At 39.1% G+C, this 142,522-nt stretch overlaps 1 protein-coding gene and 1 non-coding gene across 3 annotated transcripts; one reads left to right on the forward strand and one right to left on the reverse strand.

The window, feature by feature from the left end:
- Nucleotides 1–222: 222 nt before the first annotated feature.
- On the reverse strand, nt 223–295 carry TRNAK-CUU (transfer RNA lysine (anticodon CUU)). Its single transcript has one exon. It is a non-coding gene; the product is annotated as a tRNA-Lys (tRNA).
- Nucleotides 296–12,073: 11,778 nt separating this feature from the next.
- Nucleotides 12,074–63,496, forward strand: Tsp97E (Tetraspanin 97E). 2 transcript variants are annotated; one of them, XR_012409176.1, is made up of 5 exons: nt 12,074–12,584; nt 27,610–27,777; nt 41,172–41,528; nt 41,695–43,166; nt 54,535–63,496. XR_012409176.1 is itself a non-coding variant. In XM_073961884.1 (4 exons), exons 1-4 carry the CDS (start codon nt 12,525–12,527, stop codon nt 54,628–54,630), a joined length of 681 nt encoding a protein of 226 aa, XP_073817985.1. In that variant the 5' UTR covers nt 12,074–12,524; the 3' UTR covers nt 54,631–63,496. The 2 variants fall into 2 exon arrangements, 1 of the variants encoding a protein (XP_073817985.1); XM_073961884.1 differs by lacking the exon at nt 41,695–43,166.
- Nucleotides 63,497–142,522: the final 79,026 nt, after the last annotated feature.

The raw sequence follows: 142,522 nt of genomic DNA on the forward strand, positions 1-142,522 counted from the left end.
AAAACCTACATACATAAGTAATAGGCATATTTGAAGCTCCAATACTACTAATAAATACTTGAGAAAAATCTGTTGATCACTCAATATATAAAGCTAATAGAAAATCATTAAACGCCATGTATTCCTTGATTTTTGGAAGAAAATATTTTTTAAACTTCTCTACTTTCCTTACATTCTAACAATAATTAAGTTTTTCAAAAAAAAAAAAAAAAGGATTAAGTGCGCCCAACGTGGGGCTCGAACCCACGACCCTGAGATTAAGAGTCTCATGCTCTACCGACTGAGCTAGCCGGGCTGTTAACCCCCCTGCCCTCATTTTTGTTCATTGACTGTGTGTGTACGAATGTATGTTTGTATTTGAAGAGCTGACAGACATGGCCACGAGGATCGTTCATATAAAAATGTTTGGGTATAAAATTATACTAGAAATATAGCTGTCAACCATGTTATATCACCCGCCATGAGGTCAGAGTGGAACAACAGAAAACCCCACACATCTGACCGTCAAGTCCATATGAACACATTTTTAGTCTTCTCTGCAGCTGAATGCAGTAGATTTTACAATTTAATCAGTGGACATTTTTTGTCTGCGTTGTTAGTATAGATGGCCTGTCAGAAAGTGTGACGTACATATGTATATGACTTATTTTTCCAACGTAGACTAACACATGACCACTAATTTGATGGTTTTAAACGAATTTATTGACACTTTTTCAATTTTCTAAAGAGGCAAAATACTTAATTGACTCACTGTACCTCGAAAACGTATCCAAAATCAATAGGTTTTTGAAAAAATTATAGAAGATTAGTTGCTCTCAGATGAAGCAACGATATTTAATAAATATACCTATTCAAAAAGGTACCACAGAAGGTATCAGATGATGAAGACATGGGCGACAAGCACACGGAATTTGATAAACTAAAAGATTCAACATCACCGATAGACAAAATGAAAAATCTTGAAAAAAAAACAACTAAAAAAGTATCAGTCGGCTTTACCGACAGAGATATACCCTCAGCCTATGCGAATTTAAACTTTCATCTACGGACAGATCGAATGTATTTAGAGTTCTTTCAGAATTTCGCGACCCTTTTTGGACATTTGAGATTGCCGACAAAAATGTGAATTAGGATTAAAGTTCAAAAGTGTTGCGGAGGAGGTACTTAAAGGAATGGACCGATTTGGTCCATTATAGAAGTCGATCTTATTTTGGGTCATATCTTTTCCATAGATATCGCGCCCACTAGTCAGTTCAGAGGGTCATCGTATAACTTTAGGACCAGTATGCCATGGACTTGTCCACGGAAAACATAATGTCGCTTTAAACAGGACCACAACGAACAGCATTGGTATACATTTCCAAAGGATCTTCGAACAGACCCTAAACTGCACTTAGATACAAATGTTGAACTTATGTTGGGGAGGTTCCCTAAGGAGAGGACCGACATGGGCCGTTGTAGAAGTTTAACTAAATTTGGACAAACTATTAGGAGATCCAAAGTTTGGACCAAATTGGTTGCCCTGTTCTATCTCTTGACCATACCATTTAGTGACATTTTATAAGTATTGGGGGGGGAGTACCGAAAGTTGTGGACCGGTTTTGCCTATCTTCGAACTGAAACTAAGTTTGCACAAAATATGACGAAGGCCAAATTTTATACCAAATCGGTTGATCAGTTCGAGAGTTATCGCCATCTCCAGCCACTACATATGGTGCCATAGGGTTTTTTTCACACCTTTCGGGCTGCTTTCTCAAAAAGTATGGACTTGCCCCTGAAAAAACTTTTACAGTCGTAATTGAGGCAGCGAATGCAGGTTGCTTCAATAAAAATCAAAGTGTCTTAAAGTTGTAACAACAAAAATCAAAAAGCAGATCCTAAACTGAACTTTTCCGAATTTTTGCATGGTAGGTACCTGAAGGGGTAGACCGAATGAGTCCATATTGGAACCTCATCTAAATCACGATGTGCAACGTATGGACAAAATCGGTTACTTATTTCAAGAGTTATTTTCCAAACATTTTAAAACGTTTGTTGGGGAGCTACCGAAATTAGTGGACCGATATAATCCATAACATGAACTAAGTTTGGCCAAAATATTACGAAGGTCAAATTTTGGACCGAATCGGTTCATCCGTTCGAGAGTTATTGTACGCACCAGCCGGGCAGACATACAGACGGACGAACATTTTTAAATCGACTCCAAATTGTCTGAAACGGATTTCGCCCAAACATTCTTGGGGTCTAAAACCATTATTTCGATGAGGCACATTTTGCCCGTATGGAAGTGTATATACACATCATATCATAACAGATAAGGAAGTTGGGCTGAAGCTCAACAATATAAGGAAAATTGAGGACATTTTGTAGAATGATACTGCGTTACGTTTCTGCTAATTAAATCCTCACAGGAAGCTCAAAGAGATCAATGGCTCAGAAAATTTATAGTTTATCTTTTTCGTATGTACAAGCAAGCACCTTCCAACGAAGCCACTCCGTAAAAGAACGACTTTACTCTCTCTATGTCGAGTAATTCGCTTAATGCCTTTACGGAAACTGATACACTATTTATATAGGGAATCAAACCAACTTGAGACATACTCGTTTCAATTTTTTCAAAGTTTATGATGATTACTACTGACGTTCTCGATGTATACAACCTAAATAATTGTCATACCATCTATGATTGCAAAACTCGAAGAGATCCACAGTAGTGGATGACATGAAATTGAGTATTATCATCAATGGAAAAGAAAGTAAGAAAATTACGAAGGAAGGTACAAAGAGAGTCTTTAATGCACTATACTCCTGTAAGAATTCTATAGGCAAAATTTGGGCCTCATATTACCTGTCCAGTGTGTTAAATCAGTTCTTATCACTTGATCAATAAAAATACAATAAATTTCACTGTTAGTGTGTTAGTTGACTGGATGTCTGTTAATGGTTTGTGTGTTAATGCCAATAAAACAAAGGCAATGCATTTTGGCAATATCCCCGAAGGTTCAATTACTATTTCCATCCATAATAATGTTATAGATGTTGTTAATAAGTTAAATTGTCTGGGTGTTGTTGTTGACAAAAATCTTACTTTTGAGGCGCATGTTAATACGGTTGTGTCCAAGGTTTACTTTGCACTTAGAAAGTTATACACGTTGGATATCGTGTTGCCTCGAGTTGTAAAAGTTCGCGTTGTTCATGCGTTGATAATGCCTATGTTTTTGTATGGTATTGAAGTTTTTAGTGGTACGTGTGGTAATGTCCTGCGTAAATTGCGTTTATTGTTTAATAGAGTGGTACGGTACATTTATTCCATAAATTGGCGTCAGCATATTTCAAGCTATGTCGAGAGCTTTCTCGGTTGTAGTTTTAGTAATTTTGTTATCATTAGGTGTCTTTTATATTTGTATAAGATAGTTAAGTTGAAGACACCAGTGTGCATTTTCGAACTGTTTTCCTTCGGTAGGTCGGAGAGGAATTTGCAAATTATTTTGCCAAGAATCACGCCAGTGCTAGAGAAGTCATTTTTTATCAGAGTTTCGCGTGCATTTAATAATCTGCCACCTCCACTTAAGTGTCTTGGGGGATCACTTATTTCTTTTAAATCTAAATTGTACACTTATTCCCAATCTCATGATATCTGAATGTAATATGTCTTGTTTTAATTTATTAATGGCCAGATTCTGTTTTTGGAGTTGTCGCTGAAACTTGTTTATATTTTCTTCTCATTTAAATATAAAATAAGATATTAAATTTAATATATGATATGCTTTTATATTTGTTTGGAGTAGTATATGCTTAAACCCCGTTTAATTAGAAATTGTTATTAAATATGTTTATATCTTTATTTAGTTTTAAGGATTAAGTTCAGAGTTAGGTGTAGTTTAGGATAACTTTGCTTTTGTAACATAGATGGCCTTATAGGCTTGGTTACCCATTCGAAATAAATAAAATAAAAAAAAAAAAAAAAAATAACTCCTCAGGCTGTTATATGTTTAATACAGATGTTCAGGCATCTTGTGGTGCTTTGAAGCTCATGGAACTGTAGGGGATAGGTAGTCACGTTGATGTAGCCAACATAGGCTGTTATCATTATTTCAGGAAGCAATGACAGTGAGCCGTGCAAACCATCTTCAGCGATGGATCTAAGATGGAAGTGAGAATGGGAGGTGGTGTGTCCTGTGAGAAACTGAATACTAAGCGTTCACATAAACTGAATGAAAGGTCAAATTAATGTAGTATGGAATCTTTGGACATGCAGGCTGCCGAGTTCAATGCAAAAGTTCACAAATTGCAGATTTGCTTAAAAATAAGGGGTATGTCCATAAGTATTGTTGTGGATGAACTAGCAGGTCTGGAATCCCAATTTTTTCGACCTAATGGTGGAAGTGTCACCGTTTTGACAAACAAAAATCTTGGCAGACCAAAATATAAACTCAGATACCACTAGTGATTCTGTATTGGTGTAAGTCATGACAATAAATGAATCACTATTTGTTGTATTTCAGGAAAAAATATTCTTATAAAAATTTCAATGACGGCGAATATTTTCGCTGTGTGAACCGAGAGCTCTAGGAACAAAGCCAGTTTATTAGGGCTCCCTCGCTGATCTCTTTTACATGTCTACTGTCGATATTCCTTTGGGCCCTGATTATAACGATACATATATATTTGTTGTTGCACAAAAACAGTTCCGTAAGCACCCTTTTTATATAATTGTTTTGGAACCATTGTAAAACTATTGATTTCCAACAATGGCTACGCAATAAAATTTCCCTTATGAAGGATAAGTGTTTGTTGATGGCTGCTTTTCGTCCGGGAATTTAAGACAATCGCCGGCTTAAGTTGAGTTTAAGCATTAAGCTCGGATCGGGAACAAATTTTTTCAACAAGTAGCTTTTGTCACCCTGAAGCCTATACTTCCGAGATATGGGCCTCTAAAGTTCTGAAAGTTCTCTTGTTTAAAGGCCGGATTCGTAGAGAAAAATTTATAATTAAAAAAAATTTTTCCCGTTTCCGCGATTTGCACCTGTCCATAGGAGAAAGTCTTAAATCCCCTGCCGAAGGCCGGCTACTTAGAGAAAAATAGTAATTTAATAGAAAATGTTGATCCCGCTCCCGAGATTTGCACCTGTTCATATGAGAATATCTTGCATCCCCGGCCGAAGGCCGGCTATTTAGAAAAAACTTACTTTCTTAAAGAAAAATGTACTATTATACCATAAGCTTTACAATGCACTATAGGTAATTTGCCCAGTTTTTGAGGCAAAAAGTCGATTTTGAAACTTTTAATAATAATAATTTTTTAGCTGGCATTAAAAAAAGAACATGTCAAAATTTATTAATATGAATGATATTTTTCAAAATTGCGTCATTATCGCGGTTTAAATTGCAGTGAAAGTGAGAATTTCGAAGAAGAACTAAAAACATATGTTTTGTAAGGCATATTTCAATGTATTTAAAACCGCGGAAAAATAAACCAAATATAAATATATGTAAAATGGAACAAATTGGCAATTGTGAGAGGAATTTATTTAATATACAATATAGCTTAAACATTTTGGGTAGCGACCAAAAAACACAAAAAGTCAGAAATAAATATTTTATTTTTCTTAAACTCACTTCATATAGACTTATACTAAATTGGCCGTGTTTGGCCGTGATTTTGCCACCTAGAATACATTACTGAAAGTCTTCTGCATTGGTATTACTAGGTTTCAAAACCCGATTTTGCCCGTTTTTTTAAATTTATGAGATTTTATTAGGTTACTTCTCAATAAAAAGTCTTAAAATTGTGGAAGTTTGGTTGGAGGAAATAAAAAATAAATGTAAAAACTATTGTTGTTTACAATTTTATTGCAAGTAAAATAAGTAATGTCGACGAATTGTTCGGTATATCCGTGGTTTTCTATAAACGGTGCGGCAGTAGTAAGCTTTATTTTATCTCTCTTTTTCGTATTTATCATTGATACGGTTTAAAAGAGTACTAAACTCGTCTTTATTAACGTATATTTATAAAAAAATATATAAAACTGTAATAACAGTTCGTTGGAAAATCTACTCGCGGGGACAAAATTTTTGTTACTTACTACCGTGATCGTTTTCAACAGTTTGTTGTGTATAAGAAAACTAATGAAAACGGCATTGGAAAAAATAGCTTTGTTCGTTATATACGTAGTTGCATATAACCGTTGTTCCTTATATCCGAACTTATCTGTAAAAATGTTTGTTTTATCTCACTTTTACACATAAATAATTTAAAAAGTTAAAAAACCTTTAATTCCGCAGTTATTAATTTTTGCCTCAAAAACAGGGCAAATTACCTATAGTGCAATGGTACCCATATTATCATTATCCGTTCAAAAATAGCGATGTTCAGAGGACCATATCTCGGGAAGTATGGACTTCCGCAATAAGTGTTATACACTCCACGTCAGTAGAATAGAACACCTACATTTTTGTTAATGTTAGCTTATTTATCCCAAAACGAATGAATCTGCGTTTTTAATCTTGTGGGGATTTAAAGTCTTTGATGTTACGTATCAAACACAGAACAAATTATGTTTCTAGCTCTTCGCGAAATGATTTTCTGATCAATTTTCCGATAGTACTATGAAAAATAGGCATTTATTTTTGGTCATCAGGATAGAACAGTCACTATATTTTCGCAAATTTTTGAGATATTAACGCCGAATTTTCTTTCAATCGATAAAGCAAGGTTTTCTAATCATTTTTACCAAAGAAACCCTTTAAATTATTCCGCGGACACCGAAATAACAGCGTTAAAGGGTTTAAATTGACAGATATTTGAAACATCTCGGAATATCAATAGGAGTCGCGCAGTTTTGTCATATTTCTTCACAATAAGATAGAATATGACACTGACAACCTCGACGGATACAATCGAGTGCTTCGGATGCTGATAACATAGAACATTTTCAAAATAATTATGAAAAACGTCAAAATTTCTTATAAAAAATATGATGTTTTGTTCAATAAAATGGCTTTTCCGCGAACAAGTCTGCAGTTTAAAGGTTTGGAAATATGCTCCAGATTTGGAGGAAGATAATCTGATACGAAAACAACCGTTATTTTAATGCACTGAGGGAAATTTTAGTACTTTGTAAAACAACATGCGAAACCTAAAACCTTAATTTTCATGACTGTGTTTTCCCGCGAAAACGGGGCTTTTACATTTGCGAGATCAGTTAAAAAAACTACTAATTCGTAAAATCCGGCATAGAGAGCATAACCTGGTCCATTTATATTGGAGCATAACACTGTTGAGAACAGTCGCGGAGACCCAAAAAAGAACACATATAAAACTCGAAGTCCAAAGGGTGTGTTCAATTTGAAAAATGTGCTAAAATTTCCCTCAGTGCATTAAAATAACGGTTGTTTTCGTATCAGATTATCTTCCTCCAAATCTGGAGCATATTTCCAAACCTTTAAACGGCGGACTTGTTCGCGGAAAAATCATTTTATTTAACAAAACATCAAGGGTTTTATAAAAAATTTCGACGTTTTTCATAATTATTTTGAAAATGTTCCATCTTATCAGCATCCGAAGCACTCGATTGTATCCGTCGAGGTTGTCTGTGTCATATTCTATCTTATTGTGAAGAAATATGACATAACTGCGCGACTCCTATTGATATTCCGAGATGTTTCAAATATCTGTCAATTTAAACCCTTTAACGCTGTTATTTCGGTGTCCGCGGAATAATTTATTGGTTTTCTTTGGTAAAAATTATTAAAAAGCCTTGCTTTATCGACTGAAAGAAAATTCGGCGTTAATATCTCAAAAATTCGCGAAAATAAAGTGACTGTTCTATCCTGATGACCAAAAATAAATGAATATTTTACATAGTACGATCGGAAAATTGGTCAGAAAATCATTTCGCGAAGAGCTAGAAACATAATTTTTTCTGTGTTTGATACGTAAGATCATAGACTTTAAATCCCCACAAGATTAAAAACGCAGATTCATTCGTTTTGGGATAAGTAAGCTAACATTAACAAAAATGTAGGTGTTCTATTCTACTGACGTGGAGTGTATATACTTGTGATCAGGGTTACGAGATCTAACTCTGGAAAAAAATTGGACCCGATCCCAGCTTAATGCTTAAACTCAACTTGCTCCATAATGAGATCAAATCAAGGGTACTTAGGGAATTTTGAAGGCCCGTGTCTACGACAGTATGGACTTTAGCAAATAAAAAAATATATATCGCAATCAGAGCAATCAACAGTAGAGCTGGCAAAAAATCGATGGCACTATCGATAATATCGATTATTTTTTAAAAATTAAATATCGATAGATAGTTTTACCTATCGATATTATCGGAACAAAAACCCGACCTAAAATTCATTGAAATAAATAGAAATTTCGCTGTTTTTCGGTTTTGTGTGTGTGAAAAAGTAAGTACGTAGTCACACGTACGCATTTTTCGGAAAAGTAAAATGTATTTTTTAATATTTTTTAAAATAAAAGCAATTGTTTATTCTCCTTTACATTTCTGTTAACTATTTGTGCAAAATGTCAAGAAAAGCATTGACATTTCCGTCATTTTCATCACCAAATTAATGGATTTGACAACTTAACGATAATATCGATAGCAATCGATATTTTAAAATATTATATCGAAAAGGCACTAGATGCGCCACAAATAGCCTCTCTAGTGCAAATGTCAACCTCGGGCTTCACGCGCCGGTTCCTGTTTTCACCGATGAGGAAATGACGTCCGAATAAAAGGCGGGATAACCTTTCAACACCAGTCATCTAACAGGAAATGGTCAAATACCAAAAGCGGAGTAAGGAGGCAATTTTGGAGGCTACCTTCTCAAGAAACACCGATACTTTTAAGGTAGCAGCCCTACCACCAGACTAGGCACCATTTGGCCAATCCCCTATTGACGCTAAAACACAAACGATTACAAACCCGAAGAAAAGAAACGCAAATAAAACCGATTTTTTGATGACGAACCCTGGATGCCCACGGATAAGATTCGCAACATGGAACGTAAACTCCCTATTCCAAACAGGAAAACTTGCACAATTAACGGCAGAATGTAATAGGCTAAATATCCCCATAGTCGAAATTAGCGAAATGCGTTGGAATGGAAGCGGTGACTTCACAAGTTCACAAGGAGACCGGCTCCTATACTCCGGTCGCATACACACGGCATTGGCGTTTTCGTCAGCAGGAAATTGATTGACTCCGTAATATCTTGGTCAGCATCTCAGAGCGGATATTTACTATTCAGTTGAATAGCAGCATCGGAAAAAATTACCATAGTCCAATTTTATGCCCCGACGGAAGTCTCAGATCTACAAACGAAAGAAAATTTATATGAACTTTACGACACGTCGACAAAAAAGACATACTTATATTGATGGGCGATTTAAATACACGCATTGGCAATAATAATGTCGGATTCACGAACATAATGGGAAGGCACAGCCCCGGCGAAAAAATGCTAATGGAGAATTGTTTCTGGAAATATGTGCGATAGCCGTGTCATTCTTTCCGCATAAAACTTGTCACAAAATAACATGGCGCTCACGAAATACACTCATCCCAGTAGAGAGTCAGATAGATCATTTCTGCATTGGCAAAAAGAATTTTAAAATCCTGCAAGACGTGAGAGTGATACGTAGTGCAGACATCGCCTCTGATCACTTTCTTCTGATAGCTGAACTTGAAATCATGCTCCGAAGACATACTCGCCAATCCACAGCCAGAGAACCGAAACGCCGCCCTTTTAACACCCACAAAATGCAATCTGAAGAAACAAAACGTAATTTTCTGTCCAATTTTTCAAATAAATACCGGCAGATGCCTTCAACACAATTGCCGAATCTCAATATAGAAGCTGAATAAACGAAAATTAAAACCGCATTGTCTGAGACTGCTGTCGAAACAGTGAACTTTCAAATGCAGACCTTCTTCAACTGGCTCAACAAGAAGATATAAACACACAAATAAAACGACGTAAATACAACTGGATTGGCCACACACTCCGCAAGCCTTTTGACGATGTATGCCACGAAACGATGAGCTGGAATCCTCAGGGTAATCGCAGCAGAGGACGGCCAAAAACCATCTGGCGAGGAACCATTCTTAATGAAGCTGGAAAATCTTTTAATGCGTTTAGATATATTGCTTCGGATAGAGTAAGATGGAGATTCTATGCAAATAGTTTATGTTCCTGATGGAATACGCTACTAATAAAAGATATCGAAAATATCTAATGTTGGGAATATCGATGGTTTGCCAGCTCTAATAAACAGTAGACATGTCAATGATATCCGCGTGGGACCCTTTAACTGGACTTAAGAAGAACTATATAAACTATACGCCGACAATGACGTGGAATAAAGGATACTTTGAATAAGAACCCACTATCGTTTCAGCCAACATACTGCTAATTGTTAAAGTGACACTGAAGACCGAGTCGTTTGTAAGCTTCTTGTGTTTTCATATAGTCCCGGTCCACACTAGCGTGAATTTCCTTAAAAAAAGATCATGAAATTAGCAATTTTATGATTTTACTCTACTATGGAAATCGATCTAGAGACGCATAATTTCATTCAATTTTTTCAATGAAATCACTCTAGTGTGGATCCGGACATACCAGCAGAAATGTTAGTTACCACAACCATAACTTTGGCCCTAAATTAGATTATATAATAATAATAATAATAATGTAGTCGAATAAAGTAATGAACACACCTAGTTTAAGTAAAACACATATCGATAGTAGTTATTGGGTTGAATACAACCATGTATTTAAGTAATCGATAATTGTACAGTAGATAATAAGGGTTGATAAGAATAAATAATCGCGTCATGCAGATATTCATTGTGTGATCGGCAAACTGAACGGACGTGTTTCAACAATAATAATAATTTTAAAACTGTATTCAATAATAAACTTACCTTCATGTTAGATTAGATTGAGAACATGTGGCGGACTCAGTCAGTTCATATGATAAGATTCATTTTTAGGCTGTTGCATGGGGTCCCAAAAATATTTGAATTTAACTGAATTATTCACTTTAAGCCGCATCTTCTCCCCAAGAAATAATTCCAACTTTACCTTTAGTACGGTAATCATTTTGCATCGTTCTTGACATCGGCAAGGGAAATGATGGATTGCCAGGTAACATCATTTGTCAGACCAGGTGACACGATGGTTATGTCAGGCGAACTGTGACACTCTCCTCTAATTCTGGTAGGGGCGTCCTCATTGACCGTGCAAAATGTAGAGCTATCAATCTGCTCAGCCAGCGCTGTACCTCTCTGGTCGTTTCCGAGGGCCGAATGCCACATCTCATGATGCGCATTAAAATCCCCCAGGACCAGACGATTATGACCTTGCAAGAGCGGGCTAATGTCAGGCCTATAATCAGGGATACAGCTATTTCTTGGCGGGATGTATACATTCAGCAACTCTATCTCGGCAGCTCCACACCTGACTGCTACCCCCATACATTCCATGTATGGGTCATTAGAGACAGGCTCAAGCGAGATAGGTCTGTATTGGACAGACTGGTGCAATAGGAAAGCCAATCCCCCACCTCCACTTCTGGTGCGATCTTTCCTCAGAACATTACCTTTAGTACGGTAGTCATTTTGTCTGGCATCGGTAAGTCTTGAGAGACTGGGGCGTTGCATATAGTAGATCTATTGTGTATAGTCAACATTATATTCGAATAAGGATCCGTTCTCAAAATAAATGCACACCCTTACGTCAAGGATCTTCATTATAAAAAGCTTGTATATCATACTATTATAAGACTTTTCACTTTTATTTGATAAAAATACATACCGCAATTACCTAAAACCAATCTCCAGCTATTTGTCAATAAATTTGTGCATTAATTTTAATATTTTTCCCACTTCTGTTGATGATTTGCAAAAAGTTATTTCTGTAACGGACTGTGTTATTTGACAATCATATGTTTTTATTTCAATGTTGGCACCACTGTTTGGAGAGTATGGTTATGAAGAAGAAATGTAGAGAAAAAGACAATCACCTGTTTTTATTTAGAAAGAGGATGAGGAGGAACATTGACTTAACGAATGATGTGGAAAGAGGAATGTGACCAACAACAAGCTCATTTCTCCAATAAGTTTAGCAGTAATAAAAGAAGAACACACGAATAAGAACGGTTTTTACGGTTGCTGTTGGATACGTTAAATTCGGCGACGGAGAAGAGCAAAACAAGCTTAATTTTATTATCATAAAAGTTTTGTTTATAAAAATAATAATAGTACTGGAAACGAACCAGCAGAGAAAACGAAAGTGATTTGGCTGATATTGCTTAATATAATAACAAAAAGAAATATTAACAATAATAACAAAGAAAGCTCAAAATAATCAGTGGCGAAACAAAGCAGATAATATAGACAACTAGGATAGATAATAAATAAAACAAAATAGTCAGTGAGGAAACAAAGTAGATAATTATATATAATAAATAAAACAAATCAAAGAGTAGTGAAAAACAAAACGCAAAAATGTGCGGTGGATTTACGTGTTCAAAGAATGCATTAATTGCCTTAAATATTTTATATGTGGTAAGTGGTACAAACGTCAAATTATTTATTTATGGACAACGTAATTAGCCCTTCATATAAAGAAGGGCACAAGACAACAAAGAAGCCGTAAACAAAACGCAAATTAACACAACTCATTACCAAGAAATCAACAAATTTTGAAAAACAGAAGACAAAACTGTTATACATAATAAATTAAAAATCTTTTGCTGACAGTAGCTTTCCAAGTTTATCTATTGTGTTGCGAACTTCCTTCCATATTAGCTTAAAAGGTCTTTTCCCCATAATTTTCTTTCATACTCCTTGAAAAGAAAGGAAGTCGAAAAGGGGGGAGGGGGTGGGTGAGAAGACATACAGTCAACCAAAAAAGTCTACATACACCCTATAAATCTCGGGTTTTATGGGTAAGGGATCATTTTTATGAAAATCCAAGTACATAGTTTTATCTCATATCCCTAATAAACAATATTACATACAACAAAAATATATTCCATAATACGAATAACGGTAAATTCTATAAAAACAAAAAAATAAATAGGGAAAAAGTGTACATACACCCAATGAAATACATATTAAGATTACCGTAAAATTTATGGAATAAGCAATACAAATTTTACATTTTATTGTTTTATCGAATGTCTCGGGTTGTCTATGATATATTTTAGACAAAATAGGAACATATTTGTGGATTAATTGCCGTTATTTAATGCCAGACTTTGCGTATAGCTCGTTAAGGCGGACCCTTGCAGATTTCTTTGAGTTTTTCAGACTGGTAGTTTATGAAACCCTAGGAAATACAGTGGGACTAATTATTTTGAGACCCTAAAGCGCTTTGAAGTTGTTCTTATGGATAATATATGCTCCTGAGCTTCGATAAATATGTGAATTCCTGAGTTTTTTTAAAATTTTAAAGATTTCACAACATTCCAAGGAGCAAATTACATGCAGAAGCCTTCGAATTACCTTGTAATAAGGTCTGGTACAATCCTCGAGCATGCCTTGAATCAGCAATGTAAAAGTATCCGACATTTGTTGCGCTTCAAGTGACCCTAACTGTCATAATACGAGGGCATACTAGTTAACAGTGTAAATTTCATACAAATTGCATGCATTCTTTGGTGGTGCTTTTATTTTGATGCTTTGGAAACTTTAGGAGCGGGTTTGAAGAATAATGTTGTACATTTCTGATTGAGTTAAGGTCCAAAAATGTATTACAAAGTAATTCCAAGGTTCTTGCTTGTAATTTGACCCTTGGAATGCTGTGAAAACTATAAAATTTATAAAAAAAACTCAGGGATTCGCATATTTAGCGAAGCTCAGGAGCATAAATTATCCAAAAGAACAACTTCAAAGTGCTCTAGGATCTCAAAATAATTAGTCCCACTGTATTTCCTGGGGTTTCATAAACTATCAGACTGAAAAACTCAAAGAAATCTGCAAGGGTCCGCCATAACGAGCTATACGCGAAGTCTAACCTTAAATAACGTCAATTAAAGCACAAATATGTTCCTATTTTGTCAAAAATATATCATAGACAACCAGAGACATTCGATAAAGCAATAAAATGTAAAATTTGTGTTGCTTATTCCATAAATTTTACGGTAATCTCATGGTAGAACAAGAAAAGGTAGCAGCAATACCCAGCTGACTGAACTGGGTTGTAGTGTTAGTGTCAAATTCCATTCGACATTTTATGTATTTATTTCTATGTTCGATGTATATTAGGGATATATATTTTTGAAGAACAAATTTATTCATCAGAAAAAAAACTATTTCCCATAAAGACGGCTTCATATCATTGACATGTAACCTCCTCCAGGTCCGAACGACATGCCGCACACTAAAACATCGCTTATAGAGGCGGTACAATATTTGTTAATATGTGTGGTATTTTGTTAAACTTGAAAAGAATAAAGCCCTAATAAACATGTGCTTTTTTGTTTTCAAAAGCAAATGATTGAAACATCTTCTCTTTTTTCTATGAATTACCAGCGACCCGAAACATTTTTGCAAGTATTCTACTTTCTGCGAGAAATTATGCATTTAGTGGTATGATATGGAAACATTCAAATTGAAAATCTAACGAGTTTTCATTCATGTTTTCCAAAATATTCAATCAAATGTGAAAAAATATTAGTTTTTTAAATTCCAATAATTTATAGACATTTCCTTGTTTTGTTTACATTTACATTGACACTAAGGTTTACAAACAAAAACAAATTCCTTTGTGGTTGTTGTTCGAGTTGTATTTGTTGTAGTATTAACTTTACCTTGTATTTGTTCTACCATGCGGTAATCTTAATATTTCATTGGGTGTATGTTCACTTTTTCTCTATTATTTTTTTAATGTTTATAGAATTTACCGTTATTTGTATTATGGAATATATTTTTGTTGTATGTAATATTGTTCATTAGGGATATGAAATAGATTTATGTACTTGGATTTTCATAAAAATGTTTCCTTACCCTTAAAACTCGAGATTTATAGGGTGTATGTAGACTTTTTTGGTTGACTGTAGAACTCATATTTCATCATATTTCATATTGTGCTGATTTAAAAGCCATTTCTTTTCTTATTTGATTTTTCCACGACGTTATACATACATTAGGAATGGCTGAATGACGACTGTCTGCCTTAAGCAGTCGTATCATCCATCCTTTTACGTCCTTTTTGCTTATGTGTTCCCATATTCATGCTCTAATTTTCCTGCTAAACAAAGAAAAAAGGGTCTCTGTGGGGTTTCTTTTAAACTTTTTTACACTTTGTTGTGTCTTGCCATTCATCCATGTTTTTTCTCGAAGAAATCCTTAAAATATCGATTGCGTTTTAGTTGCTTTATTTGTTTTACATTCTCATCAGTGGTGTTGCCGTCACTAACACATCATCCCCCCTTACTTTGGGTTCCTCTTCCAAGAGTTTTAAATGTATTATTTTTTCCAATCACTTGCCTTGTCTGCTTTACTTTGTAATCAGCCAACAGACACACAGTCCGTTTCTATATCAGACAACATGTGCGTTGTTTGCATTGTTGTTGGATTACATTGCCTCACATCTGGCTTGTGTCGGGGCTGGTATTTTTGTTTTGTTTCCTGTTACGAGGGTAGTTTTCCCATGGGACACCCCACAGCTTGGCGAAAAAAGGATTAAAAAGGGGTTTCTTAAGAAATGTTTGAACTTCTGATATATTTCTCTCTTGATTAACCCTTCGTTGGACACCAATATTGTTTGTCATATTCGTAACACATGAGTCTGGCCAGACCCATACAATTATTTATATTGTTTTAGTAAACTTAATTAACATTTTCATACTAAAAGTTGAAGAATATGTTTAAAGGACCCTAATCTTTAATCAATAATCCTTATTTGTCAAAAAACATGCCGAAAAACTATAAAATTTAATGATATTATCAAGTTAGTAAAATAGGACATATCCCTACGAAGTAAAAAAATCGTAGTTTTCTTGTCTCAATGCTCGAAAATCCTATTTATATTTCATTTTGAAGCACTATATTTTAGTTTTGGCCTATTATTCGGAATGAAGAGTGTCTATTTTATAACTTTACAGCTTATTGCAGTGAAATAACGATGATATCAAGAGGTAAATAGAGGCATATATCCTACGGATTCTCTTATAATTTATGTGGAGAATCCTATATTTGGACCAATCCACCCTACAAAAAGAGCAGAAAAGCTAAGTAATGGGTTTTATTAGTCCAGTTATGTGTATAATTGTCTAGAATACAAGTGTAACCCTATTTGCAAGGGATTTTTTTAGGTTGTGGTACATTCACTGATTTCAAACCCATATCCTGCCGTTGGGACCTTTTTATGTGCAATTTTGAAGACATGGTAGGGTGAAATGTGACAAGTTTCATAAAAGGACATTCATTTTGTCAAGTAATATAGGAAAAATCAAATTTTAAGAAAAATTTCGTAAAATGTTCAATAAAAAATGGGTTGGGTCTGACCAGACTCATGTGTTACGAATGTGATATGTATGTCAAAAAATCCTTGTAGCTCCTTTTCTGGTGATCCTTTTGACTTCACGTTTCCTTCATTTGAAAGGTAAGAAAATTTCATGAAGCTACCTGGAATCTCAGGTTCATAGCTTTATCGTAACCCAGTTTAAAATGGAAAATAAAATGAAAAAGGCCTGGCCAGACTCAGGTGTCCAACGGAGGGTTAAATTACATATAATTGTCTTCTCTCCACGTCCCTCCAATTTGTTCGTTTCATTTTGATACTTAGTCATCTCTGTTATTGTTTCAATGGTTGGTTGGTTACTCACTCTCGGCGGGCTTAATGATTATTGTTTACTTAAACTTGTCATCAGCAAATTGATGTTTGACCTTAAATGGTGGGATTTATTGTACGTTGACTGACTACCAATCAATGCCTCAAGAAATCCAAGCCTAAAGAGGTAAATGATCGCAAAAAAGTGATAATGTGAGTCTCTTTTGTTAAACTTCCACTTATCGTTTTTCGTTTATTTTTATAGGAATTTATAGATTATATAAATTAATGCTACCCAACCGGTAGTAGTGTTGAATCAATTAACCCATTGCTAGCTAATAGAGAAAATATGCATTCAAAGAATTCAATGGACGAGTGAGCAGTTCGTGCATGAAATTTCAATGAGGCAATAATGGATATTTGTAACATTCTTTAATTTCGTGTCAAGAACACAAATTCTTTGGTGCCCGATTTACATTAAGAAGTTTGTATGTGTTGTTCATTTGTTAGTTTCTTTTATTGGATTGGTATTGGATATTATTGGAGACTGCATGAAATATGTGGATCGCCGTCAAATCTGCATTACATTTAAACATGACTAATGGACTACATTCTACATAGCAACAAGTAGTGAAATCTTCGGCTTAAGGTGAAAGTCTTAAATCTCCAATTTAAAAGAGAGTTTTGGTCGTGTAGCCCAATAATAACTTAATAAATTATTATTAGAACATCTAATTACCATTATTAATTATTGGGGGCATTGGAAAGAACTCTTCGTGAGCTTTAAAACGAGTCCCATATTGCATAGGTTTTAAAAATAATGGTGATAAAAGTAAAAAGTCAAGACCCATATCTCGGGAAGTACGGACTTCCCCACGGAAAGCTATATATCGTTGTGTTCAGTGTGCCAAGGGCTATCTTGGAGTCGATTCTGTCTGTCTGGAGCGCACGATAACTCTCGAACGTATTATTTTATTCTAACCTAGATCATGTTCGGTACCCCCGCAAAGGTACCTCGCTCATAAAAGTTAAAAGTTCAGTAGTGCGATTCTGTAACTCCTTAACGACAGAATTAACGACGAATGTCGGCAGTTAACGATAATTTTCGGTAAGTGCTATTCTGTATACAAATTTTAACAATTTCTGTCGGTAAATTTTGTCGTTAATTACCGAAAATTATTGTTAAGTTAACAACCAAAAAAAAGTTGTTGTTAAGTCTTAACGACAGTACATTATTGCAATATTTTGTTGATTTATTTTAAAAACGGCGTTTTTATATGAGCATATGTTATGTTAATGAGAAGTGTACACAAGGTAAATTCTGCCTTATTGGGAAAAATGTTCTTAAAGCGTTTACATAAGGGTTAACTATGTATGATAACATGGGTCAGCTTCGCCACTGTTGTGCTTTCGCTAGCGCCGATTTTATTGAAACTGCATAAAGATCATCAAAGTTCTCTTTGATCTTCGATTAACTCATAAATTTCCTTTAGACCACCTTCATGTAGCATCAATTAAATCGGCGCTGCCGAAAGCTCAACAGTGGCGAAGCTGCCCCATGCTATCCTACATATGAAGACTACGCTAACCTTTGTTTTACTTACTAAAGAGGAAAAACGTTAGCTAATGCTTCAAAAGAACTCAAGTGTGGTACTGCTATTTAAGACCTATACCAATGTCCTTAACACTATCTTTCTAAGAGGCTTTCGTTGGCTTTAATTCAGCATTGAGGGAAACACGTGAATAGCATTACTATAACCTACTTTGTTCTGTGATAATCTTATAGATTTTAACTCAGCATCACTAACAATCAGAATGCTAAAAATGGCGTATAAGCTTGGATTTTCGAACTTTTCATACTCTCCGCTATGAGAAATTTCATTTAATGTGGGCGTGAATTGAATATGTGAATATATAAACTCAAATGACGGTAACGTGGATCCACGATCACTGAAGGGGCTTAAGTCATGTCAAATATCAAAGCTGAATTTCCATACAGAGCGCCACAACCCAAAATATGATCCCAACTTTTAATTAAAAAAATACAACTGCGTTTTTAAAAAAGATTAATGATGGTTTTATCACTTTTATTACTTTTAAATCACACACACAATAAAAACATCTTAAGAAATCCTTCTTTACTGGCATCCGTATTCATCCAGAAGACACACATTTGAGCCAAATTCCTTCAAAAATCCGAATTGTTTCCTTCTTAAACGCTTTATGTTTTGTACTCGCGACGAAATAATGTTTTCAGCTTCAAAATATATTTTAATAAATATTAAAATATAATATTTGACATTTCCTTCCTATCGATTTTCGTCGGTATGAGTTAACGATTTCTACAATCGTTAACATAAAGTTACAGAATAGCACATTCGTTAACTCAACCGAATATTTTCGTTAACTACCGATGTCGGTTCGTTATTAAAAAAAAGTTACAGAATCGCACTACTGGAAAAATGGGATGCATTACCGACTATTGCGATATCTCCGTTGTTTGGGAAACTACGCCAACCTACTTTACATCAATGTAATGTTGATCTTTTGTGTTTTCCCCATTCTGACCCATGAATATTATTTCGTGATGATCCGATCTAAATTGTGATCTGTAGCATGATTATAAAAAAATGAGATGTCTTAACGACTATTACAATATCTCTGTTGTTTGGCCAACAACACCAACCTACTTTACATCGATGTAAAAGGGATATTTTCTACTTTCATTTGCTTTTGGTATACCCCTTATAGAAGCGGAGATAATCGCTTTGGAATAAAACTTCGACTTTTTCTCCAAATAAGTTTTTTTGTCCATTCCCATCACTAAAGATTATCCGGCTATCACCAAAATCAATGGACTTCTTCCTTCTTCCCATCTGGGATCCACATCAGCTCCCAAATATCGTAACGATCCGATGAAAATTACTTTGCTTTTGGAATCCCAAAAATGAAGACCTGGGTTGGATTAGCTACTTTTCGATATTTCCACTATTTGTCCACCTACGACAACTTTGCATTGTTGTAAAGGTGAAGTTTTTCACTTTCATTATCAGGCTCTGCGGTGATATTCGCATTAAAATAAAACCTTGTATTATTCTCCGCATAAGTTTTTTTGCCCATTTCTATCCCTGAATATGATCCCACTACCACCAAAATCAATAGGCTTCTTTCCCTCCAGGATCTCATCAACCCTTAAAATCTCGTGACGATCCGATCGATTTAAACCTTGCGACCTGTAGCGCGATTAAAAGGTTTAAATGGACAGACGGACACACACATGGCCAGATCGAATCAGCTCGTCGAGACATTCTTTGTGGTATATATAAATATTATGGTTATGGCTTTTTTAGAACCACGTATCCCTGTATGATATTTTGATGAGTTTTTACCTAAGATTACATAACTCTCGAACGGATGAACCGATTTGGTCCAAAATTTGGTCTTCGTAATATTTTGTCCAAACTTAGTTCAAGTTCAAAGATGGATTATATCGGTCCACTCCTTCCGGTACCTCCCCCACAAAAGTTCGAAAATGTTCGGAAAATTTGTGCGAACGATAACTCTTGAAGGAAGTAACCGATTTGGTCCATACTTTGCACATTATGAAATTTCTACCAGACTTAGATGAGGTTCCAATATGGACTCAATCGGTAAACTCCTTCGAGTACCTCCCACACAAAATTTCGGAAAAGTTCAGTTTAGGACCTGCTCACGAATCGCCTTGGTTTTTGTTGTAACATCTTGTATTCACTGTCTCCTATACGAAGGTACAAGTTGCTCAGGGGCAAGTCCATACTTCCTGAAAAAATAGCCTGAAAGTTGAAAAACAAACCCTATGACACCATGTTTATGGGTGGAAACGCAAGATAATTCTCGAACGGAAATTCCGATTCCGGCCAAAATTTGGCTTTCGTAATATTGTTTCCAAACTTAGTTTAAGTTCATAGATAAGCCATATCGGTCCACTCCTTCAGGTACCTACCCCACAAAAGTTCAAAAATATTCGGAAAAATTGTGCGCACGATAACTCTTGATGGGAATGACCGATTTGGTCCATACTTTACACATTCTCATAAATCTACCAGATATAGATAAGGTTCGAATATGGACTATATTTGTCCACTCCATCCCGTACCTCCCACACAAAATTTAGGATATGTTCACTTTAAGACCTGCTATTGATTTTTGTTGAAGCAACTTACATTCGCTGCCTCAATTACGATGGCAAAAGTTGTTTCAGGGGCAAGTCCATACTTCTTGAGAAAACAGCCCGAATGGTGTAAAAACCCGCTATGGCACCCCCATGGTCTATGACGGTTTATTCCTTTAAGTACCTTTTCCGCAAAATGTTTGAACTTTAATCCTTATCAACATTTTTGTCGGTTCATACGACCAAAATTTTGAAACCCCCTAAATACATAAGTTTTTTGTGAAAAAAGTGTTCAGTTTGCACAGGCTGAGGGTATATCTCTGTCAGCAAAGCCGACTGATACTTTTTTACTTGTTTTATTTCACAACTGATGTCGTTTGTTGTGTTTACGGCGGTACCAAGGTATACGAAGTCTTTTACTACGTCAAAATTATAGGAACAGTTGGTCCGATCTCAATGGACGTATTACGCGTCGACACCATCAAATTGGTCTTTTCGCCGTTCACCGTAAGACCCACTTTAGCAGATTCTCCTTCGACCTTCATAAAGGTATCAGCTACTTCCTTTGCTGGTCGTCCTATGATGTCTATGTCATCAACATAAGCAAGTAACATGTGACTACTGGTGTAAATTGTGCCATTTCTTTTGACATTTGCATCTCGTATCACCTTTTCCAGCAAAATGTTGAATAGGTCACACGAAAGGCTGTTTCCTTGTCTGAAACCTCTTTTGGTACTGAACTGTTCGGAGAGGTTCTTTCCAATTTTAACCGATGACCTTAAAGTCATCTTACAAAGCCGGATGAGCTTTGCGGGGATACCAAATTCAGACATTGCATGGAATACCTATGATCGGAGGGGACTGTCGAAAGCTGCTTTATAATCGACGAAAAGGTGATATGTGTCGATCTGCATCTCTTGGATTTGCCGCAGGGTAAATATCTGGTCAATGGTGGACTTGCCAGGTCTAAAGCCACATTGGTATAGTCCAATTATTTCGTTGACCATTGGCTTTAGTCGTTCGCACAATATCCCTGACACTATCTTATAGACAATAGGGAGAAGACTTATGCCCCTATAGTTGGAGCATACGGTCTTATCTCCTTTCTTGTGGACGGGACACGGGATGCTCAGATTCCAATCGTCGGTACGCGTTCTTCCTGCCAGATGGTGCTAACCAGCTGATGCATACACCTTATCAGCGCGTCGCCTTCGGTTTTAAACAGCTCGGCTGGTAAGCCATCGGCTCCCGCTGCTTTATTGTTCTTCAGCCGGTTGATTGCTGTTTTTACCTCATCTTGGCCGGGTGGTATACATTCTATACCATCTTCTGGAATTGAATCTGTGGTATCATCGTCTTCGCTACTATTGGATACCAGCAGATTGGAAAAATGTTCCTTCCATATCCTGAGCGCGATATCTGCATCTGTTACCATATTACCTTTCTGGTCTCTACAGGAGGATGTGCCTTTACCAAAGCCAAATGTTTGTTGTTTCACTCTTTGGTAGAATTTTCGGATTTCATTCTGGCTCCTGTACATCTCGATTTTTCGTACTCCCGCTTTTCCATTTCTCTCTTTTTCTTGCGGAAAAGACGTTTCTCTTCTCTCCTTTTCTCCCGATATCTCTTTCGTGCGCTACGCGTTGCTACTGATTGCAAGGAAGTAGCTCTGTATGCCGCATTATTCTCTTCGGTAGCAGCACGACACTCCTGGTCATACCATGTATTCCTTTGTGGAGGTCTCTGGAATCCAAGTATGGATTTTGCGGCTGTTCGCATGGAGTGGGCAATTTTTTGTCATTGTGTTGTTATGTTATCGGGACAAGGAGTGTTGTCATTAAGCAATTGGGCTAGTTGAGTGGAATATACTGTGGCTATCTGTTGTGTTTGCAGCCTATCGATGTCCAACTTCCGCGTTTTGTCTGTTTGTGCTTTATTTGCAACGTTTAGACGGGTACCTACCTTTGCTGCAACAAGGTAGTGGTCCGAATCAATCAATGTTTGCGCCTCGAAACGATCGTACATCCAACACGCTCGATGAATGTCTTCCATCTATCAACATGATCAATTTGATTACTTGTTCTTTGATCTGGAGACAGCCAGGTGCCCTTATGAATATCGAGATGATTAAATCTGGTACTGCTAACTACCATGTTTTTTGCAGCTGCAAAGTCTATCAGCCTCATACCATTGTCAGATGTTTCACTGTGGAGACTGAATTTCCCGACTGTTGGGCCAAAGATAAATTGGGCCTTTCCAATTTTGGCATTAAAATCGCCTAGAATGATTTTAATGTCATGGGCAGGGCAACGGTCATATGTTTCTTCTAAGCGCTCGTAAAATATATCTTTGGTCTGCTCGTCCTTTTCTTCAAAAGCTGATGTTGAAGAATTTAGCTTTTATTCGAATTGCAGCAAGTCTTTCATTCACTGGAGTGAAGCTGGATACCAGATGTTTTAGCCTCCGACTAACTCCGAATCCGCAAACAAACGCATACTTTACGTCATGGCAGCTATAATACAGTGCGTCATCTTTAGGTGTTGTTGTGACGCCTTTCCCAATCCATCGTATTTCCTGTATGACAGTAATATCGTCCTTGTACTTTTCAAGTACGTCTGCCAATGCGAAGACTGCACCTTCTCTATAAAGAGTGCGAACATTCCAGGTGCAGATTCGCAGATCATGGTCCTTAAAACGTTTGCGGGCTTCGTCAACTTTAGAGGGGTTTGTTTTTCTTTTCTTTCGTTTTTTTATAGTTGGCTGTTTTTTCTAGGGGAGGGTTACTAACCCGTCAACCAAACCCAAGTTGTTAACGTTCTAATGGGTGAACGCGCGGCACATGTTAGCTCACTACCTTTAACGGGTGTTAAAGGCAGTTCCCCAGGTGACACCACGGGGATGTCAGAGTCCACTTGAGATGAAAGAGGGACCAAGATAAATCCTGGGCTTTGCCATGTTAAAACCGGTCAGGACCGTTCCTTGGTATCTTCCATCCCCTACGTCACCCTAAGCTGATATTTAAATGGAAACAAGGTACAGGGACACACGACATAACCAAAATGGCATAAAAGGTTGTTTCTCACTAATTTTATCATCGTATTATCACATATATGTACATATATCATTTTAAATTATATATAACTTTATTTCATATATCATAAAAATTAAAAGTGGTTTGTGCGGGACCTTTTTCAATATTTAAATGGAATAAAAGTTATTTTAGTCATTAATAGGCAAAATGACATTCATCACGGTGTACCTTAACCAAATTTAAATGGAAGGTGCTTACACCTGGGAAGTTTTTCCAGATTCTGAAACTACAGTGCTCATAGATGAGAAATATCAAGAAACAAAAAAAAATCGCCGGAGGGATTTTCAAATAAATCGCGATTTAAGTTCACATTTTTAGGGGTTCTTTAGGTTTTCACGATTCTGCTTGGAAACCGCGAGTCGTATGTAAATGAGCCTAAAGAAAATGTTGTAGCTGTGAAAATTCTCCACAAGATTGACCTTTCCTATATTTTCGTAGTTTTTACCGTTTTTGAGATATAAAAGTTCAAATTGAGACAATGCACTGACTGTATCGCCCCTTTATAAAACAATATCATGAAGGGTGCGCCTTAACTAACTTTTAATGAAAAACGCTTACACAGGGGACGTTTTTGTGAATTCTGAAACAGTAATGCTCATAGATGAGAAAAATCCCAAAACTAGAAAAAATTGCTATGGGGATTTTTAAATAAATCGCGGTCAAAATTCACATTTTAGGTGTTTTTTATGTTTTCACGATTTTGCTTAGAAACCGCAGATCCTATTGGAATGGGACTAACATAAATGTTGTAGCTGTGAAAAAAAAGAGGGTATTTACACTTTGATACGACGAAAAATGTGCTTAATCGAAATAATGGTTTTAGACGCCAAGTATGTTTGTACGATATCCGTTTCAGACAATTTTGAGTAGATCTAGCAATGTCCGTCCGTCTGTCTGGCAGGCTGGTGCGCACGATAACTCTCGAACGGATCAAACGATTCGGTTCAAATTTTGAGTCTCGAAATATTTTGTCCAGATTCGATTTAAGTTCGAAGATGGGCCATATAGGTCCACTCCTTCGGGTACCTCCCCCACAAATGTTCAAAAATTATCGCAAAACTTGTGCGCACGATAACTCTTGTAGGGAATAACCGATTTGGGTCCATACTTTGCACATCATGTAATTTCTACCAAACTTAGATGAGGTTCCAATATGGACTCAATCGGTCCACTCCTTCGGGTACCTCCCACACAAAATTTCGGAAAAGTTTAGTTTAGGACCTGCTCTCGAATCGCCTTGGTTTTTGTTGTAACATATTGTATTCATTGTCCCCTATACGAAGGTACAAGTTTCCTCAGGGGCAAGTCCATACTTCCTGAGAAATAGCCCCAAAGTTGCCAAAATAACCTATTACACCGTGTGAGGTGGTTGGAGCGCAAGATAACTCTCGAACGAATCTGCCGATTCGGTCCAAAATTTAGTCTTAGTAATATTTTGTCCAAACATAGCTTAAGTTCGAAGATAAGCCATATCGGTCCACACCATCAGGTTCCTCCCCAAAAAAAGTTCAAAAATGTCCTAAAAAATTTTTCGTATGGTAACTCTTGAAGGGAGCGACCGAATTGGTACATACTTTATATATATAATATATCTACCAGATATAGATCAGGTTTAAATATGGACTATATTTGTCGACTCCATCCGGTTCCTCCCACACAAAATTTCCGATAAGTTCACTTTAAGACCTACAATCGAATCACTTTAATTTTTTTGAAGCAACTTGCATTCGCTGCCTCAAATACGATGGTAACATTTTTTTCAGGGGCAAGTCCATACTTCTTGATCAAACAGCCCGAAGGGTGTAAAAACCCCCTATGGCACCATATGTAGTGGCTGGAGATCCACTTCCATAATGGTCAATGTCGATCCATTCCTTTAAGTAAACTTTTGATCTTTAATCCTAATCAACATTTTTGTCGGTTCATACATCCAACATTTTCAAAACCACCTAAATACATACGTTTTTTTTGGAAAAAAAAATGTTTCAATATACACAGGCTGAGGGTATATCTTTGTCAGCAATGCTGACTGATACTTTTTTACTTGTTTTTTTTTTTAGGCTGTACCATTTTTGAGATATATATGTTTATGTTGGGAAATTGCAGCCATAACATTGTTTTATAAGGAGACTTGTCCCAATTTGAATTGTCCCAATTTGAACTTCTATATCTCAAAAACGGAAATATAAGAAAGGTCAATCTTGTGGAGAATTTTCACAGCTACAACATTTTCTTCAGGCTCATTTACATACGACTCGCGGTTCCCAAGCAAAATCGTGAAAACCTAAAGAACCCCTAAAAATGTGAACTTAAATCGCGATTTACTTGAAAATCCCTCCGGCGATGTTTTTGTTTCTTGATATTTCTCATCTATGAGCATTGTGGTTTCAAAATCTGCAAAAACTTCCCAGGTGTAAGCACCTTCCATTTAAAATTAGTTAAGGCGCACCGTGTCATTCGTTTTGAGAAAACAATTTTTTCCATTTCATAGCATTGTTTCAAAAAAATCAAATTTGTTTGTGCGGTACCATTAATAGGCAAAAATTCATTCATTCTCTCTACAAGAAACCACTTTTGAGAGAAAAACGTCAAAAAGTCATAACCCTAATAAATATAGGTCTACGACCATTATTTTGATGCGTTACAAACTTTTTGGCCAAAACCAACTTATAATACCCTCCCCACAAAGTGGTGTAGGGTATAAATATAATTTTATTCTCCATACTTCTCTCCAAAATGGCTCGACTGTCCCAAAAAAGCCCGCCTTAGTGGCGTTTTGTAATGTAAAAATAATTATGTTTTTGGATTTAGCTGTCCAAGTCAAGTGATTCTTCTTACTTGTTTTTCTTTTCAATCAAACAAAAAATCTAAAATAACATATATTCAGACGATTTTTTTAAATCGTCTTAGAGGAAGTGAATCTTCTGGAAGTAAATCTTCTATATAAACATACATTATATACTGGACTAAACAAATTATTAAGCTAAAAGAAAATATAATTCTACAATATTTATGGAGGAAGTAAAATGTTACCTTCACCATTCTAATAAAATTCGAGGGAAAACATCTGTTACCCAGAATTCTGCAATGAAATTCCATAAAAATGTAAAATAAGCTATTTTGTTACCGACAGTAATTTATTGCCGGAAATATGTCTATGGAGATGACGGTTGGCCCGCTATTTTCACACACAAATTTATTGGTCAAAATTGTTCCAAAATCTCCCATGGTGAGAACACAATTTGTTTTTCGTTTATTTATGAGTTTTTAGGCAATTCATGGTGTGTTGCAGATTTGTAAGCAATTCGTGCAATCAATGAAGGAATTAATAAGCAAAAAGAAATACACCTGAGTCTAGAAACACACTACAAACCCCTCACCTCCGACATCTTCGCGCAAACAAACAAAGAAACATGATGTGCATGCAACACATCTTAGATAAACTTTTATTTGGTATTTGTATTTTGCTCTCTCTTGTGTAAAGTTTTTCCATGCTTATTTTCTTTCACCGAATATTGATTATTAAGGTTTTCATTCTTTTCTTCTTTTTTGTCTTCTCCTCTCATTTTAGATGGTGGGCTTCCTACTGATTGGTGTCGGTGTCTATGCTCGTGCTGCTTCAATTGTTACAAATCTTCCCATTGTTGGTGGCATACTGGCATGTGGCATTATCTTAATACTCATATCAATATTGGGTCTAGCTGGTGCTGTTAAACATCATCAAGTTATGCTCTTCTTTGTATCCTTTTCAAAAAAACAACAACGACAATGAAACAATGTTCATAAACAAAAGCAATATAATCAACAAGACAATGGATAAATGCACTTATGTGTGTATGTGGGTTTAACATGTGCTGCTGTATCTACCGTTAAGTTTAATAATAACGGCAGGATGATAATATGGCTTTTACATTGCCAAGGACTATCACCAAAGCCAATTGTGTGGTAATATAAGAGATGCAGCAAGGAAATATGATTAATTATCTAGGCTTAATCATCACACTTAGGAAAGATGCATATCAATCTTGCAGAAATTGAGCTTTAAGTTTATATCGAGTTCGGTATATGCAGCTCACTGTTTGCTCTATAAGAGTGAGGATATATAAGGGTCATATATGTATACTAGCAAATGCCCGCTACTTCGTATGCGGAAAGGGAATTAAATATAAATGAACAATATTTAATTTGGAAGGACAGAATGTCCATCTTATATATCGACTTTAGGTATTTTAAAAATATAATAAACCTATATTGTCCATTTCTTTTTTTTTTTTTTTTTTTTTAAATTTGGACCTTGAATTCTTAGATACTCGTACCTAATAAAGGTAGTTTTTTTAACATTTTAAATTAGGCCTGTTTCTTCCCCACTGAGAACAAAAATTGTCGCAAAGGCCCACGTTTTCGAGTTCCCTTACAAAACCTTTTTGCTAAAAAGATACTTCACATTTGACTACTTGATTTCAGTACATTATTTAGAAACCGCATAAACTGAATGAATACATATACCATATATATACTTTTCTAACTACAGACTTTATCTCAAATTTTAGAGTGATCTCATTCCAAATTTCGGTTCACCCAAACACAAATTAGTACTTTTCGACCTTTGATCCATCTTTGTTACTCTTCATCAGTGACCCTCATTTCAAATTTCAGGATTCCAGCTCTATCCGTTACCCAAATACAAATTGTACTAAATTAAGTACCATTTAGTATTTTTCGACCTTTAGTCCATCTTTGTTATACTCCGTCAGTGGCCCTCATTCCAAATTTCAGTATTCCAGCTCTGTCCGTTCACCCAAATCCAAATTGTACTAAATTTAGTACCATTTAGTACTTTTCAACCTTTGGTCCATCTTTGTTACTCTGCGTCAGTGACCCTTATTCCAAATTTCAGGATTCCAGCTCTATCCGTTTACCCAAATCCAAATTGTACTAAATGTAGTACCATTTAGTACTTTTCGACCTTTTGTTCATCTTTGTTACTCTTCACCAGTGACCCTCATTCAGAATTTCAGGATTCCAGTTCTATCCGTTTACCCAAATCCAAATTGTACTAAATTTAGTACCATTTAGTACTTTTCGACCTTTGGTCCATCTTTGTTACTCTGCGTCAGTGACCCTTATTCCAAATTTCAGGATCTTTGTCACTCCTCATCAGTGTCCCTTTTTCGAGTTCCAGCTCTATCCATTCGCCCAAATCCACATTTTACTAAATTTAGTATCATTTAGTACACATTAGTACGAGTTCCCAAGGCTCCATATCTCAATCCTACATTTCAACAGTGATCTGAATTTCAAGTTTCAGGATTTCACTTCTATCTTGATTCCAAATTTTGGGGATCCCACTCTATCCGTTCTCCCAAATCCAAATTGTACCAAATTTAGTAGTTTTCGTACTCATAAGTACGAATTTCCAAAACTACCTCCATGCATATATTCTATACTCCAACAGCAATCTTAATTCCAAATTTCAGGTCTCTTTCACCTAAATACAAATTGTACCAAATTTAGTACCATTTAGTACTTTTCGTACGCAGAAATAAGAAATTATAAAACCATTTCCTTATAGCGACACCACTTCCCAACCTTGATTTCCATACCAAATTCCATGATTCTAGCTATATTCGTTCAAAATATACAATTGGTACTAAATTTTGTAAATTTATTACTTTTCGTACACTTATAGTTCGAATTTCCAAAAACCCTTTCGTACATCTTTGTAACTCTCCATCAGTGACCATCATTCCAAATTTCACCTCACTACTCTTTTATATATATGTATATAGATAGATTATTAAACATCTTATGATTAGGCGCATGAAAGGTCACGTTTGTTTTTGTTATTGTTGTAACTAAAATTTGTTATGTAAAATTTCAGCTAATTGGTTCTGGCCTCTCTGTGTCCAAACTCAAAAAAATTGAAAACTGGATATGCTCCGTCCTTACAGAAACTGATTACGATGAATGTGACCATTTAAAGAAATGCAGGCTGTGGGGTCGTCCTAGCCCATGTGCAAGGCATGTTTTGGGTATCGTGCTGTCTATTCCGGCTATATAGGAATTAAGGCGGCTACATTGACCTTAGCTTAACTAGGCCTAAACCAGTAGTGTTTGGTGTCCATGTACGGCGTTCACACTATATCGTTGTTGTTGTAGCAACGCAAATATGTCCACTTATATATTTTATCCATTTATCTGGTTTTGGTTTATCTGTATCCAGATTAAAAAATTCTGCAACCTGGACTGGCTGCGTTCATAAAGTATCAGGAGACAGGTGAGTGTGGTTAGGTGGGCAGCTAAACAAATGCTGTGTGTCCTGCGGTCCTAACCCACATGTGTTGAATGCATGACGTTATTTTTATTATTCGGCATTCACACTGAACTTTTGTACCGCATGCTCAACTGCATCAGTATGAATGTTATTCAAGCCAGCCTGCTAGGCTTGTTGATGTACAGGTTTTCGCTTATACCTTTGTACCTCTCTCTCTCCAGATTATGAAGATCTCTCCCAAGCAGGCACTGCACCGGTAAAACCTTCGTCTCCTCCTAAATATGGTTGCAATACTCAGATCGGCAATCTGGCAGGCTTGAATATTCTTCCACAACGTAGCGCTAACATTTGCATACCAAACTGGCGTAACATAACTTACCAATGACCGGCCTCTTGCTTCGTAAAAGGTCAACAAAGTTTATATGTCAGTAACCCAAGTGCTTGAGAACCATGCGATTTGAGAACCATGTTCATACTTCTGATCCTGTCGCAAATGTATGTGGCTTCCGCGGGCGACTGAAACAAGCTGTCGAACTTTACATCCAATATGTTAGGGTAAATAGTGGTCCCAATCAGGAAACCATCGACCAATATGTTCAGGGGCAGCCGTCCAGGTGGTGAACAGTGTGGTAGTGGATTTAGTGGCGGATATTTTCATATTCCTCAGATTGAAGAACTGTATTAATGTTCTCGATGATAGGACCCTACACCAAGGTCGTACAATCATCCGCATCTATGCCGTCTGGAGCGTGTGGAATTTCAGGTTAAACAGTTCCTTCAGCCGTTCAGGCGGTGAACAATTTGGTAGTGGATTTAGTGGCGTACCCCGAGTGCTTGCGAACCATGCGACTTGAAAATCATGTTCATACTTCTGTACCTGTAGGATACATAGTGGTCACAATCAGGACACCATCGAGGTGGTGAACAGTGTGGTAGTGGATTTAGTGGCGGATATTTTCATATTCCATACACCAAGGTCGTACAATCATCCGCATCTATGCCGTCTGGAGCGTGTGGAATTTCTGGTTAAACAGTTCCGGAGATATCACGCCGCCCTGGGGAACTTCCTGTTTCACTCTACGGGTCTTAGACTTCTTATTTCTGAATTCCACGTTATTATCCAACGTTTCAAACACAGTTGGGTGGATGTCTTCTTAGTCTCATCGAACAGCTTGGCATGGTTGACGGTATCGGAAGTCTTCAATAGGTCAAGAGCCATTATGATTGTTCGGTTGCACGGCCTGTTCTGGTTCGGCCCTCGGCTGATATGTATGGATATACCGCGTAATGTTGGTGTGGTACCTTTTATTTTCCGAAATCCATGCTGATGTTGGTCAACTGTTCAAGCGCTACTCATCATAGGGAGCAGTAGAGCCTCTAGAATATTAGTTACTGGTGGTTCTCCTCTGCTGTTATCCTTGGCCTCAGTAGCGGAACCACCATTGCCAACTTTCCAGGCATCTAGTCCGAATGAGTGTCTAACGACCAATTGAGGACACTTGTCACCTATACGGCGTAGTACGCCCCTCTTCGCCTTATGGCTCTTTCATTTACCTCCCCAAGATCTGAGGAACTAGGCAACTCTTTGAAGCAATTGTGAGTAAATTCCCTAAATCCTTGCTCCTTGCTTATAAAGTCGTGTGTCCATTGACGTAGATGATGATAGTGCCAAGGGACGTCGTTTATCAGACCAACTGTCACAATGGTGATGTCTTGTGATCTCTTCTCCTCGTAGATGCGTACATGTTCACTTTCCAAGATGGGAATTTATCAATTTTCTTAGTACTCCCCCGTTATTTAAATTGGAGATTTTACCAGACGGTTAGAACTATTGTTAGGCCCTTGCTACCACTATAAATTCCATGTATGGGTCAATCGACCCAAGGCCAGGTGAGATAGGTCTGTACTGGATAGACTAGGAAGACAAGTTCCAATCCTCCAATTGCAGTAATAGTACCCTTTAGGGGAGCTGGGAAAGCAGGCACCACAAAACACGTTTCGATTTTTTAGAAATGTTGGTGTCGATTTAGTCGTGTCCCTCCATCCCTTCGGTTGGCTGGTGCGCATGATAACTCTCGAAGGGATAGATAGATAGATGTGAGTTGAGGATGCCAGCAGAAGTGACCCTTGAGACCTTAGTCCTCCCCAGTATCAGAAATAGCTATCAAGTTGCCGATCATCAGCATGGATTCTGTAAGCAGAACATATATTTGTCAAGGACTCAACTAGAGACCGCCGTGTGAGAGAACAGTGATGGTGGCGCTTGACTTATCAAAAGCTTTTGGTACAGTCAGGCGCTGTTTGAGGATATTGAGCAGACAACCCTCCGGCAAAGCTTGAAACGTTGGATAGTCAACTATTTGTGTAGACGCCAGTCGTACGTGGGATTAAGAAACAAGAAGTCTAAACCCCGTAGAGTGAAACAGGGTGTTCCCCAAGGTGGGGTAATATCTCCGGTATGCGGATGACTTCACGATCCTGGCGTCAGGTACCTTTCCTCATGACATCTGTGAGAGACTGAACTCCTATTTTACCGATCTTACCACCTTTTTCCATTCGAGGAATATGCAGATTTCCGCCACAAAATCTACAGCCACACTGTTGACCAAATGAACAGCGCAATTTGGAAGAGAGTTGAATGTCGTGGTCGACGGTAGCAGAATTCCGACCACGTTCAAGACGTGGGCGTACGCCACTGCTATCTGCGACAAACTGTAAAGTAGGAACAAGGTCCTCAAGTCCCTAGCCGGCAGCACTTGGGGTGCAGATAAAGAAACCTTGCTGACCACATATAACGCCATAGGTCGGTCTGTAGTAAGCTATGCAGTATGTGATACGAATTGGAAAAAGATTCAAACCTGTCAGAATGCGGCCATGAAAACAGCAACGGGTGCCTCCTCAAGTCTTCAGTGGACCATCCACATGAGGAGACAACGATTCTTCCGGTACCGCAACACAATGAGATGCGTTCGTTGCAGTACTTACTCGGGTGTTATCGTGAGAGTCATCCCAATCACCCTCTGCTAGGTAGGCTCGACATATTCAGGCCCATCTGGAAGGATATCCACGCTCTAGAGGGAGAGGTCCAACGATACAGGAGAGAACCCCTAGGTCAACAGGCATGTCAAGCAGGATTAAGTAGCATTCACACGGACTCAGTTGCTAAGGCCATAAGCAACTATAGTGTGAATAAAGTCCTCGGAGTATATCCCATATCTAACGCAGTTGAGGAGTGTCAGCTGCCATGACAAACCAGAGTAGTTTTGCCTCAACTACGCTCGGGATATTGCAGACGCCTAAATTCTTATTGGGCGGAAATCGAACGCGCCGTGCAAGACATCTGCCGAGTATACGGCATAGGTCCGCACGACACAAATCATATTTTCAAATGTCCCGCAAAATCTACTCATCTGACTCCAGTGGATCTGTGACTACAGATAGACCCAGATCAGATTGACCAGAAGAACGAACATACAAACATAATAATCAACAGTGATACAACAACAACAAAAACAACGTTCTACCGATAGCCAGACCTTTTGAACTTTAAACATTTCGTTCGTAATTTTGCGTTTTAATTTTACCGATTTTTGTCTGTAACTCAAAACATGAGTTGGAGAATCGCACTACAGGTTCGAATATGGACTATATCGCTCCGCTCCTTCGGGTACCTTTCTACCACACAAAATTTCTGAAAGGTGCAGTTTAAGGCCTGCTCTCGAATCGGGGCAAGTTCATTCCCCCCTGAGAAAATTATCTGAAAGCTGTAAAAACCCCCTATTACACCATGAGTAGTGGGTGGAGAGCATGATACCTCTCGAACGGACTCGATCTACTCCTTTAGGTACCTCCCACACATTTGTAGCATAGACGGCAACATTCAATCAACCTCCAGCCTGTGAATGGTGGGGTTATGAAAACTTATTTGCGGTTATTCTGAACAAAAATTCCACGTGAATTTTATCTTAAGATGAAATGGCGGAAAAACAAAAACTCACAGGGAATTTTCGTTCAGAATAACCCCCATTATTTTTAATGAAATTACACTAACCTTACGCTTTTCATTACAGTTAAGGCTCATAAAGATTCTTCTCTCCTCACATGTGTACTTTAAATGACCTACATTCACATGTGGTTAAGAAATATTTCATCATCATAATCATCAAAAAGTTCTGACACTTGACTGTTTCTCTTAAAATCCACCAAGCCCAGAACAAATTGTTTTTACCCCAACTGTAAATTATTTTCTACATATTCCACAACGAACTTGTTTCATCCATACAAGTACCCAATCTAGTACAAGTACCACCTAATGTAACAAAATCTTATGGCTCGGTGCTTTTATAAACTATTAACCATTCCAAAGAAACTTTTTTCGCATTCACATACATTGGAGAGAAAAAGCATGGTAAAGTGGAAATGGTGGAAGCTAGTTAGTTCGCTGCTAGTTCTTTTTGTACATTTGTGTGCCCCCCTCTCCTTTGAAGACGACAAAACGGCATTTGTAAGGAAATTCTAGTTTTAACTATTAAATATTCCGGATTAATGAGGCGGCAAAGCAAAAAAATATTCTACAATTTTAGAATTCATTTGGAGAGGAGTAGAGTGAAATTATAAAAGGACAATGAACATTTAAAAAGGCTTTGTCCTTGGTTTCAAAGGATTTTTTAAGGAATCACATTTCTAAAGCTTTTTTGTCCGCAGGCATTCATTTTAATGGTGAAAACGTTTCTCTTTAAGACTTTCGAATTTCCATGAAACGGAAGCCTTTAAAAACACCCACTCAGCAAAAAACAATATTTTCTACCGGATTACTTTTAATTATCTGCTACACAGCCATTGATTTAAAAAGTAACATCGTTTGGGGAATTAAGTTCAGCTGCCGATAATTATTATGTCAACACAATTATCTAGGCGATGTTACCAGTCAACCAACCAAGCAGCCGACAGCAACAGCGGCGCGGCATAGTAGCACATATTGTCAATTGTGTGATGGGTTTTTTGTTCACATAAAAATTATGGAACATTCTCAAACCCCAGCGGCGATATTCACCTCCTACTCTTCCACACCATGCCGAATTCAAAATAGAATATTACTTGGATTTATAAGAATATGTACATATGTTCGTGTATGTATGTATAAGAGTGTATCAAATAAAACCGTGTGCCAAGTGTATTCATCATATAGGAGAATAACAACAGCTGCTGGCACTGTTGATGCTGCTACACTAGGACGCGTAATCAAGTGTAGTACAGAAGGTTATCACAACTACTTTATGACCCCCTTCTGCGACACGTCTGTGTCTCTGTCTGCTTTTCTGGTACTGTTGATGAGTATTTTTTTTTTTTTTTTGGATTCTACTGGAACATAATGAAAACAACCACGCCGACGACAACATCATAATCAGCATCAACTACTTACCACGACAAAAAGTAACACACTACCCGCTACTCTACTGTCCTCGGCGACCTCATAAAATTTCCAACTATTAAAGGAGACAAAAAGTCATGAGCCATTGAAAAAGATGAAGAAGAACAAGATGTGAAAACATAATAACAAAAAATTAAAATGCAAAAAGTTCCGAGAATACTCACGCACGCACCCACACATGAATATAAATTTCCATTGATAATTGACAATAACAAGAAAAAGTAATGATTGTGGGGGAAGATGGAGGATGAGAATAGTAGGGCGGTGGGTGGGTTTTTTATTGGAATTACTTTGTGCCAATGCAGACCTACATATTTGTTTGGAACGGTACTCTAGGGATCCCATACATTGAATGTGTTAGAGTTATAAGTCATGTGGGGAATTGGCTAGTTCTTAATGGTGTAGTAGGTGGTTTTATTTTCAGTGATTATCTCTAATAAATACTCAACTTCAGAGCAGCTTAGATCTTGATTCAAACTTGGTGTGACTGGACCCATTGGAAACCATTTCCACAAAGCTCGATCTTGTATACAAATCGATCCAAAATGGAAGAGGGTTTAATTGAAGTGGTTCTGAGAATGTTGTTTTTTCAGCAGCCGGGCGGTCTCATCTTTCGGGCACCTCATCCACAAAAGCTCAATATTTGCTGCTAATAACGATAACTCCCTTAGGGAGAACCCGAGTTGGTCCAACATTGCAAATTGTACAATTTCTTTCAGACATGGATTACGTTCGAATATGGGCTATAACGGTCCACATCTTCGGGTACCTGTCAGACAAAATTTCAAAATTTTTAGTGCAGTTTAGGAACACTCCTCTGATAGTCATGAAATCATGATCATCATGTGCTTGCGACCCGTCGTAAAGACGTTACAATTTTTTCAGGGGCAAGTCCATACTTCCTGAGATAATGTGCCAAAAGTTCACCAACTCAAATTACGGGTGAACGTCCTAGGCAATGACCAGAGAGATACAGCACTGGCCGCTCCTACGAGAATAAGAGGAGATTGACACATTACCATTGTGACACCTCAATTCCACGGCGGGGGTTCTTCGATACGTGATGAACCTGGAACCACAAACACTGATGAGTAACGTCATGCAAACTAACGTATTACGTATACGCATTTTCTTCATACAAACGACCGGTATCCATTGAACTAGACTAGGTCGTTCAATGTAGTTCAATTCACACAACTCTACTGCTTTCTGCGTGAACACAGCTCCAGTGAGTCGCCGTCAGATCACGCGACTCTCCCGCAGTTCCCTCAACTGGTATCTGAAGTGAGAACAAATTTCCCAGCAGAGGCGACTCGATTAACTAATGAGCGTGATGAGCTTCGTCGTACCACCCCGGAGTCAGGGAGCTGACACTGGAAGTTAAAAAGTTGGTCGGTGAATATAAGAGGAACAGGTGGTAAAATCATCTGAAGATTTCCAACATTCGATCTTCTCAAACCCTGAAAAGAAGGAGGATTAGGACCTCAGTCACGTTTGGCGACGTTACGCTAATTGAGCCAGAGAGATGCGGTGGGCACCCCAGGAGTGACTAGATTTGTTCCTGCTATATCATCCAAAGGAATGGGCGCTGATGGAATCTCCATGGTAATGCCGAAACAACTGGATGTGCCGAGAGTTGAGTATCTTACGAAAGTTCTCAACCTGTCGCTAGCCACCCATAGCCCGAGGTCTGGAACATAGACAGGGTGGTCCCGCTATTGATGCCAGCAAAGATGAAACATACTGACCGATTTCGCTTTTGTCGCCAGTTGCAAACACCCTAGGGGCTTTAATCCTCCCCAGCATTAGAAATATCTATCCAGTTGCCGATCATCATGCACTCCATCTTCTCACATATTATTCGAGGACTAAGCCAGAACAAGCCCTGAGATAGGACAGTGATGGTGGCGCTCGACCTATCAAAAGCCTTTGATACTGCCAAGCACTCCACGCTGTGTGAGGACTTCGAACAGACTACCCTTTGGCAGAATTTGAAATGTTGGTTAATTAATTACATGTGTGAACTCCAGCCGAACTTGGAATTCAGAAACAAGAAGTAAAAGCCTCGTAGAGCGAAACAGGGAGTTCGCCAGTGTGGGTGATACCTCAGGAACTGTTTTACCTCTACCTTTCCTGTATTCCATCCTCTATATTATTTTTTGTTCTTTTAACCAAAAGGGTGCTCACACGGCTATAATACGATAGAAACTATGACATATGAGCAAAATATAATTTTTTATCGTATGCGTACGACGATGAGAAGTGGAACTCCTATTTAGTTGTTGTTGTTGTAACAGTGTTTATTATTATGTTTGTATGTTCGTTCTTCTGTTCAATCTGGCTCTGGGTCTATCTCCAGTTTCAGGAAAGTGGCTGCTTCGATGGGATGTAACCACAGATTTTTGCGATGCAGTTGAAAAGATGTTTTGTATCGTGCGGGCCCATGCCGATTTTGGGCAGATGTCTTGCACGGCGCGGTCGCTTTCCGCCCAATAATTAGGCGACTGCAATATCCTGAGCGTAGTTGAGCCAAAACTACTCTGGTGTGTCGTGGCAGCTTACGCTCCTCAGCTGCGATAGATTGGGGATGTACTCCGAGAACTTTATTCACACTATATTTGCTTATGGCCTTAGCAACAGCATCCGCGTGAATACTATTTAAACCCGCTTGATATGCCTGTTGATCTAGGGGTTCTTTCCTATATTGTTGGACCTCTCTCTTTGTAGAGCATGAATATCCTTCCTGATATACCTGAATGTGTCGGGCCTAGCCAGCAGATGGTTATTGGGATGGCTCCCACGGTAACACCCAAGCAAGTACTGCAACGAAAGTATCTCATTGTGTTGCTTTATTGGAAGAATCTTTGCCTTCTCATTTAGATGGTCCACTGAAGACTTGAGGAGGCACCCTGTTGCTGTTCTCAGGGCGGCATTCTGACAGGTTTGAATTTTTTCTAATTCGTATCACATAATCCCGGGGACCAAACTCGAGCCGCATAGCTTACCACAGTCCGACCTATGGCGTTATATGTGATCTACAAGGTTTCTTTGTCTGCAGCACAAGTGCTGCGGGCTAGGGATTTGAGGACCTTGTTCCTTTTGTTTGTCGCAGATAGCTTTGGCGTGCGCGCACGATTTGAAAGTAGTGTCGAATGAGACCCCTAAAATTTTGGGGCAGTTTGTTGTCGGAATTCTGCTACCATCGACCACGACATTCAATTCTCTTCCAAACTGCGCTGTCCAGAGGTGAACAGAGTGGCTGTATATTTTGTGGCGGAAATCTGCATATTCATCGCATGGAAAAAGGTGGTAAGATCGGTAGAATAGGAGTTCAGAATCTCACAGATGTCATGAAGAAAGGTACCTGACGCCAGGATCGTGAAGTCATCCGCGTACGTTACGATCTGGATACCGTCTGGGGGGCGGAATACAGGAGAGGTAGATGTTAAACAGTTCTCCGGAACTGTTCATCACCACCTTGGGGAACATCCTGTTTCACTCTACGGAGTTTGGACTTCTTGTTCCTTAATCCCACGTACGACTGGCGTCTACACATATAGTTGACTATCCAACGTTTCAAGCTTGGCTGGAGGGTTGTCTGCTTAATATCCTCAAACAGCGTGGAGTGCCTGACCGTATCAAATCGATAAACAGTAGGTCCCATATCATTGAGCTAATATGAATCGGGGTGCAACCGTGGTACAATGGTATGTGCACCCGCCTTGCACGCTGTGGGTCGTGGGTAAGCTTCTCCGGTCAGGTAACATCAAAATTTTCAACGGTGGCAAAATACCCCTCAGTAATGTTGGTGACATTTCCTGAGTATTTTAGCCATGTAAAACTTCGCTACAAGTGGTGTCTCAAGACACGCCGTTCGGACTCGGCGAATAACAGTAGGTCCCATATCATTGAGCTAATATGAGTCGGGGTGCACTCATTGATATGAGAGAAGTCTCCCTTGTCCCGTCTGAGATGGTTGTGGTGCAATTATTATGAATTGCTAGTGCCATCATTTTCGGAGATATTGTCTGTGGGAAAGTAAATAACGAGTACGAGTTGCAAGTTGATGATCGACCTGTTATCATCGAAAAAGTTTTACAACCTATCGTGGAAACTGCAGCAATTTTGGGCTTCCTTCGGCTGAATCTTTGGAAGCGTTAAGGCCTGCGTACATAAGCTACCTTGCCTGATTGCCTTGCTTTCCTGCTTCATTTCTGACATAATAAAAATAAAAGAATAAAGAAGGCCGAGCAAATTTCGAACTGGGTTGCCCTTTTCTTTTTTATTCTTTTATCAGAAGCAACCAAGGTAAGCAGGCAAGGCAGCTTATGTACTCACCCCTTTATACCCAAAATGTTCCATGGGTTTTAACGAAAACATAATAGGAAATTTTTCGCAGCATTTTTATGCAAAAAACCGAATGAAGTGTCAGTGATTGGAAAAATTTTATTGGAATTAATATTGACCACAATAGACAATGCGGCAACAAATATAAATGCAAAAGTAGCACTAAAGGGGTGAGTACATAAACTGCCTTGCCTGCTTACCTTGCTTGTTTCTGATAAAAGAATAAAAAAGAAAAGGGCAACCCAGTTCGAAATTTGCTCGGCCTTCTTTATTCTTTTATTTTTATTATGTCAGAAATGAAGCAGGAAAGCAAGGCAATCAGGCAAGGCAGCTTATGTACGCAGGCCTTTACAGTACGGCTGACTTCCGTATTGCCAGTTGCTTTGTATTCGTGCATGAAACTAGGGGTTCTTAAATCGTAATTGCAGTAGTGGGGAAATCGATTAAGAACCCCTAGTTTCATGCACGGATACAAAGCAACTGACAATACGGAAGTCGGCCTATATCAACGGTTATTGTCTACTGTAATTGTGTGTGAAGAAGATTTCGAGGTTACAGAATGCCATGGTCATTCGATATAATACAAACATATTTCCCAGAACTTAGTAAAAGCATTGGCTAATTCGAATATTGGCTATCGCAATATATTAGCCGATTAAGAGAAGAATAATTAACATGTATATACAATAGGAGATTATACGGAAGGTCTTCATCCATGAATTCGTTAAAGGTCTTCTATGTAGTATAGACCTCAGGAGAAATCTTGTATCTATAGAAAGAATACTTCATAGAAGTTAATTCACCTACTTAAATAGATGTAGTGTATATGGCACCACATTGCTTCATTATTGTCCATTGTCTTGTTTTTTTATACATTCCTTTCGCCGCCATGAATTCTGAATAGTAAAAGCTATAAAAGCTTTAAATAAATTATGCATGCAAAAAGAAAATGAAAAGAAAATAATATTTTGTTTATCTAACACATATTGAACAAAAGAAAAAAAAATGTTATTGAAATTTGTTATGCAAATTTGGTTTTCCTTAATTCATTTACTTACCTCACTTTGTACCCCGTGTACAGTATATGATCATTTTGTTCTTGCTCTTCCTTATACAATTTTCCATTGCCAGCTCTTGTTTGGCTGTCAATTCAGAGCAGCAACAAGAATTTGCCGAAGAAGGATGGAATCGGGTACCAGCATCAATGCACAAACAAGTGCAAGATACATTCCTGTGCTGTGGTTTTAATTCGACCAACACAACTGGTAACACTGCTGCTGCTGCAGAGGAGTCTTGTGAGGCGGTGAACAAACAGTGTTGTGTCGGTGCATACGATATCAATTGCCAGTGTCCACCATGTCTGCCCAAGCTGGAAGATAAAATCAATTATGCCTTTAAATTGTGCGGTGGTTTGGGTATATTCTTTAGTTTTACAGAGGTAAGTTGGAAAGTGAAAGAGGGATGATTTAAATCAATTAACATGGAAAATATTCTATTTAAATTCGAATTAAACTTGTAATTGATATTAATTAACTAATCTTATTTCCGTCATTTCTCTTCCCCATTTCTGCCTAAACTAACAATGAACGAATGCATGGCCTCAGTTTATTGGTGTTTGGTTAACCGTTCGTTATCGCAATCAAAAAGATCCTCGTGGTTTGCCCAGTGCATTTCTTTAAATACACCAGCTAAGGGCAAACATAATTCAATAATGAGCAAATGATTTATACGAATTATTTATTTACACATACCATAATAATGTATTTCCAATTTCATTTCCCTCACACCCGCCCCCAATCCAAAATGACCCAAATATTTGATGCTAGTCATTAAAACGAAAAAAAACGAAGTGGTGTTAACATGAATTACGAAAAAATACACTCACCCTCAACAATATTATAGATATTTTACAATAATAATATAATAACAACATTTATATGTAATTCATTTAATAATTATGAAATTAAACAGGAATTTTTTGTAATACCCCGCATACACACAGCCATCCATCCACATATACAAAAGAAAATATTAACCTTGGAATACCACTCTTTCAATAATACATTTGCATATGCATTATAAACTACATCCATACAAACGTACTAAAAACCACTACAATTTATTTTTATTCTTCATCTCAATGATTATATACATACAGTATGCAAAGTTCATATTCGTACACCCCTAAAAACTGTATAAAATCCTTGTTAATTACATATTTAATATGCAAATGTGAAAAAATTGATGGGAATTACTATAAAGAGGAAAGATTTAAAAATATCAAAACTAATTTTAATTTATTCTGTCATAATCCTTAAATACCACAAATATGAATACGAACTTTGCCACCCACATAGTCGCCATCTATACCTAAATGACGGAATAAATTAAAAATTCGTTTTGATATTTTTAAATCTTTCCACTTCATCAATTGTTCCATATTTGCATAAAAAATGTTGAATAAATAACGATTTTATTCAGTTTTGAGGCGTGTACGAATATGAACTTTGCATACTGTACATAACACACACTTAAACAATTATGAATTAATCATTTAACATAATTACCATGCTATTACTTATATACATACCTACATCATATATAAAGCATTATATACATAAATATATTATATACAACTATATATTGAAATAAGTACATACATACATCGTATATATATTTAGAGACTTTTAGTTATGTAAGTTAGTCACCAACAATAACAACAAAGAAAAAACTACTTATAGCTCCTCAGTAAGCTACTATTACAAACAGGAAGAATCAATCAATCAATTGTCATCACTTTACAGCCTTCGTTGTTCGAACCAAAAAAAGACACACAACTAAATCCCCCATTCTTTCCAAAAAATCTCTTTCCATTTTTTTGTTCTTTCCTTTTACATATCCACAAAAGGGTTTCATTAACAAGTTTTAACTTTTACCATCACAATTGATTTAAAATAAACATTAACCGTTCCAAATCTATAAATCAAATCGACCTTTACCTTTATTTTATGGACTACTAATAGAAATACATGTATAATACGCAAATTCGCATAACTGGAGAGTCATAAAACATTGGGTGAGATAAATTAACACATATTAATTATCCACATTTTAGTTAAATGCTTTTTAATTTTTTCCGTTCCTTGGTTTTTTATTTTATTTTTATATTTGTTGTTCTTCTATAAAACACCTTAGTCTCTACAATAGAAAATATTTGAAGCAATGAGTTTGTGTGATTCACACAAGATTGCTTATGTCCTAAACCTAGTTTTTCCGTAGTTATTAACACCATTGGTCGTCTGCAATAATAACACTGGTCAAGAAAATGAAAATTATGTTAAATTACAAAATAAAAGTAAAAATGAAGAAACGATTTTCTGTGTTTCTAACTTAAATTGGTGAATTATTTGCAAATCCTGAATCACGTTTTTAAGATATAGCTTAGGACCCTACTTAACTATTTTTAACCAGATTTTCCATATCCTTGTATAATAAAAATATTGTTGGGGTGTTTTTTTTTTTAACATGCGTTTGTTAAGATGTCATGTGTTCGATCTATACTGTTGTTGTTGACCAATCTCTCTGGGTCTATCTCCAGTTCTAGGAATGTGGCTGCTTCGATGGGATGTAGCCACAGATCTACTGGAGTTAGTTGAGTAGGTTTGGCAGGGCAGTTGAATAGATGCATAACGGACAGAAGTTTTGTACAGTGTCATCGATCCTTGCCCTATAGGAATTCAGACGGTTGCACCATCCCGAGCGTAGTTAAGCTGAAACTACTCTGCGAAAGATGGGACATGTTCTCCTAGCATCGCATTCACACTATAGTTGTTTATGATATCTGCGACTGCATCTGTGTGAATGCTATTTAAACCTGCTTGAAAGGCTTGTTGATCTAGAGGTTCTCTCTTGTAACGTTGGACCTCTCTTTCTAGATCATGAAGACCCCTCATGACATGCAACAAAAGCATGCCATTGTGTTTCTGTACCGGAAGAATCTTTGTCTCCTCATGTAGATAGTCCACTGAAGACATGATGAGGCGCCCTGTTGCACTTATATTCGTGCAATATGTGTTATATGTGATTAATAGACAGCGGAATCCTACGCAATAAGTCCACGTCTTCATACAGCCCAATAGAACGGTACCTCCCGATTTTCGCAATTTCAATGTTGTAGCCTAAATATCCCACCGAAATGACTGATATTTGGTATTTACTCACCCTTGGGGGTTATAAAACTTTCCACCTGAAATTTGTTGGTATAGGTTCACGTCTTCATATAGCCCCCATAGAAAGGTACCTCCGGATTTCTGGTATTTTTAAGGTTGTGGCCTCAATATCCCTCCGAAATGGCTGAAATTTTGGGGGATAAAACTTTCCACCTGAAACTTCTCGATATGGGTCCACGTCTCCATATATCTCTATTTTATTGACTTGTCTGAAACGAATTTTAAACAGAAAAATTGTACATACAAACATTTTTGTACCTATTATTGAAACATTTGATGCATAAAAAATATGCAAAAATTTATGCCTTTTGCATAATTTTGCATATGTCATATGATTCGATTGCAATTTAATCAGAAGCCAAAAATATGCCCAGTCCCAATATTTGATATGAATCGGACCAAAAATAGGGGTTGCATAAAATTCCGCTGTCTAGTGACTAGGTAGACGAATGTTTGAAAAGGGAGGCATAACCAAAACTGCATAAGTATTTTGACAAGTATAATTATGTTACTTTTGGTACTTAAATGTACCTTTTGGTACCATAATTAATTGTTTTAGCTAAATTATTAACATTTAAATAAAAATGAACTTGAAAGTCATAGGTTTTAAATTAATAATTTCGGTGATAAATTTTGCTAATGATTAGATAAATAAAATAAATATAAATATCAAAATACTGAAAACGCTGTAAATATGTACGATCTAGGCAGAAAGTATGAAATTACAGAAGTTGCTCTACGGTAAATAGAGCAGAACCCCTAGACATTATAATAATTGTTCCACAAACATCCCAGATGGAACAAGGGAGACTTCCCTCTTATCAATGAGTGCACCCCGATTCACCTTAGCTCAATTATGTGGGACCTACTGTTTATCGCCGAGTCCGAACGGCGTGTCTTAAGACACCACTTGTAGAGAAGTTTTACATGACTGAAATACTCAGGAAATGTCGTCAACATTACTGAGTGGTATTTTGCCACCGTTGAACATTTTTGATGTTACCTGGCCGGGGAATCGATCCCATTGCACCACGGTGGCACCCAACCCTTAGACATTGGAAAAAATTAATTTGAAGTCATATTTTGCATTTCCACTCGGTTGATAAGGCATAGCTAGATTTTCAATAACAATTATCTACACCCCCACAATCATTGTGGCAGAGCATATTGTGGACTGATAAAAATATATTAGAACATAATTCATTTTTTTTAAATACACTTTTCGGTAAGCTTGAGTCAAAAATCGCCAAAAAGTTGGGCATATTTGTGAAATAAATGTCCTTCTAATGCTATTTCCATGCCCGAATGCTTTCAGGCATCGGAATAGTCTGATCCTTACTTACTTAGTTGGCACCAAGGCTTCGGAGTCGAGCCATTTTTGGGCAGACTCCGACTCCAATCCAATTTTTTTCTCGACTCCGACTCCAACTCCGGAGTCGACTCCGAAAATAGATAAAATAAAATTCACACATTACAGTCATTTCAGTTTGAACTTTCAAGATTCATTACGAGTACATTGGGAGGATACCAAAACATAGTTGTTCGTTTTTTTTTTCGTTGACAATACAGAATACAAAGTAACAAGCACTTCAGTATACTTCAAACTTCAGAACATGTAGCAAACGCCTTCAAAGCAACTGCAATCGGACGGTATCGTTACAAGGCTTCTCTACCTAAACACCAACATACGAGTATATTTACAATTTTCCGAATTTGATTTATGTACCCAATGAGACTCGAAATATCAAATTACCATAATTACTGTCCGGTAACTCTCTTTGTAATTTTTTGAGTTATGGAAAATTAACGATATTTTAACACCGCATCGTGATAGAAGACCAAACTAGCCTATTTCCCCTTAACATACACTTTCGTGGTTAAGGTTACTTGAAGGTCACACTTTTAGGGTTTTTTTATGTTTACGCGATTTTGCTTGAAAACGGTGAGTCCTATCGAAATAGGGCTAAAGAAAATATTGTTTCTGCAAAAATTCACTAGAGGATTGACCTTTACAACTTCGAAGGTTTTACCATTTTTCAGATATAGAAGTTTAGGTCACATTTTTAGGTTTTTATTATTAGGTTTTCACCATTTTGCTTGGGAACGGCAAGTCTTATCGAAATGGGAAAATCATATAACTGTGGAAATTCTCTACAATACTGACTCTTGCAATAATTTCCTAGGTTCTACCATTTTTATATATAAGTTTAAGTTGGTAAAATGTAGTCATGACATAGTTTTATAAATAGGCGATACAGTCAGTGCAGAGAAAATTTTCACTGCTACAACATTTTCTTTACATCATTTCCATAGGACTTGCGGTTTTCAAGCAAAATCGTGAAAATTTAAAAACCCCTATAAGTGTGAAGTTTGGCCGCGATTTATTTAAAAAGCCCTCCGCCTATTGCAGTTTCAGAATCCGCGAAATCTTCTCAGGTGTAAGCTCCTTCCATTTAAATTTGGTTAAGGGTCACCGTGGTAAGTCTTTATTATGATTTCCCTTAAAGTACTACAAGGTCTTTCATAGAAATCCAACAGGTTCTTTTACAGCAGACATAAATGACTTCTAATAAAAAACAAGAGAAGACCAGTGAGTCTTCCTTAAAATGACCTGTAAATCTTCTAAAAGATCTTACCCAAGTATATTTGGAGCATGCAAACATTATTCCAATCAATTGACCCAAAAATGCTTCCGATATGCATTTTGTAGTCAAAATGGAGATTAAGAGTTTTTCTAATCTATGATCATTTAAATAAATTAAATTGATTTGACAACTTTTGATAAATGTAGAACAGATTATTGCCCGGAGTCGGAGTCGAGCTTTTTTTCACGACTCCGGCTCCGACTCCAGCAACTCCGACTCCGAAGCCCTGGTTGGCACATTACAGAACATTTGTTCCATAGACCGAACTAATAAAAGATCTCCATTCCTCTCTGTTTTTCGCTTGACTTTATGGAATACCGCGCCTTTCCATTTCTTCATCCACTTGTTTGCTCCATCGAAGCTTAGGCCTGCCGATTCTGCGTGCACCGCCATGGGGCATGTATTCATACGCCTTTTTAGCGGGTTCATCATCGCTCATTCTCATGATATGGCCTAGCCAACGCAATCGTTGCATCTCGATACGTTTAACTATATTCATGTCTTTGTGTAGCTTATATAGCTCGTGGTTCATACGACGTCGATATTCACCGTCAACGCAAATCGGCCCGTAGATCTTTCGAAGAATTTTCCTCTCAAACACACCAAGCACTGCCTTATCTGCTTGCGCAAGTACCCATGCTTCGGAGCCATACATTAGCACGGGTAGTATCAGCGTTTTGTATAGTGTTATTTTTGTTTGACGAGATGTGGCTTTGTTTTTAAATTGCTCACTTAGACCATATTAGCATCTGTTGGCCAATACAATTCTTCTTATTTCACAACTGATGATGTTTGTTGTGTTTATGGCAGTGCCGAGGTAGACGAAGTCTTTAACTACCTCAAAATTGTAGGTACTAACTTCTACAGCTGGTCCGAGCTCTATGGACGCTTTGCGCGTCGACACCATCAATTAGGTCTTTTCGCCGTTTACCGCCAGACCCACTTTCGCAGATTCTGCTTCGACCTTCCTAAAGGTATTAGTTACTTCCTTTACTGATCGTCCCATGATGTCTATGTCATCAGCATAGGCAAGTAACATGTGGCTATTGGTGTAAATTGTGCCATTTCTTTTGACATTTGCATCTCGTATTACCTTTTCCAGCAAAATGTTGAATAGGTCACACGAAAGGCTGTCTCCTTGTCTGAAACCTCTTTTGGTACAAAATTCTTCGGAGAGGTTCTTTCCAATTTTAACTGAGGACCTAGTATCAGTTAAAGTCATCTTACAAAGCCGGATGAGCTTTGCGGGGATACCAAATTCAGACATTGCGTGGAATACCTTTGATCGGAGGGGACTGTCGAATGCTGCTTTATAATCGACAAAAAGGTGAAATATGTCGATCTGCATCTCTTGGGTCTTCTCTAGGATTTGCCGCAGGGTAAATATCAGGTCAATGGTGGACTTGCCAGGTCTAAAGCCACATTGGTATGGTCCAATTATTTCGTTGACCATTGGCTTTAGTCGTTCGCACAATATCCCTGACACTATCTTATAGGCAATAGGGAGAAGACTTATGTCCCTATAGTTTGAGCATACAGTCTTATCTCCTTAGGATGCTCAGGTTCCAATCGTCGGGTACGCGTTCTTCCTGCCAGATGGTGCTAACTAGCTGATGCATACACCTTATCAGCGCGTCGCCTCCGGTTTTAAACAGCTCGGCTGGTAAGCCATCGGCTCCTGCTGCTTTATTATTCTTCAGCCGGTTGATTGCTGTTTTTACCTTCTCTTGGCCGGGCGGTATACATTCTATACCATCTCCTGGGATTGGATCTGTGGTATCATCGTCTTCGCTACTATTGGATACCAGCAGATTGGAGAAATGTTCCTTCCATATCCTGAGCACGCTATCTGTATCTGTTACCAGATTACCTTGCTGGTCTCTACAGGAGGATGTGCCTGTACCAAAGCCATCTGTTTGATGTTTCACTCTTTGGTAGAATTTTCGGACTTCATTCTGGCTCCTGTACATCTCGATTTTTTCACACTCCCGCTTTTCCATTTCTCTTTTTTTCTTGCGGAAAAGACGTTTCTCTTCTCTCCTTTTCTCCCGATATCTCTCTCGTGCGCTACGCGTTGCTACTGATTGTAAAGTAGCCCTATATGCCGCATTTTTCTCTTCGGTAGCAGCACGACACTCCTGGTCATACCATGAATTCCTTTGTGGAGGTCTCTGGAATCCAAGTATGGATTTTGCGGCTGTTTGCATGGAGTGGGCAATATGTTGCCATTGTGTTGTTATGTTATCGGGACAAGGAGTGCTCGCGTTAAGCAATTGGGCTAGTTGAGTAGAATATGCTGTGGCTATCTGTTGTGTTTGCAGCCTATCGATGTCCAACTTCCGCGTTTAGTCTGTTCGTGCTTTATTTGCAACGTTTAGACGGGTACGTACCTTTGCTGCAACAAGGTAGTGGTCCGAATCAATGTTTGCGCCTCGGAACGATCGTACATCCAACACGCTGGATGAATGTCTTCCATCTATTACATGATCAATTTGATTACTTGTTCTTTGATCTGGAGACAGCCAGGTGCCCTTATGAATATCGAGGTGATTAAATCTGGTACTGCTAACTACCATGTGTTTTGCAGCTGCAAAGTCTATCAGCCTCATACCATTGTCAGATGTTTCACTGTGGAGGCTGAATTTCCCGACTGTTGGGCCAAAGATATGCTCCTTTCCAATTTTGGCATTAAAATCGCCTAGAATGATTTTAATGTCATGGGCAGGGCAACGGTCATATGTTTCTTCTAAGCGCTCGTAAAATATATCTTTGGTCTGTTCGTCCTTTTCTTCAGTGGGAGCATGAGCACAAATAAAGCTGATGTTGAAGAATTTAGCTTTTATTCGAATTGCAGCAAGTCTTTCATTCACTGGGGTGAAGCTGGATACCAGATGTTTTAGTCTCCGACTAACTACGAATCCGCAACCAAACTCATGCTTTACGTCATGGCAGCTATAATACAGTGCGTCACCTTTAGGTGTTGTTGTGACGCCTTTACCAATCCATCGTATTTCCTGTATGGCAGTAATATCGGCCTTGTACTTTTCAAGTACGTCCGCCAATGCGAAGACTGCACCTTCTCTATAAAGAGTGCGAACATTCCAGGTGCAGATTCGCAGATCATGGTCCTTAAAACGTTTGCGGGGTTCGTCAACTTTAGAGGGGTTTGTTTTTCTCCATTTTCTTTGTTTTTTTCATAGTAGGATGTTTTTTCTAGGGGAGGGTTACTAACCCGACGCCCAAACCCAAGTTTTTAACGTTCTTATGGGTGAACGCGCGGCACATGTTAGCTTACTACCTTTAACGAGTGTTGAAGGCAGTTCCCCAGGTGACACCACGGGGAGGTCAGTGTCCACTTGAGATGAAAGAGGGACCAAGATAAATCCTGGGCTTTGCCATGTTAAAGCCGGTCAAGACCGTTGCTTGGTATCATTCATCCCCCACGTTACCCACCATTTAAAATACTGCGATATTTATTTTTTATCGTTAATGTTGAATATGTTGGCACTTTGAACGATCTTTCATAACAACATGGTAGTAAACTGGTAAGTGTTGGTGTTAAGTGTTAAAGCTAAATTTTGTGGAGCACGTTTGGAGCGTATTTCAGATTCAAACTTAAAGTTATTTTCTTGAGATATCAAATTTGTAAGAAAAAAATGTTCTTACCCTCATAAAGTCGAAATCCGCAAAATATTCCGAGAGAGGGTGTTGAGAGGCGAAGGGTTACCATATACCTCACCTCTCTCTCCATCAAACTGACAATTGCCGCAAGTAAACTCGCCTAATGTAAATTGAGACTAAAATGTTTTGTTTTCTTTGGAGAATATCATGTAAATGTTTATTAAGAAATAACTTACAAAGCTAGGATATTGAAATTCCGGGAAGTGTTGCGCTATATAAAGGATGTTAACATATATTTTTGTGAAAAAAATTGCAAAGGATTTTTTGGTATTTATTTTTTCAAGGACAATTTTGATGTCCTTGTTATCCTTGAATGCAACAAATGAAAATTATTTAATATGACACCAACAACAAACTTTTGTCTTTTGAAATTTGAATATCGTTTAAAAAATCAACTTGATTAGAATACGAAAAATCATAAGTGCCATTTTACTCCATTTTTCCTACAGTCGCAGACGTATATAGTCCGGTTCATGTGTAATTTTGGCTGTCGGACGGTGCTATATGAAATTTTGCCTGTTTGGGCGAAGATAATTTTAATGTTAATTATACCCTCAGCATTTATGCTAACGAGGGTATATACACTTTCATACGGGCAAAATGTGCCTCATCGAAATAATGATTTTAGACCCCAAGTATGTGTGGACGAAATGTGTTTCAGACAATTTGGAGTCGATTGAGCAATGTCCGCCCGTCTGTCTGTCTGGCTGGAGCGCACGATAACTCTCGAACGGATGAACCGATTCGGTTCAAATTTTGGCTTTCATAATATTTTGCCCAAACTTAGTTTAAGTTCGAAGATGGGCTACATCGGTCCACTCCTTCCGGAACCTCCCACACAAAAGTTCGAAAATGTTCGGAAAATTTGTGCGCACGATAGCTCTTGAAGGGAGTAACTGATTTGGTCCATACTTTGCACATCCTAATATATCTTCCTGATATAGATCAGGTTCAAATATGGACTATATTTGTCTACTCCATCCGGTACCTCCCACACAAAATTTAGGATAAGTTCACTTTAAGACCTGATATCGAATCACTTTTATTTTTGTTGAAGCAACTTGCATTCGCCGCCTCAATTACGATGGTAAAAGTTTTTTTCAGGGGCAAGTCCATACTTCTTGAGAAAACAGCCCGAAGGGTGTAAAAACCCATAGGTACCATATGTAGTGGCTGGAGATCCACTTCCATAATGATCAATGTCGATCCATTCCTTTTAGTATCTCCTCCGCAAAACTTTTGATCTTTAATCCTAATCAACATTTTTGTCGGTTCAAACGCTTAAAATTCTTAAAACCCCCTAAATACATACATTTTTTGGGGAAAAAAATTGTTTCAATATACACAGGCTGAAGGTATATCACTGTCGGCAAAGCCGACTGATACTTTTTTAATTGTTTTTACTAATTTTTCTTGTTGGAGTTGAGCTGGATGATCGAAAATTTTCATTGGATTATCGAAGATTTTTTGCAATGAAAAATATTCGATCATCCATCTCAACTCAAACGAGAAAAATTAATAAAAAAAATACCATTAAATGATTTTCGCCCTAACTGATGAAGTGTCATGACGTGTTGGCTTTCAAAGTCAAACACATAACCTCCAATGGCTGTGCTAAAAAGCGTTTGTATTGGAAGCTATGCAGATTGAGAAATCAAAAGTTCAATGACAGAGAAGGCACACTCTCACAGCCGACATGTCTGATTAGGTTAAGGAACAGCGGCTGTCATAATAGACAGCCGCTCCACTCAGAGACCTTATGGTGCATTGTGTTCATCCTGGTAGTGTGCTGAAAGAGAGAGACCAAATTTACGGAAAAGATAGTCATAGTGGACAGACACAGTATGTATAAAGCTTAGATAATTTGATTATAATTATTAGGGTATGTAGGTTTAGGTAGTGTGGGTATTTGGTGGATTGATTTTAGGGCCTCCAAAGCATTCATATTTTCTAGAACCGCCGAAGACTTGATGGAGTGGGACCTGAGTGATTTAAGGGCCGCTTGACTATCGACGTAAATAGTCACCGGTGCAACTATGACCCCTCTCATATTCCTTATCAGTTCTGCGTCTTTGCAGGCCGCAAAGACTTTGGCTTGGAAGACACTACAAATTTCGTTCAGCTTGAAGGAGCGTCGTAAGTTGAGTGAATTGCTGTAGACACCTGCTCCCGTGCCTGATTCCATCTTAGAGCAACGAATTGGGCATACAATGGTCGCAAAAATCCAGTGGATGACCTTTGGTATCAGTCCCCAACTCTTGTCAATGGAGTTCTTGCTGGAGTAAAGAGTTATTTTACCTCTCTATTGTCACGTTCCTCGACATTCCTTTTCCGTGTTAATCGATGGTCCAGGATGGTGCCTGTAGGGTAAATGGTCTGACTTTTTTCTTGTTTGTGAACAAAACCAACTCAGCCTTCTCAATAATTTGACTACAGTTCCTTTCATAAGTTCTGACAAAGTTTGTGGAAACATGATGAGGACATCGTCAGCTTAAACGATTGTTTTAATTCGTAGTTTATCAAATTCCTTAAGCATTTCGTTTACCACTAGGTGCCACAGTAGCTGCGATAAGACACCACCTTGAGGTGTACCCCTTGTGACATATTACCGAATGGAACTCCCACCGATGCTTGAGTTGATTATTCGGTTGCTGAGCATTCGATCAATCCAATTGATGAGTGTGCAGAAAATACCTAAGTTTATGAGAGAGTTATGGATGGATTCAAGTCTGACGTTATTAAAGGCACCTTCTATGTCGAGAAATGCTGCCTCCATATTCCTCTCGATGAAAATTACGACTTTCTTCAGTGCTGTTTCCACCGATTTACCATTAATATAGGCATCTTGGGCAGAGCTTACGTCAGCGTTCGCAAGCCTGGCCCTTATACCAAGGTCCAGCAGACTTTCTAGGGATTTTAATAGAAACGAAGAGTCCTTTGGAAGTGTGTGACTTGACTTTCCCGCTTTAGGGATGTAAATCACAGTGACTTCTCTTCATAGAACCGGAATATATGATAAACACAAACAAGCCCTAAAAATATGATTCCAGATGTGGAATCAGTGGCATTATGCAGCATTGCTGGTATGATACAGTCTGTGATTTAAAGGGCTTGAGATGTTTATTGATGAGCTGCTAACTAACAGCGAAACCAGTCACATAATTTGCCTTCTATGAATTTATGAGATGTCATAAGGTGTGCCATCCTTGCAGATCAGATCCAGGCAAGCTGTAATTCGGAGATGCAAGTCACTTAAACGTGATTTGCAGGCCACCTCCTTCACATCCAGTGAAGTTGAGAGAATTATCTTCAAGTCTAAACCATACAAAGCCCTTTTTTTAAGATGGTATTTTAAAGAAGTTGTAGCAAAGTTTTCAGAATTCCTATTTCTTCCAACAGTGAAACAGCATTTCCACCATGCTTCACATCAACATGGTTTCCGGGAAGCTCACGACACACATAAAGTCCGTACGCAAATATATTCTAAATTATCAGACCAGATAGGCTATGAAAAAATCTTAAACCCCATAATCTTTCCAAACAAATGCTTCAGCGAACAACAACAATTTATGGAAAAGATGTGAAAGTTATTTGTTTAATTTTAAAATTTTAATTTTTTCTTATCTGTAATTAACAAAGCTTTTACATATATTTAGTTTTTTTTTGTTTCCCATGCTCTCTGGGATGTTTGTGGCACAATTATATAGTTTTTTGTATATATGTTGTTTTTATTTTTTGTTAACGTTAAAAAAAACATTTACATTATTTAATTTATTTTTAATTAATTTTTATTTTTTACGTATAATTCGATTTACATTTTTGTTATTTAAAAATAAAATATTTGTATTGTAATATTTATTAATTGTTGAACCTTTATTATCTTTTCCAGGTACTTGCTGTATTCTTAGCCCGTCGTTATCGCAATCAAAGTGATCCTGATTATTTGCCAGCACGTGCAGTCTTTCCCCATAACTATATTTATTAATAAATATTAACAAAAAAAAAAAAAAAAAACGCCTAGCTAAACATCTTTAACTAGTGGAATCTCCTATTTTCGAACAAATTATGTTAAGATATCCAAATTTTTCATTCTTAAATAGAAAATAAAATTAAACAAATGCAAGAAAATTAGGCAACTATTATTATTACAACAATCATGTTAAACGTCTTAGATTCTTTTATTGTATATGATTTTATAATTATTTTTTTATATATGTATTTATTTTAAGCATATCATATTTTATTAGTCAAAATGGGACGAAGGCTGATTTTGTTCTTTTTCGTTGTTTTTTACATTGATTTTATTTGCATTAAGAACAACAATCGTGTACACATTTTATTTAAATATTATTTAAACATTTCAATGAAGTCATAGTCATATACAGTCGGTGTACAATTTTGTTTTGTAGACCCAAGAATGCAACCAAATATTTTATTTTGAGATTATTTTAATGTAGTGCTATTTTTAAATGTAAAACAAGAAGAACCTGAACAAACTTAGAAAGAAATTTCAGTCATTATTAATAATTTCTTTAGTTTTGTAATTATCAAGATTGATTGCAAATTGTATAAAACAAAATATATAAACATTGTAAAAAGAAATGTAAATGTATTATTTGGTGTTGATGTATTAGAAAGTGCGGACTTTTTACTGCAAATCAATTTAAATTCAATTAAATGTTAACTCTGTTCAAATAATGTCATTATAACACTTATTAAGGCTTGTTCTTAAATGCCGATTTTTTATCCTATACCACAATGAAACACATAAAACTATTCTGTTTAAGAATTCACTAAAGCCTTTCTTCCCCAAGAGGAATTTTCCGTGCCCCAGACTTTCACAATCCGAATAAAAGCAAAGTTTTTTAACATCAGTCTCACCTGCGCCCATGCCCCGACCGGAGAGAAAGATGAACAGACCAAGGATATATTCTACTAGCGCCTAGAGAGAGCATATGACCGCTGCCCTGGCCATGACATTAAGATTGTTCTAGGAGATTTTAATGCTAAAATTGGGAGAGAAAATATCTTTGGTCCCACGATCGGAAAGTTCAGCCTTCATGAGAAAACATCCGACAACGGAATGAGGCTGATCGATTTTGCAGCGGCAAAAACATGGTAGTGAGTAGGGATACGTAAAATCGATTTCGGTTAATCGATTATTCGATTATTAGCCGCAAAATTTCTTAAAGTCGTAGTCGGCTATTGACTGTGCGAAAACCGGATAATCGATTATTCTTAATCGACTTTCGAAAGACGGTGTCAACTATTATTCGTAGTCGAACATTAGTCATAATCTATTATTATTCGTAGTCGACTATTAATCGTGGACGACTATTAGTCGTAGTTGACTATTGGATGTGCTAAAACCGCGTAATGGACGGTACTTGTTTATACATACATATGTATAGATGGGAAAACAAGAAACCAGATTGATCATGTTGTGATAGACGGAAGACACTCGTCCAGTGTTTTAGATGTCCGATCGATTCGAGGAGCGAACATCGATTCGGACCATTTCCTTGTAGCAGCAAAGGTACGCACTGGCCTTAATGTTGCGGCAAAAGTGCGATCTAACACAGGACGGAAGCTGGATGTCGAGAAGCTGCAAACACAACAGATATCACAAGCCTATTCCGCTGAACTGACTCACATGCTGGAAGACGGAACTGCTTGTCCCGATAATGTGGAAGCGCGGTGGCAAAGAATAGCCCATTCACTTCAAACTGCCGCAAAATCAGAGCTTGGGTACCAAAAACCACCACCTAAAAATCTATGGTACGATCAGGAGTGCCGTAAGGCTACTGAAGGAAAGAACGCGGCATACAGAGCAACCCTGCATTCAGTAGCAACACGAAGCACGAAAGAAAAATATCGGGAGAAGAGGAGAAGCGTATTTTCAGAAGAAAAAAGAAAGAGCAAGAAAAACGTGAGCGTGAGAAACTCGAGATGTTCAGAAGTCAGAATGAAGTCCGAAAATTTTACCAGAGTGTAAAACAACACACTGAAGGGTATGGTGCAGGCACATTTTCCTGCAAAGATCATGAAGGGAATCTGGTAACTGATACAGATAGCGTACTGAGGATCTGGAAGGAGCATTTCATGAAGCTCTTAGCATCGAATATGGGCGGCGATGAAGATACACCAGAACCAATCGCAAACGACGACGTTGAATGTCTTCCACCTAGCCAAAGCGAGGTCATGACATCAATTAATCGGCTGAAAAACAATAAAGCAGCAGGAGCTGATGGGAGCTGAACTGTTCAAGACAGGTGGCGAAATGATAAGGAGTATGCATCAGTTAATTACCGAAATTTGGCAGGAAGAGAGCATACCCAACGATTTGAACCTCAGCCTCCTATGTCCCGTACACAAGAAAGGAGACAAGACGGTGTGTACAAACTACAGAGGCATAAGTCTGCTCCCAATCGCATACAAAGTGCTGTCGAGTGTGCTGTGTGAACGTTTAAAACCCATGGTCAATAACATAATCGGGTCATACCAATGCGGCTTTAGACCTGGTAAATCGACAATTGACCAAATCTTCACACTGCACCAAATACTGGAGAAGACCCACGAAAGACAGATCGACACATACCACATGTTCGTCGACTATAAAGCCGCCTTCGACAGCCCAATTAGATCAAAGGTGTTTCAAGCCATGTCTGAGTTTGGTATCCCTGCAAAACTTATACGATTATGCAGGATGACATTAGCTAATACAAGATCAGCTGTTATAGTAGGAAAGAACCTCTCGGAACCCTTTTGAAACGAAACGAGGTTTTAGGCAAGGTGACAGCCTATCGTGTGACCTATATAACATTCTATTGGAAAAGGTCATACGAGAATCGAATGTATATACCGATAGAGATAAAAATAGCACTATATACAATAAGGATATAATGTTACTGGCCTACGCAGACGATATTGATATAATAGGTCGACCAACTCGATTCGTAACAGCCACCTTTGCGAATATTGAAAAAGAGTCTGCTAAAGTGGGTCTGGCAGTCAACGGCGATAAGACAAAGTTTATGGTATCAACACGCAAGACGTCCAGTAGACTCGGACCAACTGTTGATGTTCAGAACTACAATTTTGAGGTAGTAAATGACTTTATTTACATCGGCACAGCCATAAATAAAACGAACAACATCAGTTTTAAAATCAAAAGAAGAATAATATTGGCCAACAAATGCTACTTTGGTCTAAGTAAACAGTTTAAAAGTAAAACCACCTCTCGTCAAACAAAACTTACACTCTACCAGACACTGATACTACCCGTACTTATGTATGGATCTGAAGCATGGGTACTTGCGAAAGCAGATGAGGCAGAACTTGGTGTGTTTGAGAGAAAAAAAGGTTTATGGACCAATATGCGTTGACGGTGAATACCGACGTCGTATGAACCACGAGCTATTTAACGAGCAGTTTAATGATGTGATCCAAAGTTTGCAGGTGTTACATACTCTAAACTACCCGTTATGGAACCCTTACAGGGTTAAGAGTGATGGGTCCTAGTTCTTTGGAGACATGAAACTGTTAACACAATCGCCCAGTTTCCAATGTGTCGAACATAGTGTGAACCAAATGTTACGAACACCTCTGAGGGTTAGACAGAACGGTGTCCGTGGTTTTCGATGAAGTTAGACGAGGAGATCTTTTGTTTTTAGATGTTTCATAGGGGACCTAAGCTTTACTTATCCCTTAAAGGGTTAAAACGATGGACACAATGGTTTCGAACACCTCAAAGGACTACACACGACCAGTCTGGTTTTTCCGAAAAGTTGAACAAGGTGTAAACCAAAGGCTACGAACACTTCAAACAGTTAGAAAGAAAGGGCGTATGATTTTCGAAGAAGTTAAAAGAAAAGGTCAAAATAATACAAATGACTCATAGGATTGAGCCCGAGGATCCAAGAGTTACGGATTCCTCACGGGGTTAAATATGACGAACATGACGGAGCATTAAGAGTGACGGACCCATGTGTCTGGACTCTTCAAAGAGCTACACACTATGGGGCTGGGTTTTTCGAAGTGTTGAACGAGGTTAGGCAGAATGTGCCTAAGGTTTCCGATGAAGTTAATTGATGAGATCCAAACACGAAGCACCCACGGTTTCCGAAGTTTTAAGCAAGAAGTGACCCAAGGGTTACAACACAAGCCATTAAAGAAGGCTGAAGTAACCCTTTACCCAAAGATGAATACTCAGAAAGATACCCCCGACGTGCCTAAGGATTGCCGAAAATTAAACAGGGGTTGTTGTTGTTGTAACAGTGTTTTTGTTATGTTTATTTGTTCGTTCCTCTGTTCAATCTGGCTCTGGGTCTATCTCCAGTTCCAGAAAAGTGGCTGCTTCGATGGGATGTAGCCACAGATCCACTGGAGTTAGATGGGCAGGTTTGGCGGGGCAGGTAAAAAGGTGTTGTGTGTCGTGCGGGCCCATGCCGCATACTGGGCATATGTCTTGTACGGCGCGATCGATTTCCGCCCAATACGAATTTAGGCGACTGCAATATCCCGAGCGTAGTTGAGCCAAAACTACTCTGGTTTGTCGCGGCAGCTGACGCTCCTCAGCTGCGATAGATGGAGGATGTACTCCGAGTACTTTATTCACACTATAATTGCTTAAGGCCTTGGCAACTGCATCCACGTGAATACTATTTAAACCTGCTAGATACGCTTGTGGATCTAGGGGTTCTCTCCTATATCGTTGGACCTCTCCATCTAGAGCATGGATATCCTTCCTGATCTGCCTGTATGTGTCGGGTCTACCCGCAAGATGGTTATTGGGATGGCTCACACGGTAACATCCAAGCAGGTACTGCAACGAAAGCATCTCATTGTGTTGCTTTACTGGAAGAATCTTTGCCTCCTCATGTAGATGGTCCACTGAAGATTTGAGGAGGCACCCTGTCGCTGTTCTCAGGGCGGCATTCTGGCAAGTTTGAATCTTTTTCCAGTTCGAATCACATAATCTCGGGGACCAGACTGGAGCCGCATAGCTTACCACAGACCGACCTATCGCGTTATACGTGGCCAACAAGGTTTCTTTATCTGCACCCCAAGTGCTGCCGGCCAGGGACTGGAGGACCTTGTTCCTACTTTTCAAATTGTCGCAGATAGCTGTGGCGTGTGCGCACGACGTGAATGTAGTGTCGAATGTGACCCCTAAAAATTTAGGGCAGTTTGTGGTGTGTGTATATGTTCGTATTAAACAGGGGTCGTCTCAAGTAGTTAAGCGCATGAATCCAAAGGTTACGTTTTTTGGAGAATTAAAACACGACTATCTCAAAGGTTTAACGGGGTAAGATCCATGGACCTTGATAATGCCATTAAGCGGGCGAATGTTAAGTCAAGAGGTACTTACAGTTTCTGGACTCTTAAAAGAGTTTCACACTATAGGCCTGAGTTTTTCGAACTGTTGAACGGGATTAGGCAGAAGGTGCCTACGGGTTCCGATGAAGTTAAATGATGAGATCCAAACACGAAACACCCACGGTTTCCGAAGTTTTAAACAAGAAGTGACCCAAAGGTTACGTTTTTTGGAGAATTAAAACACGACGATACCAAAGGTTTATCGAAGTAAGACCCAAGGTCTTGGAACTTGATAATGCCATTAAGCGGGCGAATGTTAAGTCACGAGGTACTTACGGTTTCTGGACTCTTAAGAGAGTTACACAAAATAGGGCTGGGTTTTTCGAAGTGTTGACCGAGGTTAGGCAGAAGGTGCCTACGGGTTCCGATGAAGTTAAATAATGAGATCCAAAAACGAAGCGCCCAATCCCACGGCAGCAGGTTCTTATGTACCAGATTGACCCAGAACCATAGTGTTTCGGCCAACGGCTGCCAACCCAGCATTATATGTTGCTACAACAACAAAACGAAGCGCCCAGGGTTTATGAAATTTTAAGCAAGAAGTGACCTAAGGATAACAACACAAGCCATTAAAGCAGGCAGAAGTAATTCGTTATCTAAAGATAAATACTCAGAAGGATACATCACGACATGCCTAAGGATTCCCAAAAATTAAACAAGGCTTGTCTCAAACAGTTAAGCGCAAGAATCCAACGGTTGCGTTTTTTAGAGAATTAAAATACGAGATCCCAAAGGTTTAGCGAGGTAAGACCCAAGGTCATGGACCTTGATAATGCCATTAAGCGGGCGAATGTTAAGTAACGAGTTATCTAAGGTTTCCCCAAAGATTATAAGAGGAATACGCATGGGGTGCGGACAGATACTTTAAATGATTAAAACACTACCCTTAAGATTTCCCAAGAGTTATGAGAGTAATACACGGTGAGAACAAAGCCTCCCAGAGGTTACGGTCACCAAAGCGTTAGGGAAGCCATTGAGGTTCATGTTAGAATAAACATGAGCGGTAACAAAAGGTTATGGACACTATTTTTGGATGGATTAAATGAGAAAAACACCAATGTGTTTATGACACCTCTAAATTATAGGAATAATTGAGCACTATAGTTCTTTCGTACCGGATTGACCCGAAACCATAGTGTTTCGGCCACCGGCTGTCAACCAGCATCAAACCTATGCTTCTGCGTATGTTTTTATCCAGCTTCAACAACAAAACAACAACAGCAAGGGATACCAGAGGGTAACAGATATATGTATATAAGGTCCTGTCAAGTATTAGTCACGCCAAAATATTTAGGCTCTGAGATGGATTAAACACCAAGAACAATGAAGGAATTTGGGCACCATTAAATTCCTTCAAAGTGTTTTCTTGTAAGGATTAAACACGAGGAACTCCAAAGGTTTACGGACACTTCGAAGTCGAGACAAGAACAATTTAAGGTTTTCGAATAGATTAGAGTTAGAGACACCTCTAAGGTTCAGAGGAGAGTCAAGCCCGAAAGACACCATGATGTTACAGAAACATCTAAGGCACAAAAGGAATAGAGACACCTCTGAGGCTCTAGAAATGATTAGACATGAGGACATCAATGATTTACAGAAACTTCTAAGGTTCTGGGATGGACACTATGGCTTTCAGATGTATGAAGGGGGAGGAATCCAAAGGGTCACAGGCAACTCTAGGTTTGAGAGAAGGATTAAGCCCAATGTCAGCAAAGGGTTGCAGAACAATCTGAGGCATTGGAAAGACACTAAAGAAATACGAAAACCTCTAAGGTTCTGGCAATTATTAGTCTCGAGGAAACCAAAGGGTACAGACACCGCTAAGTTCATGGGAAGGAAAATCTAATGTTTTTGAAAGGATTAAGTGGGAGGAACATCAAAGGGTTACAGGCACATCTAAGGTTTGGAGAAGGATTAAGTCCGAGAGAATCTAAGAGGTCACAGTAAGGTAAGGTTTTGACAGGGATTAGATACGCATATTCTGAGGTTTTGACGAGAATTAGGCACGAAGTCGAAAAAGAGTACAGATTAATTTAGCTACTGGGAAAGGACACCAAAATATTGTGGATACATTTTATAGTTTAGGATTCAATTGCCTCCGATTCAACAGGTTGTTTTGCATTACGTGTACTTATGCCTACTGACACTTGTTAATTATTTTTTCGACTCTAAATATCTCACCTTGCACGCTGAATGTCCGGGTTCGGTCAGGCAAAATACCCCTCAGTGTAATTTTGGCAACATATTCTAAGTATATGTTAAGACACGCCGTTCGTATTCGGCCAAAACAGTAGGTCTCATATAATTGAGCTAATCAGGGCAATCATGACTAAATACTTCGGATTTTTCCACACGAAAAAAAAAATTTAAAAAGTAAAATTCTTTTAAAAATCAATATTTGAAAATTTTGAAAACTGGAATACTCTCGCCGAATCGGAAATGGAAATAAAAAAATGTGAAATTGGGGAAAGGGAACAAATTCCGCACGGAACTTTTATTCATGATTGGCCTGAATATGAATCGGGGTGCACACATTGATATGAGACATGTCTCAGTTGTCTCTTCTGGGGTGCTTGTGGAATACTTATTTAATTCTCTTGTTAGGATGTTTGCATTTCTTTTTCTGTCATGCTCTTATCATCGATGTGGCATTTTGTCGTTGCCATTTTGGTGCCACAAACACACAGCTCTACTTTAAACAAAATTATTTCCTATAATAACAAAACCAATCAAAGATAATACGATACCTTCAACATTTTCGATAAACAAACAAAATACAATCATTAACCAATCTACTCACCTATCCCCCAAAGCCCATATAAAAACTAAAACTAAATTGAAAAATTAATAAAAATAATGTTGCAATAAAATTTTGAGGTTATGTGTACTATATATGTATATGGAAATTTAGCAACAGTTACAAAAGTATATAAATTTAACAAATGTCCATAAACAAACAAAACAAATCACAGAAATCTATCTATGTATGTTTACAAATGTCTATGTATACAACACAATTCTGCATAATCCTGCAGCAAAACCTACCTATATCAAACATTTGTTTCTATGTACTTCAATGTCTTTGAAAACTGTAACCCAAAAATCCAGGAAACCAAAAAAAAATGTAGTTGAAGTTATTGATAATGTTGAAAATGTGTAAACCAATGAACAAAAAAATTGATTTTGTATTTGAAAAAGAAAAAAAACAACAATAAAAATGTAGCTTGTTAGTATAGTTTCTATTTAGAATATCACAAACCAAACATCAATTTTCGCCTACCTAAAATATATTTTACTGTTTCTGTTCCATAACTCACAGATCTTATATACCTAAAATCTATTCCTTTATGTACTCTGTATTTCCCACTCTTAACATTATTTTTCACATCACCTTCTTTTGAATTTCATGAAAATAATCTCTGTATTCTGTGCTGTGATTGAAATAAAAAATAAAACATCTAAAACAAAACAAACACAAATTTAGTTTTATTTTATTAAATAAATATTGGTAATTTAATATATAAACCCTGCGATATATGTATTACTAAATATATAAAGATACTATAGAAATATATTGAATAGAAATATGCCATGAAAGCATTGATGGATGTTATCGGGCGGATTGTGGAAAGTAGAGGAGCGGTATTGCAGTCATGGATAACTCGGTTTTCCAAACAAATAATGAGTGCATGGGAGGGAAGACATATCTACTTAATTCTGAAACTTTGTAGTCTAAATGAACATGGCCAATCGTGGCGTCTTATTTTGTTATGTGACAACTGAAGGAAAAAGTCGCTAAAGCCGAGTTTGTAATGTTCCGCCTCAGGTATGTGCGTTTGGATACATAGGTAGCAGTTCATTCAAACTAGGAAAAATTGGGCGGCACGCCACTTTTTAATTTATCTTGCTCCTTAATCCATAGAAAATAATTGCAGAAACAAATCAGTGAGTCGAAGGTGTTAGTGTGAATACTAGTACCTCGGCAGGACACGAAGGGGTTACAGAAACATCTGAGGCTCTAGAGTGGATTAATGTGGCGATTAGCCTTTTAATATAATTATATTAACCTGATAATATAGCCTTTAAAGTTGAGAGTGAGAGAAGAAAATGAAAAAAGGGAGTGCAAAAATCGAAACGTATAGGTAATCAGTATTGGATTTCTGTAACTCATTTTTGCTTATCGGAAAAAATCGGTCAAATTAAAAGGAAAATCATGATCATGAATGAAAAGTATGTTGACAACGGTTGTGCTATCTGTATGACTTGGCGAAAACTATTTTTTGGTTAGTTACTTACTTAGTTGGCCCATTACAGAACATTTGTTCCATAGACCGAACTAAGAAAAGATCTCCATTCCTCTCTGTTTTTCGCTTGACTTTTTGGAATACCGCGCCTTTTCATTTCTTCATCCACTTGTATGCTCCATCGAAGCTTAGGCCTGCCGATTCTGCGTGCACCGCCATGTGGCATGTATTCATACGCCTTTTTAGCGGGTTCATCATCGCTCATTCTCATGATATGGCCTAGCCAACGCAATCGTTGCATCTCGTTACGTTTAACTATATTCATGTCTTTGTATAGCTTATATAGCTCGTGGTTCATACGACGTCGATATTCACCGTCAACGCAAATCGGCCCGTAGATCTTTCGAAGAATTTTCCTCTCAAACACACCAAGCACTGCCTTATCTGCTTGCGCAAGTACCCATGCTTCGGAGCCATACATTAGCACGGGTAGTATCAGCGTTTTGTATAGTGTTATTTTTGTTTGACGAGATGTGGCTTTGTTTTTAAATTGCTTATTTAAACCATAGTATCATCTTTTGGCCAATACAATTCATCTTCTTATTTCACAACTGATGTTGTTTGTTGTGTCTATGACAGTGCCGAGTAGACGAAGTCTTTAACTACCTCAAAATTGTAGGTACCAACTTCCACAGTTGGTCCGAGCTCTATGGACGCTTTGCGCGTCGACACCATCAATTTGGTCTTTTCGCCGTTTACCGCCAGACCCACTTTCGCAGATTCTGCTTCGACCTTCCTAAAGGTATCAGTTACTTCCTTTACTGATCGTCCGATGATGTCTATGTCATCAGCATAGGCAAGTAACATGTGGCTATTGGTGTAAATTGTGCCATTTCTTTTGACATTTGCATCTCGTATTACCTTTTCCAGCAAAATGTTGAATAGGTCACACGAAAGGCTGTCTCCTTGTCTGAAACCTCTTTTGGTACAAAATTCTTCGGAGAGGTTCTTTCCAATTTTAACTGAGGACCTAGTATCAGTTAAAGTCATCTTACAAAGCCGGATGAGCTTTGCGGGGATACCAAATTCAGACATTGCGTGGAATACCTTTGATCGGAGGGGACTGTCGAATGCTGAATTATAATCGACAAAAAGGTGAAATGTGTCGATCTGCATCTCTTGGGTCTTCTCTAGGATTTGCCGCAGGGTAAATATCTGGTCAATGGTGGACTTGCCAGGTCTAAAGCCACATTGGTATGGTCCAATTATTTCGTTGACCATTGGCTTTTTTTGTTGCTAACATAAAAAACATTTTTTCAAATCTATAGGTATGTATCCGTCGCTAGCGCTAATGAAGGTGCCACAGGCGATAATATGCGACGGGTTCTTCGATACCGTTTTGACCCAGAACCATCCGGCCAGCGGCTGCCCCCTCAGTGTGCATACATATGTTTGTATTTGTATCGTTTTTTTTTTGTGATGGGAGCAGCATTATCCAGAATTCCTGCTCTGGATTATTTTGGTCCGTGCCGGGGCGGAGGAAACCCCAGGACTAATTTATATGTGCTTAGTATGTCTTATGTGCTTAGTATGTCAGGGACTTTATTGCTGCATGCTTCGTGAACACAGTCCCCAGTCAGTCATCATCAGAATATGAGACTCCCCCGCAGTCCACCCAGAAGCAGCCACACACGCAGCACTTAACACCAGCCTTTACTATTCCAATGACTGAAAATGCATCCATTCAACAATTTAATTGCAAAGGACTTCGGTGTAAGTTCGAGGAAACTATCGATTTCATAAGTCGGAAGAATATGGTCGCGGGAGTGCAGGAAACCAAGCACAACAAGAACTGCAGCAGAATTATTCCACTCCCAAAACCGGACAAATCTGCTAGGAGGGGAGATTCCTATCGTCCGATCTCCCTACTTTCACCCCTAGCCAAGGTTTTGGAGTCTCTGCTGCTGCCAAGCATGACGGAACATCTTCCAATCCCAAACCACCAACATGGATTCCGGAAAGCACACAGCACCACCACTGCCCTCACAAGCGTCGTGAACAACATCGCGAATGGCCTAAACCAGCGCACACCTACCCATAGGACAATTGTCGTGTCTCTGGATCTATCTAAGGCCTTCGATACTTCACGCCATTCTTCTAGACGACATCCTTAATTCCACTTTGCCTCACACAATCAAGCGTTGGTTATGTAATTATATAAACGGCGGGCAGGCTCATGTGGAATACAGAGGCAGAAAATCTAAGAGCCGTAAGATTAAGATGGGTGTACCGCAGGGTGGGGTCATCTCCCCACTGCTCTTTAATCATTACGTTGCCAATTTTCCTGCACCTCCAGAAGGAGTAAAACATGTTACTTATGCAGACGACTGCACAATAATGGCAACAGGTGTCAACATCCGCTCGCTGGAGGCCAAAATAAATTGTTACCTCAACACCATCTCGCAGTTTTTGCAGGAGACATTTACAGCTTTCGCCGCCAAAATTAACTGCAACTCCCTTCACAACATGGACCAGACGACTGCACAATAATGGCAACAGGTGTCAACATCCGCTCGCTGGTGGCCAAAATAAATTGCTACCTTAACACCATCTCGCAGTTTTTGCAGGATAGACATTTACAGCTTTCGCCGCCAAAATCAACTGCAACTCCCTTCACAACATGGACCAAGGAGGTGAGGAGGTCCCTGAACATCAAAGTCGGAGATCTGGAGATACCAACTGTCCGGAGCCTAAGAATTCTTGGTGTTGTCTTCGACAACCTCCTCACTTTCTCCAAACATGCAGCCGCCATAAAAACGAAAGTTCAGAAGAGGAACAAAGTGCTAAAAGCCATCTCTGGCACGTCCTCGGGTAAGGACAAGGAGGTCCTGCTGACTACATACAAAGCAGTCAGTCGCTCAGTTTTAAACTACGCTGTCCCAGTCTGGACGCCGTTTGTAAGCAATACAAGGTGGAGAGCTCTGCAGACTACGCAGAACAACGCCATTCGCGCCGCTACCGGATGTGTCCAGATGTCGAGTGTGGACCATCTACATCAGGAGGCATCCTTGTCAGTGAAGCAAGATAATGTGTTGCTCTTTCGACAGTTCCTGCTGGCATGTCATCAGCCAACGCATCCCAACCACGACATTGTGGTTCACGATTCACCCCCTAGACGCATCTGGAAGGACATCCGACGATACAGCTCCGACATCCAGGATGTCATTCCATCAGACATCGACTGACTGTCACTGGCAGCATCGTTGAAGACCATTCATACCCGTGCAGTCCAGTCCAGCAAGCAGTAGAAGGGTATGAATACAAACGTGTCCTACAACAACATCCTCCAGCGGTTGCAGATTCTGAGAAGTCCCTACCCAGATGCACAAGAACCATCCTGCACAACTACGATCTGTCTGGTCTACCATCAATACCTACCAAGCCAGAAACATAAAAGGTGTTGAGGACCTGTGCCCGCATTGCAGACGGGGACCTCACAATACTAAGCACTTGTTACCTTGTTCAGCTCGGCCCACAGACCTGCGCCCTATTGACCTGTGGTGCCGACCAGTACAAGTTGCGGCATTCCTCCAACTTCCTATCCAACCAGACTAAAATAGTTCCACAATCCACCAACCCCACACATCATCCTTACACAAACACAACCAATCCACATACACAACTCATCCATAACCCACATACAACACCAATAACACCTCACTCATCAACCACTTCCCACACATAATAGTCACTACCAATATTAACATTCTTATGTTGTTTTAATCCATATCAACATCTCATGGATTTTCAGGGGAAACAAGACGGAAGATACAGTCCACCTGTTACAACAACAACAACTGCAGCTTTAATCCCACGGCAGCGGGTTCTTTGTACCGGATTGATCCGAAACTAAAAGTATTACGGCCGTCGGCTACCAACCCATCATCAAACCTATACTGCTACAACAACTACTGCAGCTTACAGCGTTGTAATGGTTACAACGTACTGAGAAAGGCTCGTACCATTCTGTTCAGTACATACCTATCTTGCCTGGATCTAGTGACCCGTACATGAAATGTATGGGATAGCAGTCAGGTGTGGAACTACTGAGGTAGAGTTGAATAACTTATACATCTCGCCGATAATTTTCATTATCCATTATCATTAACTAATAATGTGCCATTCCGTCGTCGGCAATGACCAGAGGGGTATAGTGCTGGCTGAGCAGATCAATAGCTCTTCGTTTTGCAATGTCAACGAGGACGATTTTACCAAAACTAGCTGAGATCGTCACAGTTCGCCATATATAACCATCGTGATACCCTCAGGAAGATATCTAATGTGACGAAGTTCTCTTCTCTTCGCCCTGTTACTCCCGTAATGCTCGACAAACTCTCGATTAATAACTTTCGCACGTCTTCATCAAACTTGACAGAGGTCATTCCTTCCTTCAAATTTACTAAATCTGGTTCTAATGTTGCAATCCCATCGTCACTGCTGGGAAGTTTTGGTATTCGATCCGCAGGTATGTGGCGAGCGGCTGCAGCAATGATGATGTCTCGGAACGTCCTTCTGAAACCAGGCCAGTTATATTGACCATGATTGATGAAAGTGCGGCGTTCAGAGATGATGAAATCAAGGAGTCTGTGATGGCGACAATTATGTGGTGATGGTCTGATCAAAGAGAAACGACGGGTTTCCAGGTAACATAATTTATCAGACCAGGTAACACGATGTTTATATCTAGCGAACTATGACACTCCCCGCTAATTCTGGTAGGGCCGTACTTATTGACCGTACAAAACATTTAGCTATCAATCTGCTCAGCCTTTGGCCATTTCCGAGGACGAATTACCACATTTTGAACATTAAAGTCCCTCAAGATCAGACGGTGTTGGTGGTCTGTGTAATTGGCCGATATGAGCTTCCCATGTTTGCTGGTTTTCCAGACTTGGGGACGGGGACTATTTTCCCTATCTTCCACATATCTGGGATTTAGAGTGTGTTAAGGCATTGGTTGAATGTGTGTGCCATGTATGAGGCACCATTAGGTCCTATGTGTTTTAACATTTTTGTTGCCAGTCCATCCGGCCAATTGCGGTTGAGTTCTTGGCGGCTTTAATGATTTTCATTACCATTTCTAACGTTATGGAAGAAGGTCCGAGTTCAGAGCTATGTCCAGGTGCCAGGCGGTGTCCGCAACCAGGTCGGGACTTACCATTGTGACGTCCGGGGAACTTCAGCATGATGTCCACTTGCCAGGTGGTGTCCTTAACCAGGTCGGGACTGACCATTGCAACGTCCGGGGCATGATGCCGTTATTCGAGTGGAATGGTCTTCATTTAGTGGACAGAAATTGGAGTTATCCACCTGTTCGGCTATGTGGTTGCCCCTAGTGTCACCAACTGTCGTCGTTAGTAGAAAAATTATAGGATAGTGCCCAGTTAGTAGAACAATTATAGGATAGTGGTAGGAAGGTATAAGGAAACAAGTAAATAAGTGTCAGTCGGCTTTGCCGACAGAGATATACCCTCAGCCTGAGTAAATTGAAACACTTTGTTCCCATATGCTGCTCCCAGCACAGAAAACCGATACAAATACAAACAGGCATACACTGAGGTGGCAGCCGCTGGCCGGAACACTGGTGTAGTGTGGTTCCGGGTAAATCCGATAACGAAGAACCCGCCGTAGTGAGATTGTTTGCATCGGTTTAGAGGTATTTTTTGGGTAGGTTGTTGTAAGCGTAGTTTTTTTTCGCCTTGTGCGCCTTAGAGCTTTTTAACAATATCCGAAGCTTACTGTTTACAAATATTCCAAAACCAACTCAAACACTGTTTGAGTTAAGTTCAAAAATTGGGTTAAAACTCAAAAAGAAAAAATACTCAAGGATATTACTCAAGATAAAAGCTTTAAAAACCGTGAGAGCTACAATTGTGAGAGCGACATTGAAATGAAATGTGAGAGTATTTGTTAGAGAAAGATGTATACAAATCTCTCTTTTGTAAATAGTTTTCTCTCTCACATTATCTCTGAATGGCTGGTACCAGCAGGACATTAACTTCTGTTAATGATTTAAATGTGTATCTTACTCTCACTCTCTCTCTCTTTCCTTGTATCCTTTTGTGTGGTGTGTACCCCCTCATGTACAGAGACAAGTAAAAAAAACTTTACAATTATGCATAGCTTTGCGTGTGTGTGTCTGTATGAGTTTGTATCCTCTGTTCATGGCAATTTCCGCAACAAGAGATTATATAATCGAACATTGACGTGAAACATACACATTCAAAAGCAATCATCTAAGCACACACAGCTACATGCTCCACTAGACTTGCACTGCATTTGTGTGCAAACACTGAGAGTGCAAGAGTCCTTGCTGCAGTGACTAACTGTTGTTGTTGTTTCTTGTCTCCTTGCTACTGCTGGCTACTCTTGCAATGGGTAAGTGGCTTAGAGCGGTTTTATTGAATGTCACTTTCAAACAAAAACCAGTTTTATAATGTTGAGGTCTACCTTATACATGATGGCAGGATTCTTTTGGCTGCTACACAGCATCACAGACAACAAAGGAGGATATCCTCAGGCAGGCACTGCCTCCCAAAGTAGTAAAGTTTGCTAATTGGAGGAGAAGAAGAAGCAGGGGAGGTCGAAGAAGACAACAACAAAGAAGGGTGTGGTACCCCAATGTCATTGAGTGTGGATATTTGTTGTTTGCATTCCAAAAACAGAAATATTTACAAAAAAATAAAAGTGTAAACAAATTGCATGCATGGCTGCCAAGTGCAATGAAGCTACGATAAGTGTGGGCAACAGGCCGGCCAATGTATGTTTTCGTTGGAACTATTTCAATATTTGAAGGATATTTACTTTTAAAATTAGATTAATGTTAACATATAATAAACGGTTCAAGGGAAAGCATTTTAGAATTTATGTTCATGGATGTAAAGTGTTTACAAATATTTTCCTCGAATATCCGCACAAGGAGGAGGGGGGAGTAGGGAGACTTTGCGCAGCCGTTGCTTAATAGGCAAATAATTTGAGTATAAAAAATATGTACATGGGTGACGTAGGGGGATGGAAGATACCAAGGAACGGTCCTGACCGGTTTTAACATGGCAAAGCTCAGGATTTATCTTGGTCCCTCTTTCATCTCAAGTGGACACTGACCTCCCCGTGTTGTCACCTGGGGAACTGCCTTTAACACCCGTTAAAGGTAGTGAGCTAACATGTGCCGCGCGTTCACCCATTAGAACGTTAAAAACTTGGGTTTAGGCGTCGGGTTAGTAACCCTCCCCTAGAAAAAACAGCCTACTATGAAAAAACGAAAGAAAAAAAAATATGTACATATGTTGTGGACCAATTTAGCTATACTCCGACATTATCTTTGAATAGGCCTTATTCAGTTCAAAAGGTGCAGTGCGCCGTGCGAGTCTCTGCCACATGCCGGTCAAATGGTTTGTCATAAAAAGTTTACCGTTAGGAATTTGGACGGCTGCACAACCCCGTTCTTCAGCTGCCCTATGTCACAATGTGTAGTGGCTGAAACGCATTATCAGCCGAGTCGATCCAAAATTTGGCCTTCGTAATATTTTCTCCAAACTTATTTTAGGTTCGAAGATGGGCACTATCGTTGTGTGTTTAAGCGATAATACCTTTTCATGGGCTTCCTGACATAGTGGTCCAAAAGCTTTAAGTTATACGGTAACCAACTGAAGTGACTGGTGGGCACAATATCTATCGAAGGGAATGACTACCAAAAAAAGACTCGCTTCTAAATTGGACTATGTCGGTCCATTCCTTCAAATATATCCTCCAGCACCAATAACAACACTTTTGAGTCAATTCCACGGCGGCCGGTTGTATGTACCGGATTGACTCGGAGGAATTTCGACCAGGGACCGTCACCTTAACAATTATGTGTTTGTGTTCGTGTATTTTTTTACCATGGGAGCGGCAATTTATCCCGGAATGCCTGCTCCGAGCTCTTCTGCTCCGTGCCGGGATAGAGATGAACCCCGGGCCAGTATGGATCTGTTCCGTTTGCCAGATCGGCATCCACCACATGTCAACAATGGTGAGATGTAATGGATGAATTTTCGTGGGTGCTCTGGCCTTAGTAGCACCCGGGATTACAGCGTTAGGTATGTTGCTGCTTGGTGCATCAGCACATCGCCCAGTGCGTCTTCTACGTCGTCGTCGGAATACGAGATGCCACCGCAGTCTCCCCAACAACAACAAATGCAGCATCTAACACCACATGTTTTTGTTCAACGGCCCGGAAATGCATCATTCCTGCAATTCAATTGCAACGGTCTCCGCAATAAGGTCAGCGAAATTGTAGATTTTACGAGTCGGAAAAACATCATGGTCGCCGCAATCCAAGAATCAAAGCTCACCGCCACTTGTAGCTTGCGTTGTGATTGTTACAACGGTTTGCGGAAGGATCGCACAGGAAGCGGAGGAGGAGGACTTGCCTTCCTGATACTCCAGTCTGTCTAGTACAGACCTATTTCGCTTGAGCTTGTCACTAGTGACCCATACATGGAAAGTATGGGTGTAGCAGTAAAGTGTGGTACTGCCGATGAATAGATGTGCCCGGCGTTATATGCCCGATATTTGTTCGCTTTTAGAGGGCAAAAACCGTCTGGTGCTAGGGGACTTCAATGCTCATCACGAGCTTTGGCATTCCGTCCTAGGTAATGACCAGAGGGATACAGCGCTTGTCGAGCAAATTGATAGCTCCACGTTTTGCGCGGTGAATGAAGACGCTCCTACGAGGATTAGAGGAGAATGCCACAGTTCGCCAGATATCACCATTGTGGCACCAGGTCTGATAAATGACGTATCCTGGCAATCCGTCATTTCCCTCAGCTCAGACCACCTCCCTATCATCGTCTCCGTAAACAGACCACCCGATTTCATAACCCCTGAACGCAGTACTTTCCTGAACAATGGGAAAGCTGATTGGCAAGGGTACAGAGAATTTACCAATCACCGCTTTAGAGAATTGCCCTCTCCCTCAGATCCTCGGGTAGCTGAGAAAACTTTCCGGGACACTGCAGCAGCCGCTCGATACATACCTGCTGGTCGAATACCAGAAATAAGACCAAATTTCCCTGCAGAGGCGACGGGACTAGCAAGTGAGCGTGATTAGCTTCGTCGTACGAACCCTGAATACCCAAGAGTTAGAGAGCTTACTCTTGAAGTCAACAGGTTAGCAGGCGAACATAAACGGAAAAAGTGGCTAGACCACCTGAAGCAATTCAACATTGGCGCAGGATTAAGTAAATTGTGGGCAACGGTTAAATCACTCTCGAATCCGGAAAAAAAGGATGACAGAACAGCAGTTACTTTCAACGGCGTGCCCGTAACTGACCCAAAGAGATGCGCGTGTTATTTTAACCCGCAGTTCATAGAACACCCCGAGAGGGATAGGGCGAAGAGAAGTGTGCTACGCTGTATAAGAAGAGCACTTTCAGCCGAGGAGGCACCACCACAATTTAAGCGATGTTGCAGATGCCATCCGAAACGCGAAATCATTCAAAGCGTTGGGCCCACACCGAATATCGATGGTAATGCTTAAGCAAGTGGATGAACCTGGAGTTGAGAATTTAACAAGTGTCCTCAACCTATCGTTAGTCACCCATATTATACCAGATGCCTTAAAAGTTGGCAGAGTGGTCCCGTTACTAAAGCCTGGCATTGATGCCAGCAGAGGCGAATCGTACAGGCTGATTTCGCTCCTGTCGCCATTAGCAAAGATCCTAGAGGCACTATTCCTCCCCACGATGAGAAGGTGTTTTCCAGTTGCCCAACATCAACATGGATTTCGGAAAATGCATAGTACTACAACAACATTAGATGCCATATCCACACATATCAGTAGAGGACTGAACAAGAAAAGGCCGTGCGACTGAACAGTCATGGTGGCTCTTGACCTATCGAAAGCTTTCGATACCGTCAACCATGCCAAGCTGTTCGAGGATATAGAGAAGACTACTCTCCAGCCATGTTTGAAACGGTGGGTAATCAACTATATGTGCGGACGCCACTCGTTTGTGGAACTCAGAGACAAGAAGTCCAAACCCCGTAGAGTGAAACATGGAGTTCCCCAAGGAGGGGTGATATCTCCGGAACTGTTTAACCTCTACCTTTTTGAAATTCCCCACCCTCCAAACGGCATAGAGATCGTGATGTATGCGAATGATTGTACGATCTTGGCGTCGGGTCCTATCGTCGATGATATATGTGATAGGTTAAATGTCAACATAGCTGACCTAGTGCAGTTCTTCCATCTGAGGAATATGAAAATATCCGACGCTAAATCCACAGCCACACTGTTCACCACATGGACGGCTGAAATGAGGCTCCCACTGAAGATATTGGTCGATGGTGCACTGATTCCGACTGGGTGTAACGTTCGATAGCATATTTAAGACGTCCGCGCATGCCACAGCTATTTGCGAAAAGATCAGTAGTGCGATTCTTTAACTCATTTTTTGAGTTACCGACAAAAATCGGTAAAATTAAAACTCAAAATTATGAATGGCAAGTTCAAATAAAAGTTGACAACACTGTTGCTGTTGGTACAACTTTGCGACTACTTTTTATTGGTCGCTAACTTACCGAATAATATTGTTAATTACCGAAATTATAAGGTTTTAATTTTACCGATTTTTGTCGATAACTCAAAAAATGAGTTAAAGAATCGCACAACAGAAGTAGGAACAACTTACTCAAGTCGCTGGTCGGCAGCACTTGGGGAGCTGACAAAGAAACCTTGTTGACCACCTACAATGCAATAGGCCGGTCTGTGGTAAGCTATGCGGCGCCAGCGTGGTCTGGTTAGCACTACGCAGTGGAAGAAGATTCAAACCTGCCAGCATGCTGCCCTGAGGACTGCAACAGGGTGCCTCCTCATGACACCAGTGGAACATCTTCATGAGGAGACGAAGATTTTATCGATGCGTCAACACAATAAGATGTTGTCGATGCAGTACCTGCTTAGGTGTTATCGCAGTGAGCATCCCTGTCACGATTTAATGGACAGGCTTCCTCCGCCCAGGCACGTCGGGAGAGATCTTCATGATTAAGAGAGAGAGAGGTCCAAAGGTATAAAAGAGAACATCTAGACCAACGAGCCTGTCACTATCAGGCAGGCTTGGATAGCATTCACACTGATATGGTTGCGCAGGCAGTACAGACATACAGTGTGAATGCCGTACTTGTAGACCACCCCCCATCCATCGCAGCAGAAAAACGCCAGCTGCCAAGGCAAACACGAGTGGTTTTAGCCCAGTTAAGATCCGGACGATGCAGCCGCCTCAATTGGTATTGGGCCCAAATTGACGCGACGATATCCACGATGATTGAAAGTTTCAATTCGCACAGGCTGAGGGTATATCTCTGTCGGCATAGCCGACTGATAGTTTTTTACTTGTTCCTTATAATCATGGTCTGAAGGTATTTTGCTGTCTGTGTTTTTATACCCTCAGTCTTTAGGCTAAAGAGGGTATTTACACTTTGATACGACCAAAAATGTGCCTCATCGAAATAATGGTTTTAGACCCCAAGTATGTTTGTACGATATCCGTTTCAGGCAATTTTGAGTAGATCTAGCAATGTCCGTCCGTCTGTCTGTCTGTCTGGCAGGCTGGTGCGCACGATAACTCACGAACGGATTAATCGATTCGGTTCAAATTTTGGGTATCGAAATATTTTACCCAGATTCGATTTAAGTTCGAAGATGGGCCATATAGGTCCACTCCTTCAGGTACCTCCCCCACAAATGTTCAAAAATTGTCGCAAAACTTGTGCGCACTATAACTCTTGTAGGGAATAACCGATTTGGTCCATACTTTGCACATCGTGCAGTTTCTACCAAACTTAGATGAGGTTCCAATATGGACTCAATCGGTCCACTCCTTCGGGTACCTCCCACACAAAATTTCGGAAAAGTTCAGTTTAGGACCTGGTCTCGAATCGCTTTGATTTTTATTTACGCAAGTTGTATTCGCTGTCCTCTACATGACGCTGTAAGTTTCATTAGGGGCAAGTCCATACTTCCTGAGAATATAGCCTGAAAGTTACAAAAAACCTTATGACACCGTGTGTAGTGGTTGGAGCGCAAGATAACTCTCGAACGGATCTGCCGATTCGGTCCAAAATTTGGCTTTCGTAATATTTTGTCCAAACTTAGTTCAAGTTCAAAGATGGATTATATCGGTCAACTCCTTCCGGTACCTCCCCCACAAAAGTTCGAAAATGTTCGGAAAATTTGTGCGTACGATAACTCTTGAAGGGAGTAACCGATTTGGTCCATACTTTGCACATTATGAAGTTTCTACCAGACTTAGATGAGGTTCCAATATGGACTCAATCGGTAAACTCCTTCGAGTACCTCCCACACAAAATTTCGGAAAAGTTCAGTTTAGGACCTACTCTCGAATAGGGATAGGTAATGAAAAGCAATAATCGATTTTTCGACTTTTCGATTTTGATCTAAAACTAAAAATGCGATTATTCGGTTTTGCGATTATTTCAGTTATCTTAAAACTCGACTTTCGACTTTTTCATAACAGCAGAAAACCGATTATAATCGACTATTCGTCGATTTTCGAGTTTCGTTTTGAAATGGTAAAACCGCCAAAAGTGAAAAACCGCCAAGTCAACAATCTATGGGCAAACTCGAAAATCGATCACAAGATAATCGATTATGCGATTTGCACTCCAGACAAAAGTCGACTACGATTTTTAGATTTTTGACTGCAAAAACTCGATTAATCGATTAATCGAAAGTCGACTTACCTATCCCTACTCTCGAATCGCCTTGGTTTTTGTTGTAACATCTTGTATTCACTGTCCCCTATACGAAGGTACAAGTTTCCTCAGGGGCAAGTCCATACTTCCTGAAAAAATAGCCTGAAAGTTGAAAAACAAACCCTATGACACCATGTTTGCGCAAGATAATTCTCGAGCGGAAATGCCGATTCCGGCCAAAATTTGGCCTTCGTAATATTGTTTCCAAACTAACTTTAAGTTCGTAGATAAGCCATATCGGTCCACTCCTTCAGGTACCTACCCCACAAAAGTTCAAAAATATTCGGAAAAATTGTGCGCACGATAACTCTTGGTGGGAGTGACCGATTTGGTCCATACTTTACACATTCTCATAATATCTACCAGATATAGATCAGGTTCGAATATGGCATATATTTGTCCACTCCATCCCGTACCTCTCACACAAAATTTTGGATAAGTTCACTTTAATCACCTGATATTGAATCACTTTGATTTTTGTTGAAGCAACTTACATTCGCTGCCTCAATTACGATGGTAAAAGTTGTTTCAGAGGCAAGTCCATACTTCTTGAGAAAACAGCCCCAAGGGTGCAAAAACCCCCTATGGCACACCCATGTTATATGTCGGTCCATTTCTTTAAGTACCTTTTCCGCAAAATTTTTGAACTTTAATCCTAATCAACATTTGTGTCGGTTCATACGACCAAAATTTTGAAACCCCCTAAATACATAAGTTTTTTTTGTGAAACAAGTGTTTCAATTTGCACAGGCTGAGGGTATATCTCTGTCGGCAAAGCCGACTGATACTTTTTTACTTGTTTATAACTGCACCTCGTACAGAGTTTCAAAGAGAAATAAACCTTTCATATCCTCCATTTCATTTTTGGAAGATATAAAATAACCTTTGGAATACTCTTAAAACTGTTTGTATTTGTTTCTAATCCCAAGAGTTATAAATTCAGCAAAACAAAAGCTAAACATTTATATAAGTATGTTGACGAATTTAAAGGTTAGCTATTATGTTTGTTCCTTTAAATATTTAACGACTATTCCCTACCGTGGGGATATAAAAATATATCCACTTTTATGTGTTTGTGTTTTCGCATAAATACTAAACCGCAATCCTACATAAATACACATAAGTATGTATGTACATATGTATGTTCCAAATTCGTGGAGGATAGGTTTGTGTCAATCTGTCCATTGTTTAGGGACAAGTTCAACAAAATCCTCAAGAGAAGACTTTCTCAGCTTACAGCTAAGTAGACTTTCATTTATAACCACAACCACCATACAAACAAAAAAACATTGACTATTCGTGAGATACACTCAATAAAAGTGACCATAAAAAACTTGAAAAAAAACAGAATCCCAAATAATAGCTGACAATTCGTTTTGTATTATCGTGCTAAAGGCAAAACCCATCATTCATTCATGGCTAAGAGTCAACAAAACAAACGGAAGAATATAAAAATTGGATTTAAGCTGAACAATGGATTGTATTAGCGATGTGGATTACAAAAAGTTGTTTTACGCCTCTGTGGTGTTGTGATGTCTAACAAGAAATGGAAAAACATTTCAAAATTTTCCTTTGCAATAATACGTCCTATGTTAAATACTCCGATGCCATGTGATGATTCTTGTACGAATGACCATTTGTAAGTTAAGCACAAAACTACCAAAACAAGTTGTCTGTCAACCATTTGAAATCAATTGAAATCCTGAAATCCTTTGTATGCAATAGACAGCCAGTAAAGAGAGTGGATAATATCAACTCAACAAATAGTTGCGACGGAGGCAATGATATACCATACTGGAGTAGATATATGTATGTACATACTACATAAATAATACATCATTCTATTGAAATGGAAAATATGTTGAATATTTTTCATGCATAATAAGTATGTCAAAAGATCCAAAAGATCAAACAGATGTCAATGAATATAACATGCTGTCGAATTGCAAACCACACAGTTTAAAATACACAAGTTTTGTAAAGTACAAATGTTGATTTATATATGGGCGATGGCAAAAATACATAGTGATATTGGGATAAGGCTATTTCAGAAAATCGCCGGAGCGCTTTTAAAATAAATTCAATTTGAAATTTTTAGGATTTTTTTAGGTTTTCATGATTTTGCTTGGAAACCGCAAGTCCTATCGGAATAAAGAAAATGTTGTAGCTATGAAAATTCTCTACAAGATTGACTCTTATGGTATTTTCGTAGGTTTAACCGTTTTTGAGACATAGAAGTTCAAATTGGGACAATTCACCGACTGTGTCGTCTCCTTATAAAACAGTGTCATGACTACAATTTACCAACTTAAACTTATATATCTAAAAAATGGTTCAACCTAGGAAAAAGATACGAAAGTCAATCTTGTAGAGAATTTTCACAGCTATAACATTTTCTTTTGTCCCATTCCGATAGGACTTGCGATTTTCAAGCAAAATCCTGAAAACCTGAGAAGAAAATCTGAGTGATTGATCCGAACGGCGTGTCTAAGACACGACGTATAAACATTGCTGTTTCAAAATCCGCAAAAACTTACCAGGTGTAAGCGGTTTTCACTTAAAGTTATTTAATGCACACCATGTATGACATTGTTTTATAAGGTAGCAATACAGTCAATGCATTGTCCCAATCTGAACTTCTATATCTCAATATCGGTAAAACCTACGAAATTATCATAAATGTCAATCTTGTAGAGAATTTTACAAAGCTACAACATTTTCTTTAGTCCTATTTCGATAGGCTTAGCGGTTTCCAAGTAAAATCGTGAAAACCTAAAAAAACCCTAAAAATGCCAACTTGAATCGCGATTTATTTAAAAAACAACATTCTAGTTTCAGAATCCTCAAAAACTTTCCAGGTGTAAGCACCTTCCATTTAAAGTAACTTCAAGAGCACCGTGATTTATTACAAAGTATATGGAACCGACTGACTTACATCCTTTTATAATGTCCACCATAAGACTTATGGACATTTTCGTGCGATAATTTTTTTTCACGTGGTCAACCCGACTTTGGTTTCATTCGATTTCTTTACAGTTACTAACTCAAATTGGCGAGTTATTTTCAGATCCGGAAACATGGTTTCTTCATCACCTCTTGTTTTTGAAATATAGCTCAGGGATCTATTTTACGAGTTTTACCCAGATTTTCGTTATCCTTGGTCACCAAAAATATTTTTTTGGGTGTTTTTATACCCTCCACCACAGTATGAGGGTATATTAAGTTTGTTTTTCTGTTTGTAACACATCGAACTAATAAATTGCGACCATATATATATTCTTGATCAGGATAAAATTCTAAGACGATCCAACCATGCCCGTCTGTCCTTCCTTCTGTTGTAATCACTCTAGCGTCCGCAATAATTGAGATAGAACGCTAAAATTTTGCACCCTAGTATCTTTTTTTCCATAGGCAAGTCAAGTTCGAAGATGGGCTATATAGGTCCACGTTTTGGTATAGCCCCCATATAACGGTACCTCCCGATTTAAGGTACAATTTTTAACGAACTAGCTGTAAATTGAAAGGTTTTCAGCGGTCACGAAACTTCTCCACCAAAAATCGTCAACATAGGTCCAAGTTTTGGTATAGCCCCCATATAACGGTACACCTACCCATCTGCTTAATCTGACTCTGGGTCTAACTCCAACTCTAGGAATGTGCCTGTTTCGATGGGCTGTATCCACAAAGCTACTGGGGTTGTCATGAGGTCCTGTGTCACATACTGTGCAGATTTTTTGCACGGTGTCATCAATCCTTGCCCAATAGGAATTTAGACGGCTGAACCATCCCGAGCATGGTTAAGCCAAAACTACTCTGGTTTGTCCAGGCAGTTGACACTCCACAGCTACGATAAATGGGGATGCACTTCAAGGACCACATTCACACTATAGTTGAGAATGGCATCTGTTACTGCATATGTGTGAATGCCAACCAAACCGGTCTGAGAGGTTTGCTAATCTCTCCGGACATGCCTGGGTGGGGGGTCCTGCCTACCATATGGTGATTAGGATGGCTCTCACGGCAACACCCGATCAAGTACTGCAACATTAGCATGTTGCTGTTCTGGCAGAATCGTTGTCTTCTAATCAGAGCTCCGAAATACTCGCTCGAATTCTGCTCGGGAGTGAAATTCGAGCGGGAGTACTCGCGCGAGTAGAAAAAAATAAATCGAGTATACTCTATTTTTACTCGTCACTGGCGAAACATATTTCAGAATTGCTTGTTTTTACTCGCGAGTGAAAAGTGTTTGCGAGAACGAGTACTTGAAGATTAGAAGTTTTGCAAGAAAAAACGAGTGGGAGTGAAAATGCTCGAAATAGAGTACGAGTTTGCTCGAAGAGTAAAATCGAGTAAAACAAGTAAAAAAGTATCAGTCGACATTGCCGACAGAGATATACCCTCAGTCTGTGTGGATTGAAATACTTTTTTCCAAATAAACTTATGTATTAATTAAAGTGCAAAAATTTACCGGGATATCGATAGATAGGTTTTTTAACTGAGATTCGACAATATTTAGAGTACCATTTTAGCGAATATTTTCGAACTTTTGTGGCGGAGGTATCAGGAGGTCCACTCCTTCCACCTTCTAATTTCATCTTATATTCGAAGAAATATTACGATATCCAAAGTGTGGACGAACGCAGTATTCGGTTCGAGCTCTCCAGTCACTACATATGGTGCCAATGGGGGTTTTTACAACTTTCTGACTTTTTTATCAAGAAGTATGGGCTTGCCCTTGAAAAAACTTTTACTGTCGCAATTGAGGCAGCGAATGCAAGTTGCTTCAACAAAAATCAAAATGATAGGAGAGCAGGTCGTAAAGTGAATTTATCCAAAAATGTGTGTGGGAGGTACCCGACGGAGTGGACAAATATAAACCATATTCGAACCTGACCTATACCTGGTAGATATATTAGGATGTGTAAAGTATGGACCAATTCTGTCACTCCCATCAAGAGTTATCGTACGCACAATTTTTTCGAACATTTTTGAACTTTTGTGGGGGAGGTACCTGAAGGAGTGGACCGATATGGCTTATCTTCGAACTTAAACTATGTTTTGCACAAAATATTACATACGGTTTTTTCACCTTTCAGGCTATTTTCTCAGGAAGTATGGACTTGCCCCTGATGAAACTTGTACCGTCGCACGATGGGGCCAATAGCAGGTTTTCGAGGCAAAAAGTCAATTTTTGAAGTGAACAATTTGAAAAAAATAATAACGGATTTCGATTGCCAACACTCTGAATCACTAAAAATAAAAAAATAAATCAATCTGGTAACATCACATAGCGACATACTGATCTGGCAATGGTGACATATTTTCTTATGCATCATTTTCCGACATTCATTATAAATAAGTAGTGAAAGCATTTTAGGTGCCAAAAAGAACATTTCAGCATTTTTATATTTTTTAAACATGGAAAGCTCTTCAATGGGTATGTAAAATAAGATAGTGTTAACAAATAAAAAAAATGTTATGTGTGGTAAATGTATTTTTGAGTTAAGATGTTATGTCTTTTTTTGGAGTATTTTGCTTTGTTATCCATGTGTTCTCTGGAGTATAACTTTTGAGATCTAGGTAGATCTAGGATATTATATATATGTGGTGAAAGGTATTAATGTGTACTATCATTTTGTGAAAAAATTAGCTGCGCCTATCTGCGCCTTTTCATAAAAATCTGATTTCAGATGTCGTAATACTTAAAAATATGGACATTTTTATGTTTTGGTTGGCGAATAATCGGAAACCCATTAATGTTACCAATTGGTTTTCGGAAAAATTTAATAGACGTATATATATAATAATATATAATTTCAAAGATATCGCAAACTTTGGCTTTTGTGTCGGAATCTTAGCCGATTTTTACTAAATTTGGAACCTTTTTTTATTAACTTATAACAAAGCACAGACAAAACCATGAAATTTGAACATATGTATATAAGGGAGCTATTTCTATATCTGAACCGATTTCAATATAACTTGACAAACTTATTTGTAGTCCGAATTCCGTAACATTTTCCAAATTTTATTGTAATTTGATGGAATTTGCATGCTTGGTCAATCATTTTCCTGAAATCGGGCGAACATATATATGGGAGCTATATCCAATTCTGAACCGATTTCAATATGATTTGCAAAAATGTTTCTAGACCAAAATCCGTCACACATTTCAAATTTCATCAAGATTGGACATACATAGCGGGATTGGTGCACCAAATACCTAAAATCGGGCGAAAATATATATGGGAGCAATATCAAAATCTGAACCGATTTCAATATAACTTGGCAAACTTATGTGTAGTCCTAATTCCGTGGTATTTTCCAAATCGTATAAAAATTGGGCAGAATTTGCGTGTTTGGTCCATCAATTGCTTGAAATCGGGCGAACATATATACGGCAGCTATATGTATATATGAACCGATATGAACCAAATTTGGCATATTAGTTTCTAAGCCCATTATAAACATCTGTACAAAATTTGGAAGGTCTAGCTTGCCCCAGTGATTTGTTGCCTCGAAAACCTGTCATTGGCCCCATCGTGCGTCGTATGGGAGGCAGTGAATATAAGTTGCCATAACAAAAATCAAAGCGATTCGAGAGCAGGGCCTAAACAGAACTGTTCTGAAATTTTATGTGGGATGTACCCGAAGGATTGGACCGATTGAGTCCATATTGAAACCTTATCTAAGTCTGGTACACATTTTACGATGTGCAAATTATGAACCAAATCGGTTACTCCCTTCAATAGTTATCGTGCGCCCAAATTTCCGAGCATTTTCGAACTTTTGTGGGGGAGGTACCTGAAGGAGTAGACCGATATGGCCCATCTTCGAACTTAAAATATGTTTGGACAAAATATTACGATAGCAAAATTTTGGACCAAATCGGCTCATCCGTTTGAGAGTTATCGTGTGCACCACCCAGACAGACAGAAGGACGGACTCCTCCTCGACTCCAAATTGTCTGAAACACATTTCGCCCAAACATACTTGCGGTCTAAAACCATTATTTCGATGATGCTCATTTTGCCCTTGCCCTTAAGGCTGAGGGTATAAAAATATTTTGTTGCTGTTTGTGTGTTTTTGCGTGTGTACTCGTAGTAGCGAACAGGTGTTGATGTTCCTGTGGACTGAATATGGAAAGAACAAGTTGTTCGGAGGTCCAGATGAGGCATTGTTCCGAAGTTCGGAAGTGGATGGTCGAGGTCCAGAGGAGGTTGTTCCGAAGTTCGGAGGAGGGTGGTCGGAGGTCCAGAGGAGGTTGTTCCGAAGTTCGGAGGAGGGTGGTAGGAGGTCCAGAGGAGGTTGTTCCGAAGTTCGGAACAGGGTGGTCGGTGGTCCAGAGGAGGTTGTTCCGAAGTTCGGAGGAGGGTGATCGGAGGCTCAGGGCATGGAGTTCGGAGTTCCGAAAAACCCCGACCACCCTCTTCCGAACTTCGGAACAACCTCCTCTGGACCTCCTACCACCCTCCTCCGATCTTCGGAACAACCTCCTCTGGACCTCCGACCACCCTCCTCCGAACTTCGGAACAACCTCCTCTGGACCTCCGACCACCCTCCTCCAAACTTCGGAACAACCTCCTCTGGACCTCCGACCACCCTGTTCCGAACTTCGGAACAACCTCCCCTGGACCTCCTACCACCCTCCTCCGAACTTCGGAACAACCTCCTCTGAACCTCCGATCACCATCCTCTGAACCTCCGATCACTCTCCTCGAAACTTCCAAACCTCCGACCTACCTCCTCCGAGCCTCCTACCACCATCCTCCGGAGTACTCGCGAGTGCTCGCAAATAAAACAAAAGAGTGGAGAGTAAACTTCTTTTAAAAGTCGTACTCTTCGAGTACTCCAACTCGCAGGTACTTTTCACTCGCGAGTGAAAACGAGCCAATCAAACTTTGTGCTCGCACTCTTCGAGTACTCCCACTCGCGAGTACTTTTCACTCGCGAGTAAAAACGAGCAAATCGGAGCTCTGCTCCAATGTTGTAACTGTTAACTTCCCTGACTCTGGGTTAGACTTGAAGAAGCTCATCCAGCTCATTTGCTAATTTTCTGAAACGCTCAGGAAATGTTGCATACATTACACTGCACCACGGTGCCACCCAGTCAGAGCACCACCTTTTTATGTACTAGAAATTAAATGCTGCACAGTCACACAGTATTTTTTTATCTTGAGGCGTTATACTAACGAAATAATCGTTATGTATGTTTGGACGAAGTTTGTTTTACAGAATTTGGAGATTAACCAATTTGATCTAAACTTTGCACCTCTAAACCGTAAGTCAGTCTGGTCGATGGTTTGTGATTAACCAATTTGGTCCAAATTTTGCATCTCGTAGTATTTTGTCCAACATTAGATCAACTTCGAAGAAGGGCCATATCGGTTTACTCCGTCACGTACCTTCCTTACAAAAATTTTCAAAATATTTCTCTTAAATGGTGCACACAATAACTCTTGAAAGGACAACCTTTGCACATCGTAATATTTCCAGACATAGATTAGGTTCCAATATCGGTCCACTCCTTCGGGTATCTCCCATACAAAATTTACAGCCTGTTCATGTATGTTGACCGAAAGGTTTCTTGCGCTTCGGAAGTGGAAAAAAATCATTTTCTGTTCATGTAAACACCTTCGAAATGAAAATCTATGCGACCGACAAGCCCTACGAAATACCACGTAAACGTACACTTTTCCATTAAAATTGGGTTTATGTATTTCGAAAGGACTGTCTTTTATAGAAAGATAATGTCAAAATCACTCACTTGCTTTGTAGCTGCCGTGTAGAACGTAAACTCACGAATAACACCGAAAATCTTAAAACAAATTTATGCAACACATTCTTGAAACAAAATAAAAATTTTACAGATACGTTTCAATGGCGCTTTCATTCATTATTTTGAAGAAATCAATTAAATAAAATAATTCAAAATACCGACACATTTTATTTTTCAAACAAAACAAATCACACATATTCCAATATTTGTATGTATATGTGGATTTTGTTTTCATTTCTCATTTGGCTCTCATTTATGGAACATAGTTGGACAAATGTACATTCAAATTAGTAGTATTTCGCATAGGATACGTAACGGCAGTCGCACGATAGTTTGCGAAATACATGAACGCATTTTTAGACGGAAGCGAGTGACTGCTTTCCTTTCGTACAGGTTTCCGTGCGACATACATGAACAGGCGGTTAAAATTTTTTGGCAAAAGTGCAGTCATGGATCGTTTTGACTTTTTTACAATAGGCTGTTCTTGCGGCCCCTATAACACCTGTGCAAGTCCATACAACCTGAAGTAATGGCCCAAAAGCTTTAAAAAAACCCTACCCACACCAACTAATATGACTGATGAGCAACATCATAACAACACCTTCAAGTACCTGCAGATTTCCATATGTATGGAGGGTATATTAAGTTTGTTTTTTCCGTTTGTAAGGAATTGAAGTAATAATTTGGGACCCTATAAAGTATATATATTATTGAGCAGGATAAAATTCTGAGTCGATATAATCATGTCCGTCTGTCCGTCTGTTTTAATCAATCTAGCGTCCACAATAATTGAGCTAGAACGCTAAAAGAGTGTCTTTTTGACATAGCCAAGTCATGTTCGAAGATGGGCTATATCGGCCCACGTTTCGGTATAACTCCCATATAACGGTACCTCCCGATTTTCGGGAATTCGGGGATTTCAGCTACAACTTTTTAACGAAACTAACTGTAATTTGATATTACAGCTTCTTAGTGATCACAATCCTTCTTCACCAAAAATTGTCTATATAGGTCTATGATTTGGTATAGCCGCCATACAACGATACCTCCCGATTTTCGGTATTTCGATGGTTTTAGGTAAAATTTTCAACGGAACTAGCTGTAATTTTACATTTAAGGTTCTTTGTGGCTTCAACACTTCTCCACCAAAATTTTTCAACATAGGTCCATGTTTTGGTATAGCCCATATACAACGGTACCTCCCGATTATCGGTATTTTGAGGATTTTAGCTTAAATTTTTACCAAACTAGCTATAAATTGACACTCGAGGTCATCTGTGGTGATAAAACTTAGTCATTAAAAATCGTCAACATAGGTCTATGTTTTGGTAAAGCTCCCATACAACGGTGCCTCCTAATTTTTGGTATTTTGAGGATTTTAGTTAAAAATTTTAACCAAACAAGCTGCAATTTGATATTTCAGGTTGTTAGAGGCTTCAACACTTCTCCACCAAAAATTATCAACATTGGTCCATGTTTTGGTATAGCCTCCATATAACGGTACCTCCCGATTTTCGGTATTTTAAGGATTTTTGTTAAAATTGTTAACCGAACTAGCTGTAATTTGACATTTGAGGTTCCCAGTGGTGACGAAACATCTTTATTAAAATCGTCAACATAGGTCCATGTTTTGATATTACCCCCATATAACGGTACCCGACTTTTGGTATTTTGAAGGATTAACTACAATTTTTAACCGAACTACTGTAATTTTACAATTCACCCCATATAACGGTACCTCGCGACTTTCGGTATTTTGCGGATTCTAATTAAAATTTTTAACCGAAGTGGCTGTAATTTGACATTTCTCAGTGTTTACGAAACTTCTTCATAGGTCCACGTTTTCATATAGCCCCCATATAAAGGTACCACCTGATTGAATATATTTTTTTAGACGAGATTAGATAATTTAGGCATTTGGGGTATCCGTGGTCGAAATTTTTTTGCACCTAAAATTATGGACAGGTATGGAAACTAATTATTCCATTTAAGTTAAGGATATTTTATGGTGGAACTTAACGAGTTTTTACTTGACTTTTTCTATAAAAGTGCGGTGAAAGCTCACCCATTATTATATAATGTTTTTAAACGTAGGATTTGTCAATTTAGTTGCTATCTTCAATGGTATTGGAAGCGATATCTGGGCTCTCTACGCTTAAAAACTTTAGACTGTACATCGTTTTTTAAAATTTCAAGTATATTCCGAAAAAAGTCATGTATATCTGCCACACTTTCACAAAGTACAAACCCCCTTAAGAATGTTCAAGTTTTTCACCCCATTCACACACACAAAAGCGTATTCAATCATTTCATCAACCACTACTACTACTACTAGGACTAGGACGATTGAACTTTTTTGTTAAATGTCAAAATTGAAGTGACCTTTTGTCCATGACCCAATTAAAGTCACCAAATTCTCTACTACTCTACCTTTTTCTGTTGAATACTACAAAAGGAAAGAAATGCTCCTACGGCTACAAGTCAACCATACATAAATCTCCCGAATAATCCCTTACCTTCCTTCCATTACGGCAAAATACGGCTGAGCGTTTGAAGAGATTAAAAAATTTTGGCTTAAAACTTTGTTAAAGCACACAAAAAATCGATACTTTGTTTTTCTTTTATAATTCCCCAGTGGTAGGTAGCGGTGGTGATGTGGTTTTGTGTGTATTTTTTTGTTACAAACTTTATTGCATTAACAACCACAGGACTTAAAATAGTTTGTGTGTGTATTAGTGTTTTTGTGCGTTGATTGCCCGGCAAGGTCATTTGCAGTGTAAGGTGCGCAATTTATGTATCGAAGAAAAAAATTGACGTTATGATTAAGCTTGTGGGGTTTGAAAATATTTTGTTCAATATATATTAATTACGCGCAATAGGTTGTCGGAAGTCCTCACACTCAATCGCTCATTTACTCACAGTGGATCCAAGAGCCTTCAATATTTCTGCTTATTACAAAATTCGCATATTTTCCCCCAACACAGAGAGATGTAGTAGAAAATTACTGCTGATATTCTTCTGGGTGTGTGTGTGGTAATATTTCAGCAGGATACCATCATCAACAGCAGCTGTTTCGTTTAATTGCTCTATATTCCCAATCCTAAAACAGTGTTGCCGTTTGCATGTTTTTATCGGCAAAATTTAAAGAGATATTAGGAATTAAAAGGCCGCCAACGTGGTCCAATGGTATGCCTACCGGCCTTGCACATAGAATGTCGTGTTCGAATCCTAGGACAGACAACATTACATTTTTAACGGTGGCAAAAATACATCTCAGAGTAATTTTGGCGATATTTCTTGAGTATAGCTGACTCTGTTCGTACTCGGCTATAAAAGGTAGGTAAGTTCTGGGATGTTTGTGGGTGTACGTTTGTATGTATTATAAGCTATAAATGTGAATATTTGAAGACGGTAGGTTGATTAGGATAGATGTCAAGCTTTTGCAAACTTTAATTTTCATTGTCCATTGGTTGTTGTGGTAACAGTATATGATATGTTTGTCAGTTCGTATTTCTGGTCAATCTGGTTCTAGGTATACCTCCAGATCTGAAATGTGGCTGAATCGGTGGGTTGTAACCACAAAGCCATTGGAGTTAGTTGAGTATGTTTGGCAGGACAGTTGAAAAGCCGCGGTGTATCGTGCGGACCTGTGTCACATGCTGGGCAGATGTTTTCATGGCATCGTCGATCGAACCTTGCCCTATAGAAATTTAGAAACCAAAACTACTGTGGTTTGTCAGCTGCCACGACGCTCCTTAGCTGCGATAGATGGGGGATTTTCTCCGAGGACTGCATTCACACGATAGTTGGTTATGGCATTCGCGACTGCATCTATTTGAATGATATTTAAAAATTCTCAATAGGATTGTTGGTCTAGAAGTTCTAAGTTTTAACTTTGGACCTCTATTTCTAAAAAATGAAGATCCCCCTTGACATGCCTGGGGGTCCTATTCCCTTCTTTAAATCTTTTTCTCCTCATGTAGATGGACCACTGAAAACATGAGAAGACAATCTGTTGCAGTTCTCAGGCCGGAATTCTGACAGGTTTGAATATTTTTTCCATCGCGTTGCACTTATATTCACGGACCACACTGCAGCCGCATAACTTACCACATGCCGACCTTTCGCGTTACATATGGTCAACAAGGTGCAATCCATGTGCTGAACAGAAGACAGTAGAGGTATTTAACACTTCAGGAGGTATCACCCCACCTTGGAGAACTCGCAATTTCTATTGGAGGGGGCTGGCATTATTTTTCCTGAGTTTTTCTAGTTGATCATCCAAGGTTTCAAATTTGGCAAGAGGGTGATCAGCTTAATGTGGTTGAACAGAATGGAGTGCTTGGAAGTACCAAAGGCTTTTGATGATGCTTGACAGTTATATCGCACGGTTTGCTCTGGTTGAGTCCTCGACTAATAGTTGTGGAGATGGCATAGGTTCCGTAAACAGCACAACACTACAACAGGGCGGCGCAGTGCCATGCTGATGATCGGAAAGTGGATAGCTATTTCTGACGCTGGGGAAGAGCAAAGCCTCTAGAGTCTTTGCTACGGACTGCAAAAGCGAACTTGATCTGTGAAATTCACCTTTGCTTGCGTACTTGCCTGGCTTCAGTAACGGGACCACCCTGTCCATTTTTTCAAATTTCGGGAACGATATGGATGGCTAACGACATGTTGAGAACTTTAGGTGAGATACTTGACTCCCGTCTCATCCAGCTGTTTCAGCATAACCATGGAGACTCCATCAGGGTCCAAGGCTTTGGATGATTACTTGTTCCTCAGGGCATGCGTAACACCATCCATTGTACTTGTGGTGGTTCCTCTTTGGCAGGAAGAGATCTAATGCGACGTAGTACTTTTCTCTTCAGACTGCCGATTAAAATAACTTGGGCACCACTTCGTATCAGTCAGCATAACGTCGCCAAACGTGACAGAGGTCCTATCTTCCTTTTGTTCCAGGTTTCAAGAGTGACTTAACCGTTGCTCACAATTCACTTATTGCGGTTCTCTTCAGATGATTTAGCCGGTTCTGGGGTAACTGGGGTTGGCACAACGAAGCACATCCCGCTTATTTGCAAATTCCGTAGCTTCTGCTGGGAAATTTGTTCCAACTTCGGAGGTATATGACGAGTGGCTGCAGTAGTGATGGTGTCTGGGAATGTCCTTTGGGCAGATCTCTGAAGCAGTGATTAGTGACCTCTCTGAAACTAGGCCAATTAGCTTTTCCATGATTGATGAGAGTTCGGCGTTCAGAGGTGATGAACGACATAATTTTAAGAAAATGGTCTGGCCCAAGAGCGGCGACTGGTTGCCAGGTGACGTCATTTGTCAGACCTGGTGACACGATGGTTATATCTGGCGAACTGTGACACTCTCCGCTAGTTCTGATAGGGGCGTCATTTTTGACTATGCAAAACTTTGAGCTATCCATCCGCTCAGCCAACTCCTCTGATCATTGTCAAGGACCGAATGTCACAACTCATGATGAGCATCAAATAATTGGAGTACAATTATTTATCGGCGGAATATATACGTTAAGCCACACTAACTCGACCTTTCAACAACTGACTGCTACCCCCATATATTCCATGTACGGGTCATTAGAGCCAGGCTTAAGCGAAATAGGTCTGTATTTAACAGACTAGTGCCATAGGAAAACTAATCCCCCATCTCCACTTTTGGTGCGAAAATTCTTCAGTACGTTGTAACCATCACAACACTGTAAGCTGCATTTTTTATGAGTTTGGTTGTCTGGATCGCCACGATTATGATTTCTCGATCTTACCTCGGAGTCCATTGCAATTAAATTGCAAAGAGGATGCACTTTCAGTGATGGGAACCGCAACGGCTGTTGTTGCGTATACAGTTACTGTTGGGAGACTGTAGGGGATCTCGTATTATGATGACGACGATGACTCACTGCAGCTGCATAGCATGCAGCAACATAGTCCCTCACAGCAACCCCTGAGATGCACCCACTTCCGGCATCTATTGTATCTCATCAATCTTTAGTTCTCGTGGTACAAATTTAGTTTAAGTTCAAAGAGGGTCAAAACGGTCTCTGCCTCGCGAACCACTTTCACAAAAAATTAAAAAAAAATCTCTAAAATATAATTTAAATTCAGACAGCTTTGAATGGATCGACCGATTTGTTCCAAATGTTGCTAATCAAATCATGTTTTTCCTGACAGAATTAGCATTAAGATTCTGTAACGAATGTTGGAAAATTGCAATATTTAAGGGTCTATAACTTTAACTATTTACCGAATAGTTTTGGTAAATTAGCGATCAATATTTAAAGTTTTAATTCATAATTTTAGGTTTTAATTTTACAGAATTTTGTCGGAATCAAAAAAAAAAATAATAATAATAAGAGGTACAGAATCAGGAAGATAATGTCGGTCCGCTTCATTCAAAGATGTTCATAAACGTGCAGTTCAAGGATAGTTTTAAAAAATTAGCCCCGGGTTGTCCTTGTGGCCTATATTACGACGATACATTTTTTTGGCAAGTCCATCCTTTTAAAACTGCACCAACTAAAATGACTAATGAGCACTCAGTTAGTTAATTGAGTATCCGATATAACCGAAACTTTGCACATAGTCAAATTTCTTCCATGAAATTCCTTAGAGTATCTCCGGACAATTCCTTAGAGTATCACCCTTACAAAAGTTCAACATTTTCGCTTACGTTTAGTTTAAGGTCTCTTCGAAGGTAGTTTCGAAATTTCCACTGAAGTTAGTCCTTCTGGTCATGTTCACAAAGGTATGTATAATGTTTTTCGTAGGTAAGTATGGATACTTCTTACGTTGGTAATTGCATCAGTGGAGAACGGCTGGAGCGATTTAGATAATTCTTTTTTTTTAATCCAAATTAGGTTTTTATGCAAAAAAATTGACCACGCCCTCTTTTACGCCCAATTTTTTTCCATTTTCAATTTTATTTTTATACCCTATACCACAATGTGGAAAAGGGTATAATAAGTTTGTTTTCCCAAAAATTCATGTAACGCCGCGAAATATTCGTCGTAGACCCCTCATGTGGTATACCAAACTTCATATCTCGACGAGATAAAGCGATGTGTGTCCGTCCGTCCGTCCGTCCGTCTGTCCGTCCATTAAAAATTGTAATCAAGCTAGAGGCCGCAATTATGGACCGATTGTCACGAAATTTAGTATGGAGGTCGGGTTTGGACCAGAATAGAACTGATTAGTTTTTGGCGATGATCGTGAAATGTTAAAGGGATGAAATGGACCAAAAACAAAATTTTTGCTCGATTTTGTAGCCGCTCTGTAGGTCGCAATAATAGTCCGATCGGCGCGAAATTTTAAACGTAGTTTTGGTTTGAGATGAAGAAGTAGCGTGCAAGTCAACGGTATGATCGGATAATATTTAGCGGGTTAAATTGATCAAAACTTTTGTGTGAAAATTGGTAAAATTTCTAATGCCCATCTTATAACAGCTAGCCCGGAAAGCTAGTGCACAGGGATAGTGGTATAGGGTATCACATGGTCGGCCCCGTCCGACTATAGTCTGTTCTTACTTGTTTTCTATAAAAACTACTGAAACAATTTTCCTGAAATTGTCAGGGAATGTACAGGGATGGCCTCCGGTGAAAAAAAAGGCTACATATTTTGTTGGATTACGGAAGGTGAGGGGTACTTCCCCTAAATCCTATTTTTAAAAAAATGCTATATCTTTATAAATAAAAATCAAATGTAATTCATTGGTAATTGCATTAGTTGAGAACGGACCGATTTGGACAAATCTTTTTTTGAAATGTTCGTCATAACCCAACTTAGGTTTTTTATGAGAAAAAAAATTGACCACGCCCAATTTTTTCAATTTTGATATGTTTACAAACACTACTGAACCGATTTTCCTGAACATTTCAGTGAATGTACAGGGATGACCCCCGTTGAAAATATAACGCATATTTCCTTGAATATTGGAGGGGCGGGGTACTTCCCTTTGGTATATTTAAAAAACGTCATATCCTTATGAATAAAAATCAAATGCCGTCATAAATTAGGTTTTTATGGAAAGAAAATTTTACCACGCACACATTTTCAATTTTCAATTTAAATTTTTTCAACAAAAACTACTGAACCATTTTCCTGAAATTGTCAGGGACTGTATCCCGAAAACAGGCTACATATTTTATTGAATTCCAGAGGGGGCGAGGTAGCAAACGCCTAATTTTTTATACCCTCAGCATTAATGCTAATGAAGGTATATACAGGTTCAAACAGGCAAAATGATGGTTTTAAACCCCAAGTATGTCTGGACGAAATTCGTTTCAGATAATTTGGAGTTGATTTAGCCATGTCCGTCCGTCTGTCTGGCTGGAGCCCACGATAACTCTCGAACGGATCACCCGATTCGGTGCAAAATTTGGCTTTAGTAATATTTTGAACAAACTTTAAGTTCGAAGATGGGTTATCAATCATTTGGTCAACTCCTTCGCGTACATCCCACACAAATTTTCGGAAATTTCAGTTTAGGACCTGCTCTCGAATCGCTTTGATTTTTCTTGAAACAACTTGTATTCACTGTCCCCCATATGACGGTACATCATCAGTGGCAAGTCCATACTTCCTGAAAAAATAGCCTCAAAGGTGCAAAAAACCCTTATGACACCGTGTGTATTGGTTGGAGCGCAAGATAACTCTCGAACGGATCTGCCAATTTGGCCTTCGTAATATTTTGTCCGAACTTAGTTTACGTTGGAAGATAACCCATATCGGTTGACTCCTTCAGGTACCTCCCCCACAAATGTTCAAAAATGTTCGGAATTTTTGGGTGCACGATACCTCTTGAAGGGAGTGTCCGATTTGGTCCATTCGTTACACATCCTAATACATGTATCAGATATAGAACAGGTTGGAATATGGACTGTATTTGTTTACTCCTTCGGGCACCTCTCACACAAAATTTCGGATAAGTTCACTTTAAGGCCAACCCTCGAATCACTTTGATTTTTTGTTGCAAAAACTTGCATTTGCTGCCTCAAGTCCATACTTTTTGAGAAAACAGGCAGTAAAGTGTAAAAAATCCCTGTGGCACCATATGTAATGCTTGGAGAGCACGATAACTCTCGTACTGATCAACCGATTGGTCAAAAATTTGAATTTGAACTTCGTCATATTTTGTCCAAACTTAGTTTCAGTTCGAACATGGGCAATACCGGTCCACAGCATCCGGTACTTCGCACCAATATTTAAAAAATGTCACTAAAATGGTATGCACGATATCTCTTGAACGGCGCAACCAATTCTGCCCAAACTTTGGATCTCTTCATTTGTTGTCCAAATTTGGTTTAACTTCGAATATGGCCCATATCGATCCTCTTCTTAGGGTACCTCCCCCACAAAAGTTCAACATTAGTGTCTAAGTGCAGTTAGGGTCTGTTCGAAGATCCTTTGGGAATGTATACCGATGCTGTTCGTTGTGGTTCTGCTTACAGTCATATATGTTTTCCGTGGACAAGTCTATGCTTCATGACATACTGGTCAAAACGTTATACGATGACCCACTGAAATAACAAGTGGGCGCGATATCTATCGAAAAATATGATTCCCAAAAAAAAAAAATATCCACTTCCATAATGTACTATGTCGGTCCATTCCCTCAAGTACCTTCTCCGCAGCACATTTTTGTCGGTAAGTTCAAATGTCCAAAAAGGGCCACAACATTCTGAAAAGATCCTAAATATATTCGATCTGTCCGTAGATGAAAGTTTCAATTCACATAGGCTGAGGCGAAGCCGACTGATACTTTTTTACTCGTTTAAATATGTTATATGTGCAATACTACTGAACCGATTTTCAAATTTGCAGCAAAAGCTCAAGGTTTGCCGTCGCTGTGTATATTTTATGAATTTCGCAGGAGGTGAGGTACCTTTCCCCACGCCTTTCTTTAAAACGTTATATGTATGAGCCAAACATATGATTATATCGGTTTCATCATACATTTTGGTAGGTAATGGGATTGTGTGTGCCTTAGGTAGATATTTGGAGCCAAAATACCGGACCACGCCCACTTTTTTAAATATGTTATATCATGAAAATTGATGACCACGTCTACTCTTTTCAATACATAATTTTTTCCAAAATTATTGAAACTAATTTCATGCAATTTTCAGAAAATGTTCAGGTGTTCTAAAATGCTATATATTTGTAGGCGAATTTCGGGGGCCTACTGTTTTATAATCGCTATATTTGCTAAACTTATGAGTGCATCATCTTGCAAATATTTACAAATGTCCTTAAATGGTGAGGTTCAACGGTCCATCAGCCATGAGAAACATAAAATATAAGTCTCAATAAGCGGAAGAATGCGACTTTACCATTTTTTAACTTTTATAATTAGATCGCTTCAGGATAAAGACAGGAGACAAAGTCCGTAAGAATAAAGAAAGGTTGCAGACAGAATCTCCTCGGTTTGACAAGGGACCAAAAAAGTGAGGTAAAAGATACCTACTTTTGAATTGTCAAGCATAAAGTCCATAAAAAGTTGTGATTAAACGACGGGCCAGCAACGCGGACCAGGGTCTGCTAGTAAATAATAAATTCGGGTAGATTAACCCCCAGTTTTTGTAAAAATTTTTATTCTTCTCACACGAATTGTCAAATTTTGTAGATCGATTTACTCGCTTTAGCGCAAATGTAGAGCGCTGATTTTTAAATGAGGAATCCTTAATGATATATGGAACGGGTATACGAAAAATTAAATGTGTATGTCATCTGGGGGCTGAGCTATGAATGCCTAAATTATTACGAATATAGACGAACAAACACAAATAAGTTACAAAAACTGGGGGTAATAAGCACAGTCTTCACGAATGAACTACTTTAGCTGTCAATGAAATAATAAGGCCCACAGTTTATGATACGTATCCCTTAAACGATTGCGTACAAAGATAATACAGTTTTAAGCGAAAAATTATTCGAATGATTGAGAAGATTTATCCACCTGTTTTCACTTCCCTCTTAATAACTCAGTCGATAGGGCATGACACTCTTAATGGGTTTGGCCTCACGTTGGGCGCCATTTAGTTTATTATTTTTTTTTTTTTTGAATTTATGAATGTCTGGTTCCGGTCGTACACATACAATTACTTAAGTGTATTTTCTCAAAATCAGTCTTTGTTTAGCCTCTGACATCTGATTTGGCTGATGAGCTGACTAACCACCAGCGAAAAGGTCGAGCATATTGACTCGATGTGTGGAATATTGCTAGATATAATTTGTGAATACATACCCGATGTGGAATTCTGTAACTCAGTTTTCGAGTTACCAACAAAAATCGGTAAAAATAAAATGCTTATAATTTCGATAATTAACGAAATTTTGTCGGTAAGTTAACATCCCAAAGGAAGTTGTCGCTAAGTCATACCAATAGCAACAGTGATGTTAACTTTTGTTGACACTTTTCATTCATAATTTTGTATTTTAATTTTAACGATTTTGTCGGTAACTCGAATAATGAATTACAGAATTCCACTACTGGTATAATTTTCGAAACTTTTAGAAACGCACTACAGTTTAGAGTATTTCGTTTCACTTCTTCCAGTATTTTGCAACAAATATTTATACTAAACTGAAATTTTAAACTCCAAATATTTTAAATGAAATAACATCGGACCCTTTTGCAGCAATTGGACTAATAATTGGGAAATACTTTTTCCCAACCACATATCCTTTTCCCGTTTTTTGTTTATCATTCATTCATTAAATCATGACAGCCAGTCAACCAGCCAGTCATTGTTGCTGCTATTGCTTTTTCCTTTCCAATGTTCTTTTGCCAGTCATTCAACATTTGTCCTATTTTCAATTTACTTTTTGTGTGTGTGTGTGTGAGCAGCCTTCGTATTCATCATGTGAATGGGTGTGTTGTGTGTGTCCTTGCTTCCTTTCAGTTCAGCTGTTGTTGCTGTTTATTTACGTAGGTGTGTGTCCCATTCAAGTGAAATTATGATGTGAATATATGGATAGATGTGTGTTAGGGTTATGACTTTTCGACATTTTTTCTCTCAAAAATGATTTCCTGTAGCACCGATGAATTAACTCTTGCCTATTAATCACTAATATAACGTTTATTGTATTGAAATATAAGAAACAGTTCACACACAAATAGATTTAAACAAATATGTTTTGAAAAAATTCCCTGGTGCACGCATAAATAAAATTAAGCCTACTTATAAATAAAACAACGTTTATTCCATTCAAATATTGAAAAAGTCATACACAAACCTCTTTGAAAACATTTTGATTTTTTTTTGTTTTTTGTTAAAAAATTATATTTTCGAAAAAAAAAAAACGTTTACGACAATTTTATGATTCTCATAATTAAAGAAAATTAGTGAGAAACAAATGTTATTACAGTTTGGTTTTCTCATGTAGCTCTAAAGTTTATTTTCAATTATAAGCAGATATACAGTGACTTAAACAAATTGCCCGTAATTGTGATAAATAGAAATTTTAAAATCATTTTGTGCGTGAGGTTTCACCGAATCACCTTATAATTAAGATTTTATATAATCTTATGTAGAAACTCATCATGATATGATACAGGAATATGGGGTTGTAAAAAAGTCATAACCCTAATGTGTGTGCGTGTGTATACATATTTGTGTTAGCCGTTTGTCCTAAATGGATTCGTTGTCTCTTCGTTGCTGTTATTTTTGTCCTAGTGTGTGTGTGTATATTGTTTATTCATCGGAACCCATAAAGATTACTTTAAATTTATTGTTTATTGTGTCTATGTAAACATGCGACTATGCGAAAAAGTGAGTGTGTATAGCTATCTGTGAACTGTTGTTTATTTTTCTTCTGATTCGTCTCTTTATGTATACAAAGGAAGCTGTATTTATTTAATCTTATTTTCCGATAAATGTACTTTCGCTTACACATTAATTGTAAATCGATTTTAAATGAAAAACATGTACGCTCATACATATGCATGGATTTGTGTGTGTAAATTTACCAGCTGCTATGTGGGCATGTTGTGGATATTCTATATAAATAGTATTTATATTTTCATATTAAGTGATTCTAGGATATAAAGAAGCTCCCCCATAAATGCCTTTTCTTTGGAAATATTATCATGATAGGTGCTATCTAAAAATGCCGTTTACATGACATGAGTTAATACAAAATTATTTAATTAAAAAGTTAATATACATACATATGTATGTATGTACACGCAGAACAATATACAATGTTAGAAATATGTTTGGATTCAAACAAATATATGTATGTTTGGGACTGGTTGCAAACAAATATATGTTGGCAAAATTTTGTAACATACATATCTCAATTTCATTCATTGTTGTCAAAGAGCGTAACAACAGGGCTCTCTTATTTTATAATAAAGAGCTCTGTTCATGGTGCAATAGAAGACGCACTCAAGACATGTCCCCAAACTATTTTGATTTGTTAGTTTAAATTTTTGGGTGAGAGGTAGCCGATGGGGTTGACCGATATGGTCCTTATTTGTACATGATTTATGCAAGTGCGAGAGGAATATTACGATGTGCAAAGGTTGGAGTAATGCCAATCAGTTCTTTCAATAGTTATCGTGACCATCAGAGACTTTAGTTGGTCACCGCGTATTTCAGGTAGCATAGACTGGGACAAGATATTACGAGAGTCAAATCAAAGACAATCGGTTTATCCATTCGAGAGTTATCGTGCGTACCAGCCAGCCTCACAGACAGACGGACATGGCTAGAGTAGATCTAGCGAATTGTCTGAAACGGATTCCATACAAACATAATTGGGATCTAAAACCACTTGATCGTATCAAATACATACCCTCAGTAGACTATGGGCTGAGGGTATACTTAGCCTAAAGGCTGAAGGTATAAAAAAGGCCGTCATATTAATGTGGTCCTACACCTGACAAATCTAACACCGTCCAGACAATCGCCATACATGAAGTCATAGGGAACATTCAAGAGTTACATATCTAATGCTGCTGCCTAAGACAGTGGTATACCTTCTCAGGTATTCTAGCCATGTCTGAGTTTATAATCTCTACAAAGCTCATACGGCTTTGGACGATGCTAATAACTGATTCACTCATGAAGATGGTCCACTGACGTCACAAGAAGGCACCCTGTTGCAGTCCTCAGGGCGGGATCTAGCAGGTTGGAAAATTCTTCCACTGCCTAGCGATAACATTTGCATACCACACTGGCATCGCATAGCTTACTACAGACCGGTCCATTGCTTTATAAATGGTCAACAAGGTACTAAATGGCGACAAGAGAGGGATCGGCCTGTACGATTAACACTGCTGACATCCTTGCCCGGCTTCAGTAGCGGCACCGATCTGCTAATTTTCCAGGCTTTTTGTCAGTATCAGTGGCTTATGATATCACTGTGCAACATTTTTAAGGTGATCTTGTGCAAACAATTCGAACTGAGGATTTTTTGAAAGTACAGACCCAAACGACAGGAAACCCTAGTTGGGTTTTGTTGTGTCAGATCCAGCTCGGATTTTATGGCCCCATCTAAACATGGTTAAATATTGAGTTTTTAAAGAAATTCTTGGCTATATCTCTGAAACCAATGCGAATCTTCTTCTGACCTCAGTTTTCAGTACATTTTTCAACGACGATTTAATAAAAATGTCAATAATGTAGTAAAATCGGAAATGCGAGAATAAACTGTTGGTGTGAACTGTGTTTGAAATACGTGTTGTAAAAGATATGATGCGAAATACCGCTGAAAAAACATGAAGTAAGCATTTTAGAGTTTCAGAATGTTCTAAAGAATTGTTGAGATCTTTATTTGGAATATTTTTGCAAACGGTTACTAAGTTCAACTCGCTGTAGTTTAGCTGATACTGACCAAAATTTTAGCAATTATGTAAAATTTTCTATATTTTATAGATATTGATGCCCTAGATTGAGTTTTTCTTATGTGTTTTTTTTTCAAAAGATAAGTTCTACTAGTTTAGGGCTACAATATTGCTAAAGACAGCAAGGCCAAATTCCTATCCATTTCTGAGATAAAGGCCTGATAAATGCAAAAAAGTGTAGATTTAGCCCGGTTTAGATGAGGCCATAAACTCCGAACTGGATCTGACAGGACAAAACCCTACTAGTTTTTTTATAGTCTAAATATGTACTTTAAAAAAATGCATACTAGAAGTTGTTTGCATTTTCAGTGCTGCATAGTGTAAATCGCGATTCAAGTTGACATTTTCCGGAGTTTTTTAGGTTTTCACGATTTTGCTTGGAAACCGCCAGACTAAAGAAAATGTTGTAGGTATGAGAATTCTCTACAAGATTGACCTTTATGACCATTTCGTAGGTTTTAGCTTTATAGAGATATAGAAGTTCAAATCGGGACAATGCATTGACTGTACGCTACCTTATAAAACAATCTCATACATGTTGCGTCTTAACTAACTTTAAGTGAAAACCGCTTACACCTGGGAAGTTTTTGCGGATTTTGAAACAACACTGTTCATAGGTGAGAAAAATCCAAAAACAAGAAGAAAATCGCTGGAGGGATTTTTATATAAATCGCGGTCAAAGTTGGCATTTGTAGGTTTTTTTAGGTTTTCACGACTTTGCTTGAAAACCGCAAGTCCTATCGAAATGGGACTAAAAAAATGTAGCAGTAAAAATTCTGTACAAATTTGACCTGCATAATACTTTCGTAGCTTTTACCGTTTTTGAGATATAGAAGTTCAGATCAATCATTCAGATTTTTTTCCCAGGTCTTCAGTATTTTGCTTGAAAACGATACAGTCAGAGCATTGTCCCAATTTTAACATCTACATATATATCAAAAACGGTAAAACCTACGAAAATACCTTTGAGGTCAATCTTGTAGAAAATTTTCGTAGCTACAACATTTCCTTTAGTATTATTCCAATATGACTTACGGTTTCCAAGCATATCGTGATATCCTAAAAAACCCAAAAAATGTCAACTTGAATAGCGATTTATTTAAAAAGCGCTCCCGCGATTTTGTTTTTTTTTTATTTTTTTTCATCTATGAACATTGTTGTTTCAGAATCCGCAAAAACTTCCCAGGTGTAAGCACCTTCCATTTAAATTTGCTTCAAGAGCACCGTGCTCATTGATATGAGAGAAGTCTCGCATTTCGTTTCTGGGATGTTTTTGGGCCCTACGTTGGGCGCCACGATCCAAACTTGTGGAGTGCACGATAAGTCTATGATTTCTCTTACTTTGTTGCGGAGGTTGTTGTAATTCAATTGCAGGAATAATTCATTTTTAGGGCGTTGAACAACAAAGCGTCTTTGTTTTGTGGTGCAATGGTATACACAACCACATTGCACATTGAATGCTCGGGATTGGTTACAATAGGAGACAACATCACATTTTCAATTGTGGCAAAAATTCCCCTCAGTGTAATGTAGGTGACATTTCTTCAGCATGTCAGCCTTATAAAACTTCTCTACATGTGGTGTTTTTAGACATGCCGCTCTAACTAGGGGATAAAAGCTGTGTCCCGAATCAATCAGCTAATATGAATATGGAATCCCTCATTGATATAAGAGAAGTCTCCCTTGTCCTTTCTGGGATGTTTGTGGGAACATATGTGTTCAGGTCCCACGTTGGGCGCCATTTAATTCATGTAACGATACAAACTTTTGATTGCTTCTTCTTTTAACATATTACAAACAAAGACATAAATACAACAAGATAAGACATTTCTTTTGCTATCATTCTTCAGTGAATGGCTTTTGAATTTAACATAATGTTATGTTACGATATGGTGATATAACATTTTTTTCTTTTATACATTTTTACGTATTTAACCGAATTTACCGATCCAATTGACATAGAATTATTCTTGAATAGATCCTTGAATTCATAAGTTTCGTTTCTGATACCATTACATGAAATGTTCCTCCTTGGTTGCGATTTTGAATTAAATGCAACCTGTTAAGGGTAATGTTTCTATACATAGTTTCGGAAACATTTTTTTGTTGCATGCATTTTGTCAGGTCTTTATTACTTTATGTCTTTGTTACAAAAAACATTGTATAAAGAAATGCTTACGGGGGCTCAATTCTTGTTCTATGAAAATTTGAAATGAAAATTTGTATAAAGAAAATAAATGTCAAACGAAAATTTTTATAAGGAAAATATTTTTCATTTCAAATTTTCATAGCACAAGAATCCAGCCTCTGGTTGTCTATGACCCTTCCTTTAAACAAGTAAAAAAGTAGCAGTCGGCTTTGCCGATAGAAATATACCCTCAGCCAATGTGAATTGAAATTATGGAAAAGGATCTTATTTTGGGAGTTATGTCTTTTCGATAGATATCGCGCAGAATAGTAATTTCAGTGAGTCATCGTATAAGTTTTTGCCCAGTATTCCATGAAGCATGGTCTTGTCTACGGCAAGCATAATATCGATGTAAACAACAAATAGCATTGGTATACATTTCCAAAGGATCTTCGAACAGACCCTAAACTGCACTTAGAAAAAAATGTTGAACTTTTGTGGGCGAGGTTCCTCATGGAGTGGACCTATGACGAAGACCAAATTTTGGACCGAATCGTCAGACCCGATCGAGAGTTATCTTGCGCTCCAACAACTACACACGGTGTCATTGGGATTGTTTGCACCTTTCAGGCTATTTTCTCAGGAAGAATGGACTTACCCCTGATGAAACTTATACCGTCGTATGACGGACAGTGAATACAAGTGGTTACAACAAAAATCAAAGCGATTCGAGAGCCGTTTCTAAACTGAACTTCTCCGAAATGTTGTGTAGGAAGTACCCGAAGGAGTGGACCGATTGAGTTCATATTAAAACATCATGTAAGTCACGATGTCCAAAGTACGAACCAAATCGGTTTCTCCCTTCCAGAGTTATCATGCGCATAAATTTTCCGAACATTTTCGAACTTTTGTGAGGGAGGTACCGGAATGAGTGAAACGATATAACCTATCTTCGAACTTAAACTATGTTTGTACAAAATATTACGATACCCGAAACTTGGTTCGAATCAGTTGATCCGTTCGAGAGTTATCGTGCGCTCAAGCCAGACATGCAAACGGATGGACATGGCTAAATCAGCTCCAAATTGTCTGAAACGGATTTCGTTCAAACATACTTGGGGTTTAAAGCCATTATGTCGATGAGGCACATTTTGCCCGTATGAAAGTGTAGCATTAATGCTGAGGGTATAAATACAGAACGTTTATATTCTCAGCCGTATGACTAAAGAGGGTATATACACTTTCGGTCTATGTTTAGAAACTCTGCATTTTTAAAATAATGGTTTTAGAGTCCAAATACTTTAAAACCGAGTACGTCTCAGACAATTTGTAGCCGATCTTGTAGCCGGGTACTTACTTTGGTCCAAACGTTGTACTTCAAAATATTCCCTCCAAATTTTTATCAAGCTCTTGCTGTTATCAACTAAAATGACGCACGATAATCCGAAATTTTCCAAAACTTCGCAATAACCCACACAATTAGCAACCATAATGAAATTATATTTTATTTCTGAAATGCATCCAATGCACTGAAGCAAAAAAATCTTTGTCACACTCCTCTACCCACACATATTGATAAACATTTAAAACATGTCAGCAATTCTACATACATACAAATGTAAATAAACAATCCTTCTAAAAAGGTTTTTGTTTTTTTTTTTCTGTTGCAGGCAATTGTGGTTTTTCTTTGAAACAACAATGTTTTTCCTGGATATGCAAATTTTCTTAAGACAATAGAAAAAGTTTTACCTATTGAATGGACTTAAGACAAACAATAATATAAACAATATTTTTTGTTGGAAAAAATAATAAAGAGGGGAGGTATTCCCATAATAATGATTGCTGTCTGATAATTAGCTCAATGTGTTGTACATATGTATATGAAATTCTAAGGAAATTGTAAGCCAACATAGCACAGAACCTTTGTATATTGTCCTTTGTTTTAGCCGGACAATTAAGTTGGAATTAAGTTCAGGTATCTGAAAAGATAAAAAAATATTTTCCATGATTTTTGGCATGGCCCAATACAGGTCGGACAGAAAGTCCAGCTAAATTTGTTATTATAATTTTGTTATGCTTATACACTCGGCATTTATGTTAACGAGGGTATATACATACACTTTCAAAATGTGCCTCATCGAGATAACGGTTTTAGACCCCAAGTGTGTTTGGACGAAATCCGTTTCAGGCAATTTGGAGTTGGTTTAGCCATGTCCGTCTGTCTGTATGTCTGGCTGGATGGAGTGCACGATAACTCTCGAACGGGTCAACCGATTCGGTCCAAAATTTGGCTTTCGTAATATTTTGTTCAAACTTAGTTTAAGTTCGAAGATGGGTTATATCGGTCCACTCCTTGCGGTACCTACCCACAAAAGTTCGAAAATGTTCGGAAATTTTGTGCGCACGATAAGTCTGGTAGAAATTTCACGATGTGTAAAGTATAGTCCAAATTTTTAAGAATTATCGTTCGTGTATTGGACCAAATTGGATGCCCCGTTCAAGACATATTGTGCATATCATTTTAGTGAGAGTTATCGTGCTCTCCAGCCACTAAGGTATAAAAACCCCTATGGCACCATATGCATAGGGGTTTTTATACCTTTCGGGTTATTTTCTCAGGAGGTATGGACGTGGCCCTGAAAAAACTTTTACCGTTGTAATTGAGTCAGCGAATGCCAGTTTGCTTTAACAAAAACAAAGTGATTCGCATGCAGGTCTTAAAGTGAACTTATCCGAAATTATGTGTGGGAGTTACCCGAAGAAGTGGACAAATATAGTCCATATTCGAACCCGATCTATATCTGATAAACATATTAGGATGTATAAGGTATGGGCCAAATCGGTCACTCCCTTCAAGAGTTATCGTGCGCACAATTTTTCCGAACATTTTTGAATTTTTGTGGAGGAGGTACCTGGAGGAGTGGACCGACATGGTTTATCTTCGAACTTAAACTAAGTTCGGACAAAATATTACGAAGGCCAAATTTTGGACCTAATTCGTAGATCCGTTCGAAGTTATCTTGCGCTCCAACCACAACAATAAATAAAATAAAATAAAAACCGTGGTCGTGGGTTCGATTCCCCGGCCAGGCAACATCAAACCACTTTTCAACGGTGGCAAAATACCCCTCAGTAATGTTGGCGACATTTCCTGAGTATTTCAGCCATGTAAAACTTCTCTACAAAAGTGGTGTCTTAGACTCGGCAATAAACTGTAGGTCCCATATCATTCAGCTAATATGAATCGGGGTGCACTCATTGATATGAGAGAAGTCTCCCTTGTCCCTTATGGGATGTTTGTGGAACAATTATATATTATAAAATAAAATAAAATAGAATGAAATAAAATAAAATAAAATAAAATAAAATAAAATAAAATAAAATACTTACTTACTTACATAGTTGGTCCATTACAGAACATTTGTTCCATAGACCGAGGTAAGATAAGATCTCCATTCCTCTCTGTTTTTCGCTTGACTTTTTGGAATACCGCGCCTTTCCATTTCTTCATCCACTTGTTTGCTCCATCGAAGCTTAGGCCTGCCGATTCTGCGTGCACCGCCATGTGGCATGTATTCATACGCCTTTTTAGCGGGTTCATCATCGCTCATTCTCATGATATGGCCTAGCCAACGCAATCGTTGCATCTCGATACGTTTATCTATACTGATGTCGTTGTATAGCTGAAAGAGCTCGTGGTTCATACGACGTCGATATTCACCGTCAACGCAAATCGGCCCGTAGATCTTTCGAAGAAATTTCCTCTCAAACACACCAAGCACTGCCTTATCTACTTGGGCAAGTACCCATGCTTCGGTACCATACATTAGCACGGGTAGTATCAGCGTTTTGTATAGTGTTATTTTTGTTTGACGAGATGTGGCTTTGTTTTTAAATTGCTTACTTAGACCATAGTAGCATCTGTTGGCCAATACAATTCTTCTTCTTATTTCACAACTGATGTTGTTTGTTGTGTTTATGGCAGTGCCGAGGTAGACGAAGTCTTTAACTACCTCAAAATTGTAGGTACCAACTTCCACAGTTGGTCCGAGCTCTATGGACGCTTTGCGCGTCGACACCATCAATTTGGTCTTTTCGCCGTTTACCGCCAGACCCACTTTCGCAGATTCTGCTTCGACCTTCCTAAAGGTATCAGTTACTTCCTTTACTGATCGTCCCATGATGTCTATGCCATCAGCATAGGCAAGTAACATGTGGCTATTGGTGTAAATTGTGCCATTTCTTTTGACATTTGCATCTCGTATTACCTTTTCCAGCAAAATGTTGAATAGGTCACACGAAAGGCTGTCTCCTTGTCTGAAACCTCTTTTGGTACAAAATTCTTCGGAGAGGTTCTTTCCAATTTTAACTGAGGACCTAGTATCAGTTAAAGTCATCTTACAAAGCCGGATGAGCTTTGCGAGGATACCAAATTCAGACATTGCGTGGAATACCTTTGATCGGAGGGGACTGTCGAATGCTGCTTTATAATCGACAAAAGGTGAAATATGTCGATCTGCATCTCTTGGGTCTTCTCTAGGATTTGCCGCAGGGTAAATATCTAGTCAATGGTGGACTTGCCAGGTCTAAAGCCACATTGGTATGGTCCAATTATTTCGTTGACCATCGGCTTTAGTCGTTCGCACAATATCCCTGACACTATCTTATAGGCAATAGGGAGAAGACTTATGCCCCTATAGTTTGAGCATACAGTCTTATCTCCTTTCTTGTGAACGGGACATAGGATGCTCAGGTTCCAATCGTCGGGTACGCGTTCTTCCTGCCAGATGGTGCTAACTAGCTGATGCATACACCTTATCAGCGCGTCGCCTCTGGTTTTAAACAGCTCGGCTGGTAAGCCATCGGCTCCTGCTGCTTATTCTTCAGCCGGTTGATTGCTGTTTTTACCTCATCTTGGCCGGGTGGTATACATTTTATACCATCTTCTGGGATTGAATCTGTGGTATCTTCGTCGACTTCCCTACTATTGGATACCAACAGTTTGGAAAAATGTTCTTTCCATATCCTGAGCACACTATCTGTATCAGTTACCAGATAACCTTGCTTGTCTCTACAGAAGGATGTGCCAGTTCCAAAGCCATCAGTTTGATGTTTCACTCTTTGGTAGAATTTTCGGACTTCATTCTGTCTCCTGTACATCTCGATTTTTTCACACTCCCGCTTTTCCATTTCTCTCTTTTTCTTGCGGAAAAGACGTTTCTCTTCTCTCCTTTTCTCCCGATATCTCTCACGCGCGCTACTCGTTGCTACTGATTGCAAAGTAGCTCTATATGCCGCATTTTTCTCTTCGGTAGCAGCACGACACTCCTGATCATACCATGGATTCCTTGGTGGAGGCCTCTGGTATCCAAGTATGGATTTTGCGGCTGTTTGCATGGAGTGGGCAATGCTTTGCCATTGCGCTGATATGTTATCGGGATGAGGAGTGCTTTGATTAAGCAATTGGGCTAGTTGAGTGGAATATGCTGTGGCTATCTGTTGTGTATGCAGCCTATCGATGTCAAACTTCCGCGTTGAGTCTGTTCGTGCTTTATTTGCAACGTTTAGACGGGTACGTACCTTTGCTGCAACAAGGTAGTGGTCCGAATCAATGTTTGCGCCTCGGAACGATCGTACATCCAACACGCTGGATGAATGTCTTCCATCTATCACAACATAATCAATTTGATTACTTGTTCTTTGATCTGGAGACAGCCAGGTGCCCTTATGAATATCGAGATGATTAAATCTGGTACTGCTAACTACCATGTTTTTTGCAGCTGCAAAGTCTATCAGCCTCATACCATTGTCAGATGTTTCACTGTGGAGACTGAATTTCCCGACTGTTGGGCCAAAGATATTCTCCTTTCCAATTTTGGCATTAAAATCGGCTAGAATGATTTTAATGTCATGAGCAGGGCAACGGTCATATGTTTCTTCTAAGCGCTCGTAAAATATATCTTTGGTCTGTTCGTCCTTTTCTTCAGTGGGAGCATGAGCACAAATAAAGCTGATGTTGAAGAATTTAGCTTTTATTCGAATTGCAGCAAGTCTTTCATTCACTGGGGTGAAGCTGGATACCAGATGTTTTAGTCTCCGACTAACTACGAATCCGCTACCAAACTCATGCTTTACGTCATGGCAGCTATAATACAGTGCGTCACCTTTAGGTGTTGTTGTGACGCCTTTCCCAGTCCATCGTATTTCCTGTATGGCAGTAATATCGGCCTTGTACTTTTCAAGTACGTCTGCCAATGCGAAGACTGCACCTTCTCTATAAAGAGTGCGAACATTCCAGGTGCAGATTCGCAGATCATGGTCCCTAAAACGTTTGCGGGGTTCGTCAACTTTAGAGGGGTTTGTTTTTCTTTTCTTTCGTTTTTTCATAGTAGGATATTTTTTCTAGGGGAGAGTTACTAACCCGACACCCAAACCCAAGTTTTTAACGTTCTTATGGGTGAACGCGCGGCACATGTTAGCTCACTACCTTTAACGGGTGTTAAGGCAGTTCCCCAGGTGACACCACGGGGAGGTCAGTGTCCACTTGAGATGAAAGAGGGACCAAGATAAATCCTGGGCTTTGCCATGTTAAAGCCGGTCAAAACCGTTGTTTGGTATCATTCATCCCCTACGTCACCCAAATAAAATAAAATAAAATAAAATAAAATAAAATAAAATAAAATAAAATAAAATAAAATAAAATGAAATAAAATAAAATAAAATAAAATAAAATAAAATAAAATAAAATAAAATAAAATAAAATAAAATAAAATAAAATAAAATAAAATAAAATAAAATAAAATAAAATAAAATAAAATAAAATAAAATAAAATAAAATAAAATAAAATAAAATAAAATAAAATAAAATAAAATAAAATAAAATAAAATAAAATAAAATAAAATAAAATAAAATAAAATAAAATAAAATAAAATAAAATAAAATAAAATAAAATAAAATAAAATAAAATAAAATAAAATAAAATAAAATAAAATAAAATAAAATAAAATAAAATAAAATAAAATAAAATAAAATAAAATAAAATAAAATAAAATAAAATAAAATAAAATAAAATAAAATAAAATAAAATAAAATAAAATAAAATAAAATAAAATAAAATAAAATAAAATAAAATAAAATAAAATAAAATAAAATAAAATAAAATAAAATAAAATAAAATAAAATAAAATAAAATAAAATAAAATAAAATAAAATAAAATAAAATAAAATAAAATAAAATAAAATAAAATAAAATAAAATAAAATAAAATAAAATAAAATAAAATAAAATAAAATAAAATAAAATAAAATAAAATAAAATAAAATAAAATAAAATAAAATAAAATAAAATAAAATAAAATAAAATAAAATGAAATGAAATGAAATGAAATTAAATTAAATAAAATAAAATATAATAAAATAGAATAAAATAAAATAAAGTGAAATAAAATAAAATAAAATAAAATTATACTCTCAAATAGTTTAGGCTAAGTGTAAGATCGAGAAACATCGATTTGTATGATGGTTCGGAGTTTGGAAGTTCGGAATGGGGTGCTTCGCAGGGTGGAAGTTCGGAGGGGGTCGTTCGGAGAGTGAAAGTTCGGAATCGGGTAGTTCTGATGTTGGAAGTTTGGAATGGGGTGGTTGGAAGTTCGGAATGGGATTGTTGCTAGGATGGAAGTTCGGAGTATTTAAAAAACCACGTCTAATGTCTTCTTTGGTTGCCCCTAAAAATCTTTAAAAAATTCACGCCTATTGTCTTCTTTGGTTGCCTCTGAAAATCTTTAAAAAATTCACGCTTATTGTCATTTTTGGTAACTCCTAACAACCTTTAAAAACAATCCCGCCTATTGTCTTCTTTGGTTGCCCCTAAATCTAAATCTAAATCTAAATCTTTAAAAAATTCACGCATATTGTCTTTTTTGGTAACTCCTAACAACCTTTAAAAACAACCACGCCTACTGTCTTCATTGGTTGCCCCTAAAAATCATTAAAAAATCCATGCCTATTGTCCTTTTTGATAACTTCTAAAATCATTAAAAAATTCACGCCTATTGTCATTTTTTGTTACTATAAAAATCCACGCTCATTTCCCCTTACCTATTGTCCTTTTGGTTGGTGAAATTTCGGAAAAAAGTAATTCGATCCTTATAATTTCTTGTCATTACCCTGTTTTCAATATTTCCGAACAAAATCTCACTTCGTAACATTTTAAAAACTGTACTTATTTTAACAATGTACATTGGCAAAGAGAACGTTTACCCCGCAAATTTTAGGCAAACTTATCAATATTTGGTCTGAAAAACCAAAATGCAAAGTTTTCTGCGGAACGAAAGAGCACAATTTTTTTTTTCAAAATCTTAGCGAAATACACTTTGCGGTTACAACTTTTCGCTTAGCGCAAGGGAACGTTTGTGGAACAGAAATCAAAAAGAGAGCAACATTTTTTTGAAAACTTTGCAAACTCAACTTATCACTTAACAAAAATAAGGGCTCTGTGGAACGCAAAAAGTTGCGAATTATCAAAAATATTGCTAAATGCAAAATTAAAAGTTGATAAGTTGTTTCGTGGAATAGGGTCCTGCTCTCGAATTACTTTGATTTTTGTTTAAGCAACTTGCATTCGCTGTCTCAATTACGACGGCAAGTCAGGGGCAAGTCCATACTTCTTGAGAAAACAGCCGGAAAGGCTGGAGAGCACGATAACTCTCTAACTGATCAACCGATTTGGTCCCAAGTTTGGCCTTCGTCATATGTTGTCCAAACTTAGTTTCAGTTCTAGGATGAGCAATGCCAGTCCACAACTTCCGATACTTTTCCCCAATATTTAAAAAGGCAACCAATTTGGTCCAATATTTTGTCCAAATTTAGTTTAACTTCTAAAATGTGAAGAAGTCAATGCTTCACGGCATACTGGTCCAAAAGTTATACGATGGCCCGCTGAAATGATTAGTTGGCGCGATATCTATCGAAAATATTACTTACTTAGAATACACAGAAAATTACAGAAAATTTGTTCCATAGACCGACCTATGAAAAGATCTTCAATTCTCTCTGATTTTCGCTTCGCTTTCTGGAATACCGCGCCTTGTCGTTTCTTCATCCACTTGTTTGAGCCATTTATTCTTTGGCCTGCAAATTCTGTGGCACCGCCATGTGACATGTATTCATACACCTTTTTAGCGGGTTCATCATCGCTCATTCTCATGATATGGCCTAGCCAACGCAATCGTTGCATCTCGATACGTTTAACTATATTCATGACTTTGTATAGCTGATAGAGCTCGTGGTTCATACGACGCACAGTGGTTCAGAATCGTTTTTTCCTGGTCAAAATTCTGTAACTTTTGAACGGATAGAGATATATTCATAATTCTTTTTTTGTGAGACAGAAAACACAATCAGCTTTCAGGCGAATAATAAGCGGTCAAATTCGGAGTGGTAGTTGCAGAGAAATTCAAGGTCAAAGTTAAACTTTTGAGTTTTTTAACTATTTTTCATCAAAATATGAGTGTTTTTGTTGTTGTTATATCTTCCTATGTATTAAAGATGGTAAAACACCAACAAATAAACAAAATAATTACCAAAAAAAAAAAACTTAAAAAAAAATTCGAAAAAATGTCGAAAAAAATTTTTTCAAAAATTTGTAAAAAAAAATTACAAAAAAAATTTAATTTTTTTTAAAAATTAAAAAAATTCTCCTTGGGTTTTAATAAAACTTATATAACTCGTACAAAAACTCATATACTCAAAAAAATTGTAATTTGTGTCAAAAAACTGTAATTCATATGGAAACAGTATAGAAAAACACACATTTTTACCCATGTAATTTCAATAAATTGAAAAAAGTGTTAAACGGACTGAACGGGACGGGTACAAAAGTATATATGGGCTGGAAGAGGAGACTTTCGGGCATCTTTCTGTGGAAACAGAACTTTGTTCCATGTTGTTCCACAAAAGTTCTAGTCCACTTAATTTGGAATTTCATAAAATTTAGTACCCGAAGAAAAATAAAATAGATCATGTTGTGTAAACGCTACGGTAATTTACTGAAACGATTTTTAAAGGCCACAATCCTACCTACCTTACAAAAAAACAATAAACACAATAACTGTTATAGTTTCAGAGAAATAGCTTCGTCTTTCTCCAGAAATTTGCAAAAATTACGTATTTCCCAAAAATGGGGAAAATCCTCGTCTTTAGGGGCACGCCACGCCTACAACTTCCAATAGTTGGGCCTAATTTTTTGGATTCCTTAGTTTCAATATGTTTACATCGAATCCCATATAGAAATTAAATATCTTTGACAAAACAAAATTTTGATTTTTGGCCAGGAAAATTGATTCCTGAACCATTGTGCGACGTTGATATTCACCGTCTACGCAAATCGGCCCGTAGATCTTTCGAAGAATTTTCCTCTCAAACACACCAAGCACTGCCTTATCTGCTTGCGCAAGTACCCATGCTTCGGAGCCATACATTAGCACGGGTAGTATCAGCGTTTTGTATAGTGTTATTTTTGTTTGACGATATGTGGCTTTGTTTTTAAATTGCTTACTAAGCCATAGTAGCATCTGTGGGCCAATACAATTCTTCTTCTTATTTCACAACTAATGTTGATTTCTTGGGTTTATGGCAGTGCCGAGGTAGACGAAGTCTTTAGCTACCTCAAAATTATAGGTACCAACTTCCACAGTTGGTCCGAGTTTTATGGACGCTTTGCGCGTCGACACCATCAATTTGGTCGTTTCGCCGTTTACCGCCAGACCCACTTTCGAAGATTCTGCTTCGACCTTCCTAAAGGTATCAGTTACTTCCTTTACTGATCGTCCCATGATGTCTATGTCATCAGCATAGGCAAGTAACATGTGGCTATTGGTGTAAATTGTGCCATTTCTTTTGACATTTGCATCTCGTATTACCTTTTCCAGCAAAATGTTGAATAGGTCACACGAAAGGCTGTCTCCTTGTCTGAAACCTCTTTTGGCACTGAAGTGTTCGGAGAGGTTCTTTCCAATTTTAACTGAGGACCTAGTATCAGTTAAAGTCATCTTACAAAGCCGAATGAGCTTTGCGGGGATACCAAATTCAGACATTGCATCTAATACATTTGATCGGAGGGGACTGTCGAATGGTGTTTTATAATCGACAAAAAGGTGATATGTGTCGATCTGCATCTCTTGGGTCTTCTCCAGGATTTGCCGCAGGGTAAATATCTGGTCAATGGTGGACTTGCCAGGTCTAAAGCCACATTGGTATGGTCCAATTATTTCGTTGACCATTGGCTTTAGTCGTTCGCACAATATCCGTGACACTATCTTATAGGCAATAGGGAGAAGACTTATGCCCATATAGTTAGAGCATACAGTCTTATCTCCTTTCTTGTGGACGGGACATAGGATGCTCAGGTTCCAATCGTCGTTTACGCGTTCTTCCTGTCAGATGGTGCTAACTAATTGATGCATTCACCTTATCAGCGCGTCGCCTCCGGTTTTAAACAGCTCGGCTAGTAAGCTATTATTCTTCAGCCTGTTGATTGCTGTTTTTACCTCATCTTGGCCGGGCGGTATACATTCTATACCATCTTCTGGGATTGGATCTGTGGTATCATCGTCATCGCTACTATTGGATACCAGCAGATTGGAAAATGTTCCTTCCATAGTCTGAGCACGCTATCTGTATCTGTTACCGGATCACCGGTCTCTCTAGGAGGATGTGCCTGTACCAAAGCCATCTGTTTGATCTTTCACTCTTTGGTAGAATTTTCGGACTTCATTCTGGCTCCTGTACATCTCGATTTTTTCACACTCCCGCTTTTCCATTTCTCTCTTTTTCTTGCGGAAAAGACGTTTCTCCTCTCTTCTTTTCTCCCGATATCTCTCTCGTGCGCTACGCGTTGCTACGGATTGTAAAGTAGCCCTACGAGTATATGCCGCATTTTTTTCTTCGGTAGCAGCACGACACTCCTGGTCATACCACGAATTCCTTTGTGGAGGTCTCTGGTATCCAAGTATGGATTTTGCGGCTGTTTGCATGGAGTGGGCAATATTTTGCCATTGTGTTGTTATGTTATCGGGACAAGGAGTGTTCTCTTTAAGCAATTGGGCTAGTTGAATGGAATATGCTGTGGCTATATGTTGTGTTTGCAGCAAAACGATGTCCAACTTCCGCGTTGTGTCTATTCGTGCTTTATTTGCAACGTTTAGGCGGGTACGTACCTTTGCTGCAACAAGGTAGTGGCCCCAATCAATGTTTGCGCCTCGGAACGATCGTACATCCAACACGCTCGATGAATGTCTTCCATCTATCACAACATGATCAATTTGATTTCTTGTTTTCTGATCTGGAGACAGCCAGGTGCCCTTATGAATATCGAGATGATTAAATCTGGTACTGCTAACTACCATGTTTTTATACCCTTAGCATTTATGCTAACGAGGGTATATACACTTTCATACGGGCAAAATGTGCCTCATCGAAATAATGGTTTTAGACCCCAAGTATGTTGGACGAAATGTGTTTCAGACAATTTGGAGTCGATTGAGCAATGTCCGTCCGTCTGTCTGTCTGGCTGGCTGAGCCGCCCGATAACTCTCGAACGAATAAACCGATTCGGTTCAAATTTTGGCTTTCGTAATATTCTACCCAAACTTAGTTGAAGTTCGAAGATGGGCTATATCGGTCCACTGCTTCCGGTACCTCCCCCACAAAAGTTCGAAAATGTTCGGAAAATTTGTGTGCACGATAACTCTTGAAGGGAGTAACCGATTTAGTCCATACTTTGCCCATCGTAAAATGTGTACCAGACTTAGATAAGGTTTCAATATGGACTCAATCGGTCCACTCCTTCGGGTACCCCCCACACAAAATTTCGGAAAAGTTCAGTTTAGGGACATCTCTCGAATCGCTTTTTGTTTAAGCAACTTGCATTCACTGCCCTCCATACGATGGTACAAGTTTCATCAGGGGAAAGTCCATACTTCCTATGAAAATAGCATGAAAGTTGCAAAAAAATGACACCGTGTGAGGTGGTTGGAGCGCAAGATAACTCTCGAATGGATCTGCCGATTCGGTCCAAAATTTGGCCTAAGTAATATTTTGTCCAAACATAGTTTAAATTCGAAGATAAGCCATATCGGTCCACTCCTTAAGGTACCTCCCCCACAAAACTTCAAAAATGTTCGGAAAAATTGTTCGTACGGTAACTCTTGAAGGGAGTGCCCGAATTGGTCTATACTTTACACATCCTAATATATCTACCAGATATAGATCAGGTTTGAATATGGACTATATTTGTCCACACCATCCGGTACCTCCCACACAACATTTGGGATAAGTTCACTTTAAGACCTGATATCGAATCACTTTGATTTTTTTTTTGAAGCAACTTGCATTCGCTGCCTTAATTACGATGTTAAACGTTTTTTTAGGGGCAAGTCCATACTTCTTGAGCAAACAGCCCGAAGAGTGTAAAAACCCCCTGTGGCACCATATGTTGTGGCTGGAGATCCACTTCCATAAAGGTCAATGTCGATCCATTCCTTTTAGTATCTCCTCCGCAAAACTTTTGATATTTAATCCTAATCAAAATGTTTGTCGGTTCAAACGCCCAAGATTTTTAAAACCCCCTAAATACATGCGTATTTTGGGAAAAAATTGTTTCAATATACACAGGCTGAGGGTACATCTCTGTCGGAAAAGCCGACTGATACTTTTTTACTTGTTTACAAGAAAACTACCGTTTTTTCAGAAGATTTTGTTTTCATCTGATAGATCACACCTTGATCTACATTCGGATTTTTTTTTTGTTGAAAAATATTGCACAGTGTTCTGACAAATGACCGCCTACCAAACACTGTTTTTTACTAAAGAAGTTTGCGGTGCCAACTCTAGCTCGAAAACGAATGAACCAATCAGAATATGCTTTTGTGGGACCATTAATAACTTAATAATCTTGTACCTAAGCGAAGCGGAATTCAAAAATATCACTTTTTAATAAAATTGTGAACTGTGAAATTCGAAATTCCAATTTTAAATAAAAAATTGATTGTTTTTCAACATAAACCCGTCAACAAAATTTTTTTTTAAACGTCTCTCGCTTAAGTACACGTCTTTTATATGTATAACAATCTCACCAAAATATTCGAAGATAGGATCATCCCTTTTCGAGGTACAGTAGGCACCGCATTCAAAAACGCCATTTGAGAAAACCGTGTTTCAAACATCGAGGTTGCATACAAATCACAATGAATTTATATTTCTAACTCTAATATCTCAGCTAATTTTTTCCTATCTTCTCGACAAATGAGCCAATAAAAAAAAATTCGATTTTGTAAAATTTGTAACTGGCCATAACCCCTTAATGTAATTTAACATCCTTTCAATAAATATGCATCTAGCAGCACTTTTATTCCAGAAAATTTCTTAAGGACATTTCAAATGTAATTTATGCCTTAACTAAATATATGTAAAGATATGTCTAGAGGAATTTTTCATACTAAGGTAAGCATTATTTTACATTGTTGACGGCATATTAGTTAACCACGGTGATGATGATGAATGAAGTTAGTCGCATCCGTGCAAATTGAGTTTTTTGACAAAATGCTTAGAATGCTCAAATCAGTTAAGCCACAAAATACATTGTACGAAAACAACACTTAGAATGAAGATTTGCCGAAAGATACATATTTGCATTATTAACAAAGTAACACAAATTGCTCTACTTCCTGCTGGGTTCAAAAGTTCAAAGGGAACGAACGAATAAGCAAAGGAAGTGTTAAACGTATTTGCAGAGTAAATATAAATTGTTATTAAGGGTATGACTAGGGCAAATACAGGAAAAATTTGTATGTATTTGCAGTGCTATAGCACTTAAGTGAGTACCAATAGTTTCCAGTTTCATAAACCAAAATAAGCACGAACGCGAACCCTGAAATTTTTCATAAAATATTTCGGACTTTACCAGTGCGGTTATCTAACTAGTTAACGGCAGAATTACCGACAATTCTTTTAATTTTTTAAAAAGAGTCACAGAATTCCTTCGCAAGTTATGAAATCAGAAGATTTTCATGAAATTCGTTAATGACCCCCACTCGCCTTTCCACTCTTAAAACCTTAGAAACCTTTCACTTTGTGCCTTTGAAGAAAGTGATAGATTGTCTACTATTTTGTCTAAAATTTTAAATAGCCCATAAATATTTTCGCCTGTTTTGCTTTCATTTTAGATTACACCGTCATAAATATACCCACAACAATATTTACAGCAAATTGATATTTCAAAAAACGAACAAATTTGTAACAAACAATTGGACCGCAAAACACGCACACAGAAGCTAATAAACGCCTTTGAACTTGACATTGCCACGCACTTGAGGATAAGCGTTGTTGCCTCTGTGTGTATTTTACCAAAATTCAACAGAGTGCCACCTATTTCCAAAACAAATAAAAACTCTGATGTGGAGAATAGCAGACTGAAAATAAAACACATACTAGCCCCACTATGCTCGCTGTACAAATACATATAAAAATATAAACATACAAAAAATGAATGCCATAAATTATTTATGTTGGTCATATTCGGAGTATCTAGACAGGCAAGAAGATAGTGACAGTGAGGAACATTTGTTCAAGTTCTCGGACCCCAAGGGTGTGTTACATAGTTTGCAAACCCGTGGCATTCACAACACGCCATAAGGGATAGATATTAATCCCACAAAGGGATAACAAAATAATATTGGTTTTATACACAATAAATAGTGTCGTCCAAAAATAACAGGAAACTTGCGTTTTTCTGAATGTTTTTCATTTGAAATAAGTTTTGAAATCATAAGAAAAAGTGTTGCATACATACATATTTTCCTAACTCCTTTATTTTGCATTTATAATTTTTCAATATCATACATGCACCGTTAGATATAATTTTTTAAGTTGCTAAAAAATGCAACAGATTCGGCTGAAGATAGGATACTATTTAGCTGATAAAATGGACCATATATTATAAAATGACTATGTATAAATTAATTAACGATCTAAATTATATAGAGATAAGAACTTTTGGCCTTTCCATTACTTTAACGGTTTTGGACAGATGACGAAGCTATATCTAAGAAAAAAAATAATGCATTTCCCCCAAATTCATTTATTTTTCGTTAATAATTCTTTTGTTCTATTTTCTATTCTACCACTGGAAGGGGATGGAAGATACCAAGGAACGGTCCTGACCGGCTTTAACATGGCAAAGCCCAGGATTTATCTTGGTTCCTCTTTCATCTCAAGTGGACACTGACCTCCCCGTGGTGTCCCCTGGGGAACTGCCATTAACACACGTTGAAGGTAGTGAGCTAACATGCGCAGCGCGTTCACTCATAAGAACGTTAAAAACTTGGGTTTGGGCGTCGGGTTAGTAACCCTCCCTTAGAAAAAGCAGCCTACTATGAAAAAACGAAAGAAAAATAAAACCAAACCCCTCTAAAGTTGAAGAACCCCGCAAACGTTTTAAGGACCATGATCTGCGAATCTGCACCTGGAATGTTCGCACTCTTTATAGAGAAGGTGCAGTTTACGCATTGGCAAATGTACTTGAATAGTACAAGACCGACATTACCGCCATACAGGAAATACGATGGATTGGGAAAGGCATCACAACAACACCTAAAGGTGACGCACTGTATTATAGCTGGTATGACGTAAATCATGAGTTTGGTAGCGGATTTGTAGTTGGTCGGAGGTTAAAACACCTGGTCTCCAGCTTTACCTCAGTGAATGAAAGACTAGCTGCAATTCGATCAGAAGCAAAATTCTTCAACATCAGCTTCATTTGCGCTCATGCTCCCACTGAAGACAAGGACGAACAGACCAAAGATATATTTTACGAGCGCTTAAAGAAACTTATGACCGTTGCCCTGCCCATGACATTAAAATTATTCTAGGCGATTTTAATGCCAAAATTGGAAAGGAGAATATCTTTGGCCCAACAGTCGGAAATTTCAGTCTCCACAGCGAAACATCTGACAATGGTATGAGGCTGATAGACTTTGCAGTTGCAAGAAACTTGGTAGTTAGCAGTACCAGATTTAAGCATCTCGATATTCATAAGGGCACCTGGCTGTTGCCACATCAAAGAACAAGAAATCAAATTGATCACGTTGTGATAGATGGAAGACATGCATCAAGCGTGTTGGATGTACGATCCAGATTAAACATAGCAAACAAAGTCCGAACAGACACAACACGGAAGTTGGACATCGGTAAGCTGCAATCACAACGGATAGCCACTGCATATTCCACTCAACTGGCCGAACTGCTTAATCAAAGCACTCCTCGTCCCGATAACATATGAGGACAATGGCAAAACATTACCCACTCCATGTAAACAGCCGCAAAATCAGTACTTGGATACCAGAGACCTCCACCAAGGAATCCATGGTATGACCAGGAGTGTCGTGCTGCTACCGAAGAGAAAAATGCGGCATATAGGGCTACTTTACAATCAGCAGCAACGCGTAGCGCACGAGAGAGATATCGGGAGAAAAGGAGAGAGGAGAAACGTCTTTTTCGCAAGAAAAAGAGGGAGATGGGAAAGCGGGAGTGTGAACAAATCGAGATGTACAGGAGACAGAATGAGGTCCGAAAATTCTACCAAACATCAAACTGACACATCCTCCTGTAGAGACCAGCAAGGTAATCTGGTAACTGATACAGATAGTGTGCTAAGGATATGGAAAAAGCATTTTTCCAAACTGTTGGTATCCAATAGTAACAAAATCGACGAAGATACCACAGATCCAATCCCAGAAGGTGGTATTGAATGTATACCACCCGGCCAAGATAAGGTAAAGACAGCAATAAAGCGGCTGAAGAATAATAAGGCAGCAGGAGCTGATGGCCTACCAGCCGAGCTGTTCAAAACCGGAGGCGACACGCTGATAAGGTGTATTCATCAGCTAGTTAGCACCATCTGGTAGGAAGAACGAGTACACGACGATTGGATCCTGAGTATCCTGTGCCCCGTCCACAAGAAAGGAGATAAGATTGTATGCTCTAACTATAGGGGCATACGTCTACACCCTATTGCCTACAAGATTGTGTCAGGGATATTGTGCGAACGACTAAAGCCTATGCTCAACGAGATAATTGGACCATACCAAGTCCACCATTGACCAGATATTTACCCTGCGGCAAATCCTGGAGAAGACCCAAGAGATGCAGATCGACATCTACCACCTTTTTGTCGATTATAAAGCAGCCTTCGACAGCCCGCTACGTTCAAAGGTATTCCAAGCCATGTCTGAATTTGGTATCCCCGGAAAGCTCATTCAGCTTTGTAAAACGACTTTGACTGACACAAGATCTTCAGTTAAAATAGGAAAGGACATCTCCGAAGAGTTTTGTACCAAAAAAGGTTTCAGACAAGGAGACAGCCTTTCGTGTGATCTCTTCAACATCCTGCTGGAAAAGGTTATACGAGAGACAAACGTCAAAAGAAGTGGCACAATCTACACCAATAGTCACATGTTACTTGCTTATGCTGATGATATAGACATCATGGGACGATCAGAAAAAGAAGTAACGGATACCTTTATGAAGGTCGAAGGAGAATCTGCCAAAGTGGGTCTGGCGGTAAACGGTGAGAAGACCAAGTTGATGGTGTCGACGCGAAATGCGTCCATTGAGCTCGGACCAACTGTGGAAGTTGGTTCCTATAATTTTGAGGTAGTAAAAGAAGAGTTCGTCTGCCTCGACACCTCCGTAAACACAACAAACGACATCAGTTGTGAAATAAAAGGAAGAATTGTATTGGCCAACAGATGCTACTTTGGTTTAAGTAAGCAGTTTAAAAACAAAGCCACATCTCGTCAAACAAAAATAACGCTCTACAAAACACTGATACTACCCGTGCTGATGTATGACCCCGAAGCCTGGGTACTTGCGCAAGCAGATAAGGCAGTGCTTGGCGAGTTTGAGAGAAAAATTCTTCGAAAGATCTACGGACCAATCTGCGTTAACGGTGAATATCGACGTCGTATGAACCACGAGCTGTATCTGCTATAAACGACTTCAATATAGTTAAACCCATGGTACAATCATTACAAGGTAGGACAGAGCAAACATCTGATTACAATTTTTTCTTGAGGTTCTCCTATTGTGTCAAAACAGTTTTGCCAAGGTTGACAAACGACAAAATAAAATAAAATTATTTAAAATCAAATTTGAAATTGATAAATACAAATTGAAGACAAAGAAGGAGACAAATAGAAGAAGATATTTGAAAACAGAAATGACTTCAACATTTTCGAGGGATACTTTAGTTAAGCAATTTGGCCAGATGAGTGGAAATGCTGTGGATATGTGTTATGATTGCAGCTTGCCGATGTCCAACTTCCGTTTTGTGTCTGTTCGTACTTTATGTGGATACGTATTTTCAACAAGATGGTGGTCCATGTTTGCTCCTTAGAATGATGAATGTCGAATGTCTTGAATATGGCACTGCAAACTACCATGCTTTTGCCGCTGCGAATTCTATCGGCCCCATTCCTTTCTTCTAAGCGCTCATAAAATACAGATGTATATATTTGGTCGGTTCGCCCTTGTCTTCTGTGGGTGCATGAGCACAAATAAAACTGATGCTGAAAAATTTAGCTTCTGTACGAATTGTAGCAAGTCTTTCAATCACTGAAATGAAGCCGCATACCAGACGCTTTTACCTCCGACAACAAATCTGCACCAAACTCAGGCTTTATTTTAATGGTAGCTGTAATAAGTGGTCACCTTTAGTTGTTGTTGTAACGCTTTTGCATGTATAGGACATGTATTTTTCAAGTTTATCTTCCAGCGCGTAAACCGCACTTCTATAAATCCAGGCGCCGAATCGCAGTTTATGATACATACAACGTTTGCGGGGGTCTTCACCTACAGAGGGATTGTTTTCTGTCCATTCATAGTACGATGTTTGGTGTGTTATTAGTCCAATGCCCAACTCAAGTTTTTAACGTTTTTATGAGTAAACATGCTAGCTCGCTTAACGGATGTTAAAGGTAGCTCCCAAGGTGACCCCGGTGAGCTCAGTGTCCATTGGGCCAAGCCGAACGTTTTATATCCTCCAAAGTCAAGTTTTCTGAACTAAAATCTGCAGGTACCTTTATATGGGGGCAATACCATAACGTGGACATACATACATAATTTATTTCAATTTGAATATTTGACAATATTTCAAATAAACAAAACCATGCAACAGGTTTTATTAATTTGAAGTTATAAGCAAACCGGCACCAGAGTTGTTTTTTTATAATTTCATGAACCTGCCCAACCTTCTAATAATTGAACCATGGTTAAACCTGTCGAGATGCAGCGATTGCGTTGGCTAGGCCACAACTGATGTCGTTTGTTGTGTTTACGGAGGTGACGAGGTAGACGAAGTCTTTTACTATCTCAAACTTATAGGAACCAACTTCAACAGTTGGTCCGAGCTCAATGGACGCATTGCGCGTCGACACCATTAACTTGGTCTTCTCACCGTTCACCGGATGAGCTTTGCAGGGATACCAAATTCAGACATGGCTTGGAATACCTTTGAACGCAGCGGGCTGTGGAAGGCTGCTTTATAATCGACAAAAAGGTGGTAGGTGTCGATCTGCATCTCTTGGGTCTTCTCCAGGATTTGCCGCAGGGTAAATATCTGGTCAATGGTGGACTTGCCAGGTCTAAAGCTGCATTGGTATGATCCAATTATCTCGTTGACCATAGGCTTTAGTCGTTCGCACAATATCCCTGACACGATCTTGCAGGCAATAGGGAGTAGACTTATCGTTAGAGCATACAGATATGCCGTGATTAACGTGGGTACCTATCTTCCAGTCTAACCCCACGGTGTTCTGCACACCGGATGGAAATAATGCGTCCATCGACGCCCTCAACACAAATGTGAGTACCAATTCGATTCCACGCATTTGGACGTGTTCACCCCCTTGGTTTGGGGCGGAGCCTATCTAACACTCCTGCCTTGCTAGGGGTCAGGCACCCGGTTGATAATGCAACTCCACATTTGAGCCGAAACTCTACCCGCGATTTGGGTATAAACCACAGCCACCGCGATTCTCCCAATAGGGGCTTGCACCAAACTGCCAGGCTAGATCTTTTTGGACCTAGGGGCTCCTGACACCCGCGGTACCAGAATATAGCCTCCGGCCAGGCTTCGTAGTATACAGTTCGAGACTGGTTAACCACAGAGAAAAGCCTCTGCCCACTTCGTAGCCAAAGACTACTACCAGTTGGACTCAAGAGACGGGACTGGTAACCCACAGAATATAGTATCTGCCCAGCTTCGTAGCCAAAGACTACTACCAGTTGGACTTAGGAGTCCGGGACTGGTAACCCACAGAATATAGCTTCTGCCCAGCTTCGTAGCCAAAGACTACTACCAGTAGGACTCAAGAGTCCGGGACTGGTAACCCACAGAGAAAAGCCTCTGCCAACTTCGTAGCCAGAGACTACTACCAGTTAGACTAGGAAAGTCCGGGACTGGTGACCCACATAGAAAAACCTCTGCCGACTTCGTAGCCAAAGACTACTACCAGTTGGACTCAAGAGTCCGGGACTGGTAACGTTAGAGCATACAGTATTATCTCCCTTCTTGTGGACGGGTACTCGTTCTTCCTGCAAGATGGTGCTGACCAGCTGATGAATATACCTTATCATCGTGTCGCCTCCGGTTTTGAACAGCTCGGCTGGTAAGCCATCGGCTCCTGCTGCCTTATTATTCTTCAGCCGTTTTATTGCTGTCTTTACCTCATCTTTGCTGGGCGGTACACATTCAATACCATCTTCTGGGATTGGGTCTGTGGTATCTTCGTCGTCTTCGATACCAACAGTTTTGAAAAATGTTCTTTCCATATGCGCCGCGCGTTCACCCATAAGAACGTTAAAAACTTGGGTTTGGGCGTCGGGTTAGTAACCCTCCCCTAGAAAATACAGCCTACTATGAAACGTTTTAAGGACCATGATCTGCGAATCTGCACCTGGAATGTTCGCACTCTTTATAGAGAAGGTGCAATTTACGCATTGGCAGATGTACCTGAAAAGTGGATTGGGAAAGGCGTCACAACAACAACACCTAAAGGTGACGCACTGTATTATAGCTGCCATAAAACAAAGCATGAGTTTGGTTGCGGATTTGTAGTTGGTCGGAGGTTAAAACATCTGGTCTCCAGCTTCACTCCAGTGAATGAAAGACTAGCTGCAATTCGATAAAAAGCCAAGATTCTTCAACATCAGCTTTATTTGCGCCCATGCTTCCACTGAAGACAAGGACGAACAGATCAAAGATATATTTTACGAGCGATTAGAAGAAACATATGACCGTTGCCCTGCCTATGACTTTAAAATTATTCTAGGCGATTTTAATGCCAAAATTGGAAAGGAGAATATCTTTGGCCCAACAGTCGGGAAATTAAGTCTCCACATTGAAACATCGGACAATAGTATGAGGCCGATAGACTTTGCAGCTGCAAAAAACATGGTAGTTAGCAGTACCAGATTTAAGCATATCGATATTCATAAGGGCACCTGGCTGTCGCCAGATCAAAGTACAAGATCACGTTGTGATAGATGCAAGACATGCATCAAGCTTGTTGGATGTACGATCGTTCCTATGTGCAAACATAGACTCGGACCACTACCTTGTTGCAGCAAAGGTATGTACGTACCAGATTAAACGTAGCAAACAAAGTGCGAACAGACACAACAAGGAAGTTGGACATCGGTAAGCTACAATCACAACAGATAGCCACAGCATATCCCACTCAACTGGACCAACTGCTTAATCAAAGCACTCCTCGTCCCGATAACATATCAGGACAATGGCAAAACATTGCACAACTCCATGCAAACAGCCACAAAATCAGTACTTCGATACCAGAGACCTCCACCAAGGAATCCATGGTATGACCAGGAGTGTCGTGCTGCTACCGAAGAGAAAAATGCTGCATATAGGGCTACTTTACAATCAGCAGCAACGCGTAGCGCACGAGAGAGGTATCGGGAGAAAAGGAGAGAGGAGAGACGTTTTTTTCCGCAGGAAAAAGAGAGAGATGGAAAAGCGGAAGTGTTAACAAATCGAGATGTACAGGAGATAGAATGAAGTCCGAAAATTCTAACAAAGAGTGAAATATCGAACTGATAGCTTTGGCACTGGCACATCCTCCTGTAGAGACCAGCAAGGTAATCTGGTAACTGATACATATAGTGTGCTAAGGATATGGAAAGAGCATTTTTCCAAACGGTTGGTATCCAATAGTAGCGAAGTCCACAGTGGTACTGCGAAGTACCACAGATCCAATTCCAGCAGATGGTATTGAATGTATACCACACGGCCAAGATAAGGTAAAGACAGAAATAAACCGGCTGAAGAATAATAAGGCAGCACGAGCTGATGGCCTACCAGCCGAGCTGTTTAAAACCGGAGGCGACACGCTGATAAGGTGTATGCATCAGCTAGTTAGCACCATCTGGCAGGAAAAACGCGTACCCGACGATTGGAACCTGAGCATCCTGCGTCCCGCCCATAAGAAAGGAGATAAGACTGTATGATCTAACTATAGGGGCATAAGTCTACTCCCTATTGCCTACAAGGGATATTGTGCGAACGACTAAAGCCTATGGGCAACGAAATAATTGGACCATACCAATGCGGCTTTAGACCTGGCAAGTTCACCATTGACCAGATATTTACCCTGCGGCAAATCCTGGAGAAGACCCAAGAGATGCAGATCGACACCTACCACCTTTTTGTCGATTATAAAGCAGCCTTCGACAGCCCGCTGCGTTCAAAGGTATTCCAAGCCATGTCTGAATTTGGTATCCCCACAAAGCTCATCCGGCTTTGTAAAATGGTTTTAACTGACTCGAGATCCTCAATTCAAATAGGAAAGAACCTCTCCGAAGAGTTTTGTACCAAAAGAGGTTTCAGACAAGGAGACAACCTTTCATGTGATCTTTTCAACATCCTGCTAGAAAAGGTTATACGAGAGGCAAACGTTAAAAGAAGTGGCGCAATCTACACCAATAGCCACATGAATTTCGACGTCGTATGAACCACGATCTGTATCTACTATACAACGACATCAATATAGTTAAACGTATAGAGATGGCACCGTGGTGCAATGGTATGCACGCCCGCCTTGCACGTAGAAGGTCGGGGGTTCGATTCCCCGGCCAGGCAACATCAAACATTTTTCAACGGTCGCAAAATATCCCTAGTAATGTTGGCGACATTTCCTGAGTATTTCAGCCCTGAAAAACTTCTTTACAAGTGGTGTCTTGAGACACGCCGTTCGGACTCGGCGATAAACAGTAGGTCCCATATCATAGAGCTAAATATGAATCGGGGTGCACTCATTGATATGAGAGAAGTCTCCCTTGTCCCGTATGGGATGCTGTGGAACAATGTTTTTTTGTTTTTGTTATAGAGATGCAGCGATTTCGTTGGCTAGGCCATATAAAAAGGCGTATAAATTCGGGCTACATGGCGATGCACGCAGAATTGGCAGGCCAAAGAATAGATGGCGCAAACAAGTGGATGAAGAGATGGCAAGGCGCGGTATTCCAGAAAGCGAAGCACTAAACAGAGAGAATTCGAGGTCTTTTCTTAGTTCGACCTATGGAATAAATGTTCTGTAATGGGCCAGCTAAGTAGGTAAGTAAGTAAGTGTCCTGGGGGAGTTTGCCATTCTCCTACCAGGCGCGTCTTCCCGGTTGGCGGATGGGAAGGGGGTTACTGCTTGTGTAGAGTCGGAGCCGTCCTTGGGTAACCAAAGCCGGACCCGACCCCGCACATTGGACCAAAAATTGGATCGGGGTAGTTCCCTTAAACAAATTAACTAAAATGGGTAGAAAGAATAGGAGAAATAAAGTTACGGTGCAGGGAGTTAATAACCCAGTACCGGCGGCAAGCGTTGGTGTGACCACAAGCCATGTGTCGTCGAGATCGAGTGATTGTGATCCGGCTGTTCTAGGTGTGGATGCCTTGGCACCTACAGCTGTACCTGCTACAAGTGCATCAATTCCAACCCCCAAATTAGATGACGACCCGGCAATTTCAAAGGAACATGACTTAGCCAGGGCTGATGAAAGCCAGTCTACGGCAGACAGGACCGCAGTTGTGGGCGGGGACGACCTTCACGGGACCCTCAGAACTATTCATGACAGTTTAGAAAGGCAAAGTAGGGAACTCCTCGACCAGCTGGATAGGCTTGTACCGGAGGAGCATTGTGAGGACACACTCCCGGAGGAATTGTTACACAATCTAACCCTGACTGATGATGAGCTGGACACCACGGTGATCCCGGCCAAGTCTACACAGGAAGGTTGTTGTGACACTGACAAAGGGAGTGCGAACCCTGATACCCAACCGGATGCGGGTCCGATTCCGACTGGTCCTGTGTCGGCACCTGCCGACAATAGGCTTCAAAGGCAGACTGCAACAGAAATGATGTCCGACGACGGGGACTCTAACGAGACCCCGACAACGGGCAGCGACTCGAAAGTTGCATCTGCACGAGAGGCATCGGATGCGAGGCACTACAAACGTGTTGTATCCTATCTTCGCAAGTTCGTAGGGAGAGATGCGAACTTGCATTCGGGGTAAGCTGAAATTTATAAGGAAGTACGAGAGAACTTACCCGCATGAATTTCATCGCGAGCTCCAGATGGAACGGATCTTCCTCCCGGATAAAGTAGTGGAGCCGGCTAAGCCTACTGCCTCTGGCAAATGTGCTACGCCTAAACCTATTCAGAAGCTTAACCCGAACCGTCAGGTAAAGGAAAAGCCTATTGAGTGCACCCCCAAACCTACAGGCATCCCTAGTGATGACCGACAGGTGAAGGACTCTGCCTCAAAGCCCGATTCTGCTCCGAAAGGCAAGGGTGGAGCGGCTGGAAATGCTGGTCTCAATAATAAGATGGTTGGACCAGCTAAGAAAACATCGTCTTCTGGAGAAACGAACAATGCCCCGCAGAATAAATCTGTGAAGCGCGTTCGTTCCTCCGAGGGTCCACAGCCCTCACCAAAGAAGACGATGACTTCTCAGCTGGTTGAACCATCAACCTCGTATGCGGCGGCTGTTGAGCGTACTACCAAGGGGAAGCAACCGAGTACAGAGAAGGCATCCACCTCCTCTGGAAAAGTTAACCCCAAGGCGCGCGGTCAAGGACGCAAGAAGCCATACAGTAGACCAGTTGCAGTGGCAGATGATAAAGACCTTCATTTGGCAATCATCGACAGAGCTGACCCGAATGGTAGAATCAGCGACAGTCACTGGTTGCTTTTTGAAATTGGTCTTCGTTCTGCAATAGTTTCTGGACCGGAAGATCAGGAGGACCGACAATTTGGCAGCGCCTTCTTGCGGAAGGGTGTCAAAGTTATTAATTGTCTGAACAAGAAGTCACGAGAATTTCTTGTTCGGACAGTTGAGGGCTTTGGCGCTCTGTGGGAAGGAGCTGATCTCGCGGCGGTCCCCCTAACTGATATTCCATCCAGGAAGGTCCTTTCAGCGTGGATTCCCCCACCTACTGTGGATAAGGAGCTCCTGCTGAAGATGCTCAGATTGCAAAATCCCAACCTCACTACATCGGGCTGGACTGTAATAAGTCTAGCACCCTGTAACGAGAATGGTGGTTTAGTTGCAAGAGTGGCGGTAGACCCCCCTGGGGAGTTATATCTTAGAGAACGTGAGGGAAAACTGAATTTCGGTTCAGGATGGGTTCGGTTTCGACTGAGTCCACCCCACGAAACTCAGTAAGGGTAGGGAAGCGGCAAAGGCTGCGCATTTTGCAGATCAATCTGCATCATTGCAAAGCCGCCGCCGCTGAACTACTCTTGTCCCTCACGACCTCTGAAGTAGACATTGTCTTAGTCCAGGAGCCTTATATCTATAAAAATAAGGTTTCTGGACTAAGCAATGCCAATTTCGACATCTTCGCCGCGTCCGAGGGGGACAAGGTGAGGACTTGTATAGTAGGTAAAAAGAGCTTAAATCTAATCTTTTTATCTAATTACAGCAACGGTGACATGTGCACGGTTAGGCTGGAGCATGGTACGGGGATGGCCACACTGCTGTCATCCGTATACATGCCTTTTGAGGCCCCAGACCCACCAAACTTGGATGTCCGACGGTTGCTCGATGACATGATGGGTACCTGTAACGTGATCCTGGGATGCGACGCAAACGCTCACCATTTCCAATGGGGCAGCAAGGACACCAACAAAAGGGGTGAGTCTATATTCGACTTTATTTTATCATATAATTTACGAATATGTAACAGGGGTAATGATCCAACTTTTAAAATTAGGGATAGGGAGGAGGTCATCGACCTAACCCTCTCTAATCTAGATGACTCCGTCCTATGTAATTGGAGGGTATCTAAAGAATGTTCCTTCTCGGATCATATGAAGATATCTTTTGATGTCATTTTGGACGGGGGTCGCCAAATGCCTTATAGGAACCCGCGAAGAACAAACTGGGATAAGTACACGGAACTAACGAGTTCTCAACTGGCTCTTAACATTAATGTGGAAACAGCTGAGGATCTTAACGGGACCGTTAAAAATATTACAGACGTTCTTCTCCGTTGCCATAAGGAATCCTGTCCACTAACCTATCCTGGGAAGAAATCTCAGCCAGTGTGGTGGAACAAGGAACTTGGTGAGCTTAGAAAAACTACCAGGCGACTGTATAACAGGGCTCATGAGACTAAACTCGACATTGATTGGGACTCCTACAAGGTGAGTTTCAATAAATACAAGAGTGAGATCAAGCGAGCTAAGAAAAAATCTTGGGTGAATTTCTGTGAGTCAGTAGAAGGAGTCAACGATGCAGCTAGGTTTCGTAGGATACTTTCCAAGGACCCTAAATCCATTGGAAGTATCAAGAAGCAAGATGGTGCGTGGACTGACTCTGCTACCGAGACTCTTAACCTCCTGGCAGAGACCCACTTCCCAGGCTGTAAGGATGCGGACACCGTCAATAATGAATGTGACGACCTCCAAATTCAAGAGCCTAGGGATTTGGATCTCATTGATAAGGTGGTTAACAGAAATAAGATTAAATGGGCTGTCAACACTTTCAAGCCATATAAGTCACCTGGACCGGATGGTATAACGCCGGCGATGCTTCAATTTGCAGCGCCACTTTTATATCAAATCCTGGAGGAGATCTGTAGGGCGTGTTTGACACTCTCATTTGTACCGGGTCTGTGGAAAGAGGTAAAGGTTACTTACATTCCCAAAGCGGGGAAACCTAGTCACTCTGCACCAAAGGACTACAGACCCATTAGTTTATCATCCTTTCTCCATAAGACTCTCGAGAGACTGATCGAGTTGGAGATAAGGAGTCATGTAGACACCGCCTCTATAAGCAGCTCACAACACGCCTATATTAAAGGCAAATCTGTGGAGTCTGCCTTGCATGAGGTGGTTGGCTTCATTGAGAGGAATATGGAAAACTCAAACTTTACCTTGGCTGCCTTTCTGGACATAGAAGGAGCGTTTAATAACGTAGAACTTGAGTCCATAAAACTCTCACTTAAGAAAGTTAACACACCTGAACCCCTAACTTGCTGGATAAATAATATGCTAGAAAGCAGAATTATAAACTCCAGCATTGGGGAGATAAAAATTAGGAAAACAGTAACTAGAGGCACCCCCCAAGGAGGGGTGCTCTCACCGCTACTGTGGCTACTTGTTATAAACAATATTTTGACGGACCTGGACAATCAAGGTATAAAAGTTGTCGCCTATGCGGACGACGTTGTACTACTGATTTCCGGCGTAAGCTCGGCGTATTTGTACCACCAACATTGGATGGAGTGCAGCTTCAGCTCTCGCCTGAGGCAAAGTACCTCGGCACTATCCTGGACTGTCAATTGCGATGGAACAGGAATGCTGAGGAAAGGGCGAAGAAAGGATTGACTGCACTTTATTCATGCAAGAATTCCATTGGGAAAAGTTGGGGCCTAAGCCCATCGATTATACACTGGTTGTATAACACCGTGGTTAGACCCATTTTATCCTATGGTTCTCTTGTGTGGTGGCACTCACTGCGCCAAAAATCGACATCGGGTAGGCTCGATAAGGTACAAAGAGCAGCCTCGATCCTCATAACTGGAGCCACAAGGAGCACACCACAGGCTGCTCTGAACGCAATGCTGAACTTAAAACCGTTGAGTCTCAGCATTAAGTGTCAGGCAACTCGCAGTGCCCTACGGCTGCATGAACAGGATCTCTGGCGCAGTTGTGCCTATGGGCATGGTTGTATCCTGAATGAATCAGGCATAAATGTGAACCAACGCGGAAAACTGAGCGACTATATATCACCAGTCCTGAGATTTGACGATATAGACGTCGTTATACCTAGTAGAGATGACTGGAACCGCAGTAACCCCCCTCTGGACGGTCTGTCTTTCTATACAGACGGCTCCAAGATGGTGGAAGGTACCGGGGCTGGCGTCTACTGTGAAAGGCTATCTCTTGAGTACACCTACAGGCTAGACAGCAACTGTAGTGTCTTCCAGGCTGAAATCTTCGCGATTTGGAAGGCAGCGGAATTGATAAAAAGTTTGGATGCAGAAATCTTTGAACCGGTGACTATCTTTGTGGATAGTCAAGCGGCTCTTAAAGCCATCAAATCCTGCAACATCAAATCCGATGTCGTCCTTAAGTGTAGATCAGCCTTGGGAGCGCTAACTAACGGCTTCCGGCTATGCTGGGTACCAGGACACCGCGACTATCTGGGTAATGAAAGAGCAGACGAATTAGCTAGGCGAGGATCGCAGTCCACAGACCTAGCTATCGCTGACTCTATCAAACCACCCATTTGTCATTTCTTTCAAAATTTTAAAACGTTCTCTGACGATTTGAATTGTGGCATAATGAACCTAGGTGCATTGTGGCAAGATCCATATGGCCGACTCTGTCAGTCAAAAGAACGAACTCTCTGCTGAACCTGAGTAAAGCTGAAGTTAGAGTAACGACGGGAGTCATTACTGGACACTGCTACATCAGGGCCCATACCAACAAATGGGATGAGGATGTTACTGACTACTGCAGACTCTGTGAGGACGAGGAGGAGTTAGAGACGATCGAGCACATCTTGTGTCGTTGTCCAGCAATGGCTGGTAGACGGCATAGGTTAGTAGGTGCTCACTTCCCACCGTGTCTAACTTTCTACTCAACTGTGGAGCCTGCTGTGATCTACAACATCATCAAAATCTGAAGTGGCTGGGACAGCGCAACCTGAACGCGTAAATAAATTCAACTATTCTGCCTACCATTAAAAATAAATTTTTCTCCTACTCTAAAACTTTCACTCCACTCTTAAACATTCTTGTAATCTACTCGTTCTTTCACTGCGCTAACAACTTTCTCTTTTTATTTTTTCCCCTATCCTCCCTTTTTTCACCTCCTTTTCTCCTGTAGCTCTTTTCTACTGGATGATCACAATGGACCGGAAGGTCTCCGAGTGACGCAGTCACAATTAGTGACTGCACATCCCCTAACCTAAGTAAGTGTTTTTGCAATATATAGGAGGTCCACCGTAGTGCAACTGTAAGCACATCTGTCTATCACGCTCAAATTTTCGGGTAGGATTTCTACGCCAGACAATACCACATTTTAATCGCATGTTGCGCTGGTCGGAACACGGGTATTGTTTGATTCTAGGTGAATCCGTTATTGAAGAACCCGCCGCCGTTGGGAGCAGCATATCGCGGAATGCCTGCTCCAGATTCTTTTGTTCCGTGCCAGGGCGGAGGAAAACTCAGGACCAACATATTTTTGCGTGGTTTGTCACATCCGCAACTTTACCCAAACCCAAACTTCGGTGAGATGCAATTGATGTCGTGAGGGGGTGCATCTAAGTGGTTGTTCTGGACTTGCCCATGCGAGGGACTACGACAGGGACTATGTTGCTGCATGCTGCGTGAACACAGCCCCCAGTGAGTCGTTGTGATCAGATTACGCTTCTCCCCTGCAGTTCCCCCAACAGCAGCCGCAGCATTTAACACCGGCCGTTGTTGTTCCAATCCCTGAAATGCATACTTTTTGCAAATCGAATGCAATGGAATCCGAGGTAAGATCGAGAATAAAGTGGATTTCCTATTCCACTAGTCTGTTCAATACAGACCTATTTCGCTTGTGCTTTGCTCTAAGGACCTGTACATAGGATGTATGGGGGTAGCAGTCAGGTGTGCAACTGCCGAGATAGAGTTGCTGTACGTATACATCCCGCCGATAAATAGCTGTAATCCAGGTTATAGGCCTAACATTAGCCCGCTTTTGGAAGTTCATAACCGTCTGCTCTTGGGGGACTTTAATTCTCATCATGAGTTGTGACGTTCTGTCCTCGGAAACGACCATATACAAGCTGACCGAATACCCGAAGTGAGACGAAACTTCCCAGCAGAGGCGAGCGTGATGAGCTTCGTTGTGCCAATCTCAGTGACCCCAGAGTCATTTTAAATCATCTGAAGATTTGCAACATTGGAGCCGGAATAAGTGAATTATGGGCAACGGTTAAGTCACTTTCGAATCCTGGGCAGAAAGAAGAAGGGAAGGAAGTTTCCATGGTAATTTGTAAGGGGCCAAAGGCGAATTTTCTCGAAATCACTCTACAGACCACATTTATTGCCCAATCGTTGAAAAATTGAGCTTAAAAAACTAATCTTACAAAAAATTTTGAAAATCGGCTCGGATTTTAATATTAGCTATATACAGAGCCCATGGAAACTTTGAGGCCCCAGTGGCACGTGTATTCCGATTGTGCAAACAAATGTTGTAAAACCACCCTAGTATAGACTGCTTCTTTTAAATTTTGAAATATTTTATGGACCACATTTATTATAGTTTCCGGAAAAAGCAATTTCTTTCTCCACAAATTTGCAAAAATTACGTATTTTCCAATATGGCAAAATTGTCATATAGAAATTAACAACCGGTGACGACAAAAAATTGAGGTTTTAGATAGGAAAATCAGTCTCTGAACCATTGTGCTACTGTGAGCTTTGAAACCTTTGTTTTGAAGTCGGTCGCACGGGCACGCACATTTTGTGACACATTTATTTATTACTAAGTAATGAGTTACATAAGTAGTAATGCCTTATAAAATTTTAAAGAGTTTGTTCACATTAGTCGGCTCATGTGGGTCCCTATTTTTGCTCGGTTTTTCTAAAAAGTTTGTTTGAAATATCATACAACAAATTTGCGTCTCTTGCTGATTCTCAGTTGCACGTTGAATTATAAACATTTTCGTTATTATGTTGACAGGACGAACGAATTGTTGCTTTCATACTTTGCAAGTGTTTTTTTCTTTTACATTCGGTTCTTCATAGCGCTTTGAACTACGTTGAAAGAAAACAAACACGATGATTATGTGTCTGCGAATGATCATAAAGATGATGTCCACGTTAATAATGAAAATGTTGGCGTTGATGATGTCTTACAGTGAAGAGAAAAAAGTTCATCAGTTTGGTGGCACCATAAGCGATAAAAAATACACACACAAACGGCATGTGCGCAAATTATTTGTTGTTGCTGTCGTTCTGAATTTTTTTTCTAGAATTTAAGACAATAATGTTTGTTGTAATTCTTTTTAATCTCAAAGGCCTTCAAAAAGCAAACACTAAGAATACCACAATAAATTAAAAAGCAACAACACCCATGAGGAAAAACAAATGATATGCCTAACAAAAGGGGGCCTGGTTTAGGGAGGCTGGGCCACTTGTTGTCAGTTGTTGTATTGTCGTCTTTTGATAATGGTTTTTTTGGGTAACTATGTATATATGCAAATGTATTTTTGTATCTTTTTAAGAGTCGCCTTCCTATCCATCCGCAGCACCTCATCCTAAACAAATGGAAATGCGAAATACTCTCATTTATATTTGTGTGTATTTTTAATTTTAATTTTTTTTATTGAAATGCGGGGGAAAATGTTTAACGCTTGAAGTGTTTTTGATGAACTTGTTGGGACTCGCCTAAATTGTTTTTGTTGTTGATTATGATGACGATGATGACAATAAAATGAAATAACCAGCATGCCGTCCATTCGACCCATTAACGCAACAGTTTGTATTTTTTTGCTTCCACCATTGAAGAAAAACACAGAAACAAAAGATGCAATTAATCGGCAATTCAATTGAGTAGTAATGTTTTGACGCTGATATAATTTTAATTGAAGCAAAAAATTGTTATTTTAACTGAAAATTTACAAATAAATGACAACAATGTCAATGTTGTTTTTTCGAGTAATTAAGGGAACGTGATCAATTTGCTTCAATGTCGCAACCATTTTCAAAAGGCATTAATTGAGAGAAGTGGAAAAGTTATTTGTATATACCCTAGCCACGAGATTTATTGCTTTAATCAGCCAGACAGAGGGAAAATAAACAGCATTATCGTGGGTGACAAAACATGTTTTGGAAATATTCAAAACATTGGGCCTAATTATTTAACTGACTGACTCAATTAACAGATTCTACAAGAAAATATCGAGAGGGTAAAACTCAGGCTTCGAATATGGACCATATCGGTCCATTCTCTCGGGCATCTCCCCCGCAAAAGTCCAAAACTTTTTTTTTTTGTTTTGCAAAAATGATGCACACAAAAACACTCGAAGAAAGTGATATATTTGGTCCATATTTTGGACATCGTAATATTTCTACCAAACATACTAGATCAGGTTCGTATATGGACTATATGGGTTTACACCTTCGGGTACTTCCCACACAAAATTTCGGCAAAGTGCACTTTAACACCTGCTCGCAAATAGTTTTGATTTCCTCCAACAGGTTGTTCTCACGGCCACTTTTACGACGGTGCAAGTTTCCTAAGAAAATGGCCAGAAACTTGTAAAACCCTCTGCAGCCACCATGCGGTCTAAATTTTGCATATCGAACATGGTTTTTAACGGTGTACTGCTTCCGGTACCTCCCCCACAAAAGTTCAAAAATGTGTACTAAAATGGTACGCGCGATATCTTTTGAACAGCGATATTACGTTTTTGGTTGGCAAGACCATGCTTCCTGACCAAATGTTCCAAAAACTCTATGTTATACGATGATCAACTGAAATTACTGAAGGGCGCGATATCTATCGAAAGGAAATAACCACATCCAGAATGGACTACGTCGGTACATTCCTGCGGGTACCTCCACCGCAACACTTTTGAGTTTTAATTCAAATCCATATTTTTCACGGCAAGTTCGTATGACCAAAAAGGGCCACAGAATTCTTTAAACCTCCTTCTTAAACCTCGATCTATGAATGTCCGTCCTTCCATCTGTGGTAATCACTTTAGCATCTACAAAAATGGAGATAGGACGCTGAAATTTTGGAAAGATGCGTATTTTGTTTGCAGGCAGGCCAAGTTCGTTGATGGGTTATATCGGTCCACGTTTAGGTATATCACCTATATCAACAAACGTATATTCCATGTTCTGGAAAAGCCTCCATATAACTGTACCTCCCGATTTTCGGTATTTTGAGAATTTTAGCTACAAATTTTTAACCGATGTAGTTGTAATTTGACATTTGAGGTTCTCAATGATCACGAAACTTCTCCACCAAAAATCATCAATATAGGTCCATGTTTTGATATAGCCCCCATATAACGGTACCTCCCGATTTTCGGTATTTTGAGGATTTTAGCTACAATTTTTAAACGAACTATCTTTAATTTGACATTTAAGGTTCTCAGGGGGATACAAAACTTCTCCACTAAAAATCGTCAATATAGGTCCATGTTTTGGTAGAGCCCCCATATAACGGTTCCTCCCGATTTTCAGTATTTTGAGGATTTTAGCTATAATGTGTAACCGTACTAGCTGTAATTTGACATTTTAGGTTATCATTGGTCACGAAACTTCTTCACTAAAAATCGTCAACATGGGTCATTGTTTTGGTATAGCTCCCGATTTTCGGTATTTTGAGGGTCATAGCCGCATTGTTTGACGGAACTACCCGTAATTTGACTTTTGAGGTTCCTTGCAGTTATAAAACTATTCGACCAAAAATTGCAAAGATAGGTCGACACTTTGATATAGCCCCAGAGGTGGTACCTCTCACCTGCTGAACACATTTTTTAGATTACATTAGATAATTTAGGCACTTGGTATATCCATGGTCGTAAAATGTTTCCACCGAAAATTGTGAAAGGAAAATAATCACTCCACTTCAATTGAAACTAGTTTATGGTGTATGGTGTAAAAAGTTCGGCTCGGCCGAACTTAACTTTTGTTTTATTTGTTACTTTTAAAACATATATAACGGTGTAAAAAGGACCATAAGGAGTATCTTTGGCAAAAAATCCTCGAACATCATTTGAACTAAATTTTCATACCCTTAGCATTTATGCTAACGATATAACCGACTCGGTTGATCCATTCGAGAGTTATCGTGTGCTCCAGCCGGCCAGACAGACAGACGGACTCCAAATTGTCTAAATCGACTCCAAATTGTAATTGTATGTTTGGACGAAATGTGTTTCAGACAATTTGGAGTCGATTTAGACAATGGATCAACCGAGTCGGTCAAAAACTTGGCTTTCGTAATATTTTGTCCAAACTTAGTTTAAGTTCGAAGATAGGTTATCTCTTTCCGGTACCTCCCCCACAAAGGTTGGAAAATGTTCGGAAAAATTGTGCGCACGATAGCTCTTGAAGGGAGCAACCGATGTGGTCCATACTTTGGACATCGTGAAATTTCTACCAGACTTAGATGAGGTTCCAATATGGATTCAATCGCTCCACTCCTTTGGGTACCTACCACACAAAATTTCGGAAAAGTTCAGTTTAGGACCTGCTCTCGATTCGCTTTGATTTTTGTTATAACAACTTGTATTCACCGCCCCCCATAGCACAGTACAAGTTTCATCTGGGGCAAGTTCATACTTCCTGAAAATAGCCTGAAAGGTGCAAAAACCCCTATGACACGGTGTGTAGTGGTTGGAGCGCAAGATAAATCCCGATTCGCTCCAAAATTTGGCTTTCGTCATATTTTGTCCAAAATTAGGTTCAGTTTTAAGATGGGTAATATCGGTCCACAGCTTCCGGTACTTCCCCCCAATATTGTCAAAAATGTCACTAAAATAATATGCACGATATCTGTTGAATGGGGCAACCAATTTGGCCCAAACTTTGGATCTCCTAATATGTTGTCCAAATTTAATTTAACTTTTAAAATGACCCATATCGGTTCTCTTCTTAGGGTTCCTCGCCCACAAAAGTTCAACATTTGTGTCTAAGAGCAGTTTAGAGTCTGTTCGAAGATCCTTTCGAAATGTATACCGATGCAGTTCGTTATGGGCCTGTTTGCAGCGATATTATGTGTTCCGTGGACAGGTACATGTTTCCTGGCATACTGGTCCAAATGCGATACGATGACCCACTGAAATGACCAGTGGGCGCGATATCTATCGAATATATATGACTCCCAAAATAAGATCCACTTCCATAATGGACTATGTCAGTCCATTCCTTCAAGTAGCTCCTCCGCAACATTTTGAACTTTTTGTCAGCAAATTCAAATGTCCAAAAAGGGCCACAAAATTCTGAAAAGACCCTAAATACATTCGATCTGTCCGTAGATGATAGTTACAAGTCACATAGGCTGAGTGTATATCTCTGTCGGCCACGCCGACTGATACTTTTTTACTAGTTTTTATACCCTCAGCATTCATGCTAACGAGGGTATATACAATTTCATACGGGCAAAATGTGCCTCATCGAAAAAATGTATACCCCAAGTATGTTTGGACGAAATCCATTTCAGACAATTTGGAGTCGATTTAGCCATGTCCGTTCGTCTGTCTGTTTGGCTGGCTGGCTGGTGCGCACGATAACTCTCGAACGGATTAACCGATTTGTTCCAAAATTTGGATTTCTGGTATCCCCACACAATTTAAGACCTCCTCTCAGATCGTTTTGATGTTTCTTGTAACAACTTATATTCGTCGCCCCCTTTACGACGGTACAAGTTTTTTCAGGGGCAAAACCATACTTTCTGAGAAAATTGTCCGAAAACTGTAAAACCAGGCTAAGGCGCCATGTGTAATGGAGGCAGCGCACAATAACTCTTAAACGGATAAACAAATTCGATCCAAAATTTGGCAGTCGTAATATTTAGTGCAAAATTAAAACAATTTCTAAGATAGGCCATATCGGTCCACTCCTTCGAATACCTGCCTGAAAAAATCATAACTTTTCGCTAAAATTGTGCGCATGATAACTCTCGAAGTCAATAACCGATTTGATCCACATCGTTATATTTCTACGAGGCATAAATTCAGTTATAATATGGACTATATATGTCAACTCCTTCGGGTACCTCCCACACAAAATTTCGGAAAAGTGCAGTTTAGTACCTCCTCCCGAATCATTTAGATTTTTCCTTAAACAGGTTGCACTCAAGGCCCCCATTACGATGGTACAAGTTTTTTGAGCGGCAAGTCTATACTTATTGAGAAAATAACTCGAAAGCTGTAAAAACCCCTACGGCCAGCAATCACGACCTTCGAATTTCACCACCAGCCACGCGCACTTCAACTCTCGAATCGAATACTGCGTTGGTCTACGCTTTGCATGGCGTAATATTTCTTCGAATATTAAATAAAATTCAAAGCTGGTGCTTTTCCGGGACCTCCCCCGCAAAAGTTCGAAAATATTCGCCAAAATGGTACGCGCGATATCTCATAAACGGATTTGGTCCAAACTTTGGATCTCGAAATGTTTTGTCCAAAATTAGTTTATGTTCAAAAGTGGGCCCTATCGGTCCACTCCTTGGGGTACCGCCTACACAAATGCTCAAAATATTTGTGCGGTTAAAGGTCTGTACGAGGATCCTTTATAAATTACAGTGATATTATGTTTGTCGTGGGCAAGTTCATCTTTCCTGATATAATGGTGCAAATTATATGGTGACCAGCGAAAGGAACATCTGCCAAAATAAGACCCACTTCCAAAATTGACTATGTCGGTCCATTCCTTTATTATTGGTGGCAAATTCATACGCCCAAAATTCTGAAAAACTCCTAAATATGTACACACGTTTTTTGGAAAAAAGTGTTTCAATTCACACAGGCTGAGGGTATATCTCTGTCTGCAAAGCTGACTGATAATTTTTTACTTGTTTTTTTTACCAGAAATGACTTAAGGAACAATGCTATTCTTCTTATGTACCGAGGTCTTAAAGACTGTCGGTATCAAAGTGTTTTTTCTTAAACTCGCTAATGACTGTATTATTAAATAGGAACTCTTTTGTATTTGTACTCAGTACCGAAGTTATTGTCGATTTGACTGAATTATGTATGAGTGCATCACTTAATAATGCAAAGTATCTGGCAATCAGTTCAATTCACCTCAAGCCATGTTACTCATTACATCAACTAGTAAATAAAGTTCACAACCCTTATAATTAAAGACCAGCTGTTAGTTTTCCAATAAAGCCCAAATAATTATTACCAATTAAATTCTATTTTACACACACACTCATACGTACCAATGTGTGTATGTGCATGCCCCATAGCTTCTTCATTATTATAATTATTACATGCCTCGAAAAACGACAACAAAATTATTTCACAATATGCTTTCAATGTCAGTGACACTCTGAAAAGCCCATTCATTCGTAATGAATCTTCCGCACACACACACACACATGCACACATACTAACCCACCATATACGAATTTTAATGTTTACTCTTCACCGGAAAAAGGATACCACAGTGTCGTATAATAATCATTAATTGCAGATAACTCATACGCCACCAAGTGGAGGGTCATGCCATCATCATCACCACCACCACCTCAACAAACAAACTATTGCAGACAAAATCAACACAAAAGAAACAGGGAAATTTCGAAATTTCAATTATGACCATTAAAACTTTCATCTAATTAAGTCTTGGGTAAACAAGAAAAGCCTGGCTGACACAAATTTTTAATTTGACATTTTACTCATTTCTTTTTAAAAATTCCACTACCCAAATAAAGGTCTGCTGCTCTGCCAACAAAGAAAGTAGTTAGAAATTGGTAAAGTAAACAAAAGACATGGCGGCGGCACATACCACAGAAAAAATGTGTTGGTTGTAGAACAGAGAGAGAGAGCGTAAGAACCTTGAATATAAAAGAGATAATATAACTGAGAGTGTGGCTTTACAATGTTCGACATTCATAAAATAAGTTATGTTAAAAGTAATTAAAGCAAAGTCCTCTTCCCATACCCCCTGTCTGAGCGACTAGAATTCGATTGTTGGCACAGCAGGTTTGGGGGCGGTCCATATGTTTTTATGGCCACCACTATGCGCCTCTCACTTGGAAGGAGGGAGGGGAGTATCTGGAGGAAAAACAAAACAATTTGGAAAATGTGTATATTCATATCCTTTGACACATGACAAGTAGTTTGTAAAGCTTTTATAAGGGAAGCTTTTGGATAAATGGAGAGAGAGAGTAAAATATCATACTATGTAATTATAACACTGAGAGTATGATTTATTATGGTTTTCTTGGTTTATTGGTATTAGTTGTTGTTGCTGTTTGACAAATTCATATGTTGCTATGTCTACACACATGTCCGTATGTATGTTTGTATGAAATATTGCTGTCTGAGTAAAATGCGTATGGTAT

This window comes from Musca autumnalis, unplaced genomic scaffold (genome assembly GCF_047663935.1).
Source record: "Musca autumnalis isolate F117 unplaced genomic scaffold, ASM4766393v1 scaffold_1, whole genome shotgun sequence".
NCBI lineage: Eukaryota > Metazoa > Arthropoda > Insecta > Diptera > Muscidae > Musca > Musca autumnalis.

Bases quoted from the DNA above. Each gene is read 5' to 3' on its own strand.
- Tsp97E (XM_073961884.1), top strand. From the start codon at position 12,525: ATGTGCGGTGGATTTACGTGTTCAAAGAATGCATTAATTGCCTTAAAT. The intron at 12,585-27,609 runs GTAAGTGGTACA...CTCTCATTTTAG, and splicing joins CCTTAAATATTTTATATGTG to ATGGTGGGCTTCCTACTGAT. The intron at 41,529-54,534 runs GTAAGTTGGAAA...TATCTTTTCCAG, and splicing joins TATTCTTTAGTTTTACAGAG to GTACTTGCTGTATTCTTAGC.